Source organism: Nuphar pumila, chromosome 14, assembly GCF_984573655.1.
Source record: "Nuphar pumila chromosome 14, dmNupPumi1.hap1.1, whole genome shotgun sequence".
Lineage (NCBI taxonomy): Eukaryota > Viridiplantae > Streptophyta > Magnoliopsida > Nymphaeales > Nymphaeaceae > Nuphar > Nuphar pumila.
In genome coordinates, this window is record NC_143262.1 from 8,772,815 (window position 1) to 8,916,993 (window position 144,179).

The 144,179-nt window shown below is 39.2% G+C and overlaps 4 protein-coding genes across 5 annotated transcripts; all 4 read right to left on the reverse strand.

The window, feature by feature from the left end:
- Positions 1–6,971: 6,971 nt before the first annotated feature.
- LOC149816275 (protein GAMETE EXPRESSED 1-like) lies at positions 6,972–9,146 on the reverse strand. Its single transcript, XM_089986863.1, has 7 exons — positions 8,809–9,146; positions 8,132–8,716; positions 7,998–8,040; positions 7,669–7,855; positions 7,422–7,578; positions 7,245–7,318; positions 6,972–7,165 (listed from the first exon to the last, which is right to left on the reverse strand). The coding sequence occupies exons 1-7, from the start codon at positions 9,144–9,146 to the stop codon at positions 6,972–6,974; spliced, it is 1,578 nt and encodes a 525-aa protein (XP_089842989.1).
- A 13,209-nt stretch (positions 9,147–22,355) lies between these two features.
- LOC149816276 (DNA topoisomerase 1 alpha-like) lies at positions 22,356–68,760 on the reverse strand. The gene is made up of 16 exons (XM_089987938.1): positions 68,589–68,760; positions 55,708–56,893; positions 55,346–55,540; positions 42,007–42,087; positions 38,181–38,240; positions 37,936–38,030; positions 37,691–37,847; positions 37,438–37,566; positions 24,054–24,134; positions 23,856–23,946; positions 23,639–23,772; positions 23,430–23,513; positions 23,249–23,338; positions 23,049–23,152; positions 22,799–22,967; positions 22,356–22,719 (listed from the first exon to the last, which is right to left on the reverse strand). The coding sequence occupies exons 2-16, from the start codon at positions 56,842–56,844 to the stop codon at positions 22,651–22,653; spliced, it is 2,676 nt and encodes an 891-aa protein (XP_089844064.1). The 5' UTR covers positions 56,845–56,893; positions 68,589–68,760; the 3' UTR covers positions 22,356–22,650.
- A 4,075-nt stretch (positions 68,761–72,835) lies between these two features.
- Positions 72,836–97,172, reverse strand: LOC149816277 (protein OBERON 3-like). Its single transcript, XM_089987613.1, has 2 exons — positions 94,925–97,172; positions 72,836–73,529 (listed from the first exon to the last, which is right to left on the reverse strand). Exons 1-2 carry the CDS (start codon positions 96,969–96,971, stop codon positions 72,973–72,975), a joined length of 2,604 nt encoding a protein of 867 aa, XP_089843739.1. The 5' UTR covers positions 96,972–97,172; the 3' UTR covers positions 72,836–72,972.
- A 30,916-nt stretch (positions 97,173–128,088) lies between these two features.
- LOC149816278 (zinc finger protein 7-like) lies at positions 128,089–136,742 on the reverse strand. Of its 2 annotated transcripts, none has more exons than XM_089987672.1 (2): positions 136,558–136,742; positions 128,089–129,169 (listed from the first exon to the last, which is right to left on the reverse strand). In XM_089987672.1, exon 2 carries the CDS (start codon positions 129,111–129,113, stop codon positions 128,298–128,300), a length of 816 nt encoding a protein of 271 aa, XP_089843798.1. In that variant the 5' UTR covers positions 129,114–129,169; positions 136,558–136,742; the 3' UTR covers positions 128,089–128,297. The 2 variants fall into 2 exon arrangements, with proteins under 2 accessions (XP_089843798.1, XP_089843797.1); XM_089987671.1 differs by lacking the exon at positions 136,558–136,742 and adding an exon at positions 136,071–136,334.
- Positions 136,743–144,179: the final 7,437 nt, after the last annotated feature.

A 144,179-nucleotide genomic window follows, 5' to 3' on the forward strand; every position in this document is an offset into this window, starting at 1 on the left:
TAATAAATACCTATAAAACATAAAAAAATGACAAAAGCATGCTCTTATGGGTAAAACCCAGGGTCGTCATGCTAAAAAGTCATGCTTCCATGATAATAAACACCTATAAGTTTAAATAGTACATGGACCTTATTTCGAACCTGATCCAATTCAATCTAAATCCAAATTCAGTTCCAATGAATCTTGGGTCGGATCTCTCCTCCTGTCCAGATACAGTTCCAATGAATCTTGGGTCGGATCTCCCCTTCTGTCCAGATCCAGTCTGAATCCAGACCTATTTATTACTGGATCCTAGGTTGGATCCCATGATCCAGACCCCCCATATTCATATTCAGTCCAAATAGGATCCAGTTCGGATCAAGATCCGAGAACCCGATCCGGTCAAGACCTAAACCCAATCCAAAAAAGATCTGGGTCAGAATCCTAGATCAGTTATGGATAAGGTTAGACCCAGACCTGATATCCCAAGTGGGTTCCGGTCTGATCCCGTACCATGGATCGGGTCTTGACCCGATCCACCCGGTTCCCTAACAGATCTGATTCATGGATCGGGCTTGACTTGAGATGAGACGGAGACCTGATCCACCCAAAATGGGTTTGGATCAGGCCTGAAACCGGGTCAGGATACTCGATCCGACTCGGATCAGGGCACTTGATAAGGCCCGATGACGTTTCAGTTTCTCAGAAACTGAAAGCCACTTCGACTCAACTTTAAAACTCCCCTCTCTCATTTCTGTTGACGGTCACCAGCACCGGCGAGTCCGCCGATGACCCCCTCCCCCCGCCCGGCGACAAACACCCTCCGTCGTCGCAGGGGGATTTTTTTTCAAGCAACCTCAGCCGGCTGCCATCGCCATCGACGGTCGGCCATTGTAGCCGATGGCGACGACCGGTCCATGGTGACCAGTCGTCGTCCGCCAGCAGCTGCAACAACGGAGGGCAGCCAGCCTGATAGGGAACTTCGTTCCCTGTGGCCTGCGCCGACCAAAACAAACACCATCGCCGACAGCCGCCGACGAACGACCAACCGTTGGTGCCCTGGGCTGACCGCCGGCAGTTGCGGCGATGGATGTGAATATAAAAAAAATAGGGTTCTCGCCCTCCCTACTTTTATGCTCCTCCATCGGGCGACATCCTGCCTCCGTCATTGGCCGTCTCCAGTGGCGATCAGTCGAGGGTAGCCACCGGCATCGGCCGGCCCTTGATGTCATAGTCGTCCGCAGCGCCAGCAGACCCCTTCGATGGTGTTCCTTAAAAGGGCATAAAAAAACAAAAAAATTAAAATTGTTGAAGCAGGGATTCAGTCGACCCTGATCATCATTGTTCGACAATAAATAGGCAGTGTGGGGCTGAATGCTTTCGATGAGAGTCTGAAATGCTGAAATTGGGATCTGGCATCATTTTTAAACTTTATTTTATCGTTGAAAGTATTTTGGGAAAATATCAAGTAATAAAATCAATTTTTCACCTAAGTGGGGAGTATGGGTGGACTCCTCAAGGAGCAGGGTACACTCAAATCAAATCTAAACCTTGCATTTTATTGATACAGAACTTGTTCATTTACATAAAATATAATACAATGCAAATTATACTTGACAAGTTACGAAAAAAACAAAAACGATAAATGAATCCAAAGCTTTACGGAGTATGCTGAGAAATATAGCTTTGTATCACCTCACATTGGGGTAGTCCAACAATTGGAGTGGTAGAAAAGAGTTGGAATCTACCCAGGAGATGCCTCATTACCCTCAATGGTGCTGTCAAACTCTCTTTTGCTGCAGGTTGCTGGAAACGGTGGTGCTCCGAAATGACGTGAAACCGTGGTAATGGGGACGTAAAGAGCCTAATGGGGAAGGGTCGGCTGGCTGTGGAGGGGTAGACGACACCCCTACCTCAGCTGGCGCACTCATTTGTTGTTGTTACATGCAAACAAACACTATGGGTCATTAGCTCGAGCAAGAGGATAAGAAGGGAAGATATGGAAGACGAAATGGAAGAACACGATGTGACGACTCCATGGATTTGCTTGAAGCTCCTTGCAAAATTGAGGAAGGAAGAGGGATGGGCGTAAGGGCGGCTGAGGAAGAAGGTGTTGGAGCAAGAATTGGTCTGAGGGGTGCAATTTCCCAGGCAAGAGACACTTAGGGTTTCTTCAAAACTTGATTTTATACTCAAATCCCTATTTTTCACTATTTCCTGAAAGAGGATTAAAAATAAAAGTATTGTTGGGCACCCTTTTTGAGGGGGGTTTTAGCAATTATTTTGCAAAATCGTGAATGGGGCTAATATGGGTTGGATTTGGTACATTTTGGCCTAAATCTGAGGCCCAAATGGCCCTTTTGGATTCGAAATGTTTCGGTTTGCCCCGAGGTCCGACCCGCTTCACTAAAAATGCAATATCTCTCTCGTTTTAAGTCTGATTCGAACGAAATTTGAACTGTAGCTCAATGACATCTAAATGCACCTAAGCGTGAGTTCTAAACCTATAAATGATGCATTTATGCAATAAAAATATATTATGATTATGAGTAATTTACGCATCATCAAATGTCAATCTCAAATAGAACAAGTTGTTGATGAGGATATACAATAACAATAGGATGCAGAGGTTCATTTTGAACCACCTTTTGCACCTGTATGGAGGTCTACAAGGACCGAAAAATCTGTATTCATTTAGACTATATGGTGTATTTGCAAGAGCCCAATGATTTCATAGACATTGATAATGATCTCTTCATCTTTGCAGAAGCTATTAAAAGTGAAAGATCGACACATTGGATCAATGTCATAAAAGAAGTAAAGTTACACATAATCATAATATTGAATCTTAACATGATCCAAATAATCATTAATCAACACAACTTAGATCACTTTGGTGATTGCAGGAGTCACTTAATCGAGATCTTTTATCACAAACATATTCATACTATAAAGCATGATCATGCACACATGATAATGCATGTATATTCATGATAAAATATGTATTATATCATCAAAAAATACAAATTCATGTTTCAACTTATATGCATAAATAAAGTGTTTGATAAAAATACTTCACAATTGTCATACAAGGATACATCCGCAAGCAAAAATGGCATCCAAAAAATAGAATGCTTTAATACCAATGAAGGATATGAAACATATCTTTTCGTTGAAGCGGAAGCGGAAGCGGAAAATGAATCTTTGATGCTCGTTTTGCTCAACGGACGCGTGCTCCCACTTGGAGAGAACAACGATTCCACAAGTCCAAATGCCCACGATGTTCAATCGTCACTGTCTTCTTCTTCTTTCTTTTCATTGTGCACAATATGATTGATGCTTAAATATCATGCATAACTTAAATAACATCGAATGTATGTAAAAAGTCAGGCTTTCATGATAATAAATACATATAAAACATAAAAAAATGACAAAAACATGCTCTTATGGGTAAAACCCAGGGTCGTCATGCTTCCGTGATAATAAACACCTATAAGTTTAAATAGTACATGGACCTTATTTTGAACCTGATCCAATTCACTCTAAATCTAGATTCAGTTCCGATGAATCTCGAGTCGGACCTCTCCTCCTGTCTAGATCCAGTTCCAATGAATCTTGGGTCGGATCTCCTCTCCTGTCCAAATCCAGTCTGAATCCAGACCTATTTATTACTGGATCCTAGGTTGGATCCCATGATCTAGACCCCAGATCCATATTCGGTCCAAATAGGATCCAGTTCGGATCAAGATTCGAGAACCCAAACCAGAAAAGATCTGGGTCAGATCTGAATCCTAGATCAGTTATGGATCAGGTTAGACCCAAACCTGATATCCCAAGTGGGTTCAGGGCTGATCCCGTACCATGGATCAGGTCTTGACCTGATCCACCCGGTTCCCTAACGGATCTGATTCATGGATCGGGCCTGACTTGAGATGAGACGGAGACCTGATCCACCCCAAATGGGTTTGGATCAGGCCTGAAACCGGTTTGGGATACTCGATCCGACTCGGATCAGGGCACTTGATAAGGCCCGATGACGTTTCAGTTTCTCAGAAACTGAAAGCCACTCCGGCTCAACTTTTAAACCCCCCTCTCTCATTTCTGTTGACGGTCACCAACACCGGCGAGTCCGCCGGTGGCCCCCTCCCCCCGCCCGGCGACAAACACCCTCCGTCGTCGCAGCGGGATTTTTTTTTCAAGCAACCTCAGCCGGCTGCCATCGCCATCGACGGTCGGCCATTGTAGCCGATGGCGACGACCGGTCCACGGTGACCAGTCGTCGTCCGCCAGCAGCTGCAACAACGTAGGGCAGCCAGCCTGATAGGGAACTTCGTTCCCTGTGGCCTGCGCCGACCAAAACAAACACCATCGCCGAAGGCCGCCGACGAACGACCAACCGTTGGTGCCCTGGGCTGACCGCCGGCAGTTGCGGCGATGGATGTGAATATAAAAAAAATAGGGTTCTCGCCCTCCCTACTTTTATGCTCCTCCATCGGGCGACATCCTGCCTCCGTCATTGGCCGTCGCCAGTGGCGATCAGTCGAGGGTAGCCACCGGCATCGGCCGGCCCTTGATGTCATAGTCGTCCGCAGCGCCAGCAGACCCCTTCGATGGTGTTCCTTAAAAGGGCATAAAAAAACAAAAATTTAAAATTGTTGAAGCAGGGATTCAGTCGACCCTGATCATCATTGTTCGACAATAAATAGGCAGTGTGGGGCTGAATGCTTTCGATGAGACTCTGAAATGCAGAAATTGGGATCTGGCATCCTTGCTCGTCGGTGGGTCAACCCGCAGGCGGTGTGTCGCCAGTCAACGCCTCTCCTATCGTCATTGATTTTAAAAAAAAAAAATGAAACAAAAATTCGACGAGCATTGCAAGAACACCGACGCACCTACACGCGCGCAACGAGCGAAGTGTAGGCCCATAACCCAATGAATGTAAAAACAAGAACACGTACCGGTTTCTCCTCAGCCTATCGACGTTCACAATGAGCCCAAACCATCAAGTTGATGATGAGCAGGCGGAATAAGAAAAAGAAGACATCTTGATTGCTCTCATCAAGCAACCTTGCCTCAATTTACAGTGAGAGGACAGTGAAGGGTTACATACGCCATAACCACAGTGAATGTGAACTCCACATTCAAGTAAACCCCTCCCCACTAATGCCTCCGTTAGTGCCTTGTGTCAAACCGGGTCACTCAAGGTTAGACCCGATCCTAAATATAACACATTCAACATTTTACTGCAGGCCTCTTAAGATTTATTAGCAACATTCCATTTCATTGCATTCTCTCTCTCTCTCTCTCTCTCTCTCTGGTATTTCCATGGCTATCAAAGGCAGGTCGAACTTTCTGTATTAGTGCTAAGCCAGTTGTCTTGGTAGTGCACTTGTTGGGTTTAACAGCCACTGTACTCATGCTTGTGTGGAGCCTGCACTAGAGGGGAGGCCTTTCTTTTAGAACTCAGGAGAAACAGAGGATCTTCAACGTAACATGATCTGGGTTTTCTTTCTTTTGCTTGTTTTAGTTAACTGTTTTGTTTCTACCATCGTCTTAAAGGGTGAAGAATTCCGTTTTTTTTGTTTCTTCATGTACAGATTCATCCTGTTTTGATGTTTATTGGGTTTGTTTTTGTTGCTGGGGAGGACAATGTTGTTTTTAAGATGCCTGCTCCAAAGAAGATGAGGAAGTTGGTTCACTTGTTGCTGCATCTTGCTGCTCTGTTGTTGGGTACCCTTGGGATCTACTCTGTTTTCAAGTTTCACAACGAGATTGGTATTTCTCATGTGTACACTGTCCACTCATTGTTGGGTATGGCCACCATCTGCCTGTTTGGTTTGCAGGTACTTCCATATGATAACTCGTTATCATCATCATTACCTCAGGAAAAAATGGCTAGACCAAAAGAAAACCCCTGTGACGAACCGCACGTTTGGCAGGCCTCCGGTTGGTAAAACATAAGAGGTCCTCCTGTCCCGCAGGAAGTACACCCAGCTTCGGCCTTGCAGGAAGGGAAGTGATGCCCCGGGTCGGTTTCGCACCGTGGTCGTCCATGTCACATGACCAACCATGGTTGCTCCTAGCCAGGAAGGCGGAACCCTTATAAAAAACAAGTTTTTTTATTTAATTATACGCTGGGTAACAGGTAGAACGTAAATCGACCCCCTGAGGGAAAAACTCCGTGGCTAGGATCTTGCTTCCAGCGCCTATGCCCAACCCTTTTTGGGCAAAAAAAGGTATTTGGTAGTGTGGAATCAGAGATTAGATCCTGGGGATAAAAGTACATCACATGGATAATCAATTTTTAATCCTGAAACCTGTCCCCATTAACTTTTTTTTTTGGTGGGCCAGTGGTTGTTCGGATTCTTATCATTCTGGTACCCTGGATTATCAAATGCCCGAAGGGAAAGTGCTGTTCCTTGGCATGGGGTTGGGGGTATGGCAATCTTCCTCATGGCAATCGGCACAGCGGAGACTGGTTTGGCTGAGAAGTTTATATTTCAACATCTGACTCATGAAAGTGAAGCATACTTCTGTGTTGATATAAAGCCTACTGTAAGGACTTTGCTCTGTGTTGATATAAAGCCTACTGTTTGGTTGTTGTTGATATCATTAACCCATTTACTTCACCCAACCAACTTTTCAACTTGTCATCTGCTCTACTTCAGTGTATTCAATGGGCTCAGTGCAGTTAATCATATACATATGATTGACTTTTATGTAGGACTATCTACTGAGACATGAAACTAATATGAAAAGTGGTCCTCCTTGTAGCTTGGACATTTCTTTATGGCACTCCCATCCCATCCACACCCCAGCCACACACGCACGCAGACACAATTGTATGTCCGATAAGCTAACCATGTTGCTAAAGGATTACTCCATGGCGACTAGCAGAATAAAGGATCACACCTGTTTGTACTCTAGTTACATGTTTCAAGTATAATCTTTTCCATAATTTGTTGATTTGATTGTTTTATATATAATGTAGCCTAAATATAAGATTTTATATGCCTATTCCCAGGCCGGAAATTGTATGTCTGATAAGTGGAGGTACTAACTGAGTTTTCCCCTACTTCCTCTGGAAGATGATAATCAGGATCTTTACAGATATCCTCATCTTCTGGTAGTTCTGAGTTAATCAATGAAAGGTATCCAGTATCATCCACTGATATCATGTCATTATCTGCAAAAAGAGAAGCTAAATATTAGTTCTAAGCTGGAAAACAGGGGATTCAAAAAACTGTTTGATGATTGTGTCCTACCATCATTTCCCTCTATGGCGTTCAGTTTCTCGATTACTGTCAATAGCATCCTATGATTAAGAATTTCATAATCCCTGCACAGTCATGGTATATATGTTCTAAATATCCATAACTTTATAATTCAGAAAAAAAGACATCCACATGAATCTTTTGATGGAAATGTCACCTAATCCTCACCTGAAACTGAAAACAGAGTACAGAAGCTGGATCAAGGCAGCCAATAAAAAGGATAACCTGACCAACAACACCTTGGATGAAACCCAAGATTGCAGATCAAGATCATTAGCTCCAACTCGGACTAACAAAATTTCCATTGCAAACACAATGCAGAGGCCTGTAATTGTATCATGTTAGACATGCAAATTTGGATAAGTTTATTTTAGTTGTGTGGAAACATGATTTGCATTTCTCAAAAGAAACTCACCAAAATAGAGTCGTGCTCTAGCACCAAATGTTTGTTTTGCGCTAGTCATCATGTAGATGACGAAAACCATGCCCAAGTAGAAGAAGAAAGATTTTATGGCACGAGATTCCAATGGAATGTCATTTTGTAGTTGAAACAACTTCTCTAGAGCAGTGAACATGGTCGCCTGCTTCTTTTCAAATGCCTCCTGAATATAGAAACACAAGTTTCTCCTGGTAACATGAATGAACTTTGAATTTAATAACCTGTGCTGCCAATGTGGATATTGAATTCTGAACAAGGTGATCATGAGCCTCATGAAGCTGCGCCTGCCGTCAGAGAAGCTCCACCTGTTGTTTCTCACCAAAGTCCGCTAATTTCTGCAAATTAGCCCTGCAATGGAAAGTAATAGAGAAGAGAACCAAGTCTTTCAATTTGATGATGGTGGTTGTGATTAATGTAGTTTTGGAAGATGAGAAAGTACCTGCTCTCCTCTAGTGCTTGTGACAGAAACTGGGTAATAGAATTAAGCCCCTGAAGAGCTTGAGACTGACCATCCAGGAGCTGCCGCTGTTTATCCAATGATACAGCTGCAACATTCTCAATATCATCAGCTTTATCTTGCAGGCTCTTCATCTGCAAGGACATGCTATCACCAACTTGATATATCTCCCTTTCAATCTCCAAGGTTTCCTTCTGCAATTTCGCAATCCCCTGACCCAAACTCTCAGAAGACTCACTAAGGATTGCCATGCTAGAACTGAGCCTTTCTTTCATCTCTTCCTGACCTTGTTGTAGAGCAGACTGTGAAACAGCTATTTCTTTGGATTGCTCAAAGACAGCTTTTGATTTGTCCAACACCATTCCTATATGGTCTTCGACAACTCTAGAAGTACGAACCAGTTCTTCAGTTTGCAGATCGATCGAAGCCAATGAATCATGAATGTGATCGGAATTTCGTAAAAAGTCAGACTTTTCCTCTATAGTCTCGAGTTTCTCCTCTGCATAACTGGCCGACCTTTGCAAATCGTTCACTAACCTCTCCGTTTTGCCCTTAAATGCTTCTGACCTAAAGAAATCACAAACATAATTTCTTCACTTGCACAGGAAAAGGAGAAGAAAAATCGTCAACAATCAAAGAGAAAGTGAGTGCCACTTAACTGTAATTGATGGCAGATAGCATTTGTTTCAAGGAAGAACTGAAGATAGATATTATGCTGAAACTCATCCAAACTCTTGAGGCACTTCATCATGGGAGTACCACAATCACAAGCAGAGAAATCAGGCCTACCAGAATCCTTTTGAAAACAATCACTCAAGTGCCAAGCTAGCCTAGATTGCTTTTCTTGGTTTCCAATTATCTCACCACAACTTGAGAACAGCTTCTGGTAGGCTTCCTGCCAACATGAGTTTGATGTCACTAATCTTGATTTAGCTCTCTCCACCAACTCAACTCCCTTGGCATCATTCAGATTATCCATAGAAAACTCAACAGTCATGATGTTCGACAGCTTTGGAAGCCCTTTAGGTTCTGAGGGTGTTGAAGAAGCAAACCAACTCCATGAATAGCAGTTGAAGCAGCAAGATATCAGAACTAATAAAAATATGATTGGATGAAGACTACCCATTATCAGTTATAGCTCACCCTTCACCAGTTAATATGGAAGTTGGCTCGTTCTTTGCCGAGTTTATATATCAGAGGCAAAGCCTGAGAGAGAAATGAGATGGTAGGAATTAGGAAACTTGATAGAATAAGAAAGAAACTAAGGTAGTTAAACGGGCTTGCTGTGCCATGTTGGGGTATCTAAAAAAACCAGAAAACATTGTGGCTCCCTGTAAAAAATTTGCACCCCTGCTATGTCGGTAGAGGGATATGGATCTCGTTGAACCCAGACCTAGTTGCACCTTTTTCGCTTTTCAATTTGACTTCACATTATATGCAGCGTTGCATGCAGCCACCCATCTTGGCATTCCTCTATATGGGTGTGGTGTCCATCTCGTGAAAAGTTTAGATGGATGGTCATCAGCAGCACATACAGCCCCGCTGCATAAAAAATTGACCGAAGCTCTGTTTGTAAAACTCTACCGGTACCCTTTACTTCTCGCCAAGAAAGTCTTCTCATCACTTCAGCTTTATGGCAAGGGACGTGCACCCCAAGTATATGAAACTGGCAACATCCTTCAACTTCGAACACTTTAAGTCTATCCATCTAGCAGGTACGCAGAGCCCTTGTGGGCTAGTAGCAGTTAAAGCTTCGTCATTACCCAAAAACTAGAGGGCAGAAGCTATGCATACCAAAGGAAGTTGAATAATGTGCAAGCAATCATGCAGAATGGGATACTCACGCATCAAAGAACTCAAACTAGCAGAAAGCAATATTTTATACCTTGTTTTGTTGATCACTTCGTGCAAATATTATCTTGCATAAGCGAGGAAGGGAAAAAAGGGTTGTGTTATAGTATAGAAACGTTCTATTGACATAAGTAGAAACTTCTATTTAAAGGAAGAGATATTTAATATGGTTGGTGAAATTCAGCCTGTCAACAAGTCGGTAGACAAAGAGGGGACCCCATCTACTAAGAGGGTATGATGTTTTAAGATGTTAAAAAAAGGCGCTTTAGCTTAAATGATTCACATAAAACTCTTCTAACAAAGAAAAAAAAACAATGGTAATTACATTAACAGAAAAGATACATGAAAAAAAGTATGAAAGTAATGAACCGTCAGGAAGATGACACCTGTACCTCAACCGTTTTCTCTTCTTCCTCCCCTTTATCGACATGTTTCTGCAGTGTATTCTCCATTTTATGTGTCGATCGATAACGGAAGTCTAAAGGATGCATCGAAGAGGCATTATTATTCTGTGTTGTGTCTCGGTAAATCGCGTGACAGCCAAGATCAAGGTCTCTCTCTCTCTCTCTCTCTCTCTCTCTCTCTCTCTCTCTCTCTCTCTGAGGTGTTCGACTTTCTGTCTGGCCTCCGGCTTGATGCTCCCTGGTGACATCTGACGTTTCTTGCGGGCCGTCAAGGTTGAGTCCCTTCATGCTTGCTTTGTCGGCGCCCTGCTCCGTGTTCCTTTTTTCTACCGTAGGTCTCCCTGATCGGATGTCGTCCGTGGCTGGCAGGAGGTTAAGTCATCCTGGCAGCGGTTTTTTTCCCAGTCTTTCTCGTTCTCTTCTTCCCTGGGTTAAGCCGAGGGACTGGTGGTGCACCGGTTGTCTATCTCTCAATTTTTGAAAGCGTCGTGCATGCCTACATTGTGCCTCGTCTTTCCAGTTCAGGTGACACCCAGTCTGCAGGCGCTTTAGTGTTGTTACCTCTTCTCCTTCCGGTGGACGGGCTTCTTCGCGAGTTAAACACCCCCGACGCAAAACCTCGTTCTCACCTTGGGTAAAGATCGGCCAACTGCAGGATCCTTCATCTTCGTTCATGGCTTTCAAGATCGACTTTATTTGGGTGCTAACTATCCCATTGTCGTCTGTCCCTATGTCGTTCACAGGAAAGCGTTTCTGGCTCAAGTATCTCGACCGTGTTCGTCTCGGTGGACCGCTCACCCTCAATGCCCGACTTGGGTCCTACACCTCATTACTGGCTCCCCATCAATCTAGTGTTGTCGTCGTCTCAGAGGGTTCCTCTTCTGGTGATGATTGCAGCTATGGAATGTCGATCACATGCTCGGTGGTTGCTGCGGTTAGTAGGGTTTCTTCTAACTGGCTCAAGTACTATATCTCAGTTTTTCCCTTTTTTGCTTCTCGAGGTTTTTTTTAAGGTAAAAGCTAAGGAAGGTGGTCCCTTCGCGTTAGCTATGCCTAGACTTTGGCATTCTATCCTTTGGTGGCCACGTTGGCTCCTCCATATTCAAGACCAACGACAACCATTGGCTAGGTTGGTTTCCTTGACTGACATCGTTGGGTCCTCATGCCCATGCAAGGTTTTCCAAGGTTCTCAGTCGGCCCTTTGCTCGCCTATTGCGGCCTTGGCGTTGGGGGCTACTTTGGTCCAAGGCGGTTGCTCATCTCGAGCGTTTTCACAAAAGCCGACGTTTATCGTTTCATCTGCCTATGGGTCTGCATGCGGCAATCATACGCCGCGGTTTGGGAGCTCGCAACCCTTCTTAAATGTCGTCTCCTCTTCTCTTGGCTCTTTTTTCAGAGTTCTCTTTCTTCCTAGGGGACCGCCCCTTTGCGCTTTGGAGTCCAGGATTGGTATGTGTGGCGGTTCATATAGCACGCATCACGGTCTGTTCTCCCTCCGTACCTATCCTCCTCGAGGCGACAGGCCGGCTCTAGGGTGGGCTGGTGGGAGTTCTGAGCAATCTTTGCCTCATTTTCGCACATGCAGTCTTTCGTGGGATTCATGGAGGCTCGAGAAGCGGGCTTCGCTACAGTCGATCCCTATGGTGGACCCCTTGCCCGAGGTTGATTGGCCTAGGGGTCTTTCAGTGGTCATCCAGGCGCCACAGTTTTCTCTCTGCCCCTCTGTAAAGGCTGCATCATCATTTCTGTCTACGCTGATCAATGGTGGTTCAGATCTTGGGCCTTTACCGCAGCCGACGGTTCAGGTATCAGATGCTTCGGTTTCTGCCTGGGTCTATCAGCATCATCTTATTGGAGTCTCAGTTTGGCCTCAATTCATCTGCATGCTCGTGGAGGGCCTCTCGGCTTTGGTATCGTCTCTTAAAGATAGATGTAACGTCTTTCTGCTATGCCTGATTTCCAACAGTCTTGTTCGTCCCCCTCCATTCATCGTGGCTTGTTGTAATCTGTCTTCCTCTGTCATTACCTCATTCACTAGGGAATACGACTTTGATTGCCAGGGGGGCTCTCCCATCTCACCCTCACTTTTGATCGCCACTTTGCCTTCTCCGCGCAGTCCTCTCTCATTCACAATGGGTATGTCTGTGGCCGAAGCAGCTCGATGTCTCGATCTATCACTACCCCAATCGCAGATCCAAGGCATCTATAATCTTATGCGTGAGACCTTCGCTGCTATCACAGATAATTTGTCGACTGTGGTCGTTGTTGATGCACATATCCCAAATGTCACCACGCCTCCTCCTTCGGTCAGGGGATATTCACCTCCTGGGCGGGGTGGTCTCTTCATCAGGGGATGTCGTCGGCCCTCGCATTCTCCCTCCTGCCAGTTTGGTATCTCCTAGGCGTTCGATACGAAATCGTACTCCTCGGGGTTTTTCGAATTTTCAGTTATGAAGATTCTTTGCTGGAATATTCGAGACCTGAATTTCCCCTCTAAGCGTCTATTCCTTGTGAGTTGGATCCATCAAGAACAACCTGATCTAATCGTTCTATGTGAGACAAAGATAGCGGACGTCTCACGCTCAGTCATTTTTGAAATCTGGCGTGGTGCAAATTTTTTTTTCAAGCCTGCGCTTCATTATGCGGGAGGTATCCTCATCCAAGGGAAGCCTTCTCTAGGCTTACACCAATTGGACGACGACACGTTTTCCATCTCCATCGCCCTTTCCCTTCCAGCCAAGCCTGTGCCGGCCGTGGTCACCATGGTGTACGGTCCTCACCGCCAGATCTGTCGGGAGGAGTTTTGGTTAGACCTGAATAGGGTCATTGAATCCTTTAGGGAGCAGTATCTTATCATGGGAGATTTCAATTGCCTGCTTTCGTCAAATGACTCAAGCATTCTGGTTTCCTACTCGGCTTCCATGATTGGCTTTCAAAACTTGATTCAGATGCACCGGTTGTACCCCGTCCCTCATATCAGTAAAGCTTTCTCTTGAACCAATCGACGAACTCGCCCATGCTACCGTTTGCTCGACAGGGTGCTCGTATCCCCGGATCTGTTGGGCTCTCTCAATGACATCTAGTGTTGTCTCCTTCTCCCATCCGTCTCGGATCATAGTCAGGTTGTTATCTGATGGGGGCATGGCTTCTCCGGCTGCAGAACCTTCAGATTTGAGCAATGGTGGCTTAAGGAGGAGGGTTTCGAGTCGATCATCCTAAAGTCTAGGAGTAGACCTTGCTTTGCAACCTGGACGACATCCTGGTGCCTAGTTAAACTATTATGCTTATCTTGTGACATCAAATCTTGGCTTATTTCTAATAATATAAGCAAATTCCAAAATCTGGGGGAATGGGAGCGTGAGCTATCTTCTATCCATCAGTCTCTCTTGGCTATGACCTCCTTGTTTGCATCCGATATTGAAAGCTTCAATGATAGATCGGCCGAGTTGACTCGGCTATTGCAATCTTGGCGACTGAAGGATGAGATTTGTTGGAAGCAGCGGTCTCGGGTGATATGGCTTAAAGTGGGTGATGAAAACACCAGGTTCTTCCATTCCTTCGCCTCTCATAGGCATAGGAGACAAGCCATTCAATCTATGTCCATCAAAGGTGTTTCCTACTCGGGCAACCAGGTCCTCCCAGTTGTTATCAATTATTTCACTAACCTGCATTCTTGCAGCCACTCAGCAGGTGGTTCTATAGGTCCTGCATTAGTCTTGTTTATGGACCAGACTCTCTCCAAGTCGATGCAAGTGTCTTTCACTGAAGATGAAATCTTCTCGGTCGTGCGGGAGTCGTCTGATTGGAAAGCTTCAGAATTTGATGGGTATCCTGTAGATTTCTTTCGCATATTCTGGTACTGCGTTAAGAGTGACAATCTTAGTGTCTTTGCTGAGTTTCATCGCAATGGTCGATTACCGATTCACTCTCACCTGGCTATTGTTTCTCTTATTCCTAAGGACGTAGCCGCATCAGACATCTCGCGGTTCCGCCCCATATCTGTGTTAGGGGGTTTATACCGGATTATTGCCAAGGTCATGTCAAATAGGATGCATTCAGTCACTCTTCAGCTTTTGGGGATGCATAGTTTGCCTTCATCCCTTATAAATGGCTGCAATATTCTTTCGTTCTGGCCACAAAAGTGTTGCACTCTCTCAAGATCAGCGGGCAACCTTTCTTCACTCTTAAGCTTGACTTCCATAAAGCCTACGACTCGGTTCATTGGCCTTTCATTTTCCATATTCTGACAAATTTTGGCTTTGGTAGGCGCTTCTCTAGCTGGGAGCGTGAGCTGGTTACCAATGCCCAGTCCCAAATTCAGATTAATGGGGTCCGTGGCCAGCAGTTCAAACTTGGTCATGGTCTTCGGCAAGGATGCCCCCTATCTCCTTTACTCTTTAACGTCGTTTCTGAAGGCCTTGTGGTTTTGTTTAAGAGGATAGTGGAGTGTGGTCTAATTGATTCTCTCAGTATCCAGGAGTTCCTGAGTCATATCCTTACCTACGTCGATGGCATGATTATTTTCGGCAGGGCCTCTATCCAACAAATGTTAAGATTCAAGCTTATCCTTCTTTCTTTCCTATCGATGTCAGGTTTATCTATGAACAATGATGAGTGTTGTTTGTCCATGGTCAATGCCCCTACGTCTATGCTAGCCATGGAAAAGCGGATCTTCAGATGCGTTGTCTCAGAAAACTCCTTTTCTTATCTGGGTTTGCCACTCCAGATCACGCGTATCCCAACGATAACCTGAAACGCAACTCTCCAAAGGGTTCAAAACAAAATATCGGCCTGACAAGCTTCCTACATTTCTATAGCTGGTAGACTTACTCTCATCAAGCATGTTTTAAATGTTATGTCAGAATTCTTTATGTTTATGTTTCTGATGCCTATGGGGGTCAGTAAGAAGCTCTCTCGGGTGTTGACGAACTTTCTGTGGTCTGGGCAAGGTACCAGCACCAACCGCCACCTGGTGGGGTGGGAGGGCTTTCTCTGTATGAGGCGGGTTTGGGGGTCCCGAATCCCAGGTTGAGGAGTATGATACTCGTCGTGAAGCAAAGCTGGCTTGCGCACCAACCAGGATCCCCCTGTACAAGCGTTCTTCTCGCTAAATACGGGGCTATTGAATCGTTGTTTGGTGGCTACCACATGATTCGACAAACCGTGTCGTAGTTGCGTCGTTCGTGGATCCAAGCTTGGTTTGTTGTTCTTTTAAATGATGGCAATGATGACCCACAGTCCTAGTTCTTTGGCCGCGCCTTTGCGCCTAACGACTCTTTTCGCACAAAAGCCTGCTACCTCTCTCTTCTTCCTTCAGGGGTGAACCGTTTCCTGTGTGCCTTATCTGGGGCAAGGGATCGACTCCTCGCTCATGCTTCCTGGCATGGCTTATCTTACACGAACAGGTGCAGATGGACAACTTCTTCAAATCCATCGGCTTCCATCTTCTGAGTAAATGTGTGTTGTGCGAGGCGGCCGAAGAATCTGTGTTTCACCTTTTTTGGGAGTGCCCTGTTTTTCAAAAACATTTTTAAGGTTACCTGGAATAAGCAGGTTGTTAGCGTGCGACAAGAGTCGTTCGCTATCGACCTGTTATGGGGCCCTCAGCCAGTTCGCAGTTGTAAGAAATGATGGATTATTTGACGAACGTGGTTACTCTCATCCTGGTGGGGCGTTTGGATGACCCACAACAATGTAATTTTTTGGCAAGTTTCGACAGTTTTCAATAAATTAGTAAATTGTATTTTGGCAGACGTGTACGCCATTCTGCGCATTAGCCTCCCAGATCTTCAACGCAATCTGTCACCCTAGCCTCCCCTTGATCCAGGCTGAATCTCGTCGGTTTACTGTGTCTTTTGTTTTTTATTTTTGTTTTCTGGGCCTTTTTTGTGTTTTCGACGGGTTCAAGGTTGGTTGAACCTTTTTCGTAATGTTGATGGTTATAGTTCGTCTCTCTCTCTCTCTCTCTCTCTCTCTCTCTCTCTCTCTCTCTCTCTCTCTCTCTCTCTCTCTCTCTCGATAGGATCCTATGTTGATACTAGCCGTCCAGATGCATCAGTCCACATCCTGGCGAGAACGTGGACCGATCCTAGCTGTTGGATGGACGGCTCGGATTGGATGTAGAACCCATCCTATGTCAAATGCTGGGGATCCATACTTGTTTTTTGATACATTGAAAGTCCGTAATCATAGATATCGGCCATCTTTTCACGAGATTTTCAAAAACCGATGTAATCCAAAAAAACCGTGATATTTTTTTAAAATATCACCTATTTGGAAAAATATCACATCTTTATTACGATATTATCGTACCGTTAATGCGGTTTTTATATTTCTTATACTTGGTGATTTTTCTTATTTTTATGTACTTTTGTATTTTTTTAATTTGAACGATTTTGTGATTTAAAAAAAAAGGCAAAATTTTTAATTTATTAAGTGGGATTTGTGATTGAAGCCGAGTCATCACCTTCATCACCCGTATCACCTGTCATAACTTATAAGGGCTGCAAATGGATTGGATATGGGCCGGATACTGCCTGTCTGAATCAAAACCTGAACGTGGTGCAGTTGATCCAAATCCGAGGAACGAATTTGAATATGCTTCAATATTGTACGATTTAATACAGATCTGAAATATATATAGTGATGTTGGATCCAGTAAGACCGAAACCAAGGTTTTGAACTTTTGATGCATAAAATGTGCAAACCCCTATTAAACAATTTTGTAAAACTTGATTATAACCCAATTTTGTAGAAACCAGGTTAAACAAGCCATCAAACCCGGTTTAACAGGGTAAAGCTAGCTTATGCCTAAAACTTAGTCTTTAACGAGGTTTTCAGCATCTTAAGGTTTTGGGTGTCGTTGATCCCATGGGTTTACCTTGCAAAGGGGGTGGGCCCATTAAGTTACCCAGTTCTCGGAGAGGGTTCCTCATCACACAAAAAAAAATAGCATAATGCAAACACCCCTTAAAAGAGTTACGAGAACCACGGTTATCTTGGACATCTTAGAGTTAGGTCCAAAACTCAATCGGGAATTGTTATCTTGACAGGGAGTACATGAACCAGAATCTAGATTTTGAGATGTTACAGACCGGATTCAAACTCTAACTAGCAAAACCACTTACTCAAATAAGAGAGAAATAATTCTTTTATCGAAACCAATTTTTCATTTTCAAAATAGACCTATCTGATTTGATTGTAATGAAAAACCATCAGCCCATGAATGAATTTACAGAATGAGATAAATTTTATAATTTTTTTTTGTAGTTAGTTGAATTTATATGGCACAATCTGCCATATATAAATCAGGTCTAAACTTCATTCCATCTGTAAATTAAAATGCATGCACCTCTGTTTGTTTTTGCTTTGAGACAGTTGTACTATATTTACAAAAGTCATTCTGTATTTGTAAATGTTTGCAAAATCTCTTTTTTTATTAACGCGTTGAGAACTTTCTAAAGTGTGCCTATATATTGCTTGAACCTCATCCGATTTGCATGTGCGAAGGGCAAAAATATCTTAAAAAAATCAGAAATCAGCAATTTTGGATATGCCGGAGATTTTGTGAATTTGGTAGGCATTTCAAAAGCTTACTATTTTGCAAGGACCGTATGACCATTTTTTGTATTTAAAACTTTTGAATTCAAACCCATTGTGATATTGGTGGGGTAAACATATGTTGATCCAGACTGACTCGAAGTTTGACAAGATTAAACTTGAGTATTGACGTGGTATAGGCTCTCATCATCCAAGTCCAAATCCAAATCTAGATCCAATTAACTTGCATCTCATTATATCCAGCCTGGGTCTGAGTTTCCTTACCCAAATCCAACCTGTTTACATGGGATCGATTTTAGGTGAAGTCTTAAAGATTCGTTGGGAGCTCACTTTGGGTCTAGACTTGTTGGGTCTGTTAAAAGCTCACATTGGTACTGGGCTACTAGTCACTAAAGTCAAATGCAACTCATGTTTTTGCAAATTTGGACCTAGTCACTATAAAAACTTATGAATCTCCTTTAAGTAAATACTCTTTAAGAAGGTTCTCAAATGTCTATTGACATTTACAAATACTTGTTACGAATGTTTCTGACATTCAACCTAAATATAGTACAACCTTCACGAAAAAAAAAACTTATGATACTCCTTTAACTAAATACTCCTCGTGTTCGTCTGCAAATATCTATTGATATTCGCAAATACCTATTGATATTTGCAAATACTTGTTGTGAATGTCTGTATCTTTGTATGCAATGAATGTCTCATATATAGTCATTGTGGTCTCTCTTTTTTTTTATGTTTGTTTTTCGTTAGAACCCTAACATTTTTCCCTTTATTACCCTAATTGTTTTCCTTTTCATGAGATAAATCGTGACTTCATGCGCAAGATTCAAAAGAAAGAAATTGCAGAGGCTTTGAAGAAAATGAAATCAAGAAGGGCAGTTGGCCCAGATGGTATACCTATCGAGGCTTGGAAATGCTTGGGAGAGAAAGGTTTAGAATGGTTGAAAAATCTTTTTAACTTGATTTGGCGAACAAATAAGATGCCTAATGAGTGGAGGAAGAGTACTTTGGTGCCTTTATATAAGAATAAGGGTGATATACAAGATTGCACAAACTATCGTGGTATAAAACTCATGAGTCATACTATGAAACTTTGGGAGAGGGTGATTGAGTCTAGGTTGAGGAAGGTTGTCATGATATCGGAGAATCAATTTGGTTTTATGCCTGGAAGATCAACTATGGAAGCTATACATCTTCTTAGACAACTTATTGAAAGACATAGAGAGAGGAACAAAGATTTGCATATGGTTTTTATTGATTTAGAGAAGGCATACGATAGAGTACCTAGGGACGTTCTCTGGTGGACAATGATGAAGAAAGGTGTTTCTCTCAAGTACATTAGTATAATTAAAGATATGTATGAAGGAGTAGTGACCAATGTCCGCACTTGTGGAGGGGTGACAACCAATTTTCCGATAACGGTTGGGTTACATCAAGGATCTGCTTTAAGCCCTTTCCTATTTGCGATAGTGATGGATGAGCTTACGAGATCAATTCAAGAAAATGTACCGTGGTGTATGTTGTTTGCTGATGATATTGTTTTGATTGATGAGTCTAGAGCTGGGGTTAATGCTAAGTTAGAATTATGGAGACAGACATTGGAAGCTAGAGGTTTTAAGTTGAGTAAGAGTAAGACTGAATATATGGAATGTCGGTTTAGTAAGCAACGAAGTAGTGATGGGAGTGTAGTGAAACTTGGTGAGCAAGATATACCGGTGAATGATTATTTCAAATATTTGGGATCCATCATTCAAAAGTATGGAGAAATTGATGGAGATGTAAATCATAGGATAAAGGTTGGGTGGATGAAATGGAAAAGTGCTACTGGAGTGCTGTGCGATCGTAGAATGCCATTGCGGTTGAAGGGAAAGTTTTATAGGACGACTATTAGACCCGCTTTACTATATGGTACGGAATGTTGGGCTGCCAAGAGACATCATATTCAAAAAATGAGTGTAGCTGAGATGCGGATGCTTAGATGGATGTGTGGAAATACAATAAAAGATAAGATTCGGAACGAAGAGATACGTAAGAAGGTAGGTGTTGCACCCATTGAAAATAAGATGCGAGAGAATCGTTTACGGTGGTTTGGACATATTCGGCGAAGGCCTAATGATGCTCCAGTTAGAAGGTTGGAGAAATGGGAAAATATATTAGTTAAAAGAGGTCGGGGTAGGCCTAGGAAGACTTGGATGGAGATGATAGGAAAGGATATGAATGCTTTGAACCTCACCGAGGACATGGCGTTGGATAGAAATGATTGGAGGAAAAGGATTCATGTGGAAGACCCAAAATGAATTTCTTTTTTGGTTCATATCGCTGACCCCAATTGTTTTGGGATGAAGGCGTAGTTGTTGTTGTTGTTGTGGTACCCTAATTGTTTTCCTTTTTCTCTTTGCAGCAATTCTTGTGAAATCATCTTGCAGTATTTCAGTTTGATCAACTTTTTTGTCTTTTGGTTAAATCGAAAATTGAGTTATATATATATATATATATATATATATATATATATATATATTCATTTTTTAATTTTTTTTAGATATATATTTAATATAGCCTTGTAGTATTTGTGTTTGGTTGTTATGATAAAAGATTTATATATGTTTGTTTGCATTTTATTTAATATTTGACAATACCTATTTAAGGTTTACTATTTTAAGATTTTTCCATACATACATATATATATATGTATATATATGTGTGTGTGTGTGTGTGTGAAAATATCCCAAAACCACAAAACATTCAATACCATTACTATTCAAACATTTAGCAGCGTGACGAAGACTAATGCCAAAGTGGTAAGAAAATGAGTCAATGTGTTCCAAATAGATGGAAACTAACCCACTAATGGCTTTCCCTAGGCAGCTTCGGCCAAACTTGATTTTGAGACTCCTAAAGAATTTTACATCCAAAGCATATCCTATGTTTTTTTCAGAACAATCAAGTAGAAAAATCCAAGTTTTATGACAATGAAATCGAGAAAAAACTTCGCTCCCAAGAGATCAACCCACCTTCTTCCCACTTAACAGGATTTCAACGAGAAACCCAGATCTTATATATATATATATATATATATATATATATATATAGAGAGAGAGAGAGAGAGAGAGAGAGATTCGTGCAGCCGAGGAAAATTGGTTGCCGAGTTAACTCGGCCCGTCTCGTATCTCAAAATTTTTTATGAAATCAACAGCTGTGGAAGCTCAACTTCAATGCACTCAAGTGTACACAATATTTCCTTATATATATACCAATAGCTCCTCAAGGGCTTGGGTATCGGTGGCCCCACCCAGGTTACCTTGTAGGGGAGTGGTGAGCCCATTTAAGTGACCCAGTTCTCAGCAAAGGTTCCTCGTTATCAGGGAAAAAATCCTCTCTCAAGTCATGTCTGAAACGAGCTCTGTGGACCTTGTTTACTGCAAATATTGAGGCTTTCCAACCATTTTGTGGGGAGGGGCGGGGAAGAAAACAGAGTTCAGCAATACTTGTTCACAAACCAGTTGGGGGAAGAAAAGAAAAGTGATTCACAAACTAGCGGGCACAAAAGGAACAAGCACCTGGACTGTGTCCATTACGAATTCACCAACTTGCCAAAAACTTTTGAGCAAATCGAATCCATCCAAATATCACCATTTTTGTGGCCTTAGGTTACTTGGATGACAGAAAATTAATCGTCTTTTAGACGAAATCTAATTTATAGAGTGCAACCTATTCTCAATACCTGTCAAATACTAACGCCCCAAATTTGTATCAAACTGTTATCAAGTAATCTGTACATGTAACATGTAAAACGTCTCGACCAGTTACCAGTCCATTAGCTCTTTTTCAACGGGCAGTTGTTTTATCCTATCCCACTCCAATGGGTCATCATTGTTGTTTAAGGCCACAAATCAGGGTAAGATTTCTCCTTGGTGCATGTCAAAATGCATGCCATTACCAACAGTGAGCATTGATACCACTTATGCACACTTTTTTTTTCGACAGAGAAAGCTGGGGTTAGGCAGACCCCTACCAGTTATACAACTATACCATAGGGATTCGAACTTGCAACGTCCCAACACAAGGTGATGTGCACTAACTGCTCCTACACACAAGCGGAGTCCCCGTTGGTCACATATGCACACTTTTGAGGACACCCACCATTCACCAAATTCTAAATGGGGACGTCAAAAGAATGATAGACATCGACCACATGGGGCAAACCACCATAAAATCACCATTCATCCCATCAAAAACAATAATTCCAAGCAAAAAAACACTAAATGACCCCCTGGTAGTCACTAAAATCACCTCAGATTAGTGTCTGGCTTCCCCTAACAAACCAGCATTACTTGCCCTTGAAACAAAACATATTTTAAAAAGGAAAGCAGAAAGAAACCAAAGAGGAATAAAAGCAATAGAACCCTTGCTTTGAATGTTGCTAATGTCAATACATATTTTGAGACGTAGGAAAAGGAATCTCGCATGATACAACTGTTCAATTGAAGGCTTCTTTGGTCTCCAGCCAGAAAGCACGGGTTGGGCTCAGACTAACCAAGCGAGCACATGCAATGCAGAATTTTCTCCAAGGAAAGAATTGCATCTTTGATGAGTATGAATGAGACCAATTTAAGAGATCGTACCATGGGAGAATCCACCTCTTGTGCCTTGAAAATTTTGATGGTACCTTCTAGGTTTCGTCACTCAGAAGCTATATTCAGGCTCCACATCCATCGACCATGCAAACTTTGCCAGAAGTGACTTGTTGAATATCTGCAAAAAGCCAGCTCAGAATGGTAGAACAGGGGTCTTCTAAGATGGTTCCATTTGAAAAAGGATGGAAATAGTTAACCTTCTCAATAGGAACCTCATTACGCTTGCACCATGCAACCGATATCCGTGGATCCATATAATTGATCTTTGACGTGCCCAAGGCAACATTTTTCATCTCCTCTTTTGTATTTATATCCCTGTCTACCTTTTCAAGTTTTTCTTTAGCTGCTGCAATCTTCTTCATTAGCCTGCATGTCAACAAAGGGTAAGCTTCTATTTTCTTAGTGAAGCATAAAAGAGCTAAAACTTATGAAGAAATGTTGGAATACGATTCAGGCGCCAATGCTTTTCTAGGTGTTCCATCAGGATCACGTGCTGGGGGTTTCCCTTTCTTTGCCCTGCGCAGATCCTCTTCCAGTGCCCCCAGTTCCTCCTACAATTAGCATTGCAAAGAATTTGGTATGCAATGGGTAATTTGTACAAAATCAATTGGCAAAATAACCATATTCTAATCATTTATGAATGCAACCTCTGCTTTAGCCTTCTTCTCAGACAACTTTTCCATCTGGGCACCATGTGATTTAGATTCAGCACGCTGATGATTGCAAATAATTGCAACCTGTAAAAATACGCCATAGCAGTGATGGTAAATAGATGTCCACCAAAAATAGGTCAAATAAGTGCATCTTTGTAGAAAGAAGCATTCTTACCTTCTTATTTGCCAACTGATAAGCGGCAATTTTTTCTACCACAGATTTACTTTCCCAGCCACCACTACCTTCCTCTTGCCGCAACTGCCCATCAGTGCAGAAATCATATAAAAGAAAGGGGAGAGAAGGGAACATGGCATGTCAACAGAGGAAACAGGCAAATCAGGAAAAAAGGTAACAGATAGTTAAAGAATATAGGAAAAAAATACCTCTGTATCCAATGTGATAGAGGCATTGTATGTACGAAACACCTTTGCCGTGAGGCCTGGCATAAGACTTTTCAGATGTGCATTAAGCTTAGTTGTATCCAGCTTGTCAAAAAGATCATCTCCCTCTTTTTTACCTGATCAACAAAAAGCAAAAGATAACAGTGACCAAACACATTACATCAGAAAAGACTACTGAAAAGGTGGAGGATCAACTGACCAGATTTGAATTTCCCAATTGCCTCATATACAGGAAGCTCGACTTCCACCGTGTTCCTATATCTGATTGAATCTTTTCCGAGGAAATCAAACTGAAAATACATAAATTATAAAAGAATAGGTGGGGAATAACAGATGGGAAAACAAGAGACCCTTCAATAGATTTTTGTTATTGTATTGTACTGATGCGATGCATTACCTCAAGTGACCTAGGCGGTCGTAACGTAACATTTTCAACCTTCAGAGTGCAGCAGCCGACAGTATCTGCCTCATCATCATCCTGTAAGAAATTTATCAAATTCAGAAGCAGCATATTCGTGAGAGTTATATAGAGTTGTACACACGAAAATCACACACACACCAGCAAAGCCACAGATACAAACACATAAGCCAGCCATTTAATTACTTGCCCTAGCTACCTGGAAGACTACTGAGCTACTAAAAGGCTTTTATGGCACGAGTAAGAGAGGTTAATCTAAGATGGACTAAACTATCTGATGTGAAAGTAACAAATGAGATCACCAATATAATTACCAAAATTTCTAGACTACAGCAGATTAAAACATGTAAAAGTGGCATCAAGAGTAAAAGTATTTCGATTCCAATCCATAAGAGTCTAAGCATGTGTTTGAATGCTCGAATTTGAGATCAGATTTGGCATGGGAACCACACAAAAGCTAAGGTGTTTCAAATGCTGAATCTCAAACTCTGAGAGAAAACACACGTCAAAGATTTATTTTTAGGTAAAAAAAGGCACATCTCTGGTCCGACCCAAGGGTGTCCACCAGAGTTAAATGCATCTGACATCAAATGCTACCCAAACCATGTATAGGAAATTAAAGTCTGATTTCCATGTATGTGAAGAGTCTGTAATGAAGTGGATCGAATCCGATGAATATGCAAGAACACACACCTCAATCAAGTGGAACACTTGATTGGATAATCACACCACCCACACAAGGGTCAAATGAGAAAGTATATTGCATAGAAAACTCTCTTGAAAAAGAGATAAAATAATACAAAGGCCATGAGGCCTATTTATAATACAAGAGGCTAAAGGGGGCAGCCAATATGGCTGTTGGGCTGCTCCCAACGGTCATATTTATGACTGTTGGGAGCAGCTCCAACAGCTATATTGGAGATGGCCCAACAGTAAAAAAACAAAAAATTATAAAAAACAAAAAGTAAAAAGGTGAAAAAGGGTTGTTAGCCCCTAATGGGCTGACGCCTATTACTGTGAAAAGATTGAAATACCCTTGCTGGGTATTTCAGTTACAATATATATATATATATATATATATATATATATATATATATATATATATATATATATATATATTTTAACACCCCCCCCTCAAACTCATGGTAGAACAATCAAGAGTTTGCCAAGTAAGAAGTGAAATCTTGGAGACGGAAACACTTTGGTAAAGAAGTTTGCTAATTGATATTCAGACGGAACATAGGGCAATGTGATGGGGTCTTTCTCAGGAATTCTTCACGAACGTAGTGGCAATCCATCTCAATATGTTTCGTCCTCTCATGAAATATATGATTGCTTGCAATGTATACAACGTTTTTGTTGTCACAACATAATCTTGAAGGTTCTGCAATCTGAACCCCCAAGTCTTCAAGAAGTTGTCTTAGCCACACTAACTCAGACGTAGTTGTCGTCATGACACAATACTCAGCTTCAGTGGAGGAGAGTGACACCTTCTGCTGCTTTTTGCATTGCCATGAAATTAGGGAATCACCTACAAATACACATAAACCAGTGATTGAGCGTCTATCATTGACATCCCCTATCCTATCAGAATCAGAATATGCAATGACTTCTAATGAGAAGGAGGATGATAAAAACAAGCAAAGATTAATAGATTTTTTAATATATCTAACAATTCTCATTACAGCGCTCATATGCACTGTAGTGGGAGCATGCTGAAATTGACTAGCAGAATGAATAGCATGAGATATATCAGGACGGGTAATAGAAATACAAGACAAAGCCCCAATCATTTGTCTGTAGGGCGTTGGATCTTGCAAGGGCTCTCCATCATCTTTCTTCATTTTGGCATTTATGACTTCCAAGTATCGACCAATTTTTCATCTGAGAGTCCTGATCTTTCAATGATCTCCGTTGCGTATTTAGTCTGTGACAAAAAATAACCACGATGTGAGTAAGCAACTTCTATTCCAAGAAAGTATCGTAAAAAACCAAGATCTGTCATATCAAAGTTGACTTTAAGCACATCTTTAATATGGTTAACTCACTGCTTATCATCTCCTATGATTATCATATCATCTACGTAAAGAAGTAAGATCATTATTCCTGTATTAGAAGACTTAACAAAAAATGCGGTGTCAGTAAAGCAAGATTTAAAATGAAGTGTCATCACATTACTAAATCTATCATACCAAGCTTTGGAGGCTTGTTTCAAACCATATAAGGCCATATGTAACCGAAAGGTTTTCCCATGTGCTAAAACCAAGCCTGTTGGAGGATCCATGTACACCTCTTCATCCAGATTACCATTTAAAAATGCATTTTTAATATCCATTTGAAATATAGGTCATTTCCTAATTGATGCTATAGCAATGAGAGTTCTAACAGTGGTCATTCGAGCGACTGAGCCAAACGTCTCTTCATAGTCTATCATATATTATTGATTGTATCATTTGTCCACTAACCTAGCTTTATATTTTTCTAATATTCCATCGTACTTGGTTTTTACCTTGTATACCCATCTGCATCCTATAATTTTTCTTCCTTTAGGTAATGTTTGGATTTTTCAAGTTTTTGCTCTTTCTAATGCTTCTAACTCATCGTTCATGGCCTTAACCCATTCTTGATGATGTTTAGCCTCATGGTATGATTGAGGTTCAAAATACGAGTGAATGACCATTAGACACGATCTATACCTTGGTTCAAAGGAATCATAAGATACAAATCTACTAGGAGCTTTTGAAATTCTTATAAATTTTCTAACGCTAGAAGAATCTTCTTCTTGGTTTTGAGAGTATCTTTCTAGGGCACATGGTGGGTGACCTTCGATACGTCGAGCATAGGTTTGTAAATTATTGTGAGATAGGTCTATATCATCAAGATTCTTTCTCACATTCTCATTTGCTCCGTGCATATCTTCACTTTCATGAATATTTTCACACTTATCATTGACTAGGTCAAAGAGGAACGAATAATCACAACTCTTTTGGATTTTTTCTTTGCTAAAACTGTTTTCATTTTCAAGGAATATAACATTTTGAGAAACATACAATTTGTTTCTTTTAATGTCATAACACCTATATCTCTTTTGGTTTTCGGCATAGCCTAAAAACACACAAGAAATTGCTTTAGGAAAGAGTTTATCATTCTTATTGGTAAGAACAAAACACTTGCACCCGAAGACCCTCAACCTTTTGTAATCAGGATACATTTTACAAAGTTTTTCAATAGGGGAGACATTTTCAATATTTTTTGAAGGCATTCTATTTATCAAATAGACCGTCGTAAGGGCGGCTTCGGCCCAAAAAACTTTTGAAACATTTCTAGATACTAGAAGTGTTCTAGTGGTCTCAATAATGTGTCTGTGCTTCCTTTCGGTAAGTCCATTTTGTTGAGGAGTGTATGAACATGATTTTTGATGAACAATCCCATTTACGTCAAGATAATTTTCAAACTCTTTTGACACAAATTCTCCCTCGGAATCAGTTCTAAAGATTTGAATATTAGTTTTAAATTGATTCTTTATATAACTATGAATTTTTTTAAAACAATCAAATACTTTTGATTTGTTTTTTAGAAAGAATATCCAAGAGTGTCTACGATAATCGTCTACAAACACAACATAATAGGAAACACCTCATTTGGACACAACTGGAGTCGGTCCCCATATATCCGAATGCACTAATTCAAATGGATTCTTAGTTATAAGGTGTCTTAGTCCAAAAGGTAAAGACTTCATTTTGCCAAGAATGCAATCTTCACATACAAAATTTTTCCTTTACAATTTAAAATAAATGGAAACAATTGTAATTTGGTCACACTAGAGTGACCTAGTCTTTTGTGCAAAATTTTTATATCTTTCTTTTCCACAAAATTACAAAAAAATTGTTTTGGTAATTCAAGATTGTCCATGACATAGAGATCTTATCTTCTATGGTCTCGCCCAATCGGCTTTCCGGACTGGAGATCCTGTATTAGACAATCATTAGATGAAAAAACTATTTTATAACCATAATCCGCAATTTGAGAAACCGGTAAAAGATTTAAATTTAATTTTGGTACTACTCTAATGTTTGGTATGTGAAAGATAGGTGTTTTTTAATAAATACCAAAACTTTTAATTTTCAAAGATGTGCCATCAGCAGTTGAAACCGTGGTTGTCAGTCGAGGAAGCGGGAAGCGAGGCACTTTCAAAAATTTAGGAAGCGGGGGACTACTTAGAAGCGAGTCACGATCCGTCTCGGAAGTGACCTAAGAAGCGAACCGGAAGCGACCTAGGAAGCGAGGGAGAAGCGAAAAAAGAAGAAAAATAAATAAAAAATAAAATAGAAAAAAGAGGGAAGCGTGGGGGAAGCGTGGGGGAAGTGTGCTTCCCATAAATGGAAAGCACGCTTCCCAAAAAAAGGGGATGCTTCCTCACGCGTTTCAGAAGCGCGACGTTTCGCGCTTCCGAAGCCCGTATCAGGGAAGAGCGCTTCCCCTACTATAGGGGTGCTTCCGGTAACTCTGGTTGAAACCATGGTTTTAAAACTCGCCGAGTCAACTCGGTTGACTCGGCTCGACCCTCCAGCGAGTCAACCCGGCAGGGTAAACTCGGCTTGCCTTGACTCGGCCTGACTCGATCTGACTCGGCCGAGTTCTGGGATATTTGAAATTTGATTTTTTGGGTATTTCAAAATAACAGTTTAATAATAAATAATAAATTACAAGACAAACCAGTTCAAAGATACAATAATCTATCAATCTTTATGTGTTGATTAAACATATTGGCAAAAAAAATGATTCAAAGATCTAACAAAAAAGTGAAGCATACACGTATCGGTGCTTATACTTCATGTTCTGGTGTTGGGCGCCTTTGAGTGTTGTTTTATGAACACATATCATATCCTTCATTGTATATAAAAATACATTTTTGTACAAAGTATGTATCACACCTGTGCATAACAATCTGTACCTTGTCATCCTTATTTTTTGACAGAAACACCCATATCATACCAGTTGTGCTGATCTTGTACAGTATGCTTATACATGTATCCATGTGACAGCATTTCCCTTGGTCATAATTGGAATTTCTTCTGGTGATTCATTCTCTTATTGTTGTTTTACCTTGTTGCAACTAATTCAATCTGGCTTTTTATGCAAGATGATGTGTTGCTGTTCTCAATGAGGTGAGATCACTAGAAAGGATCAAAGGAAAGCTAACAAAAGCTAGGGTGTCTTCTGGAGAAGTTTAGCTGAAATTCCTAAACCATTCTATTTAGAAATTTGAGTTTAAGTATGTTTCTAGACTCAGTTACATAGGGCCTTCATTGAATACCAAAGACATGCTTGTTATGAAGAAGTTTCTTCATGTAACTTTATCTTTCCATGTGACCTTGTTATGAAGAAGTTTGTACTTTTTCTACTCTGAACTTGCAATTTTTTATTGTCAACTCTTTAGACTATATGTTTAATGAAAAACATGGTTTGATACAAATTATATATTGTTTTTCTTTTAAAATCAAAAGTTAACAAAACCCGGTCCGAGTCACCGAGTTGACCCGCCGAGTCAGGAGTCAATAAAGAACGAGTTGAGTTCCGAGTCACAGGTTTTAAAACCTTTGTTGAAACACAAGAATCATTTGGATTAAACTTGCATTCGGTCAATATAAACTCATTAGGGGTCATATGAAATGAAGCACCAGAGTCAAGGATCCAAGAGGTCTTACCATGGTTGTCACTTGTAGATATGGCCGCTCCCGAATAAAAAGTAGCTTGAGCTTTAAGCATAAGTTGTAGTGCCTCCATTAGTTGAGCTAAAGAGAGCGAGTTGATGCATTTGGAGTCGTCTATTTCACTCCTTTCAACCGAAGTCACTCTTTTGTCTTCTTTATGATCCTTCTTTCTTTTCAGACAAAAAGGTTTGATGTGTCCCGATTCATAACAATGATAACAAATAATATTTCCACCCTTTTTAAAATCATGATCACCCCTCTTTTCATAGTTGTTGGAATTTCTACCATTCTCATTTCTTAAAAAATGAGGTGGTTTATAGCTCTTGGTATGATTTCTGAGCTTTGACATAGCAAGCACGAATTCTTCATCCTTAGAAGTGGATGGCTTTTTCAATCTATTTTCTTCCATCATTAATTCTTCAAGAGTTTCAAGTATGGAAGGGACCCCTCTATGAAGAAGAGCGGATTTAGTTTCTTCAAATTCAGGCCTAAGCCCATTTATGAATTGATAGAAATGCTTCGCTTTAATTTGATTTTTGCGAAGTTCAACATCTTGTGGGCAATGCTACTTTGGTTCAAAAAGAGTCAATTCATCCCAAATGAGAGAGAGAGCATTGTAGTATTCTCTTATGCTCATCTCTTCTTAAGTCATGGTCCTTACTTTGTTTTGGACATTACATATATGTGCGATATCCTTAAGATTATACATGTCTTTAAGGTATTTTCATGAATCACTAGCGAAGTCAAACTTCGCCAAACTAGAACACTTGTGGATGTCCATACTATTGATGAGCCATCCAATAATTTTGGAAAGACCCATCCTCCATTCCTTCCATCTTTTCTCATAGTCGGAAACGACTTTAGCCATTTCCTCTCCTTGAAGCGCAACTTCTTTTCCATTCTCGATTTTTGTAAGAATGAGTTTAGGCGCTTTTTCAGTGCCATCAACCAATCCCCAAAGTCCCTTTTTCCATATTTTATGTTTTACTATGGATGCCCACATCACATAGTTTGTGTCATTTAGGCGTATGGGAACGGGGACTATTACATCCCTCTCATTCTCCATTTACAACAAATGAATAGAGAGAGAGAAAGAAAAGGAAAGAGAGAACGAGGAAGAAAATACAAGACTTTTTCTGAAGTGGTTCGCTTCCCAATGCAACAATTCGTGATTTGTTGTATTTTGCCAAGCTCACGATCCTCCTCTTGATATTGTCACGATCTTCTCTAAAAACGGCTTTTGGAACACCCAAGCTCTGATACCATGTAATGAAGTGGATCGAATCCGATGAATATGCAAGAACACACACCTCAATCAAGTGGAACACTTCATTGGATAATCACACCACCCACACAAGGGTCAAATGAGAAAGTATATTGCATAGAAAACTCTCTTGAAAAAGAGATAAAATAATACAAAGGCCATGAGGCCTATTTATAATACAAGAGGCTAAAGGGGGCAGCCAATATGGCTGTTGGGCTGCTCCCAACGGTCATATTTATGACTGTTGGGAGCAGCTCCAACAGCTATATTGGAGCTGGCCCAACAGTAAAAAACAAAAAATTATAAAAAACAAAAAGTAAAAAGGTGAAAAAGTGTTGTCAGCCCCTAATGGGCTGACGCCTATTACAGTGAAATAGATTGAAATACCCTTGCTGTGTATTTCAGTTACAATATATATATATATATATATATAAATAAATAAATATATATATATATATATTTTAACAGAGTCATGCTAAAAAGGTTTAGCCATGTCCATACCATAAATAGGAATTATACTTAAAAGTGGATAATACAGTTACATAGAAATGTATTAGAGGCCAGATGCATTCTTAGGTACGAAGATTCTTTACAACCAACAATTTGACTCGCCCATCTCAAACCAATACAAAGTAGCTCTGTCTAATTGTATAAGTCAACATGAGGGTTTCTCATATGTGTTTGTGTGCGTTGTATGCATATTTGAAAGTCACTTCATAATATAACATAAATTCTGATTTAGTGAGAATTCTATTTTTTGTCATTACAAGAAAGAAAAGAAAGGGAAGAAGAAAAACTACTCTGGTGGAGAAAGGAAAGAAACAAGAAAAAGAACAAGAGTCTATGTTAAAATGAAAACTGTAATAATATATATATATATATTATTTAATATTATTATATTTTCTTTTATTATTTTCTTTTTCTATTTTTCTTTATTTTCTTTTTTAGCATCTAGTTCAATAGAAACTAGATATTTGATCCAGTCAAGTTCCTGTTGGAACTTGACTGTGCAAATAGCTGTTGGACTAGTCCAACAGCTATAATAATAAATGTTGTTGGACTGTAGTCCAACAGCTATATTAAGAGACGTTGGAATCCAACGTCTCTTTTGGAGAGCTCAAAATGAGCTCTCCTCTCTCTCCCACTTTTTTGTATATATAGGGGTGAACCCCTTCAATGTAAATCACCATGCTTCTTAAGCATTTTGTTCATGAATAAAGTATTATTTATTTTTCAAGTGTTCTTCTTTTTATACCCTTTCAAGGGTCATGCTTGTAGTGTCTCCAATAGACACTTGTTTGTGAGTTATTTGTGCATTTGTTGAAGACCACCATTTCATTACATGGTATCAGAGCTACGAAATCCTTAGATCTTGAAGTGCTTTCGCCTCGATTTTCGTGCCACATTTACAAAAGGTGTTTCATCACCTTGTTCTTGGCTCAAGAAGATTTGTTTGAAGAAAGGCGAACTTGTGCTACAAAAAATTTTGGTTTTGTATCCTCTCTTATTCCTTTGTCTACTCTTTTTCTTTTCTTTTTATTTCTCTCTCTCTCTCCTCCTATTTATTCCTCTCTTACCCTTGTAAAAGATGGATGACAATGATAAGATCACCATCATTCCTATGAAGCTAAATGATACTAACTATGTAGTGTGGGCTTCGATTATGAAGCACCACATTTCGGGAAAAGGTTTATGGGGTATAGTGGATGGTTCTGATTTGGAACCTAAACTATCTCTTACCAAGAAAGAGGGTGATAAAGAGGTTCCTCTAACGGAAGAAGAGAAGAGTAAGGTGTTAGCCACTTATGAAAAGAAATGAAAAGAATGAAGGATAGGGCATGCAAAAATTATGTCATGGCTCATCAATAGCATAGACATTAAAAAATGCTCTAGTCTAGCTAAGTTTGAGCATGCCGATAAAGGCTTGGGAATACCTCAAAAACATGTATTCCCTTAAAGATATTGCACATGTATGCAATTTACAAGATAAAGTTCGGACAATGACTCAAAAAGATAAAACTATTCGAGAATATTATAATGAGTTGTCCGAACTTTGGGAAGAGTTGGCTCTTCTTGAGCCCAAATGACATTGTGCCGAAGACATCGAGCTTCACCAAAAGCAACTCGATATGGAACATTTCTATCAATTTGTGAATGGTCTAAGGCCGGAGTTTGAATCCACCAAATCGGCCCTTTTACATCGTGGAAAAATTACTTCTATTGTTGATACTATAGAAGAGCTCACTATGCAGGAAAATAAACTTAGAAAAAGTACTTCAAAAGTTGATGATGACTCCGTTTTAGCTGTATCTAGACCAGGGAATCATACTCGTACTTACAAGCCGCCTCATTTTGGAAGGCAAAACGACGACTTTGATAAAAGAAAAGTTATTTGTCATCATTGTCATGAACCGGGGCACTATAGGCCTCAATGTCCAAAGTTAAAAAGAAGAGAAGAAAAAAGAGTTGCATCTGTTGAATCTGAGTCAAAAGATCAAGATGCACCTGTGTCTATGGCTCAACTGATGGAAATCCTTCAACCTCTTCTCAAAGGGGTATCCTCCTCAACCGAAGCCTCAACTGGAGCGGCAATTGCATCTTTCTTCGGTCCAGGTAACTTTCCTTGGCTTTTAGATTCTGGTGCTTCTTTTCATATGACCCCAAATGTTAATAGTCTATCCGAATGTCTTAAAAATAACTCAAGTGTGTCAAAGGTTTTTACAGCCGATGGCACATCTCTCGAAGTAAAAGGAATAGGATGTTTTGAAAATCTTCAAAAATCCAAAAGATTTTTTATCCCAGAAGTTAGATATATCCCTAAACTTAATTTGAATCTCGTATCTGTCTCGCAAATATCTGATTATGGATGTAATATCTCCTTCTCTTCTCATGGTTGTTGGGTACAGGATCGTCAGTCAGGGAAGCTGATTGGGGAAGGCCATAGAGAAAGAGGACTTTATTACATGGACTTTTTGGAATTACCCAAGAATGCATTTTGTTATAATATTCAGAAATTAGAATTGGATTTATGGCACAAAAGGCTTGGCCATCCTCATATGTCTAAAATTCAATATTTTTCAAGTTTGGAAAAATTTTGTAATTCTGAAAATTTTTCTTGTAAAGACTGCATTCTTGGCAAAATGAAAAGGTTACCATTTCTTAGTAGAACTTTTGTTTCCTCACGACCACTTGAGTTAATACATTCGGATGTTTGGGGCCCGCACCAGTTATTTCCAAAGGTGGTTATACATATTATGTCATTTTTGTTGATGACTTTTCTAGACATACTTGGATTTATTTTCTTAAACATAAATCTGATGTCTTTGCTAACTTCCAAATATTTCATAAAATGGTTAAAAATAAGTTTCAAAATGATATTTTTGTTTTTCGCACTGATTCAGGGGGAGAATTTATGTCCAACGAATTCAAAGACTCTCAATTTACATGGTATTACACATCAAAGATCATGTCCACACACTCCACAACAGAATGGCCTAGCCGAACGCAAACATCGACACATTATGGAAACTACTAGGACATTGCTAATTGCAAATCAAGTTCCAAAAAGTTTTTGGGCTGAAGCGGTCCTAACTACCACCTACCTCATTAATAGGATGCCATCTTCCTCATTAAAGAATACAACTCCAATAGAAAAGCTTGTTAATTTAACTCCAGATTATTCTAGATTAAGAGTCTTTGGATGCAAATGTTTTGTTTTCACCAACAGAAATGACAAACTCTCTCCTCGTGCAATCCCATGTGCCTTTTTAGGATATGCTGATAATAAAAAAGGCTACAGGTGTTTCGATTTTCAAAATGACAAATTATATGTGTCAAGAAATGTATCTTTTTTGGAAAAAGAAAGCTTCTTTGAATTTGAAAAATCCAAGGATGTCACTGAATACTCGTTTTTAATTTATCCAACTTCAAAATCCAATGAATATGATGTTGGATGTGACCTTGACAATGATGATAATGAAGAGCAAATCCATAGGGATGTTAGTCTACAATATTCAAGACGTAGAGAGCAAAATCTTCCATGTGCATTACAAAAATACTCTGAAGTCTCACCTAGAAGAACGTCTAGAATCTCTAAACCTCCAGAAAAATTTGTGTCTTATGAATCTTTTTCACCCACGTATAGGGCCGCCATTACATTAATACAATCATATGTTGAACCATCATCCTATTCTCAAGCAAAAAATCATATAGAATGGATAGAAGCCATGAAAATAGAATTGGATGCACTAGAAAAGGCCAATACTTGGACGATACAAGATATTCCTCCGGGTAAGAAACCTATAGGTTGTAGGTGGGTATACAAAGTCAAAACCAAAAGTGATGGGACCCTGGAAAGATATAAGGCTCGTTTAGTAGCAAAAGGATATGCCCAAGAGTATGGCATCGATTATGAAGAAACATTTGCTCATGTGGCCCGTATGACCACTGTTAGAACTTTAATAGCCTTGGCCTCCATTAGAACATGGCCTATCTTTCAATTAGATGTCAAAAATGCTTTCCTGAATGGGAATCTCGTTGAAGAAGTATACATGGAAGCCCCACCTGGTATTAGTATCCCTAAGGGTAAAGCTCTTCGTCTAGAAAAAGCTCTTTATGGTCTTAAACAGGCTTCAAAAGCCTGGTATGACCGATTTAGTCATGTTATGCTTGATATTGGTTTTCAACCTTGTTTAACTGACACTGCTTTGTTTGTTAAGAAATCTGATGCAGGCATCATTATTCTTCTTCTCTATGTGGACGATATGATTATCACCGGAGGCGACAAACATGGAGTTGCAAATATCAAATCTCTTCTTAAAACTCACTTTGAAATGACTGACTTAGGTTTATTAAGATATTTTTTAGGCATTGAAGTTGCTTATTCCCCTCGGGGGTATTTGATATCTCAATCTAAATTTGCTCTTGATATTGTTTCCAGGTCTGGAATTACAGATGATAAGAAAGTAGACACTCCAGAAGTTGTCAATGTTAAAATGAAAATTGATGATGGAGAACTTTTTGATGATCCTACTCCTTATAGACAGCTTGTTGGAGCGCTTTCTTATGTTTCCATTACTAGGCCAGATATAACTCATGCGGTTCATACAGTCAGTCAGTTTCAGCATGCTCCCACCTCCGTGCACATGGGAGCGATTTTGCGTATTATTAGATACTTAAAATCCTCTCTTTCACGAGGACTCTTCTTGTCTGCTTCATCTTCATTAAATTTAATTGCATATACTGATGCTGACTGGGGAGGTGATCCCAATAATAGACACTCAACTACTGGTTTTTGTGTGTTCCTAGGTGAAACCTTAATTTCGTGGAGGTGCAAGAAGCAGCAGAAAGTTTCTCTTTCCTCCACCGAAGCTGAATACAGAGCCATGGCAACCACCACTATGGAGGTTGTTTGGCTCAGACGATTGCTAGCGGATATGGGAGCTAAAGCAACGCAAGCTTCAAAAATGTACTGTGACAACAAAAGTGCGATCTACATTGCAAGCAACCGGACATTCCATGAGCGCACTAAACACATTGAGATGGACTGTCACTATGTCAGAGAGGAATACTTACATGGAACCATTGATCTGCCATATGTTGCATCAGAATATCAATTAGCAGACTTCTTCACCAAGCCTCTCGCTGCTCCCAGATTTCACTTCCTCTTAGACAAACTTTCGCTCATTGTACCGTAAGTTTGAGGGGGAGTGTTAAAATGTAAACTGTAATATATATATATATATATATATTATTTAATATTATTATATTTTCTTTTTCTATTTTTCTTTATTTTCTTTTTTAGCATCTAGTTCAATAGAAACTAGATATTTGATCCAGTCAAGTTCCTGTTGGAACTTGACTGTGCAAATAGCTGTTGGACTGTAGTCCAACAGCTATAATAAATGTTGTTGGACTATAGTCCAACAGCTATAATAATAAATGTTGTTGGACTGTAGTCCAACAGCTATATTAAGAAACGTTGGAATCCAACGTCTCTTTTGGAGAGCTCAAAATGAGCTCTCCTCTCTCTCCCACTTTTTTGTATATATAGGGGTGAACCCCTTCAATGTAAATCACCATGCTTCTTAAGCATTTTGTTCATGAATAAAGTATTATTTATTTTTGAAGTGTTCTTCCTTTTATACCCTTTCAAGGGTCATGCTTGTAGTGTCTCCAATAAACACTTGTTTGTGAGTTATTTGTGCATTTGTTGAAGACCGCCATTTCATTACAGTCTACAGATACACTAAACATGATCTTAGCACATAAGCAGTACGCATGTAAACTATTTTCATCAAACTATATCAAATAAGACAGATCATGAAGTAATCATACGCCAGTATACACTTAGAATTTGAGTATGGTTTATGAAAATAAAGATTACCTTTTCATTGCCTGCCCTGAGTGCTAGCTTGTCAATAAGATACGTGGCGACAGCTATTTGTCTTTGTGTGACGTCGGTTTTTGGACTAAAGTGCTTTGTGTATGTTTTCCTAATGTCATCAATGTAGTCCTGCCATCAGAAATGCACTAACACATGTTACTGGGAAAGCGACATGCTAGTGCACCTTTAGATACACCCTGATGTCATTAAGGACACCACAAGCAAGCCCAAATAAACCATGTTGGAAATTTACCTTCAGCATTCTTGCTTTCTCATACTTCTCCCTGTCACTTTGCCCCTTCAAAGAACTGCTGGCCGCAAGGAAGACATACTTGAATTCTTTCGGATTAATTGGATCATTCCAATAAGCTAGCCATGTGACAGTGTTGTCATGTTTTACCTCCTTCCACCTGTACTTCACCAAAGACAAACAAAATAAAACTACATAACAGAAAGAGAAAAATAAGTGCTAAAGATGTGATTAGGGAAGACCAGAACCTTTGGCCCGGAATTGGACATGCTGGGATTGGTGCACCCTTTCCAATATTGATGGTAATATCTTTGGGCATGATGCGTCTTTTCAGCTTTCCCATCTGAAAGCCAAATTAGTTAAAAGAAATGGTAACAGGAAATTCAATAAACAAGAAAGAGCATGCCAGTGGATGAGCTAGCTTTATTATGTAAATAACTACTCATGGAAAATACTAGTTCCAGAAAATTAGCTCCTAGACGGACAAAAGGACCTTGGGATGCTCTCCACGGCCACGAAAAAGACCAGGTGGTTCGGCTCTGAAGTTGCCAACCTGCAATAAGGAACAAAGCCAGTTTGGAAAATATGTTTTACATGTCTCGGAGAACATTAAGAAAGAAGAAACAAAAACTTTTACTAATTCACCAACCAATAGGGTTGCAAACTTGGAATAGAAAAGATTTAATTACAATTCTCCTCAGAATGAGATAAAAAAAATTTGTCACATGATTAAATCATTTCATCATAGCGATACCAGAAACATGACCAGAAAGAACCTGTAAGAGCAGACACATCATATGTATCTAGCCAAGGATCCATTAGAAGCATAGTCACCTCTATAGTTAAAGGTAATTTCTCGGTGAGGGTATTTCTCGGAGAGATTTTCAAAAGTTGATAAATCTCAGGAATATCTCGAGAGTTTAAAAAATTGAAAAAATATATAAATAACAACAAAAAAGCTAGGAAAATAATAAGTTTTGCATTATTTTTCTTCCAAAAATATAAAGAAACATGTTTTAAAGGTTTTTAAAATATAAAAGAAACAAAAAATAATAAATGCAAACTTAAAATAAATAAATAAATAAAGAGTTTTTTCCCAATAATCTCGCAATATTTTGTCTTCTTGCGATATTTATATTACCTTTAATATCGGCTACCTTAAAATATCAGTATTTCTTGCGATATTTTCAAAATATCACCAATATCGGTGACAGTGATTAGAAGTGTGCAGCTTTGCATCTATAATAAGGCATATAACTAGATGATTTGTTGGCAACTATGGAAATAATGTGGTAGGCAACTTGTAGGAGGCATGGTAGAAACGTCTGATCTTCCCAGGGGTGAATAGCTTGGACCATCACTTAACATTGAGATGGTCATAGAGGTTGTAAAGGTACTGAACTTCGACAAACCTATCTAAATCTTCAGAACTTACACACATAGAAGCATTTTGAGATAATCCAGATTTTGGAGAATGAGATCTGATTGAAGGATCTAGTTATCACAAAACCACACTACCCAAGCTAGCAGTTTTAGTCATTGTTCCCATTTAACAAGATAAAAAAAATGGTCAGTTGAAAAGAGCATCACTTATCAAATTTCTAATGCTGGTTTTAACAGTTAAGAAAAGCTACTTGAGATTGCAAATGTCAAGATTCTTTGTGTACTCATTTTCTAGTTCATTCCAGTGATAGGACACCCACCAAAGTGGTGTAAAGGCCTTAAGTTCTAGTCAAAATCCAAATTCACCTTTGCTAATCGATTGAAACACTTCAATCAGAAAGATCAAGAATTAAACAGCACTTACAAACTAGGTATAAGAGAATAGCATCTTCAAACATTCAGTCGACCAGAACCTTCCCAGTAATCCCCTATTGTAACGGATCTAACCATAACATCCATGGCCGTCCTCTCAAACTATAGAATTCATCACCCAACAAGACAAAACTACAAGATGTTTATGTTGATGACCGAAGGAGAGGTTCTAAGTTGGACCAGATATCAAGGCCGTTGAATTTTGTAATCATTTCTACCTGCTAGATGTAGTCATTGTTTACCTTTATCAAGAGAAAATAATGAAGAAAAGAAAACAAAAAGACAGGAAAACCAGCAAGAAGGATTCAAACAACAAGGTTATGAAAATTTATCCTGCAGGTAGAGGTAGATGCCCTACTCTTCAAATAACATGTTTCTATATTAGCAGCTATGTCACATGGGTGGGGGTGTGGGGGTGCGGCACTTTAAAAAAACTTGGGTGCGGGGGTGCGGCAAAAATATAAAAATTATATATATATATATATATATATATATATATATATATATATATATATATATATATATATATATATATATATATATATATATATATAAAGTCCAAAAGTTGGACATAAATGACCCTGGGTGCGTTGACTGCACCCAGGGTCAGGTTGACCGCATTGGGTGCGGGTGCGGCACCTAGTTGGAGAGTCCCTGTGACATAGATTAGCAGTTTCACTCCACGCATGCTGAAAATGAAAATTCTTTCTTGTTCATGATCACCACTGTCACTTGTTAGGTGAATCTTGATGCAAAACTTCAAGATCACAGTTGAAACAAGTCATACTTTCAGAACCAGAAGCATACCCGAGAGAAGCAACCAAAAAAGTAGATTTGCCCATCCAAATTAATTGAGATAAGTAATCCACCCTTTCCCATTAAGAACGAAGCACCATAAAGGGGACAAAACAAAGAACGAAAGAAAATATATGATTATGGATTTCCCGGACTTCATGAGTGCAAAAATGGTAACAAAAACATAAACAGCAAAGTGAGCCCAAGGAAGATTTTTCTTATTTATCCATGAAAAGCTGTTTGCTAGAATTAATTCCAAGATTCCAACACCCAGTAAATCATAGTGAAACATATAATCTGAAATTCTCAATTGTTTCAAGTTTTCTCGTGAACCAAAATCTCTAAAGCATTTTAATGCAAAGAAGTTACAAATAAGATTCCATTGTGAGGGCAAAAACCACCATGAACAATCCATTTCCAAAGATAAAAGATAACTATGATGTGTGGAACACGAGGTTACTTTGTATGAATTTAAAGTTACTTCAAATGTTATTCAGTCTGTTGCACCATGAGTCGAGCTAGCAAACAATTAGAGAGCAAAAACAAACAAAAAATAAGAGCAGAACACAACCACTTGTCCAAACTTCCAAATTGGAAATGAACAATGATGGATATGGCTCAATGGTTTTAAGTGTTCAAGTTCACACCTAGAACATGATTATTTGATCCCAGCTTACGTGACCAAGGCTTGTAGCTAAGAAATATGAAGTCAAACGGATCACAGATGCAAGACCTTTTCTATCTTTTTTCTTCGTTGCTATATGAACATTGAATAAGCTCAATTTGTTGCATTTTTAGAGACTTCTACAGGGATTAAAAATCTGAAATTAAAATTTGAATAAGCTCATTTTATCAGGATTTAGCTGCTGGAACTAGCTTTGAGCCTTTGAGGAGATATTTCATCATTTAACCAAACTCTGGATTAAGATTTTGTTGATTTAAGTCACCTAATGAACTGCCCTTTAAGGCATAGTCGGCAAAGTCGTGACTTGGGATTGGAGAGTTAGGACTCTATATTTTATAGTGTAAGCACATGAATACAACATGGAAATAACTGAACTTCAAGCTGTAATATGTCAACAGTTAAGCTTCAGAAACATATAACTATACATGATCATTAACATTTTTCATTGAACAGTATTAGATTCTTTATAACAAGTGCCTTTGTATAAGAATTGTACATTAAAATAAAAAAATGCATGATAAAAAGTTTGTAATAGGCATTAGGATCAGTAACCTGAATCGGTGACCCATTTGGGGTCCGATCCGAGTCAACTCGGGCATTTCCCAAGTCGACTCACCAGGTTTGCCAACTATGCTTTAAGGAGATGCTCAATCTCCTGACCTTGAAAACAATAAAGTATTATTGTTTCATCATGAAACATATTACAAAGTTGGTAATTGCTGCAGAAAGCAATAAAAATTACACAACCTTAAAAAAACAGGAGATCATTAGTCTAATTCTAACTAGATAAGCAGAGTGTTTGGCGGTTTATAATCTTGCATCTTTTCCTGGAATCCAGACAAAACTGATGAACCAGATCTCTGAGACACTAATGCATCAAAAATAGATCTTACAAGGTCTTGCTAAGTTATCCTTCTCTTACCTTGAAAAGGAAACTGCATGAACTATTACCGACAGATCAGACATCTAAAGCATTGGAAACAGTAAATCTATGAAAAAAAGGAAAAATTAATCAGGAACTGACCTTCTCTTTTACACCATCAACAATAGCCCACATGTATCTCTCCTCTTGCTTCAGTTTTTCTTCTTTGAGAGCTTTTTTCTCCTGCACGAGATGTGAAAGAAGAACAAAAAATAAAATAGAAAATAGAAAAGATTGTCTTAGCTTTTATGCGACACAACTTTCCAAACACAATTTGTCTGGTGAAGCTCACTTCCATGAAAATGAACAAAATATCAATCTGAGGGTTTATCTGGAAATCACCAATTATCATTTTAAAACAACATAAACCGTTCTGCCAAACATTCATAAGAAAAAACCCTGTTCCATGAAATTTATAGACTACGAGTGAAAATCTATATGCAGGTCCCAGAGAAGAGTATCACAAATATTTCGTAAGTAAAACAGAGGAAAAATATGAAAATAGGGAAAAAAGATAATAGTACAAAATATGTATGTGTTCGTGAATCAATTCCTAAGCGGATTGAACATCAAACCGCTGAGTTTTCATTCAAAACCTCCCTTCAGGACCCACTTCTCAAGATAAGGCAAAACAATGGTGTATAGTTTGTGTTAAGAAAAAGATGATATATTATTATACTATATATCCCACTGGATTTTGGTTTAATGAACACAGGCTCAACATCTTGATAACCAATGTGAAATCACAAAGCTCAAAAAAGAAATGCTACATCAGAACTTAAGAAGCTACTCCATCACTATTATCCTCTCATACAAGCATGCTGACATAATCTTATAAGTGATTCATGCATTCCCTCACTTCTTCATACAAAACAAGTTTGATTTGCAATCTCGATTCCAAGTACTAAAGCAGCAAACATTCCAACTATTACACCCTGAACAGCTTACCTATATAACGTTGGAATGCATAAGAAGGCCTCACAGTAATTAGTAGCATCCAACTGACAACTACTAGCAGTATATATATCGTCAACAAGATGACCATAGAGCATGTCATCAAAGGCAGAGTAAACAGGATAAAACCAGAAATGTCCTTACTAAATGAAATGATGTGTCGCATGAAAATACTAATTAGTACTATGACAATGAATAACATATTCAGTTATCTCGAGAAAGCTATGAACATGGCAAACACAAACCAACTGGATGTTTAAATTCATCAAATCCAATTTTTTCATACAACTTAAACAAAATGGAACATCTAACTTCTCAAGATGTGAAAAGTCATTAAAAGATTCAAACTCTGTTAGAAGAGATGAAATGTCAATTGTATCATATTCCCAAGATAAAACATGAGAAAATAAAGAAACACAGGAAAAGGAATGACATGCACAGGAAATACACACAATGTCATGAAAATACTGACCTAGCAGGACATTGTATCGGTATGCTTTTGATTATACTTCATGTAGATGCTGTTAAAATATATGTAATATATATATTTATATATATATATATATAAATATATTTATCATTCACTACCCGATAAGGGGTAGTTCTGTAAACTCGCCCAATAGGGGCATTTTAGACTTTTTCCTTTTCTTCCTTTTCCCTTTTTCTTTTTCTATTTTTTTCTTATTTCTTTTTTGTCTTTTTTGTTCCTTTTTGTGCATTTAATGCACAGCCATTGGGGGCCTCAACAAAGAGTCGTTGGGCCCCCAACGGTCACAATTGTGACCGTTGGGAGCCCAACGACTCCTTGTTGGGACTCCCAATGGTCCCTCTCTCTTGCTTTTCTCTAACTCTCCCTCACTCCTCTCTTGCCTATAAATAAGTGGGGTCTCCCCCTTTGTAATGTGTGGCTTCTTCAAGCCCTTTAGTGCCTTTATAAGATTTTATGCTTTCTAGCCATTATTGGCTTTTGTGTATGTCCTCTTTTGGACTTGTTCTTTGATTTCTATGTGTGAATGTCCATTGTAGGACATACATTTCTTTTCCGCATATTTCATTACATGGTATCAGAGCCTTGGTTGTGCTCTTGATTCATATAGCTAGTTGTTTAGTTTTATCTCTCTCTTTGTTTGTCCTCCATTCTTGATTATATAATGGAAGGAGAACAAAAGATTGATCTCTCCTTCAAGCTTAATGGTACTAACTACATGATGTGGGCCGCCGCCACGGAGAACAACCTCAAAGGTAAAAAGCTTTGGGGATATGTTATGGGCACCATTAGGGAACCTCAACTTCAACTTACGAAAATAGATGGTGATCAAGAAAAAGCTCTAGAAGAAAATGCTCGCATGAAGGTTATTGAAGATCACCAATCCAAGGTAGAAGATTGGAAAAGTAAGCATGCAAAAATTCTTGCATAGTTCATGAACAACGTGGAGCTAAAGATTTGCGCCAACATTGCTAAATTCCGCCTAGCAAATGAAGCATGGTTCTTTATGAAAGGTATGTATACCCAAAAAGACCTTGCTCGTCAATTCTTTATCCAAGAAAAAATCCGTACCATTAAGCAAGGTGAAATGAGTGTAAGAGATTACTATAGCACTCTTGGACCTTTATGGGATGAGCTATCCCTTCTTGAACCCAAATGGGTATCAAGTGAAGATGTGGAAATGCGAAGAGAACAAATGGAGAAAGGACACTTTTTCTAATTTTTACATGGGCTTAGGCCCGAATATGAACAAGTTAGGTCCTCCCTCCTTCATAGATCAAAACCGCTTCCATTAGAAGATGCCATAGTCGAAATATGCCAAGAAGAAACGCGTCTTGGCATGATTAAAGGAGGAGATGAAGTTCTTGCCGTGTCTAAACCCGGCAATCATATGAAAGCATATAAGCCTCCACACTTTGGGAGGCAAAATAACTATAATGGCAATTATAGGAAAGTCATTTGCCATCATTGTCAAGAACCGGGTCATATAAGACCTAATTGTCCAAAGATAAATGAACCTCCAAAAGGAAAAGTTGCTATTATTGAAGAAATCCCACAAAAGAAGGAGGAGCCAATGAAAGGGAAAGAGTCCTTCTCCCTTGCTCAACTATCCGAAGCACTTCAAATTCTACTCAAATCGCCGTCAACTTCGGGAGCCGCCATTGCCTCTTCTTCTCCTCCAGGTACGCCTTCTTGGATTCTTGATTCTAGAGCATCTTTTCATATGACCCCTATTGAAAATGGACTATCCAATATATGTAGCAACTCCAAAAATTCTTTTGTTTCCACCGCCGATGGTACCTCTTTACAAGTTAAAAGTTTTGGAACCTTAGATTTTTCAAAAGATTTTTTTGTACCAAATGTAAGAGTAGTACCTCAACTTAATTTAAATCTTTTATCTGTCTCTCAAATATGTGATCATGGATGTGAAATCTCCTTCTCAACCAAGGATTGCTTTATACAGGATCTCCAGTCCGGAAAGCGGATTGGGCAAGGCCATAGGAGGGGAGATCTTTACTACATGACCAATTTGAAACTTTCCACTAACTCATTTTGTAATCATGTCCAAGATAAAAATATAGAAACTTGGCATCAAAGACTTGGACATCCAAGCTTCTCAAAAATGTACTCCTTTCCTTTTGGAAAGAAATTTTGTAATGAGAAACATTTTGTTTGCAAGAGTTGTATTTTTGGAAAAATAAAATCCACCCCCTTTCCAAAGAGAACATTTGTGTCAAAAAGACCCTTTGAATTACTTCATTCGGATGTTTGGGGTCCTTCTCCGGTCATATCAAAAGGAGGATACTCATATTATGTTACTTTCATTGATGATTTCACTCGATATGTGTGGATTTATTTTCTCAATCTAAAATCCGAAGTTTTTAACTTCTTTAAAAAATTTCATATGATTGTCAAAAATCAATTTCCAACTAATATCTCCATTCTTCGATCCGATTCCGGTGGAGAATATCTATCAAATGAATTTCAAGAATATTTGGAAACCAATGGAATTTGTCATCAAAAGTCATGTCCTAGGACTCCCCAACAAAACGGTCTAGCCGAAAGAAAGCATAGACACATTTTGGAAACCACTAGGACTCTTCTCATTTCCAAAGAAATTCCAAAATGCTATTGGGCCGAAGCCGCCTTAACCTCCACTTATTTGATAAATAGAATGATATCCTCATCCCTACAAAATATATCTCCATATGAAAAACTTTTTGAAAGAACACCCGATTTTAATAGATTAAGAATTTTTGGGTGTAAGTGTTTTGTCCTTACACATAAAAGAGACAAGTTATCTCTCAAAGCTATTGAATGTGTGTTCTTAGGATACGGAGAAAATAAAAAAGGTTTTAGGTGCTTCGATCCCAAAAGCAACAAACTATATGTATCCAAAGATGTTACCTTTTTAGAAAATGAGAACGGCTTTGAGAAAAATAAAGATATTGATGAAAGCGAATATGCTTTCTTATTTGATCTTCTCTCTCAAGAAGATGTGACTCCTCACGTAGAGGATGTTCCTAATGATTTAGAGGATACTCCTCTTAGTAATGTTGAAAATGGAAGTAGTGATGTTGAAAATAGGTCAATTCAAACCTATGCTAGGCGTGGTCAAGAAACTCCCATAAGCGCTTTAGAAAAATATTCTCAAAGTTCCAACATAGAAGAAACCTCTTTAAGGAGATCTAGCCGAATCTTCAATCCTCCTAATAGGTTTGTTTCCTATGAATCCCTAACACCTAAATATAGGGCATGCCTAATTGCATTACACTCTTATCATGAACCATCACACTATAATGAAGCCAAAAACATTCCTCAATGGGTTGAAGCCATGAAACTAGAACTTAGTGCCCTTGAAAAGGCTAAAACTTGGGAAATAACTTCATTACCCACTGGAAAGAAGTCTATTGGATGTAGATGGGTCTTCAAAATTAAAACTAAAAGTGATGGGTCATTAGAACGTTATAAAGCTAGGTTGGTAGCCAAAGGATATGCTCAAGAGTACGGAATAGACTATGAAGAAACCTTCGCTCCCGTAGCTAGAATGACTAGTGTTAGGACTCTTATTGCGGTTGCATCCGTTAAAAAATGGCCTATCTATCAATTGGATGTTAAGAACGCATTTCTTAATGGCGAACTAAGTGAAGAGGTCTATATGGATCCTCCACCAGGAGTATCTATTGGTGAAAACAAAATTCTTAAACTAAAAAAGGCACTATATGGGTTAAAACAAGCTCCGAAAGCTTGGCATGACAGATTTAGCAATGTAATGACTAGCTTAAATTTTCGTTCATGTTATACTGACACTGCGTTATTTGTGAAAAGTGCAGGTCCTCTGTGTAATGAAGTGCCAAATGAAAAGAGCAACGTCTCCAAGCGAAAGCACGCACATACACAAGAGGCCACTAAAGGGCAAAATAAACCACAAAAGTGGTCAAGCACAAAAAGAGATAAAAAAATATATTTCACTTCATTGAATGCTTCACTAGAAGCTTGACAAATACATGGGGTTGTGCCCCTTATTTATACACAGCAAGGGACCCAAGGAGGGGCTCCCATAGAGTCGTTGGAGGGGTCCAACGACTCTATGTGGACCCCTCTCCAATGAATAAAAAAAGAAATTAAAAAACAAAAAAGAAAAAGACTAAAAGGAAAAAGAAAGAAAAAAAGAAAGCATATCAAAGATATGCGTGTACAGGTGAAATGACAGAAATACCCCTATCGGGTTTTACAAAAATAGATATATATATATATTTATATATAGATAGACACATAGACATATATATATAATATATATGTGTATGTGTCGTAATCTATATATATATATATAAATATACATCATATTTTAACACCCCCCCTCAAACGCATGGTGAAATCATCGAGAGTTTGCTAAGGAGGAAGTAGAAGCAAGGCGAAGGCAAAGCTTTGGTGAAGAAGTCCGCCAACTGATATTCGGTAGAAACATATGGGAGTTGAATGGTGCCTCGTAAGAACTCATCTCGAACATAATGACAGTGGATCTCAATATGCTTTGTCCGTTCATGAAAAGTGTGATTGCTAGCAATATAAATGGAGCTCTTGTTGTCACAACACAGCTTTGAAGGAGTTGAGAGTGAGACACCCATATCTTTAAGCAGACTTCTTAACCATATAATCTCAGTTGTGGTAGTGGCCATCGCACGATATTCTGCTTCGGTAGACGAGAGAGAAACTTTACGCTGCTTCTTACACCTCCAGGAGATAAGCGATTCCCCAAGGAACACACAATAACCTGTGGTAGAAATACGATCATCGGGGTTACCCCCCCAATCAGAGTCACTATACGCAAGTAAAGTAAGAGGTGAAGAAGAGGATAAGAACACTCCCTTAGTTATGGAATTTTTTAGATATCTGATAATTCTCATAACTGCTGCCATGTGAGTAGTGGTAGGGGCAGTTTGAAATTGGCTTGCACTATGAACTGCATGAGAAATGTCAGGCCTGGTGATAGATAAATATGTTAAGGATCCAATCAATTGACGATAAGGCATGGGATCTGCTAAAGGAGTGTCATCATTGGCTCTCATCTTGGCATTAATCACTTCTAGAGTCTCCACCCTTTTGTCATCAGTCAACCCAGACCTAGCAATAATGTCAGAGGCAAGCTTCATTTGAGATAGGACATACCCCTTGGGGGAGTATGCAACTTCAATTCCTAAGAAATACCTTAGAAAACCCAGGTCAGACATATCAAAATTTTTCTTAAGAATATTCTTAATAAGATCAATACCTTTCTTATCATTACCTGTGATAATCATATCATCAACATATAATAACAGAATTGTTATATACTCATTAGAAGATTTAACAAACAAAGCAGTATCAGTGTAACATGAGGAGAAGCCATTATCAAGAACTACTTTGCTAAAAAGATCATACCAAGCTTTTGGTGCTTGTTTTAACCCATAAAGAGCTTTGTTTAATTTTAGAATATTACCTTTCCCAATTTCAAGACCCGGCGGAGGATCCATAAGAACTTCTTCACATAAAGTTTCATTTAAGAATGCATTTTTAACATCAAGTTGGTATATAGGCCATTGTTTGATGGATGCTAAAGCAATTAAGGTTCGTACACTAGTCATTCTGTCCACAGGAGCAAAGGTTTTTTCATAATCAATCCCATATTCTTGGGCATAGCCTTTTGCAACCAGACGGGCTTTGTATCTCTCAAGAGACCCATCACATTTGGTTTTGACTTTATATACCCATCTACACCCAATTGCTTTTTTTCCTAAAGGTTGAGGAATAATGCTCCAGGTTTGGGCCTTGTTAAGAGCCTCTAATTCGATTTTCATAGCTTCAACCCAATGTGGGTGATCTTTAGCTTCCTTGAATGAGGTAGGTTCGTGATACGAATGTATTAACATGAGACAGGCCCTATAATTCGGAGAAAAGGATTCATAGGACACAAATTTTTTATGGTGGCCTACTAGTACGAGAAGATCTCCTAGGTAGATTGTTGTCAGTAGATTCTTCTAAAGAGAAGTCTTGAGAGTATCTGTCAATAGCAGGTTGATGTTCATTTCCTATCCGCCGGGTATAAACATTTGTATCATTAAGATTTTCATTTTGGGAAATATTATCATGTTGTGGTATATCATTATAATGTGAAATTCCATCACAACTAGTATCACAAGTAATATCCTTAGGAGACTCGATTCTAGGAGCTAAGTCAAATAGAAAAGAATAATCGATGTCTTCATTAGATGTGTGGATATCAAAACCATTTTGTTCTTCAATAAAGTTTACATTTCTTGACACATATAATTTATTGTTTCGAATATCATAGCATCTATAGCCTTTTTGATTCTCACCATAGCCAATGAACACACATTCAATAGCTTTAGGGGACAACTTATCTTGTCCTTGACTAAGCACAAAACATTTGCATCCAAAGATTCTTAGTCTATTAAAGTCGGGAGTAATTTTAAATAATTTTTCAAAGGGCGAAACATTTTTCAAAGAAGAAGAGGGCATACGATTCACAAGATATGTTGCGGTAAGAAGAGCTTCGGCCCAAAAAATTTTAGGAACATTTTTAGACACAAGAAGAGTTCTTGTGGTTTCGATTAAATGCCTATGTTTCCTTTCCGCAAGACCATTTTGTTGCGGAGTTTTAGGACAAGATCGTTGGTGTAAAATTCCATTTGTTTTAAAATAATTTTGAAAATCTTTAGACATGTATTCTCCTCCTGAGTCGGATCTAAAAATGGCTATATTGTGATGGAATTGATTTTGAACAAGAGCGTGAAACTCTTTAAAATTAGTGAAGACATCGGATTTATTTTTGATAATATAAATCCATGTGTATCTAGAAAAATCATCAATAAAAGAAACATAGTAAGAGAAGCCTCCTTTGGACATAACGGGTGTCGGTCCCCATACATCGGAATGCACAAGTTCAAAAGGCCTTTTTGACACAAAATTGCTATGAGAATATGGAAGAGAGTGAATTTTCCCAAGAATACAATCATTGCATGTAAATGTATTTGTATTACAAAATTTTTCCAAAAATGGAAAAAGGTACAATTTGGAAATACTAGGGTGTCCGAGTCTCTTATGCCAAGTCTCAATATCTTTGGATTGAACATGAGTACAAAATGATTTGGATGGCAAAGACAAAAAATCCATATAGTAAAGGTCCCCTCTTCTATGGCCTTGCCCAATCCGCTTCCCGGACCGGAGATCCTACACATAGCAATGGGTTGGTGAAAACGAGACATTACATTCAAAATCGGTAATTTGAGAGACGGAAAAAAGATTTAAATTAAGTTTTGGGATGATCCGGATTTTGAGAACAAAAAATTCTTTGTTTTGGTCATAAATTTTCTCTAGGTTTCCAATACCCTCAACATTTAAAGATGTTCCATCGGCGGTGGATACATATGATTTAAATTTATTGAGACTTGGTTTTGATAAAAGCGATGCATTTGGAGTCATATGGAAAGAGGCACCCGAATCAAGAATCCAAGAAGTCATACCTGGGAAAGAAGAGATGGCGGCACCGGAAGTGGAAGGTGAGGATGATGATGTAGAGGCGTTCATCTTCATAAATTGTTGAAGAGTTTCGGTTAGATGAGCGATGGAATCCTTTATGTCACCATCCTTCTTAGAATCTTCATTGATGATTGGAGGAGTTTCTCCCACGGAAGCCACCTTCTTCTTGAATTTAGGGCAATCGGGACGAATATGACCCGGTTCATTACAATTATGACAAATGATTTTTCTTCCTCCACCACCATTATTCTTCCAAAAATGTGGTGGTTTATATGGTCTTACATTGTTGCCGGGTCTAGACACGGCATGCACTTCATCAACATCTCTTTTCAAGGCTAAGCGGGTTTCTTCTTGACATAAATCGGCCAAAATATCGCTTAGAGGAGTAGAGGCCCTATGAAGTAGAGATCCTCTAAGTTGTTCAAATTCGGGACGAAGCCCATGAATAAATTGAAAGAACCTCTCTTTTTCCATTTGCTCTTGTCTCATAGCAATAGCACTCCCTTCCCATTGCGGTTCGAGAAGAACAAGTTCATCCCATAAAGAGGATAGGGCACTATAGTAGTCCCTAATGCTCATATCACCTTGCTTGGTAGCTCTTACCTTTTCTTGTAAAAAGAAATGTCTAGCAAGGTCCCTTTGAGTGTACATACCTTTCATGAAAAACCATGCTTCATTAGCCTTTTTGAATTTTGCAAGATTTGCACAAATCTTCAATTCGACATTATTCATGAACCATGCTAAGATTTTAGCATGTTCACTTTCCCAATCTTCCATTTTAGAAGAGTAATCAAGAATAGCCTTTTCCTTTTCTTCTTCATTCAAAGCTTTTTCTTCACCTCCTTCAAATTTAGTTAACTTTAGTTGTGGTTCCGGAATGGTTCCACATACATAACCCCAAAGCTTTTTACCTTTGAGATTATTCTCCATAGCGGCCGCCCACATGCGATAATTGGTCCCATCCAACTTGAATGAGAGATCGATCTTTGCATCTTTGTTGGCCATTAGAAGAGAAAAATTATAAGACAAGAGAGAGGAGAGGTATTACTTGTCAAGGGAGAATCCGATGAAGCCTTCTTAACCAAGGCTCTGATACCATGTAATGAAGTGCCAAATGAAAAGAGCAACGTCTCCAAGCGAAAGCACGGAAGCACGCACATACACAAGAGGCCACTAAAGGGCAAAATAAACCACAAAAGTGGTCAAGCACAAAAAGAGATAAAAAAATATATTTCACTTCATTGAATGCTTCACTAGAAGCTTGACAAATACATGGGGCTGTGCCCCTTATTTATACACAGCAAGGGACCCAAGGAGGGGCTCCCATAGAGTCGTTGGAGCCCCTCCAACGGTCATATTTATGACCGTTGGAGGGGTCCAACGACTCTATGTGGACCCCTCTCCAATGAATAAAAAAAGAAATTAAAAAACAAAAAAGAAAAAGACTAAAAGGAAAAAGAAAGCATATCAAAGATATGCGTGTATAGGTGAAATGACAGAAATACCCCTATCGGGTTTTACAAATATATATATATATATATATATATATATATATATATATATATATATATATATATATATATATATTTATATATAGATAGACACATAGACATATATATAATATATATGTGTATGTGTCGTAATCTATATATATATATATATATAAATATACATCATATTTTAACACTCTGTAGTTATTCTACTACTATATGTTGATGATATGATCATCACTGGAAGTGATGAGCAAGGAATCCATGATAATTAAGAAAATTTTAAAAGAAAATTTTGACATGTCTGGCCTTGGTTTCTTAAGATATTTTCTAGGTATTGAAGTTGCATATTCACCCCGAGGGTATATTCTCTCTCAGATGAAACTTGCTGCTGACATTTGTGCCAAGTCTGTAATTTCGGATGATAAAAAGACAGAAACCCCTGAAGTTATCAATGCAAAGCTAAGGTTGGAAGATGGGACACTTCTTGAGAATCCTACTCCCTACCGTCAACTCGTTGGGTCTCTGACATACTTATCCATCACTCGGCCAGACATAGATCATGCAGTTCACTCTGTCAGTCAGTTTCAACATGCACCTACAACTGTGCACATGAGTGCAGTCTTAAGGATTGTCAGATATATTAAAAACACCATAACTAAGGGAGTTTTTCTTTCCTCTTCATCATCCCTTGATTTAATTGCTTATACAGATGCTGATTGGGGAGGAAATCCCAATGATAGAGTCTCAACCACTGGTTTTTGTGTTTTCTTAGGTAACTCTATGATTTCTTGGAGATGCAAGAAGCAGCATAAAGTATCATTGTCCTCAACTGAAGCGGAATATCGTGCAATGGCCACTACAACCATGGAGCTTGTGTGGCTTAGAAGTCTCCTCTGTGATATGGGCATCGTCATCTCAATTCCTTCGAACATGTGTTGCGATAACAAGAGTGCTATCTATATTGCAAGCAACCACACCTTCCATGAGCGCACTAAACACATTGAGATGGATTGCCACTATGTTCGAGATGAATACCTAAAAGGAACCATAGCACTGCCCTACGTCACATCCGAGTACCAGTTGGCGGACTTCTTCACCAAAGCTCTTGTTGCTCCTTGTTTCATGTTTCTTCTCAACAAGCTTTTCGTTGTATCCCCGTAAAGCTTGAGGGAGGGTGTTAAAATATATGTAATATATATATTTATATATATATATAAATATATTTATCATTCACTACCCGATAAGGGGTAGTTCTGTAAACTCGCCCAATAGGGGCATTTTAGACTTTTTCCTTTTCTTCCTTTTTCCTTTTTCTTTTTCTATTTTTTTCTTATTTCTTTTTTGTCTTTTTTGTTCCTTTTTGTGCATTTAATGCACAGCCATTGGGGGGCCCAACAAAGAGTCGTTGGGCCCCCAACGGTCACAATTGTGACTGTTGAGAGCCCAACGACTCCTTGTTGGGACTCCCAATGGTCCATCTCTCTTGCTTTTCTCTAACTCTCCCTCACTCATCTTTTGCCTATAAATAAGTGGGGTCTCCCCCTTTGTAATGTGTGGCTTCTTCAAGCCCTTTAGTGCCTTTATAAGATTTTATGCTTTCTAGCCATTATTGGCTTTTGTGTATGTCCTCTTTTGGACTTGTTCTTTGATTTCTATGTGTGAATGTCCATTGTAGGACATACATTTCTTTTCCGCATATTTCATTACAGATGCATCTTAATTTGTAATAATGGAGGCAAATATTGACCATGTTGATGCCAGCAACACATGCATTGTAAATGCTTTTACCTAAGGGCACGTTTGGAAGCAGGAAAATAATAGGAAAAGTTAAAGTAGGAAAGAAAAAATTGAAACTTTCCCATCTATTCCAAACGAGAGAATTTCTGAAAGGAAAGTTTTTTTTAAAACTCAGATTTTTGATAGGAGGTGGAAGAATTTTTCCTATCAATTTTTTTCCTTTTTGCATTATGGCAACCCCTCACCCTCAAAGTATCTCACTCTGTCAGCTACCACTCCGCTGCCTTCCTCCATCTTCAACTCCTTCATTTTCAGCTCTCTCTCTTTCTCTCAGTAACAGTCCACCATTTTACTGCTGCTCAACTTAGGTTCTGCAGTTACACGTTCCATGTATGAAAACTGCCATTGTATCTTCTTCGGTGGGCTCCTCTTTTCCTTCAACTGCTCCAACTTGATCAATGATGAATTATAGGTTGAGCTTATGGAGACCATCATTGAATCTTCGCTGCCATTCACAATGGATGGACGGAACTTCTGACCATGCAGCTTCCCACCAATTAGGACGATGGAGAAGGAAGGGGTTGCTGCCCACCAATCATTTGTGGATGTCTCAAGAAACATTTTGAGTTTTAACAAGTGGGTACACAATATCACATTTATCATATTTTTCCAACTCGATTTTCTAATGTGACACAAACGAGGGAAATTTTTTCATATAGAGAAGTTTTCATATGAGAACTTCTCATATGTAAAATTTTATTTTCCTATGAGATTGTTTCTCAGTTCCAAATGTGCCCTAAAAATTGCAGGAAGATGGAAAACTTTTCAAAGATACCAAACTTCTACTAAATGTATTTATCATTTAGGTACCAAATGTATCAAACTTTTACACGCTTTTCCTTGAAAATTCTATAAAAATGTACTAATAAATTGATATTCAACAATCCTAAAACCAGGGAGGGGAATCCTGTAAAGAGATTTTAGATAATTCAAGTAACAGAAATATCAAATTAAAAGAGTATGGCAGTGCTTTTCTTTTAAATGGAACCGATGAAGTAGATGAACGCGGCTACCAAGTACCAAACAAGAAGCAAGCACACAGGTATGAACCACTGCAACAACGTACATATATTATTTCCCAACCTAGGCATATTTGAACCAACCCAGCATATACCACGACAATCTTTTGCATGTTTCTCTTCACAAACAAAGTGACTGGGACAGGATCTACCTCTGAACTCATTTGTTTCTTCTTTTCTTTCTCCTTCTGATACCAATCATAGATTGGGGTGAAATCACATAGCTCGAATTTCTTTATCTTATGATTCTTCCCAAGTATAGCTCTCCAATCATTCATGAAATTTTCGATGAATGTCTGTTTGGTTGCATATTCTGTATCTTTCATCACCGCAAACATTGTCGCCACCTGAAATTTTTTCAAGAAAAAAAAAGTTTAGGAGTTCTCTACCTTAAGCACAACATCAAAGAGAGCATATAGAATATTTAAAAAACCTCAATGACAAGTAGAAAGTACTGGGAAGAGACTTATGAGAAGATGCAGATGATATAGTAACTGTTAAAATTTAAGCATACCTCCTCCTGTTCAGGAGTCAAATCAACTGGTTCTCCATTATAGAGCATCTTTACACCATGAGGCTTATATGGAGGAGGAAATATTACCCCATTGTGCTCCAAGGTAATCCACTTCTTCCCCCCTCCTGACCCTGGTGGAACTTTTGCTGACTTACCATACTGCAATTTGGAGTTTTTGAATGTCTTCTTAAGCTTCTTTGTTGATTTCTTGATTGAAGCAACAACCTTTGTTGAAACTTTTTTAGCAGGGGAATGGTTACTAACTGCAATTGATTTCTTTATCCCTTTAGCAATAGGATCATAGTCTTCATCATCTGGTGATTCTTTTGGCTCTCTCTTCAGTCCAGCTTCTACTTTAACCTTGGTAGATAGAGAAACGGCAGAAGTTTTTGACTTTTTAACTGAAAGAGAGCTAGTTGAGCTATTGACTTCACCCAACGGCCTCCTCTTCAGATCCAGGTTTGCCTTTGAAGGAAATTGACCGTTTAAACCTTTGCCAGAACCATTTTGCTGAAACTTAAAAGCTAAAGGCTTCTTGTCCTCATCAGAGTCTGACTCCATTTTAATAGAAATACCAACAGGATTTAAAGACTTCATTGTTGCCCTCAAAGCCAACGGTTTATCATCTTCAGAATCTTCAGATGATGCCTTTGAACTTATCTTTTCCTTTTCCAGATCCTTCAAATCATCAGGCTTAGGTTTAGCAACCACCTTTGGAACTACTGGTCTTCTGAAATTCAATGGTTTGTCATCATCTGAATCATCAGAATCCATGCTTGGTATATTAGGAGGCCTGTTCAAAACCGTCGACTTGCTGTTGCTTATTAAGGTTTGATTTGACGAATGGTTTGAATCTGACCGAGCAGATACTTGAGTTGAAGCCTGTGAGCCTGCAGTAAGTGTCTTCTTTATCACTATCTTCGTAGATGATGCACCTTTATCCATTTGCAAACTTGAGTTTTGGGGTTTAGGAGCCCTTATATCAGGGGCAGGCTTTTTCTGAGGTGGCTTACTCATCGATGGATCTGATTGTTTTGTTTTGGATAGTGTGTTGGTTCTCTTGAATACCAGAGGAACATCATCATCGTCATCACTGCTTACAATTAACCTACGCTTAACAGGTCCATGAACAGCCATTGTTTCACGTCTCTATTTCACGCTGATAGTGGCATGTTTAGAATACCATCTGCATTTATAACATATAGCCATATAGGAAACATAAAAAAAAAAGAGGAACTACCTTCTCACAAGCCTTCTCAAAGCTGAAAGAAAAATAGGAATCATAGGTAACTGAAATCACATGAAAAAGCAACATAAAAAGAAATGTTCACATTCTCCAGGAACTCTATGATGCAATTTCGGAAACCTCTCTCTCTCTCTCTCTCTCTCTCTCTCTCTCTCTCTCTCTCTCTCTCTCTCTCTCTCTCTCTCTCTCTCTCGGTGTGTGTGTGTGCAACTGATGTTTTGCTCTGCAGTCTGAAATGCAAGAGATCAGTGGCCCTTCTTAGGATATTGGCAAATTAAGAAAAAAGTTAAGGAATCAATGAAAGAGGGAAAAAAAGGAAAAAAAAAACAACAATTGCAAGGAAATAGCTAACCCCCCCCCCCCCACACACACACACACACTATATATATATATATATATACATATCATTGCCAGCTTCTTGATTTACTCTTCCTGTGTGACTTTTCTACCAGTATTTTGTAATGTAAAATTTCCATTGTCAAGGGCATATTTTAGAGAATTTCTTTTCATTTCACACATTGCTAACTATGGAGTATGGACCAAGGTGATCATAGATATTGAAGACCTATACATCCATCTAGACAGGATTTTCTTAAGACAGTTTCAATCAAAATCACATTTCATACTCTCAAGATTCAGTTACCAATTTACTACTAAACTAATCCGAATTCCCACGCTTGTGAGAAAACCAACAAACTCATCCCCTAAACCAAACAACCTAACACTTGCATCTCACTTTCTAGACATAAACCAAATCATACTTCTAAGCAGAGTTACAAGAAGCTTCTTAGATAGGTGGGAAGCTCGCTTCCCGGAAACTTGCTTCGGAAGCACGATACTCCTCGCTTCTGAAACTTGACGAGAACCTTAATTCCCTCACGCTTCTCCTATGCTTTCTACATGCTTCATATAGTGTTCTTATATATTCTTTTACTCAACTTTTCTTATTTTTTATGTGTTTTCTCTCACTCTTCTCACTCATTTCCATGTGCTTTTTTCCTAAATTGGTAGTCATCATTTTTAGATTTTGTTAAAATTTTAATTTTTACACTAAAAAACATGAAATTTAATATTTGTCACTTTTATTTTTGTTTTTATTTGTTTTTCATTTTGATTCTCATTCAACTCTTATATTTTTTTTATTCCTCGCTTCCCGCTTTTTATACATTTTAAAATGCATCGCTTCTCGCTTCCGCTACCCATATCATTTCCCGCTTCCGCTTCCTAGTTTGGCAACCTTGCTTCTAAGTTCTAACTTCATGAAAGGCCCAAACAAAATGAAGAGAATAATTGCAACTATTATCCCAAAAGAATCACAATTGCCACTTAGTCAAACCTACCAAAATGCCACAAGCAACAAAAGAAGCAAGAATCGAACAAAGGACATCCCAATCTCAAAGAGACAAAAACATATTAACTTTAAGAAGACTAAAGAATATCCAAACACCATTAAAAGCCCTAATTGCACCAGGTAAAAGAAATCGAGCTGCATAAAAAACTATGGAAAAAAGTAAGTCATCCATGCTTGTTCAGATAAATTTATATAGACCAATGTTGTTGAAAATGCGCCTCAAGGCGCAAAAAGCATGCCTTGTGGTGAGGGGCTTCTTGCCTTGAGGCAGAAGAGCACACCTCGTGGCGAGGCACGTCCCATGGTGAGGCGTACGCTGTTAAAATGTACCTCATATATATATATATATATATATATATATATATATATATATATATATATATATATACCTGATAGGGGTATTTTTGTAATTTTACATAGTTGTTTTAGAAAACAACTATTTTGTTTAAATGTAAATTTCTTTATTTATTTTTTAGCTTTTATTTTTGTATTTTTTAGAACCAAAGAGGGGCTCCAACCATAGAGTCGTTGGAGCCCCCAACGGTCACAAATGTGACCGTTGGGGGCTCCCAACGACTCCATGGGAGGCCCCTTTTGGCTCTTCTTTTGAGGCCTTTTGGCCCTCCTTTTTCCTCCTCTCCCTCTTGTATAAATAGGGGTGAACCCCTTGTGTATTTTTATTCTTGAGAGCTTTCTCTCTTCTCAATAAGAGGTTTTTTATATTGTTGCCTTCTTAAAGGCTTTTGCTTGTATTGTCCCTTTGTGGACTTGTGATATTGTCTCTTTTATTCATTGTTGTAAGTGCTTGTATGCACTCTTTATATTTCCGCAATATCTCATTACATGGTATCAGAGCCACTCGATTCTTGAAGGAAAGGTGTGGTTCGTGTATCTCATATTTAGTGGATATCTTCTCACTTCTTGGCAACATCATGGAGGCAAAGATTGACCTATCTTTAAAACTCAATGGAAAGAATTATATGATGTGGGCATCGGCAATGGAAAATAATCTCAAAGGAAAGAAGCTTTGGGGTTTTGTCATGGGTACCGTTCCGGAACCTAAGCTTATGCTCACAAAGGACGAAGAAGGTCAAGAAAAAGCTCTTGAAGGAGATGTTCGCCTCAAAGCCATTGAAAATCATCAAAAAGAAGTGAAAGATTGGGAAAGCAATCACGCAAAAATCCTTGTGTGGTTTATGAACAATGTTGAGCTTAAGGTATGTGCTAATATAGCTAAATTTCGTAGAGCCAATGAGGCTTGGTCCTTTATGAAGGGTATGTATACCCAAAAGGATCTTGCGAGAGCATACTTCTTGCAAGAAAAGATTAGAACCACCAAGCAAGGTTATTCTAGCATTCAAGACTATTATAGTGCCCTAAACCCACTATGGGATGAATTGGCTCTTTTGGAGCCAAAATGGGTTTCTATGGAAGATATTGATTTAAGGCAAAAACAAATGGAACACGAGTGATTGTTTCAATTCCTTTTTGGGCTACGTCCTGAATTTGAGCAAGTGAGATCCTCACTTCTCCATAGATTTATTTTTCCTCCTATTGAGGATGCTATTGCCGAAATCACTCAAGAGGAGACAAGGCTTGGCATGAGTAAGCATGTTGATGAAGTCCTTGCCGTATCAAAACTGGGTAACAATGTTAGAACCTATAAGCCTCCTCATTTTGGGAAACAAGGAAACTATAATGGAGGAAGAAAAATGATTGTTTGTCATTATTGCAATGAGTTGGGTCACATTAAACCCGCTTGTCCAAAGCTTATTGGAACCTTCAAGCCTAAGGTGGCCTCTCTTGAAGAAACCACCACCAAAGAAGATGAAGGCAAGAACAATGACATCAAAGAAACTCTTGGACAAATATCTATGGCTCTCCAACAAAAACTAAAAGTTTCTTCCTCCACATCGGGTGCGGCTATTGCCTCGACATCATCACCCGGTACGTATTCTTGGATCTTTGACTCCGGAGCTTCTTTTCATATGACCCCTCATGAAAATGCACTTATTGATGTTTGCACCAATTCAAAGGACTCTTGTGTCTCTATGGCCGATAGAACCTTTTTAAAAATTTCAAGTATTGGCTCTTTTAAAGATTCTCAAAATTTTTGTGTTCCAAAAGTAAGAGTTGTTCCCAAACTAAATTTAAACCTATTTTCGGTTTCTCAAATTGCCGACCATGGATGTGAAATATCTTTCTCATCTAATGGTTGCTTTGTACAGGATCTCCGGTCTGAGCAGCGGATTGGGCAAGGCCATAGAAAGGGAGACCTCTATTATATGGACCATCTCGATCTCCCTACAAATTATTTTTGTTCTTATGTCCAAGAAAAAACAATGGAAACTTGGCATAAAAGACTTGGTCATCCAAGTTATTCCAAAATGTATCTCTTTCCTTTTGGAAACAAATTTTGTAAGGAAAAAGAAATTAATTGCAAAGATTGAATTTTTAGAAAAATGAAGTCTATTCCATTTCCAACTAGAACTTTTCTTTCATCAAGACCTTTTGAATTGGTGCATTCGGATGTTTGGGGGCCTTCTCCGGTTATGTCTAAAGGGGGCTATTCATATTATGTTACGTTTATTGATGACTTTACTCGGTATGTTTGGATTTATTTTCTTAGTCATAAATCGAAAGTATTTACTTTCTTTAAAGATTTTCATAAAAAGGTTCAAAATCAATTTCAAAATAACATATCTATTTTAAGATCTGATTCCGGTGGCGAATACTTATCTCACGAATTCCAAAACTATTTAACCCAAAATGGCATTTGCCATCAAAAGTCATGTCCTAGGACTCCCCAACAAAATGGCCTAGCGGAAAGGAAACATAGGCACATTATAGAAACCGCTAGAACATTACTTGTTTCTAGGAATATTCCAAAGAAGTTTTGGGCCGAAGCCGTTCTAACCTCAACCTATCTAATCAATAGAATGCCCTCTTCTAAGCTAAAAAATGCTTCTCCCTATGAAAAACTCTTTAAATTTTCACCCGATTTCAATCGTCTTCGTATTTTTGGTTGCAAATGTTTTGTCCTATTACATAAAAGAGATAAGTTATCTCCAAAAGCAATTGAATGTGTTTTTCTAGGATATGGTGAAAATCAAAAAGGGTATAGATGTTATGATTTTAAGAATGATAAACTATATGTTTCAAAAGATGTAACATTTCTAGAAGAAGAGAACGGTTTTGATAAAATAGAAGAAACAAATGAAATTGATTATATATTCTTATATGATCTTATTGATAACATACAAGAAGATTTTCTTGAAAACATAGATGATACACGTGAGGTATCCCCTCTTGACATAGCACCCTCAAATGATAGTGATTCAAATATAAATGTTCATGATAGTGATACCAATATAAATGTTTACTCAAGAAGAAATCAAGAAAATCTTATTAGTGCCCTCGAAAAATACTCTCAAATTTCCGAATCCACTGAGGAACCACAAGTTAGACATTCTTCTAGAATATCAATACCCCCAAATAGGTTTGTATCCTATGATTCCTTAACCCCCAACTATCGGGCGTGTTTAATAACCCTACATTCTTATTTTGAATCGGCTCACTATAATCAAGCTAAATCTATACCACATTGGGTTGAAGCAATGCAAGTTGAACTAAATGCTTTAAAAAAGGTCAATACTTGGGAAATAGTTAATCTACCCTCACACAAAAAAACTATTGGTTGTCGTTGGGTCTTCAAAGTTAAAACTAAAAGTGATGGCTCTTTAGAACGATATAAAGCTAGATTAGTCGCTAAGGGATACTCCCAAGAATATGACATTGATTATGAAGAAACATTCGCTCTCGTAGCTAGAATGACTAGTGTCAGGACCTTAATAGTTGTCGCATCAACCAAAAAATAGCCTATTTATCAACTTGACGTAAAAAATGCTTTTTTAAATGGAAGTTTAAGTGAAGAAGTTTACATGGATCCGCCACCCGGAATTAATATTAAGCAAGGTCAAACACTTCGGCTTTTAAAGGCATTGTATGGTCTTAAACAAGCTCCTAAGGCTTGGTATGATCGTTTCAGTGATATCATGGTAAAGTTAGGATTTCATTCTTGTTATACTGACATTGCTCTTTTTGTTAAAAATGCAGGTGCTAGTATCGTAATATTGTTACTTTATGTTGATGACATGATTATCACTGGGAATGATCAAAATAGTATTATTGATGTTAAAAAATAATTTTGATATGTCTGATTTAGGTTTTCTTAGATATTTTCTTGGAATTGAAGTTGCATATTCTTCTCGAGGATATATTTTGTCACAAATGAAGCTTGTTGTAGGTATCTGTTCTAAGTCTGGAATTTCTGATGACAAGAAAGTAGAGACTCCCGAGGTTATTAATGCCAAATTACGGTTGAAGGATGGGGTTCTTCTGGAAGACCCCACGCCTTACAGACAACTCATTGGGTCTCTTACCTATTTAACCATCACCAAAATAGATATCAACCATGTGGTTCACTCTGTTAGCCAATTTCAGCATGCTCCTACAACTGTGCATATGAGTGTTGTTCTCCGAATCATCCGCTACATTCGGAATACCATCAATAAAGGGCTTTTTCTATCCTCCTCTTCTTCCTTAAATCTTCTTGCTTATACTGATGCCGATTGGGGAGGTAATCCCAATGATCGAGTCTCAACTACTGGTTTTTGTGTCTTTTTAGGGGACTCTTTGATTGCCTGGCGATACAAGAAGCAGCAGAAAGTTTCACTATCATCCACTGAAGCTGAGTATCGGGCTATGGCAATCACGACAATGAAACTTGTATGGCTTCGCAGTCTGCTTAAAGACATGGGGGTTGATATTACTGAAGCCTCAAAATTATGTTGCGACAACAAGAGTGTCATCTACATTGCGAGCAATCATACCTTCCATGAGCGTACAAAGCATATCGAAATGAACTGCCACTATGTTCGTGACGAATTCTTACGAGGAACTATTGCTCTACCATATGTCACTTCAGAATATCAGTTGGCGGACTAAAGCTCTTCCGGCTCCCCGCTTCATGTTTCTTCTTGGCAAACTTTCCGTCTTTTTTCCCCGTAAAGTTTGAGGGGGGGTGTTAAAATGTACCTCATATATATATATATATATATATATATATATATATATATATATATTACATCAATACCCGATAGGGGTATTTTTGTAATTTTACTTCCGCAATATCTCATTACATACGCCTCATAAAAAAAGTCAAAAAAAAGGAGAGGCCCAATGTTAGGGCATCCCCCCCCCCTCTTTTCTTCTCTTCCCTTTTGCTCCCCAACCCCCGCTCTCTTCACCACCAATGACAGCTACAGCTACTATCAGCGGCTGCTACCACCGGCGGCAGGTACGTACTCTCTCTTTCTTCTTTTTCTTTCTTCATTTTTCTTCTTCCCTTCCTCAGTTGTCGCTTCTTCTTTCCTCCTTTTTTTTCTTCTTCCCTTCCTCTATTGTCGCTTCTTTCCTCCTTTTTTTCTTCTTCTTCTTTCTTCCTTTTCATCTCTCTTCCTTTTCTTCTTCTTCCCTCCTTTTTCTTTTTCTCTTCCTTTGTTGCTGCTGCTTGTTCTTCTTCTTCCCTCTTCCTTTGTCCTTCTTCTTCCCTTCTCTCTAATGTCGTTTCTTCTTCTTCTTCCCTCCTTTTTCTTCTTCCTTTCCTCTGCTGCCGCTTTTTCTTCCCTCCTTTTTTTTCCTTCTTCCCTCTTACTTCTTCCTTTGTGCTTCTTCCTCTGTTCTTCTTTTTCTTCCCTCATCCTTTTCTTCTTCTTCTTCCCTTCCTCTGTTGTTGCTTCTTCTTCTTTCCTCTTCTTTTTCTTCTTCTTCTTCCTTTGTGCAATTAATTGACTGTGATTGTGATTATGTATGTACATGTAATTGACTGTTTATGTGTTGGTTTTGTAAAGATTGTATATATCAAATTATGAATGTTAGTTTGTATCATTATTTTAAAATAATTTCTTGATAGGTGGATATGCATGTAATTGGTTGTGTATGTGTAGGTTTGTACTACATATAAAGATTGTGTATGTACATGTAATCTATTGTGTATGTGTAGGTTTGAAATTTTGTATATAAAGATTGTTAATGTGAATTTGTGACTTTTAGTTTGTGTTAATATGCATTATAGGATGATGACATGATGTTGAGGAATTTAATTGTTAGTGATTTTGTTACTTTTTAATTGAATGCTCATATTTTATTTGTTAGATACTTAGATAGATCATGTTGTTGCATTCATGTTACTTTTACATGTTATTCTCATAATTTTTGGTATTTATTTGATATTTCCTATTTCTTATTGGTTGTTACATCATGAATAAAGCATTTCTTTTATTTATTTATATTTTTAGATATTTTTTAAGTTTAAAAAAAGTTTTGAGGCTTACACTTTACGCCTCACTTCAGTTTTTGGTGGAGCATTTTGGTACGCCTCATCGCTTTTCACAACATTGATATAGACTAAAAACCAACCTACTAACTACAACAAAGCATAGTTGGTGTCAAAATTTTGAAGAAAAGCAGGACAGCAAAACCTTGCCAAAAAGGGGACTTGCATGACCTTGAGTTTGGGATACAAACTTTCTGAAAAAGAAAAAATTTTGTATCCCAACTATTAGTTGGAATATTATATTTATAACTTTTAGATTACCAAAATCTTATTTATCTCATCCTAATGATCAAGCACGCCAAAAAAAAGTTCTAAAAATTTAGTACTTTAATATCTTGTTTATCTGGATAATCAGGTCTTTCTGAATAGGGTCCTGGAGAGAAAAAAATCACAAGAAAAAGGGATATTCTAAATTGATCATTTGATAGAGTGAAACCCTTGAGGAAAAGATGACTACTATCATGAAATGAAACAACAACAAGAAAGATGGATATCAAAGAGTGTCGGTAGACTTTGTACCGAAGAGTCAAGTGGAACATCAAACCTTCCCCCATTCTCTCCACATAAAAATATTGACCCCCTCCCTCTTTCATCAATAGATCTTTCCATGTTCTTTGTGATCCTTGGATTCATGAGAGAAACCCAAACTAATAAGGAATCTCTCCTCTAGGAGTTCCCTTCTCCTATCAAGGGCAAGATCTAAGGGAGCTAAAACCCCTCATTCCCCTCTTTTTATAGGTTTATCTGCCCTTGGCTATGTAAACCTTTGAGGGAATATCTTATGCATACTTAGGGTTTATCAGAACAATGGTAGTGCCCACCCATTCTGTCTTTCCCACCCTTCTATAAGTTCTTTTTCTTTTTTGGATTGAGTGGGAGGTGGTGGAAACTATTTCTACAAAGTTTGGACTGACACTCATCCACAATCTGATATGTGTTGCCAACTAGTTTTGACTAATTAGTAATTACTCAACTCTATGTCATATGCTTTGACCCGCCAACACGTGAATCAAGTACTCGCATTGGAATAAATTTCCATTTGGGAAACTGAGAAGATGGTTATGACATTGGCTTTTGACTCATTCACCCTCTGGCATCCACCCATATCCCCTCCAATTTTGGTTCACACTTCTAGAAGGAGGAGCATTGGACCCTTATCCTTTAGGGAAGACCATTGTTCTACCATTGGAACTATTCTCCCAACAAAGAAGAAATTGGAACTATTGGCGAGCCACTGAGAGTAGCGAAGTCAAGAGGGTGAAATGATTGACGAAAAGAGCTCGGAGGTTCGATCATCCTATAAAAAAAAGCCTCACAAAACTGAAGACAAAGATGGGTAGCGAAACGAGCAAAGCAAACTAAACAACTTAACGAAAACACTCGCAATGCCTATATTTATTTATTTTTTTGCGTACGAGCAAAGCCTGTAGCTACAAAGCGAGTGCTTTGGGAATACCTTGCATGATACCTGCCTTTCACTATAATAGAAAAGGTAGAAAAGACCGGTTGACCCTGATAACAGCTCATGCATCTCCCCCATCTCCAAGGGGGGGGAGGGAAGTTGACTGACCAAGCTCTTAAATTAATGATCTATTGCTCCTTCTTAGTTGCAGATCCCATGCTTTTTCGGATATTTGGATGGAAAACTCTCATATCCATGAAGAGGGAGGGAACATTGTCCGACCAATCCTCTCTATGTATGGTAGAGAGGTTCTCATCTCAGCTAGAAGAATTAACAGAGTTGAGTAGCATACCCTACCTCCTTTCTAAGATTGATGCATGATCAGCAAGCGCCATCCAACAGTCATTGCCATGAGATAACAAATAGCTTCATTCATTTCCCTCCACTGAGAGAAATGGACCCTGCCCACGGAAAGCACAGCTGGCATGCCCTAAAGATGGAGCAGCTTCATGTTTGCTCCTGAGTTGGTTGAAAGGAGAACCCACTTCCCCTCTAACACTGGATGGCGCTAGTCGCTGCTACCGGGCTTTCATCCATCAAAGAGTTGGAAGGTGGGTTATCTCCAAAAGGCATTCACCTCTCCTTGAAGAGGAAGCTTATTCACTATCCATCAGCCGGTTGTTGCTTGAATCCATCACTTTTTGTGGGAATCACAAAGCTTATCGAATCAGCTAAAAGTTTTCAAGGGGAAGAGGCCATTAAGGGTATCCAAAGGGGAGATGGCTGACTGCAAGATGAAGTCAACTTGGGAGGTGGATAGAAGGATAAGAATCAGACGACCTAGTCTAAGAAAGATGGTCTTGTGATGGACTTTACTGAGTCATCGTTGTTTTCACCTTCTTTGTCTTTGGCCCTAGATTGACATGGCTAGTAGGGATGCTGCAGATTTTGAATTGTTGGATGCATGCTTTCTTTGCTATTGAACTGTTTTCATGAGGTATTGTTAGACATTGGTTGTTTGAACTTGAAATATATCAGACTGTGATGAAGATAGATTTCCAGTGAATCTGCACAAACTTAGAGCCTGTTTCGATGACAAGCTGGAAAACCTGGTTTTGCTATTTGGATGACAGCATGTTAACCTGCAGATAACCTGGTTATCTGAAAATTTCTGTTTGAATGACAATTAACCCGATAATGCAATTTTTTCGCCAGAATAGCCGCTAACAATTAATCTTTCAGTAACTATGATCATTTTTTTACACAGTTTAACATATTCTCTCTTTTTGTCAATCACTTTTATAAGCACATATACATATTTATATCTATAAAATGTTTAAATCAGGAAATATCTTTTCATAAGCAGAAAAGAATTTTCTTCACAAAAGAAAGTCCAGTTCATTGGCACACAATCCTACATAGATTTGCATCTAGCATGCATGTCATGTACTCCACCCCACCCTTGCTCGAATCAGAAGCAATAGTGAAAGTGAATTCATCACGAGCACCACCAACAACAACAATAGCAACACCAGAAACACCAAAAGACATGCTAGCAATATCAACAACAGATGATAGTGCTTATTAAAAAAAAAAATAATAATAACATTATTGCTGTTTCTGCTGTCCTCCTCCCAAAGAATCAATCGGCATCTTTGAAGCATGTGAAATTTTCGAAAGGTTTCAAAAGCTGGGAAGACGTGCAAATTTTAAAAACACCACTGTCATGAACACGATTATGCTCCATAACAAAATTCAGTATCACACTTTCAAAAACAATTAGAAATAAAATATTTCGGATCACTTGGCCAAGAAACTACAACGTTTAGGTTGGAGCTAATGTCAATCCACAGGAAACAATACGAACTAGTATTTGGCCAAAAAATGATCAAAGGAACTCGCAACGGAACCAGCATCAGACTCGAACCAAATCAGGATTTACAAACAATACGACAGTTAGAAAATCAAGCAACGAAAAGGCCATAATTCTGCCATAATTCCATTTGATTAGCATCTCACATCAAAGGAATTCCACAATCGAGAAGAAAAATGAAATCAACAATTAATTCTCACGAAAGTAGTACAGAGCACCAAATTAAAGGGAAATCTAGAGAGAGAAGGGGGGGGAGGCCGAGAAAAGGGCTGCCGCCTAGCCCTTTTCCGGCCAGCAATACATAGACAGATAAAGAGAGAGAGAGAGACTGCAAAGTTTGGCCAGCAATAGAAATATAATGAGAGAGAGGGGCGGCCGGTAAATGGCGTGTCAGCTGACGTATTTTCCGGCAAGATATGGAGAAGGAGAGGGGGCGGCTGGCCCTTTTCCGGCCAGAAAGAGAGAGATGGAGAGGTAGAAATGGAGAGCAGCGGTCGGTAAAGGGGCTTCCGGCTGGCCCCTTTCCGACCAGACGGAAAGAGAGGGGCGGTCGGTAAATGGGGCCGCCGGCGGGCCCTTTTCCGGGCAGCAAAATAGGCAAAGGGAGGGTACCTGCGCCGGAGACGACGGTGCGGGTCGGAAGATACCGGAAGCGAAGGACGCCGGTCACCGGTCGGAGGAGAAACTAGGGCACGCAGGAGCGAGGGTATCGGGAGAGGAGGGAGAAGGCATGGGGAAGGGGTTCAGATTGAGCAAAATAATCCTCCACACCCATCACCCATGCTTCTTTTGCCAGATAGTATCGTACTATCGAGAGTAACCAACATTTTCTCAATATATTAATTTCTTTGTCATATTATATGATTAATAAAATAATTATGAAAAGAAAGGTGATTAAATCTCACTATCATGTTTTTCTCGGCAAAGTAAAATCTCGTAATAAAATAAAGTTTTGTTATTCTTGAAATAATCTCGACAAAATGTTGATAAACTTAAATGATAAAAATATGTAATAAATATATATAATATAAAAAACAATGAAAATATGAAAATGTAAATATTGCATTAATAACATGATAATTCAAAGTAGATGATATCTTCAAAATATAGTGTTTTTCCGAGATTATACTGGTGTTTGAAAATCTCATGATAAAATCATGAGGTTTTCAAAAGATGGCCGATGATTCTGAATATGATCCCTATTCCATAGTTAATGGACTTCAAGTAACAAAGTTTTTGGTATTTGCTTAATATAAACTTATAGTTGTACTCTTTATATTTTTCTTACTAATAAAATTATTTATCAGATTAAGCATCTTATATATATATATATATATAGCAATAAAAAAACAATGTTGCATCAAAACTTGATGAAATAAGAAACTAGCATTTTCATTTAATTGATTCCATCTAAAAGATGGCTTTTAGTGAACAACATTGATCAACACACATTCTAGTTAGGACTAAGCAAAAAAACACTGCAACTGCATTATTTGAAGTGTTTAGAACGGTAGGTAGGGATGGCAGTGGCCTCACCCAGTTTGGACCAGGGATGGAGGCAAGGATAGAGGTTAAAATCAAAACCCATGTGAGGATGAAGGTAGGGATGGACTTATGCTTTCCTCCGCCTCGATCCCCGCATTTCCCACCCCGCCCCATCCCCAATCCTTCTTTAGGGATGACAATGGACCGAGGGGAAACAGAGTCCTGCCCCACCTTGCCCCGTTTGGACTGGGGATGGAGGACATGATGGAGGTTAAAATCAAAACCTGTGCGGGGACAAAGGACAAGATTTTGAGACAAGGCAGGGGTAGAGACCTTGTCCCCGGCCCCTGCCCCTGCCCCGATCCACTTCCATCCCTAACCGTAGGAGTGCCAATAGCTCAAAAATTAACCAAATTGAGTGGGGTTGAAACCAGATCCAAGATGTAGTGGTACATTAGCTCAGAATATGCCATGTGTTCTTGGCTTCTACGTGAAACACTTGGTAATTACTCTCTCTCTCTCTCTCTCTAATAAATGTTATTATATATCCACATTTAGATAGTCAAATCTACAACCAATTATGATCGGATGATTCTTCTTATTTAACTATTTGTTGTGTCAGACCCAAGGGATTTAGCCTAGTGGGATGGGGCCTAGACAGTTTGACGGGCAGTTTAGGTTCAAATCCCATGGGCGTCACCTCCTGCATAAAGCCTAAGCTTGAAGTCTTTCTGGGGTCGAGGGGTAAGCCCTTGGAGTTTTATGCTGGATATAGACTGAGCCAGCATGGCTTGGTTTCTGCTACTGGAGTGGTTTCTCCGATTAAAAAACAACTATTGGTTGTTTACTCTATCGGACATTATATATATATATATATATATATATATATATATATATATATATATATATATATATATATATATATATATATATATATATATATATATATATATATATATATATATATATATATATATATATATATATATATATATATATATATATATATATATATATATATATATATATCAGACTCCTACCAGTACAACAGCCACCCCCCCCGCCTCCTCATGTGGCCAGAGGGATTCTATCCCCGGCCTTCAGCTTGACACAAGACCCTGCTTACCACTTGGGATACCACCTCCGTCAAACCTTATATATTTGATCTCTATAATTTGTTTATTAAGAGTTATATAGTAGATGTTGGACGCGATTTCAAACAACTCACTACCTGTCTAAAGCATTGTGGTTTGTTAATTTTTAGCATTATCGAAAAATACATCTAAATATAAAAAATCATAATTGAAACATGTTTTCATTAAAAAATAGCACAAATCCAATTTATAGTCTAATTCATTAAATCTCTCTCTCTCTCTCTCTCTCTCTCTCTCTCTCTCTCTATATATATATATATATATATATATATATATATATATATATATATATATATATTATAATGACTTATAAAAATATTGTAATGAAATCATAATATTTTCAAAATATCGCAGATCAGGTCATATTGTATATAAAAACCGATGGCTATATTTAACTCCCACTGCTCATCTCACTTTGGGTTAGGGATGTCAATGGGTTGGATATTATCTGACATCCGCCCCAAAACCGAATCCAATAGCTAAAGTAAGATCCAATTAATAATCGGATCCAGACTAGGTATTGAATTTTGCACCCAAATCCGAGTCGAGTCCCACTAAGATCCAAAACTAACTAGAATCACAGTCTGAATATATGTAATGCCCGATGTTAAGTTACTCGGATCCGGGTTTGGTTATAGCTGATACTCCGACCAATTAGGTCAGATCTGATTAGGTTGGACTTGTGATTGCCTAGATCCGACCCGTTCACATTCCTACTTGGGGGGGCTGTGCATCTCACTTGGGAACTGTCAACGCATCTCCAACAAGTCAAATGTGCGGTGGGGATTGAATATAACCGATGAATCAGTTATATATAATATGACCTGATTTGCCATCAATTGTTGCCACAAAACATTTAATGGTGTGACAATAACGGTTTATGGTTTTTGTGATTCAAGGTCATCGTTACCACTTCCACATCTCGTGTTGGTCATCCGTCGTCCACAAGAAACTTTATTGAGAAAGCTTATAAAATTGACAAAGCATGGGATATAGAGAATTTTAAGATAGAACGATGACAAATTTCAACACACATAAAGATCGAACGATTTATAAGGTTCTAATGTTTTTTTTTTGGATTTTTATACATATTTTATGCAAGAAAATACCCTGATATATCACATAATCTGTGGATCCAAACATGGTTGAAGGAAATTCCTAAGGGATCTAACCATTTTTTCTCAAGCTTGAAATATGAGACAAGGCCATTCATTCACTACCCACATCAGATGTTGCTGCCACAGTTTTTTCTTGTTAGAACCTTTATATATATATATATATATATCTGTGTGTGTGTGTGAGCAATGCGATCTTTAGGCCCTCTTTTTAGTCAGGTCTCATTAGGCCCCTTCAAAAATGATAATTTTAAGTATTTTTTTCTCAGGTCTAACACCGAAGATATGATCCATAGGTTTTATTTAGTGGGAACCAGCTTTTGGATCACCGGAATCTAACCTGTACACAGTTTTTTTCGGTGATCCAAAATCAATGGCTATGAAGGTACCAGTTTTTCCCTGCTCATAAAATCATGTTTTTTCATTAAACAACATGATCCAAGAGTCGTTTCCCACTAAATCAATCATGCTCAACACATCTAATGTTTCAGTCTATCATAAAACACTTAAAACTTACAGGGAAGAACGAGAAATGGGGCCTAATATCTTCAGTTGACACTATTGGGGATCACAAATTTGACACCATAACCCAACAAAGAAAATAGAAACCTACAAATGGGCACTATGCTAAATGAAATATGCTAATGGATGTCCGAGTTTTTTTTAATTATGACCCCATTGATGTGTTCATTATGATTGATGTACAAGAAATCAATACTTAGATCATGCATCTTGAATGAAAAAAATCCATTGTCTAGAAAAACATGAAATAACAAGATCTAACAATATCCAGAAATCATCCTATAACATATGTTTGTAGTCTCCTACACCTCTCATCTATATATGGATGAAAGTTCCTATTTTTGTCATCAAGTTTCTTAATTCAGACAAACTTCCTAATTTTTGAGAAAATTCTTAATCACAATCATGGATCATGCTAGGATCCAGTATCTAAATAAAAAATACAAACGAAAAATGGATCCCTACTATCTTAATCTACACGAGAGAGAGAGAGAGAGAGAGAGAGAGAGAAGAAGCTGGTAAAAGAACATGACATCAAGCTCAACCGGTTTCTAATATAGTTTCCTAGTGGGCTTCATCCATCTCACTTGCTATATATTTTATATTTAACAAATTAAGCATGGAGTACAAGGCAGTTGTTACATAACATCATTGCACCACTCACAGAAAGCTGCACTATTATGCAGGAATGGAAAAAGAAAAAGACGGTGACTACAGAATTCACATCCACTGTTGCTTTGTCGCTTCCATCCTCTCGAGTAAACCTGCAATTTCAGCTTCCATTCTCATTTTCATATTAATGTAATCACAGTGACAATTCTCCAAGGGTTTCAACTCCTCCAGCTTCTTTCTCCGCCTCTCCTCTGATTCCTGCAAGCATAGCTTAGCAAGCTTGGATGTATATTCTTCCTCCAATTCTGCACTTTTGACTCGTGATATTTTACAAAGGCTCTCTGCCTCCCTCCGAGCATCATCTGCTCGGGTCTGAAACATCCTTGCCTCTGCTTCTTTGATCCTAATAATGCTTTCCAAGCTATCAAACTCGTCTTTCTTTGACACAATGAGCTTCCAATCTGTTTCATTTCTTGTTTCGTTATGCAGAACTCTGCCTATGTTATAGGTGCTTCGTGGTGCATCAATCTTAAAATCAGAGCTCTTGTTACGAGTAGGGGCTTGAGTAGTGGAGGGCGCCGATGGAAGAGAAGCATTTCCTCTTTGGCACGGTTGAGCCAAGTCTCTTGTTGAGTTGTTGGATAAACCAAACTCAGCGACATCATCTGTATTTATGAGTGAACATCATGTTAGATTGCAAGAAAAATGAGTTTCACATATGCAGATTTCTATGTATAGGCAATCCAAAGTGGTAGTTCTCTCCATAAATATCTGCTACCATGGAGATATAAACTTGGAAGAAGGAACCACATGGTTTAGTTTAAGCCTGACATGCCTAACTGAGCTTCATTAGAAGTCGCAGAAAAACAGGAACAAATGCACCTCAAGAGTGTCACCCATCAGAACAGCCAGTCTCAAGGCTTCAAAGTTCAAACCAAATAGTGTAGCACTGGCATACTCATTCCTTTTAAATCTTATCAACACAAAATTTCAACGTTCGCTATGCCACATATTGAAAACTCCAGATAAGAAGCTTATGCCCACTTCACAAAGGAATACCAATGGTTATGCATTAAATGTGTTTCACATAAAATATCTATAGAACAAACTTTATCAGGACATAAGATTTTGAAATCAACCTATCCACATTACATAGTACAAAGGCTGCAATGTTTGTTTACTTATTGCTGCTAATTCAGTAAGGAGAGAAGTGCATACTTTCAGGGTGTGACACAAAATTTCAATATCGTCCACCAATCTATTGCTCATTGTCTAAGAAACTTCAGCATGCAGATAGGACCAATGATATGGCACAACATAACTAAACCCATGGTTAAACCAATGACCTGATCCAGCTATTGGAGGTAAAGATTAGACAGTGTATTCAGCTTTACAATGTTTAACATTCTATGCAATGACATCATCAGGCAGCATAACTTTGACTTTCAGACTTCAATAGCAGGTAAGCAACACAATCTTGAAGAGAATAATATTGTCTTATCTATGATAGGCCCAATCTAGCTATACAAATATCCCAAAAAGCGAATAACGATTAAAAATGAAAGCAATTCATATACATAAAATGGAAAAATATCTGAAACTAAGAAAATGTTTCCATCACTGCAGAAAGTTCTTGCTCAAGAACATAGGTCCCAAATTGTTAGATCAAAGAATCATTCCTTGGAGGCAACATCATGCTGTATTTTTTGTGGCAAGTCTGGTTGCTCACCTATTCTGCCAATTCTATGTTTCATGAGCCCATCCATTTAAAACCTATTTTTTTCAAGGAAAGTGCAACTGGAGTGTTGTGCGATCGTAGAATGTCATTGTGGTTGAAGGGAAAGTTTTATAGGACGACTATTAGGCCTGCTTTTCTATATGGTACGGAATGTTGGGCTGTCAAGAGACATCATATTCAAAAAATGAGTGTAGCCGAGATGCGTATGCTGAGATGGATGTGTGGAAATACAATAAAAGATAAGATTCGGAACGAGGAGATACGTAAGAAGGTAGGCGTTGCACCCATTGAAAATAAGATGAGAGAGAATCATTTACGGTGGTTTGGACATATTCGGCGAAGGCCTAATGATGCTCCAGTTAGAAGGATGGATAAATGGGAAAATATACTAGTTAAAAGAGGTCGGGGTAGGCCTAGGAAGACATGGATGGAGGTGATAGGAAAGGAAATGAATGCTTTGAACCTCACCGAGGACATGGCATTGGATAGAAATGATTGGAGGAGAAGGATTCATGTGGAAGACCCATAATGATTTTCTTTTTTGGTTCATATCGCCGACCCCAATTATTTTGGGATGAAGGCGTAGTTGTTGTTGTTGTTTGTTGTTAGGCACACATAGTTGATTGAGCCATTTTTATGTTCGTATTTGGATGTAAACTTATCCATCAAAGGTTTACATCCGATATATTTTGGTGATGGAAAAGCAAAAACAACACAATTACATAATAACCATCCCTGTCCACAGTGTCCTGATGATCCTATTTCCTCCCAAATTAGGGTTAATCAGAAGCCTAATGAATCAAAATACCTCACATAACTGTGAGCATGTTCCTCAACCACCAACACGCAAAGATTCACTTTTTACCCAAGTCAGCAAGAGGCTATCCCTTTTCAAGTTTATGATTAATGACATGTAGCCACCTTCTATGACTAATGCATAATGCACAAACTCTTGCAAACAAACAAACTCTCATACAACAAACAAATACTTAACCTATTAGTTGCAAGGAGCAAGAATGGAGTGTGACCTAAAGGGGGAGAGGGGAAGCAAACATTCTAAAAATAGAAAGCAGTAGTATCTAAGAAACAATACTTAAACACCTTAACATATTTAAATAAATTCAATAATTATACAAAATATTTGTTGATAAAATGACAATGACATTGACAAATATGTGTATCAAAATTACAATGATCATGTTGAAAAAATGACCTACATAAACAACCAAAGGATTATCTCATAAGCATATGTTTTATTCATACATTACTGCATGCTTTCCTGCTAGTTCAATACGCGTATAACATGCATATATGTAAGGAGAGGTTCTGATTCAGTTAGGGTGTAGGTACTATCTAATTCTAACCTGGTTTAATCATATACTGATAATCATACAGACAAGAGCAACATTGAATCTCTTTGGTTGTTTAGTCCTAACTTCTCATTTAATGGAAAGCACACTTTCAAGTACATGCGAATTTTGGATGCAGGAATCATACTTTCATTAAACAGAATTTTTTTCACTTGAATTGTGATTCTTGCAGGAAGGAACTACAGCTGATCTACTTTAATTGAATTGAGAGATAGCTTATAAATGACAGCTCATTTTTAAATTGTAACATAAAAAGATGCTATTTTTTACTAAAATCAAACACATTTTGGGTAAGTAAATATATTCAGGATTTGCTTCTCATTATAAAAGGAACATTACATTGTTATGCATGCTTTGGCATACAACCCCAATATTTGTGATGCTAAAGTTCATTTAGTGGCCATTGGGCAGACAGGGACTATAAAGTTCATTTAAGGTATACTTATAGGTATTTTGCTTTATATTTCTTTTGTATTTTCTTTCTCATTGTAATTCCAAGTATATACAAAAGTATACTTATTGTGATTTAGATTTTAGTAAAAAGGATAGTTTAGGATAAGTATACCTATTGTGTACTTTAAGGGTAGAGTAGGGATTTTTTTATTATTATTATTAGTCATTATGTAATATGACTAAATTTTGTAATTTTATTTATATATTTACTTTTCTTTTTTATCAAATGAGATTGACCAACTAGCCGTTGGGGTTTGGGGTTTGTAACAGCTAGTCCGTTAGGATTTGCTTTAATAGCTAGTCAGACTAGCTGTTGGGATTTTCTCTAACAACTAGCCGTTATGTCTTCCTCTATATATTGCTCATCCTTTTGTTGTATAGGTGAGAGAGGATGGATGTACATATGGAGTGAGTTTGAGTGTTTTTGTATTGAGGTTCATTTGTAATTTTTTGTTTATTTGTTATTAATAAAAATTATTTATTTGATTTCATGATGTTATTGTGGGTGTATAAATATGTTGCTTCTTATCTTTGGTTAAATGAATTATGTTATGCTTTAGATCCTTTTTTGTATGTCTTTCAGTTGTGTCTCGGGATCCATGCCACTTTGTGACATGGTATCATAGCAAGGGTAGATCACCTTGATGTTCGTGGCCATGGACTTGGGACCTTCTTGTTTGGGTACGTACTTCGTGAGGTGTCATTGATCGAGGTATGCATCTCATAGTTATTTTTAGTATGTTTTTCAAATCTTTTTTTTTGTTTTTTATACTCTCATACATTGTGTGTGAGAGAGTGTTCTTTTGTTTTTTTTTATAAAATTTCTTGTGTTCTTATTTTTGCGTATGAGCTCATTGCTATTGATTTTTCATGAATGTCCATTTGGTGACTATTGTGATTTCGTAAATTAAAGTTTGTTCTTTGTTTTGGGTTTCAAAGCTGTTATTCTCTTGTTTTGGCCTATTTAGGTGCATATGTGCTTTTGTGTAATTATTATCTTAGATCTTTGAGTCATTTATTTTCTTTAAGTGCTTAGATATATAAATATATATATTTGTGGTTTCTTGATAATGATCTTATTTATGGTTTAAATTAGATGTGTGGTCTCTTTTCTTGATTGCTTCATGAATGTTTATGAAGAAAAGCATGTGTTTTAGTATGAATGCATGGTTTATGTTATAATGGTTCTATGAACAGTTATGTATCTAATTTATAATATATTTCTTGTGATTTTGAAATATAAGATTCATGCATCCTCCTTATGCCATATGTCCATATTTAAGCACTTTGAGTATTCATGAATCTTGAATTTAAAGTATATATGCATGAATCCTTTTCTTTTGTGTAATTAGTTCTTTCATGAGCATGTGTACTCTTGTGGTTGGTTTGTGGCATTTGATCCCTTTTGTGATCTATATTTTTTGGCATCGTATTCGTGTCCATATGTGATCTTTTGAATGCATATTGTTATTAATAAAATTGTTATATGAGTGCCCTTAGTGGATTTGTGAGTAAGCTATTGCCCTTTAGGGGCTGTTGTGTATTTGCCTTGGTGGCCTTGTACTATTGCTCCATTGAAGGCTATTTCATTACATGTGCAAAATTATCTTGTAAGGTTTGATTATGATCTTTCTTTGTGAGAATTCTTGATTAATAAAAAAGGGTTGTGTTTGTGTATGTTCTTGAGCTATTTACCTCTAGCGGCTTATTTGTATTGCCTGCACATTCTTCCTTGTCCTTTATGTGTTTTTGGCCTAATAAGATTGTGATCATTTCACTCTTGTCTATGTCCCTCTTAAATTGCCTTTGATTGCATAAGGTTTGTAAGACTTATGAATGTCTTGTTTATAGCCTCTCATGAGGATTTAAGTGATATGCTTGTATCTTGTCTTGTTGAGCATATGATTGCACCTTAATTCAGTAGAGGTTTCAAACTCCCTTTGCTAAATCTGATTTGAAAATTTTGTTTTTCAAATCAGCTTTTATTCATAACCTCTTTTTGGAAAGTGTTTTCCAAGGTTTTCTTGTGGCCTTTTTGCTTTTGGTTAAGCTCACCACACTATCTCTTTTAAGGCTCCATCACTTTTTTCTTTTAGCTTGATTGAGGTGAGTTTGTAATAGGCAATACCCATTAGGGGTAATTTGTCTTTTCACTGTGTAATAGGCTGTGCCCAGTGAGTCACACAGTCTACTAGGGACTGCACATGCCTTTTACCCTTTTTTTTTACTGTTTTGTCTTTATTCTTTTTTGTTTTTTAGTCAATGACAGTGGGGCAGTCCAACTAGCTGTTGGACTGCTCCCTATGCTATGCAACACGGACTCTTCTAACAGGGCACCGCACCGGCACCCATGCGGGTGAGACACTTGGACACTGCTTCCTCAGTCCATATCTGTCTAAAAGTAGATTCAGTTAACCCAAACCAAGTCCAGTTTTATCTCTCTCTCTCTCTCTCTCTCTCTCTCTCTCTCTCTCTCTCTATATATATATATATATATATATATATATATATATATATATGGGTATGTGCTTGACGCCTTTTGTGCCTACTGCGTGCCTACTGAGCTTGGATAAGGGTTTTCAGGTTGTTTTTCAAAAATCTGACCCTACAGATGTGTTCTGCATGATCGATTTGCTAGGAAATCACACTTGGATCATGTTTTCTTGAGAAAAAAATGTTTTTTTTAAGCATTGATTATTTTTTTAAATTGTAGACCGTTGATTTTTTAATCTTCACCCTTTCTTTTTCTTGAGAATTAGACAATAATTTTTCATATGACCAAAATTCTTACAGTAGTGGCATTGAATAGAGCTCGGTTCACTTCTTCCTCCAATACTCAAATCACCGCTTCCCCCAACTCTTTCACCACCTCTGCCACCCTGTTGTCAAGAAACTGCCATGACATTGACACCAGATGAATAGGTTCCAAGAGACCTAATCTTGGTCCATTCTGCGATCAATTTTGCTATGACTTTGGTGAGTGAGGGTAAGTGATTACGATGCAAAATAGCATGCTGGTCTGAGTGTCATAAGAAACCCAATAACCCTATTAGTTTTCTTATGCTAGTCAAGATTATGGGTCAGACCGCACTATTCTTGGACATGAATCTCAAGGTACTAACATCATTATGCCGAGGTAAAAATTGTGGTTTGCCTGATTTTAGTTAGGGCTTTGGTAGTGGATGATTTTAGGAGTTCAAGATTCAGATTTATATCTGATTTTCTACAATTTTTTCAATATTTTCTAAGTTTCATGGTGAACAGTGTCCAGATTCGTGTTTTTGGGTTATTTTGATCTTATGGGTGAATTGGGTTGCCCAAAAAGGGCCCATTTAGGTCATTTTTATTGTAGAAGGTTGTTGGGTATACTACTATACTTTGTGTGCCTTGTTTCATGATTTGAAGGCGGTTTTAATCATAGTTTAAAAACTCACCACGTCAACCAAGTCACTCAGTTGACTCAGCCTAGATCGCCCAGTTACTGGGTCAAAAGCGAGTGCAAACTTGTTTTGTACAAAACTCGGCTGAGTCATGGACGAGTCATCCGAGTCATGGGCGAGTCCTACATATATATACATATATAATATATTTCATATATAATTTCATATATTATATATACAAATATGGTTATACATATATTAATAATATTATATATTAAATATATTATAAAAATTTATCATATAATGCATATTATATATAATATATTGATAAAATATTATAAAATATACATAGTATGTAAATATTTATATATTTTATATAAAATATAAAGTTAACATGACCTGGCCAAGTCACGGGTCACTCAAGGATGAACCAAGTGACAAGTCAACTAGTTTTAAAACCATGGTTTTAATGATTTTTGAGGTGGTGGCTGGAGGTAACTGTGAAAGAGGTTATTAAAGGCCATCGACCTTGGGAATGACTTGCTGGGATGCAAGTTTGGTATGTTAAGCGTGTTAAATGTATATTATGGATATTGTATGCATGAAAGCTGAAGCAAATCGATGACCCACTACATTTTGAACATTGGTAGTGTGGTTGGTTGGTTGGATGTGTATCATTGTGTGTCGATTGTCAGCAGAGCACGTTTGATGCATGATTGTGTGTTGGCTGCATGAAATCCAAAGTGTAGTCATTAGTTTTGGACTGATTACTTCATTGGCTCTTGAGTTTTGACGGTGCAACTTTGAGAGTTGTGAGAGGTATGGAGAAAGAAGGAATTCATATTGTCCCAGTGAAGCTGGATGAAACAAATTATGCGTATTGGGATAACTTTATGACAATTGTAATAGTAGGGAAAGGACTTAGAGGGTACTTGGATGGCACGAAGGTGAAACCCAAGCCTACTAGTGCTGATTTTGATAAAACAATAGAGGAACGAGTTATAAACAATGCAAAGGTCAAGGCGTGGATTTTGGGTTCAGTAGAGCAGAGAGTATCTATGAAACTCTTCAAGTTTCAGGAGGCTAAAGAAGCTTGGGCGTACATTAGACAAGTATACAAGCAAGAAAATTGGGCAAAGCATTATCAGCTGACTCAAGAATTGAGGAGTATGCATCAAGGAAATAAGTCAATTGAAGAATTTTATTAGAATATGCAAATAATTTGAGATGCTCTTGCACTTATGGAAGGTCAAATAAATGTGAAAATGTATGCGAAAATCGCATATAGGAGGAAAATCGCATATGTAAGAGAAAAAATTGCATATACTGGAGGAAAACCACATATATAGGAGGAAAATCACATATATTTAAGAGTAAATTGTAACGAGATATTGCGGAAATATAAAGAGTGCATACAAGCACTTACAACAATGAATAAAAGAGACAATATCACAAATCCACAAAGGGATAATACAAGCACCAGCCTTTAAGAAGGCAACAATATAAAGAGCCTCTTATTGAGAAGAGAGGAAAGCTCTCAAGAATAATAATACACAAGGGGTTCACCCCTATTTATACAAGAGGAAGAGGAGGAAAAAGGAGGGCCAAAGGGCCTCAAAAGGAGAGCCAAAAGGGGGCTCCCATGGAGTCGTTGGGAGCCCCCAACGGTCACATTTGTGACCGTTGGAGGCTCCAACGACTCTATGTTGGAGCCCCTTTAGGTCCTCAAAAACCGAAAAAAAAAAAAATTAAAAAAACAAAAATAAATAATTACATTTGGAAAAAAAAGAAAAATAGTTGTTTTCTAAAACAACTATGTGAAATTACAGAAATACCCCTATCGGGTATTAATGTAATATACAGTATGTATATATCTAATATATATATATGTATATATATATATATATATATATATATATTAGATACATTTTAACACCCCCCCTCAAACTTTACGGGGGAATGACGGAAAGTTTGCCAAGAAGAAACATGAAGCGAGGAGCCGGAAGGGCTTTAGTGAAGAAGTCCGCCAACTGATATTCTGAAGTGACATATGGCAGAGCAATAGTTCCTCGTAAGAATTCATCACGAACATAGTGGCAATCCATTTCGATATGTTTTGTACGTTCATGAAAAGTATGATTGCTCACAATATAGATGGCACTCTTGTTGTCGCAACATAGCTTTGAAGCTTCAGTAATATCAACTCCCATGTCTTTAAGTAAACTGCGAAGCCATACAAGTTCCATTGTCGTAGTAGCCATCGCCCGGTACTCAGCTTCAGTGGATGATAGTGAAACTTTCTGCTGCTTCTTGCATCGCCAGGCAATCAACGAGTCCCCTAAAAAGACACAAAAACCAGTAGTTGAGACTCGATCATTGGGATTACCTCCCCAATCTGCATCAGTATAAGCAAGAAGATTCAAGGAAGAAGAGGAGGATAGAAATAGCCCTTTATTGATGGTATTCCGAATGTAGCGGATGATCCGGAGAACAGCACTCATATGCACAGTTGTAGGAGCATGCTGAAATTGACTGACGGAGTGAACCGCATGAGTGATGTCTGGTCTGGTGATGGTCAAATAGGTAAGAGACCCAACGAGTTGTCTGTAAGGTGTGGGATCTTCCAGAAGAACCCCATCCTCTAATCGCAATTTGGCATTAATAACCTCGGGAGTCTCTACCTTCTTATCATCAGAAATCCCAGACTTAGAGCATATATCTGCAGCAAGCTTCATCTGTGACAAAATATATCCTCTAGGAGAATATGCAACCTCAATTCCAAGAAAATATCTGAGAAAACCTAAATCAGACATATCAAAATTATCTTTTAACATATTTTTAACATTAACAATACTACTTTGATCATTCCCAGTGATAATCATATCATCAACATAAAGCAACAAAATTACGATACTAGAACCTGCATTTTTAACAAAAAGAGCAATGTCAGTATAACAAGAATGAAATCCTAACTTTACCATGATATCACTGAAACGATCATACCAAGCCTTAGGAGCTTGTTTAAGACCATACAATGCCTTTAAAAGCCGAAGTGTTTGACCTTGCTTAATATTAATTCCGGGTGGCGGATCCATGTAAACTTCTTCACTTAAACTTCCATTTAAAAAAGCATTTTTTACGTCAAGTTGATAAATAGGCTATTTTTTGGTTGATGCGACAGCTATTAAAGTCCTAACACTGGTCATTCGAGCTACGGGAGCAAATGTTTCTTCGTAATCAATGCCATATTCTTGGGAGTATCCCTTAGCAACTAATCTAGCTTTATATCGTTCTAAAGAGCCATCGCTTTTAGTTTTAACTTTGAAGACCCAGCGACAACCAATAGGTTTTTTGTGTGAGGGTAGATTAACTATTTCCCAAGTATTGGCCTTTTTTAGCGCATTAAGTTCAACTTGCATTGCTTCAACCCAATGATGTATAGATTTAGCTTGATTATAGTGTGCCGGTTCAAAATAAGAGTGTAAGGTTATTAAACATGCCCGATAGTTGGGAGTTAAGGAATCATAGGATACAAACCTATTTGGGGGTATTGATATTCTAGAAGAATGCCTAACTTGTGGTTCCTCAAAAATTTGAGAATATTTTTCAAGGGCACTAATAGGATTTTCTTGATTTCTTCTTGAGTAAACATTTATACTGGTATCGCTATCATGAACATTTATATTAGAATCACTATCATTTGAGGGTGTTATGTCAAGAGGGGATACCTCACAAGAATCATCAATGTTTTTAAGAAAATCTTCTTGTATGTCATCAATAAGATCATATAAGAATATATAGTCAATTTCATTTGTTTCTTCTAGTTTATCAAAACCGTTTTCTTCTTCTAGAAATGTTACATCTTTTGAAATATACAATTTATCATTCTTAAAATCATAACATCTATACCCTTTTTGATTTTCTCCATATCCTAGAAACACACATTCAATTGCTTTTGGAGATAAACGATTGAAATCGGGTGAAAATTTAAAGAGTTTTTCATAGGGAGAAGCATTTTTTAATTTAGAAGAGGGCATTCTATTGATTAGATAGGTTGAGGTTAAGACGGCTTCGGCCCAAAACTTCTATGGAATATTCTTAGAAATAAGTAATGTTCTAACGGTTTCAACAATGTGCCTATGTTTCCTTTCCGCTAGGCCATTTTGTTGTGGAGTCCTAGGACATGACTTTTGATGGCAAATGCCATTTTGGGTTAAATAGTTTTGGAATTCGTGAGATAAGTATTCGCCACCGGAATCGGATCTTAAAATAGATATGTTACTTTGAAATTGATTTTGAACCTTTTTATGAAAATCTTTAAAGAAAGTAAATACTTCCGATTTATGACTAAGGAAATAAATCCAAACATACCGAGTAAAATCATCAATAAACGTAACATAATATGAATAACCTCCTTAAGACATAACCGGAGAAGGCCCCCAAACATCCGAATGCACCAATTCAAAAGGCCTTGATGAAAGAAAAGTTCTAGTTGGAAATGGAATAGACTTCATTTTTCCAAAAATGCAATCTTTGCAATTAATTTCTTTTTCCTTACAAAATTTGTTTCCAAAAGGAAAGAGATACATTTTGGAATAACTTGGATGACCAAGTCTTTTATGCCAAGTTTCCATGTTTTTTTCTTGGACATAAGAACAAAAAAAGTTTGTAGGGAGATCAAGATGGTCCATATAATAGAGGTCTCCCTTTCTATGGCCTTGCCCAATCCGCTTCCCGGACCGGAGATCCTGCACAAAGCAACCATTAGATGAGAAAGATATTTCACATCCATGATCGGCAATTTGAGAAACCGAAAATAGGTTTAAATTTAGTTTAGGAACAACTCTTACTTTTGGAACACAAAATTTTTTTGAATCTTTAAAAGAGCCAATACTTGAAATTTTTAAAAAGGTTCCATCGGCCGTAGAGACACAAGAGTCCTTTGAATTGGTGCAAACATCAATAAGTGCATTTTCATGAGGGGTCATATGAAAAGAAGCTCTGGAGTCAAGGATCCAAGAATACGTACCGGGTGAAGATGATGAAGCAATAGCCGCACCCGATGTGGAAGAAGAAACTTTTAGCATTTGTTGGAGAGCCATAGATATTTGTCCAAGAGTTTCTTTGATGTCATTGTTCTTGCCTTCATCTTCTTTGGCGGTGGTTTACTCAAGAGAAGCCACTTTAGGCTTGAAGGTTCCAATAAGCTTAGGACAAGCGGGTCTAATGTGACCCGGCTCATTGCAATAATGACAACCAATCATTTTTCTTCCTCCATTGTAGTTTCCTTGTTTCCCAAAATGAGGAGGCTTATAGATTCTAACATTATTACCCGGTTTAGATACCGCAAGGACTTCATCAACATGCTTACTCATGCCAAGCCTTGTCTCCTCTTAAGTGATTTCGGCAATAGCATCCTCAATAGGAGGAAAAATAGATCTATGGAGAAGTGAAGATCTCACTTGCTCAAATTCAGGACGTAGCCCAAAAAGAAATTGAAACAATCGCTCTTGTTCCATTTGTTTTTGCCTTAAATCAATATCTTCCATAGAAACCCATTTTGGCTCTAAGAGAGCCAATTCATCCCATAGTGGGTTTAAAGCACTATAATAGTCTTGAATGCTAGAATCACCTTGCTTGGTGGTTCTAATCTTTTCTTGCAAGAAATATGCTCTTGCAAGATCCTTTTGGGTATACATACCCTTCATAAAGGACCAAGCCTCATTGGCCCTACGAAATTTAGCTATATTAGCACATACCTTAAGCTCCACATTATTCATAAACCATGCAAGGATTTTTGCGTGATTGCTTTCCCAATCTTTCACTTCCTTTTGATGACTTTCAATGGCCTTGAGGCGAGCATCTCCTTCAAGAGCCTTTTCTTGACCTTCTTCGATCTTCGTGAGCATAAGCTTGGGTTCCGGAATGGAACCCATGACAAAACCCCAAAGCTTCTTCCCTTTGAGATTATTTTCCATTGCCGATGCCCACATCATATAATTCTTTCCATTGAGCTTGAAAGAAAGGTCAATCTTTGTCTCCATGATGTTGTCAAGAAGTGAGAAGATATCTATTAGATATGAAAAACACGAACCACACCTTTCCTTCAAGAATCGAGTGGCTCTGATACCATGTAACGAGATATTGCGGAAATATAAAGAGTGCATACAAGCACTTACAACAATGAATAAAAGAGACAATATCACAAATCCACAAAGGGATAATACAAGCACAAGCCTTTAAGAAGGCAACAATATAAAGAGCCTCTTATTGAGAAGAGAGGAAAGCTCTCAAGAATAATAATACACAAGGGGTTCACCCCTATTTATACAAGAAGAAGAGGAGGAAAAAGGAGGGCCAAAGGGCCTCAAAAGGAGAGCCAAAAGGGGGCTCCCATGGAGTCGTTGGGAGCCCCCAACGGTCACATTTGTGACCGTTGGGGGCTCCAACGACTCTATGTTGGAGCCCCTTTAGGTCCTCAAAAACCGAAAAAAAAGAAATTATAAAAACAAAAATAAATAATTACATTTGGAAAAAAAGAAAAATAGTTGTTTTCTAAAACAACTATGTGAAATTACAGAAATACCCCTATCGGGTATTAATGTAATATACAGTATGTATATATCTAATATATATGTATATATATATATATATATTAGATACATTTTAACATAAATTACAAAAAATATATGCGAAAATTGCATATATATTTTTTGCAAAGTAATTTTTGTCTCAGGTCTGTATCTCTCTGCTCTGACATTAAAAACCTGCATTTTTATAATTGTTGGAAAGCTGAGACATAGGCCTATAACTTTCTTGTTTTGAGTCAGAGTCGAAAACCCTTCTACGGTTCCCATTTTTTAGATCCAAAACCGAAATAGAAACATGCTCTGCAAACTGGAACAACCGAACAATTTATCTTCCAGAGGATATTTCTTCCCAATCACTCATCAGATCAAGGTGATCTTGGTGAAATTGAAAAGCTAACATCGTGATCTATCGCTTTTCTTTTTTCTATTTTTCTTGATTTTTAGCACATGTGGCTGAAAAATAGCATAGAACCGACAAAAGGTGTAACCGTATCTGTTCTAGTCTGCAAATCATGCTTCTATTCCAATTTTTGAACGTAGAAATGGGAACCCTAGAGGGGTTTACTTTCCAATGACTGTAAAAATATAAGTTTTTGACATCAGATCAGAGAGATACAGAAACTGTTCTGTAAAAACTAATCACATATTTGAGACAAAATTCACATATATTTAAGAAATCACGTGTGAAGGATAAAAAAAGTCTTTTTAAAACCAGATATTTATGATTTTGGACATGGAGAGAATAGCGAAAATTGTAGGGCATTTCGGTAAATGCATCATATTTGTCATACTGTATGGTCATTTTTTTTAATTTTAAAAACCGACATGAAGTAAAAAGGTAAGGTTCCAAGAACGTACCTTAATTTTGTGATTCGGCCCGCAAGAGAGATACTTTTGTAGCAGCTCATGAGGTTACTGAGTGCCCTTCGGCACCTCAGTATCCTGAATTTGTAGCAAAGCAAGTTCAAGCCGCGCAGGGCTTCACTCACCCTTAAAATGATCCTTTTTCTACTACTTACAATCCAGGGTGGCAAAATCATCCTAATTTCTCTTAGAAGCAGCCAGTAGAACCGTCCACACATCAGGTCCGACCTCAGCAGCAGTCTTTCCAGTGTCAGTTGTTTTCCCAGTCTCCGTCTCTATTTGCACCTGATGTACCTCCTTCATTGGAGAAGCGTTTGTTGAGGATTTGTGAGGATATGAAGACATCCAATGACAAGAATCAGCAGAGATACGATCAGACGTTCCAGAAATATGACCAGATCATGAGTTCGCAGACCCAGTCTTTATTCAAGCTAGAGACGCAGGTGGGGCAATTAGTAGAGTCATTCAGCAGGAGGATGGAGGGGACCTTACCAAGTCAGCCATTGAGAAATCCGAGGGGTAAGAAATAAGTAATGAGTAGGTTTGTTTCTAAGGATGAGCATAGCCAAGCCAAATTTGTCATGGCGTTGCGTAGTGGACGTGATTTTCATGCCTCAGAACCCAGTAGGACGGCAGAGCAGCCTGTACATTCTGCGCCTTCTACTTCAGCTTAGTCGTCCATCCCAGTCAGTCGCCATCATCAGGATATGGGTGCATCTTCTCGTCAGGAGGAGGAGCCATCAGCACACATCCCCAAGCCACCTTATCCTGGAGCTTTAGAGATGCCAACAGGTAGCAATCCTGCAAAGATGCAGGACATGCTTGAGATCTTCAAGAATGTCCAGATTAACCTTCCTCTCCTTGATGCCATTAAACAAGTGCTCGCATATGCAAAATTCCTGAAAGAACTTTGCACTCAGAAGAAGAAAGCTAGAGAAAGAACCCCCACCAAGGTCGTGCTTAATCAACAGGTGAGTCAGGTGCTCCAGCACCTGACACCACCCAAGTTGCAGGACCCTGGTGCACCCATCATTTCATGTGTGATAGGAGAAATCAAGGTGGAGCGAGCATTGCTAGATCTAGAAGCGAAAGCCAACATTTTTCCTGGTTTCTTCTATGATTACTTTGGATTAGGGGAGATGAAGTCGACACCCATGACCCTTCAGCTAGCTGACCGTTCTTTAAAGGTGCCTCGTGGCATTCTGGAGGACGTGTTAGTGAAGGTCGAAGATTTCTACTTCCTAGTCGATTTCATCATTCTAGACATGGAGGGCATAGATGAGAAGAGACAAACTCGATTATCTTGGGCAGACCGTTCTTGGCAACGGCCAATGCTTGCATCAATTGTAAAACAAAAGCTTTGGATCTGTCATTTGGTAACAAGAAAGTGAGGTTAAATGTATTCAATGCGGCTATGAGACTTGCTAGAGACTCATAGTGTTTCTCTATTGATGTTATTGATGAGATCTTAGAAGAGACACCTGAGTTGTATATAACATCATGTGTAGATTTGTATAGAGTAGGAGATGAGGATTTGAAAATAGGTAATGGTAGTTTGAATGTCAGGTCTTCCCTTCCTTCTTCGACCACATTTCCACGGAGAGATGGTTTTGAGCCTCTCCCATCTTTGGTCGAGAGTCCAACACCATCATCTATCATGTCTCCTCCAGATTTAGAACTTAAGCCTCTGTCGATCATGCTTAAGTATGCATTTTTGGGAAAGGGGAAGACCCTTCCCGTGATTCTCTCACGTACCTCTCTGATGAGCAAGAGAAGAAATTGTTAGAGGTGTTGTATGAAAATAAAGAATCTATTGGGTGGCCAGTGGTTGATCTCTGAGGGATTGATCCCTCATTCTGCATGTATCGAATTCATACCGATACGAAGCATAAGCCAGTCAGGGATAAGAAACGACGACTAAACCTGAACATAAAGGAGGTCGTGAAGAAGGAAGATATCAAGTGGCTTGATGCGGGTATTATCTACCTCATATCTGATAGCCAGTGGGTCAGTACAGTTCAAGTTGTTCTTAAAAAGTCTGGACTCATTGTGGTAAAAAATGAGAAGGGAGAAGAGTTTCCACAGCGGACCACTACAGGGTGGCGTATTTGTATCGATTATAGGAAGCTGAATGAGGTAACTCGTAAAGATCATTTTCCTCTTCCTTTTATTTATCTAATCTTGGAGAAGTTGGTCGGCCAGAGCTATTATTGTTTTCTTGATGGTTATTCCGGCTATAACCAAGTCGTAGTTTATCCAGAGGATCAGGAGAAGACTACCTTTACCTGTCTGTTTAGCACCCTTCGCATTTCGTCGTATGTCGTTTGGGCTATGTAACGCCCTGACAACTTTTCAAATGTGCATGACGTCTATATTCTCCGACATGATCGAAGATGTCATAGAGATTTTTATGGATGATTTTTCTGTGTATGACTCTTCCTTTGAATATGGTCTTCATAAACTTTCACGTGTGCTTCAACGTTGTAGGGAGACTAATCTCGTGTTGTCTTGGGAGAAGAGTCATTTTATGGTGCAGGAGGAAATTGTATTAGGACACAATGTATCCAATCGCGGCATTGAAGTGGACCAAGAGAAAGTTGAGTCAATCGCAAGGTTGACTCCTTCGACTATGAGGCAAGTGCGATCATTTCTTGGGCATGCCGGATTTTATTGGCGATTTATTCAAGATTTCAGCAAAATCTCCAGACCGTTGTGCGCTTTGTTGCAAAAGGACGTGCCATTCACTTTTGATAAAGAATGTTTGCAGCCGTTCAAGACACTAAAGAACGCCTTGATCACTGCTCCTATTTTGAGGTCGCCTGACTGGACATTGATGTTTGAGATCATGTGTGACGCATCAGACTTCGCTATCGGGGCTATTTTGGGGCAAAGAATCGATAAGAAGCCTTATGCTATTTACTACGCGAGTAAGACCTTGAATTATGCTCAAATGAATTATACAACCACCGAAAAAGAGTTACTTGCAGTAGTTTTTGCCCTCGACAAGTTTAGATCCTACTTGCTGGGGTCCAAAGTAGTTATCTACTCGGACCATGCTGTATTGAAATATTTTCTCAGCAAGAAAGATATTAAACCAAGGTTGATCCGGTGGATCTTGCTGCTATAGGAATTTGATCTCGAGATTTGAGATAAGAAGGGTAGTGAAAATGTAGTAGTGAATCATCTGCCACGTCTGGTTATGGAGTCTTATACAGATAAAGCACCGATTAGTGATTCTTTCTCGGATGAAAAACTTATGGCAGTGAAGTCTGTGCGTTGGCCCTGGTTCGCAAATATTGTTAATTATCTGTCGACCCGACAGATACCTGCACACTGGTCAAAGAATGAGAGAGATCGATTTTTTGCGCAAGTTAAGTATTATTACTGGGACCAACCAGATTTGTTCAAGTATTGTACAGATCAGGTGGTTCGAAGGTGTGTTCCAGAGGATGAGGTTCAGTCCATTCTTACCTTTTGTCATTCCCTGACTTGTGGAGGTCATTAAAGCAGTCGAAAGACTCCAGCCAAGGTTCTTCAATCCGAATTTTATTGGCCAACCCTCCACAAAGATGCTTATGAATTTTGCAAGTGTTGCATTTGTTGCCAGTAGACAGGGAGCGTGTCACGACGAGATATGATGCATTTGCTCTCGATCATTGTTGTTGAGATTTTTGATGTCTGGAGCATTGATTTTATGGGCCCATTTCCTCCGTCATTCGGTAACATGTATATTCTTATAGCGGTGGATTACGTGTTGAAGTGGGTGGAGGCTGCGGTGACCAAAACCAACGATCATAAAGTGGTGCTTAAGTTTATTAAGCAAAATATTTTTAGTCGGTTTGGGATGCCACGGGCGATCATCAGCGATGGCGGAAAGCATTTCCGGAACGTGCATGTCGCTTCTTTGCTGAGGAAGTACTTTGTGCATCACAAGTTTGCTACGCCGTACCACCAAAAAACCAACTGTCAGGTTGAAGTTTCTAATAGGGAGATCAAGAGGATTTTAGAGAAGACAGTTTGTCCTGACAGGAAGGATTGGTCGCAGCATCTAGATGATGCACTGTGGGCCTACCGGACTGCATTTAAGACCCCCATTGGAATGTCCCCTTACCGCCTGGTTTTCGGAAAGGCATGCCACCTCCCCGTGGAGCTTGAGCATCGGGCATTTTGGGCGATCAACACTTCGTTGTTGTATCAATTTAGATTATTGGTTTATGATTGTGGTGTTGGCACTCGGTTTGGCTCTAACTGACGTTGATTTGATCTCTGGCTTTGTGAGTTTCCTTTGGCCTGTGTAATTTATTGTGATTGGATGCTTGTATTGATCTTTATCTGTGATGGTTATACTATTGTTGTTATGACCATGGAATTAAATCTCTTATTGCTCTTGCCTTTATTTGAATACTTGTTTTTATGATCTTTTTGTTGATATTAGTTTGTTTTCATTATAGGATTTTTCACCTCACTTGTTTTCCTCTCTCCTCTTATTTGAGTGACCTTTTCTGTGGCCAGAATCTTGTTTTATCAGTTTTACAACCATGTGTGTGGTGAGTTGTGTACACGTAGCCGATGATGTTGTTTATAGTTTTACAACCATGTGTGAGGTGAAGTGTGTGCACCTCTTGTGGTTGTAGCTAGTTTTTACTCTCAGTTTACATAGCTGATATTGCTGGTGCATGGTCACTCTTATGGTTATTGCTGACATTGTTTTTTTTATCTCTTGTCCTATGTGCTGATACACTCGGATTTTGAAAATGTTGAGTTGGAGGTCAATGAGGTTATTGCTTGTGGAGAACAAAGTTATTGTTTTTAAGAAACCTTGTTGGGATTTGTGAAAATTCTTGTTGTTTCTTATGATGTTAAAATTTATTATATGTGAGTTTTTTAAAATTTGTTCATGTATTTTTTAATCTTTTCCGCTGTCCTTTTGCCCTTCTATGGGAAATGGTTATTTTTGGAGTCTCCATTAGCATACATTATGCATTATAATATGCCTTGTCTGCATAGATTGATATATATTGAATGTATTTATTTTATACTACTATTCTTATTGTTATTAAAGTGTATATTGTTATGATCCTTTAAGCTTTTGCATTTCTTTGAGATATTAAAGTCTTGCTCTTATATGATTCTTTCTTATTGACAATTTGATATAGTTGTTTAAAATTGTTGATGGTTTAAATTTTCATATGAAATGTCTATTGAAATATTGTTTGAGCATGCTTGCCTCTTGATAGTCTACATTGATAGGTGATTATTTTTTGTCGCTAGTGTTTTAATATCTTGTAACTATCTTTGGAAATGTGTTGTTTTTATGACTATGGATGTCTTAGAATTACTGAGATATGAAATTATGTTTAGCAACTCTTGTTTGAAAGGTCAATTGTATTTCTTACATGTATTCAGTTGTTGGTTCTTGTACTTGTTTTTAATTTTTTTTTAATAAATTTTCTCTTGATTGTTTAAATGATTGTAATTTATATTGTATTTTCTCATGTCTTTGGTGTGTATGGCCATTCTCTCTCCATATATATTTAACTAATACTATTTTTTTCTTGTTTTTTTACTATATTTTGTGATATAATCCTTTTGTTGTAGTTGTTGTCTCGTTTCGTTATCTCAATGCAGAATCTAATCAAAGTCATGGATTGGGGTAATGCTCCTTGGAGATTTGAAAGATTGGATTCCTAATAATGATCAGGAGTTTCCTTTAGAAGATTTATTGTTGTTGGAAGGACTCACCATAAAAATTATTGTTTGAAGCCATTGAAGATCTATTATTGTCCCTTGTATTTTGTTTGAAAACTTTTGGTTGTCCACCATAAGTTTGAAGGAGGGGTGTTAAGATATATGTATTGTATTATATACCTAAGTATAGTAGGATATACTTATAGATATTTTGCTTTGTATTTCTTTTGTATTTTCTTTATCATTGTAATTCCAAGTATAATAAATATACTTATTTTGATTTAGATTTTAGTAAAAGGATAGTTTAGGATAAGTATACATATTATACACTTTTAGGGTAGAATAGGGATTGTGATTTAGATTTTAGTAAAAGGATAGTTTAGGATAAGTATACATATTGTACACTTTTAGGGTAGAAGAGGGATTTTATTTTTATCATTATTAGTCATTATCCAAGATGACTAAATTTTGTAATTTTATTTATATATTTACTTTTCTTTTTGGTCAAATGAGATTGACCAACTAGCTGTTGGGGTTTGTAACAGCTAGTTTGACAAACTAGCCGTTAGGATTTGCTCTAATAGCTGTTATATCTTCCTCTATATATTGCTCATCCTTTTGTTGTATAGGTGAGAAATGATGGATGTATATATGGGGTGTGTTTGAGTGTTTTTGTATTGAGGTTCATTTGTAATTTTTTATTTGTTTGTTATTAATAAAAATTATTTATTTTATTTCTTGGTGTTCTTGTGGGTAAATATGTTGCTTCTTATCTTCGGTTAAATGAATTATGTTATGTCCTAGATGTTAAAATGTATTGATTCATATATATATATATATATATATATATATATATATATATATATATATATATATATATATATATGAGTGGATATGTATATATTATATATATTTTTAATTGTTTTATTATTGTAATAGTTTTTTCCATATAGGGGCATTTTGATCATTTTACACGTAATAAGTACTGCCCATTAGGGGCAGACCTGTCTTTATTTAATTTTCCTTTTTTGTGTCCTTGTTATTTGTCACAAGGACTTTTTGGTCATTAGCCATACAGTCGTTGGGGAGATCCCAACGGCTATATTTATAGCAGTTGGGATGATCCCAATGGCTATATGGTGATCCATGTAGCCTATATAAAGCAGGAAATTCCCCCATTTGTTCCTAATGCTTTCATAAGCATTCTATCTCAATAAAGATGATTATTTTTTATGTTTTTTGTGTTCTTTTGTGTATGCTCTTTGGTGCCTCTTATGATCTCATGTATTTGGGAACTCCTCAAATCAGTGGAGGAAGCGTGGGGAAAGGGAAAGGTGCTTATTAGGTATTAGGCCTCATTGAGGTCCATGAAAAACCATGTTTAACTTTTCATTTGAGTAGGTAGGAAGCTTAAGCAAGAAAGAATTTGTCTCTAGTATTAATATACACCATGAAACCTTCACTTCTATTTCCACTTTCTTTGCAGCTTCTCTTTGCTTTTTATTCTTGAAATCCTCATGTTCTCAGTTTGCGAATATCACCATGTCAATCAAAGTTTGCGTTTCAGATTACTAAGTAGGAAACACAGCAATAGAACACTTCTTGAACATCTTGTTCAAGAAAACAAAGAAAGCATCTTGAACATTTATTGGGCCTGTAATGCACATAATAATTCTAGAACATATTTTTTTGATGGTTAACTGCTTCATAATAATGGTCAAAAAGACAATGACCACTTGCAATGAAAATGTGTTCCAACAAAACTTTTACAGCAGTAACATAACAAAAAATGATACAATCAAGCACTTTAGAAGCTAGAGAAAATGTTGTTCACATCTGAATATCAATTAACAAGACTAAATCACAATATTGCAAAAACTAGAGACTGATCAAATTCATTGATTTGCAGAACATTAATGGCAACAAAATGGAAAGCACATAAAAAAGCATGAGTAATCTTAGAGAGAAGTGCTTTACCCTTTAGAAACGACAGCATGTTGTTACACACATCTGAAGGAGAAGTGAGTTTCTTATCAAGCTTCACAATCATCTCCTCCACTTTACCATGCAATGCTTTACCTTTTAGGTCAGTACTACCCTGGAAGATCCTTCTAACACAGTCTAGCTCTTTTGCTAAAGCTTCTGGACCCCAGTTCGTTGCACAACACATAAATACTTCTTTTACAAAGCCGAACAACTCCGAGGCATGCCCACATCCAAGACAATGGAATTGCATTTCAGTTGTTCCTGATGTCCCTTTCAGGCTCTGTCCAAGCTTTATACACTGCATTCTAATACCACAATCAGCATGGCACCAGTGCGAACAGACATCACACCCAACCCACCTGCAAGTATTCAAAGCACAGTCGAAATTCCAGCAAATCTGGCACATGCAAGCACTACAAAATCCCTTCTTCTTGGAACATATCTTACAATCACAATCATCCACAGGAAGCAAGCTCTTGCAATTGACATTCTTACACCGTGTAAGCATTAACACTTCGATCAATTCTTCGGTGGGAAGATGAATCTTTCCAGATAAGTAGGCTGCAATACCAGTCTTTACGGCAACCAAGATATCCAATTGGACCTTGTGAGAATTTGATAGCATCTCAGTAGTTAGATCAGATCTGCGATCGAGCCTCCTCTGAAGGCTGGCAAACTCTTCCCTTTTATCAGGTAGTGTCACTAGATTCTTCAGATAGATCCTTGCTGCTTCCAGTGATTCCTCTGAAAGCTCCTGCATTATTTGAGCCATGACCGGAATCGACTCCGAGACAATCTCATTCAGAAGCCTCTCCGGCATAGTGAGGCTCCTGGATGGAGTCTGACCACTCCCAGAATGATGCTGGTTCCTCTGAAATAGACCGTCACCAGCAATCTTATGCCTCTGTGAGAGCCTCTCTCTGGAATCCGCAGACTGGGTATCCTTCAACGCTCGCGTGGACAATTCTGATGGAAAGAAGGAACGTCTGTCGGCATTGCTGTTCCTATACAGACTGGTTAAGCCATCCTTGATGGGCTGGCCTTGCATCAACGGGTAACAATGGTTCGAGAAGTCGATGCTCTCGACCTTATTGAGTAGAACCGAATCATTCTCCAATTTAATTCCCCCAACAGAGGCTTGATTGGGATTATCCCCATGAACACTACCGTCCTGCAAGCCACTCTGATGGACCGTGACTTCACCAACAGGCTTGAATCTGCTATGGACAGACCCATTAGTCCCCTCGCCGCAGTTCCAAATCTGATCTTTCCCGGGGCCAAACAGTCGACCATTGGACACCGAGAGCTCAAAATTCTCGGTCGAATTCATGGTGAGCGAGCAACTAGGATTGTGGGAGAAGGGGATCGAATACGAAACCGACCCCGTGAAATTGTCCGAGCTCGCCCGAGAAGGCTCAAACGACTGAACGCTGCGCGTCCGGCGGGGAACCGGAGCTGGGGGGTCGCAATTCTGCGAGGTGGTGTTGAAGGATGAGAGAGACAAGGAGACGTCGGGCAGGCCGAGCGAGAGATCGAGAGGTGTGCCGTCCAATTTCGCCTTCTTCTCGCCTTTCTCCCCCTCGATTCCGCCCTCCCCACTACCACCATCTCTCTTAAACCCCCGGCCCTCGCGTTCCCCTCCCAATTCCAGGAAAACCCTCTCCACCCACCTGCCGGAACCCTCGTCCACCGCCGATTTCTCGTTGGCGGCGGCCTCCTTGCCCTTGTACCGCGCTTTCCCCAACCCAATCCGCAACTCCTCCGCGGAATTCACCCCCAAACCATTCTCCACCTTCGCGCTATCGCACATATAACTCAGAGTCAACTCCTGGAAACCCATCCCCCCCACCTTCTTCAACGTCCCCTCGCCGCTAAACTTGATCTCGAACGGTTTTGGCTCCGACCCACCATCGCCGCGCTCCTTATTCTCCTCTCTCGAGATCAACCCATCTTCGAAATCCCGGAAACCATCCATTTCCACACCGGATTTTCCCTTATCGACCACCAAACTCTTCGGAAAACCATTCTCTGCAATCATGGTCTCTCAGAGAGACAGAGAGAGACCGTTCGGAAGAGTAGAGTTTTTAGGCAATTTCGGATTTGTACTGCAACTACTCCTCCTGGTTGTCCGTCGTCGTCTTCTTCCTTCACTCCATCTCGGCCATGGCTTCCTCGACGGAGCGCCTTCCTCTTCTTTTTGAATGACGAATATACCCCAGCATGATTTGGTTTTTTTCTCGACGAAACGCCATTGTAGTTAAAGTTATGCACCCGTTGCCGCGTCAAAATAACCAATATACCCCCCCCCCCCCCCCCTCTATCAGCAGATTAGACACAAAAACCTGATAACATTAAGGCGAGGCTTATTTTTTTATATAGATGCCGTTATTTTTTTCACTATATTTACCATTTTGTATTAAAGTTTTATCTGGGCTGGATTATTAAGCAATTGTTATTTACTAACCATTTTCATTTGGAATTATAGAAAAGATTGGGATTCAAGAGTTTTCCTTTTGTTTTCTCTTATATTGATTATTCATTCTATAATTTTTGTTCTCTTTAGTTATTTTTACTTAAATTCTTTACTTAGAATTGTTTATATTTGCTTTTTACCTTCATTTTTACTTGAAGGCTTAGTGATTTCAAATTTTCTTTTTTCAATCATCGAGGAAAAAGGTCAATTTTCTAACCGCTAAAAGCCCAATTGGTTGATCAGTTCTTCTTTGTTGGCAATCATCACAAATCTCCAGTCTCTTTACCCACCAAGTCGTACACCTGGTTTTGATCTTTGGTCAAATTTCTAATCGCTACTGCACGTTTTGAACTCATGACGTCCTTCCAACTTGGCGACACTCTCAACTGCTCCGTGGCCAAATGAGGAGAGAGCCTTAGTAATTTCAAACTTAGGATTTAATATTATCTTAATAACTGAATTTGATTTTAGCGTAATGGGTCTTTCCATTTGAATCTAAATAGATATACGTTTACATATTAATGGTTGTTTATCTCTTAGTTTATCTTATAAATTAATTTAACTCTGACGCCTGTTCCACTCCACCCTAATTATTAGGGGCATTTTAGTCATTTCAATCCCCTTATCGCTATGCAGCCAGAAAAGCAGTCAACGAGCCGTTGGCAGATTCCACACGCGCACCATCGTCACCTTTTGTTTCCGCGTTAGCGCCAACTTAACGTTGGACTATATTCTTCCGAAAATACCCTTGAGTTTCGGGGTGATTAACAGCCTGCTTGTTTTGGCTGGGTTTTTATTTTTATTTTTGGATTTATGACCCGAAGAAACAGCATTCCATCTGAAGCCCTGGTCGCACTGGCTCAGCCTGCCATACCTTCAGTCATCGTGCCGGCAGTGTAAAACTCCCAAGCTGAGACCCCTGTCCTCTGGGTTTATGTTAAGTGGTGGGTTTTTACTGAAATGCCTTTTTTTAAAGATGAAAAAACTCGCTAAGAACCAAGTCACTTAATAGGCACCTGCACACCTGACGAGAATTGAATTTGGGACAAAGGGATCAACACCTTCTCTCCTTAAGCCTGCTACCACTGGAGCCACTCTGTGGGTGTTACCTATAAATATCATAACCGTATCAGTTCACACCTTTTCTTCACCACTACGAAAATCCGTGAGCTGTCCTCGTTTCAACCTTGCTGAACTGAGACAACTACTCCACCTGACCGAGAGCCATGAAGGTGGTGTTTGGTGCAAAGAATAAATATGGGTTGGTCTATTGAATGCTTTGACTAAAGATCTTGCAAACAATGTGAGAAGTATAGCTGGACCTTGAAGAACGATTTTCTATGAACAAATTGATCAATGAGTATCAGCAAGAAACATCCTCATTGGCAGTATATTTTAGTGGCCTTAAGGCATTTTGGGATGAACTTGACTCGTGCTCATTCATACCTGAATGTACCTGCGGTGCACTGAAAGAGCTTGTTGAGGATAATGCCTATTTCGAGCCCTGCGTTCTGCTCAGGATCATATCTCTCATCTCCTACAAAATCCGGGATGGTTTCCTTTTTTTCCATTACACCAGCCTACGCTGTGCCTATCCGATTCACAGTTATTGTGTCTATTCTTGGCAATATGGTGGCATATATATTTTTCACTCTGGTGCTTGTAATTCTAAACGTATTGAATTGAATGAGAATAGAGCAGGTGCGCTCCTCTGGATGTAGGCCGAGATTGGCCGTACATGGTGGTGTCCGTGTTCATTAGTATTTCTCCATGCATACGTGATTTCATGGTATCAAAGTAGCACATCGTTCCTGTTAAGCGCAACAACATCTAACCCTCCTTCCTCATGGCAAAGAATCAAGGCAGTGCAGGAGGTCCGATGAATACAGAGACGCACACTCAGCGGGTGATCGTCCATGAACAAGTGACTCCCAACTTAAAGATTACCAACACCTTGCTAAATGGTCTTAATTATCTATCTTGGTCTAAAGCTGCGAGGCTCTACCTGAACGGTAAATCCAAGCTAGGGTTCGTGAATGAAAAAAACAAACAAACTAGAAATTACCGATATCCCAAGTACGAAGAATGAGAATCGGGTAACCATCTGGTCATGTCATGGCTTCGAAACTCTATGGAGCCTAGGATAGCCGATGGGTTTCTATTCCTCGAATCTGCACAGGAGATTTGGAAAGCAGCCAAGGAGCTCTATGGAGAGCAGTACAACATTGCCAGAATGTACCAACTCACCAAAGAGATCCCTGATGCAAAGAAACTCGACACCACCCCATTCAGCAAATTTTTCGGACATATACGAAGCTTGTGGGACGAGCTTGACTCCTATCAGATTGTTTTTAGCAATCCTAGAGACACAGTTAAGTTCAAGGAACATGAACGGATCTTCTAGATCCATGCTGCTCTAGGGCCTAGAATCTAAGGAGTCAAATACTCATGACCCGCGACCTTCCCTCCTTGAATTCGGTATGCGCCATCATTATGAGGGAGGAAGTCTGTCGCAAAGTAATGAACCCCTCCAGCGAACTTGGCGACACCAAGGAGGGACCTGAGAGATCAGCCTTCTACACTGATCATAGGAGCTCCAAACCTCAACCCAAATTTGGAGAGCAAAGCAATAACAACAGCACCACCAACAAGGACAAAGGAAAAAGGCTTCGGTGTTCACATTTCAAGAAACCAGGGCACTCTCATGAAACCTGATGGTTTATCCACGACAAGCCTGAGCGCACGCGAGGGAGAACTGAACACGAACAGAGCGGATCCAAACCGATCCAGGCACTCCCCTGACTGTCGAGGCCATGCCTAAACTTTTCAAGGGATTTGAGCTGCACAAACAATCCACTTCAGAAAGAACTGCCGGGATGGTCATCGCTTCACCTGAACCTGACGCCATGCGTGAGACAGGTATGCATACTTTCCTCACCTCCTTGAATAATCAATCGTGGATTATGGATTTCGGGGCCACTCACCATATGACCAAAGATCTAAGGAACGTTCAACTAAAGCACCGAGGTGATGATGAACTCATCTCCATGGCCAGCGAGTCTCATATGACTCTCAAGGGAATCGGTAGCACCAGGTTCTTTGATTATTAAAAATCTAGCAAGGTTGTGTTTGTCCCATCTTTGATGTCTAACCTTCTATTTGTGGCCACCATCACTGATGAGCTTGATTGCAGAGTTATTTTTTCCAAAACTAATGTGGAGTTTCAGGATTTGACTACGGGGAAGATGATTGGAAGAGGACATCGGGTCAACGGGCTCTATCAGATACACCAAGGACTAAGCGCTATGGCAACAAAAGTAGACGAAGGAAGGCATTGGCACCTCAAACTTGGGCACCCTTCTAGCCGTGTGTTAAGATCTTTATTTCCTGAATTGTCGTTTGATGTCAGCACTTGTGATGTGTGCCGATATGCAAAACTCACTCGCACACACTATCCTCCCACTGTAAGCACTTCCATGGACTCATTTGATCTTGTTCATTCCGACGTTTAGGGTCCGGCACCAGTAGAATCCATATGGGACTATACGTATTATGTTTCATTTATAGATGATTTTTCAAAAGCCACATGGGTGTATTTCTTGAGATCCAAGGATGAGGTCTTCTCAAACTTCAAAGAATTTTTTAAAATGGTGGAGACCTAATTTTGCCGAAAAATCAAAATCTTTCGAACGAATAATAGAAATGAGTATAAAAATTGTGCCTTCGGTGAGTTTTGTAAACAGCAAGGCATAGATCATCAAACCATCTGTATGGACACACCACAGCAAAATGGGGTGGCTGAAAGAAAAAATCGTCACCTACTTGAGGTGACGAGGGCCATTATGTTCCAAACCAGTGTGCCAAAAAAATTCTGGAGCGACGCCATAGCCACAACTTATTACCTAATAAATAGAATGCCCAGTAAAAGACTCCAGAATCAATCACCCTTGGAAAAACTAAAAGGAAAAAAGATCTAACTTAAATACCTTCGAACATTCGGATGTACGGTGTATGTATGGGTCTCTCCTAACAAAAGAGACAAACTCAGTAGGAGAGCAACCAAGTGCCTATTTTTGGGATACCCTACATCCAAAAAGGGGTACAAGTGTTATGACTATAACACACAAAAACTATAGGACGTCAGTTTCAATGAAGAAAATCCTTACTTCTTCTCTAAAGAGTCAGATGTTAGTAATAAGGGGGAGTCTTCTACATTGACACTGAATGATTATGATGATATTGTCCACTGCACCACAATACAAGAAACCAGTCAACCTGACCTTGTTGTGCATCAGCAAATCAGTAGTGAAAATGGGTATCCTACTGTACATATACTTTAAGAAGTCGAACCCCTCAGAAGGTCCGACAGAGTCACCCGACCACCCATAAGGCTTCAAGATTACGTGTCATATACTGCCTATCCGATCAACAAGCAAATTAGCTATAAACATCTTGCACCGAGTTATGTTTCATATCTCTGCAAGATTGGTCAAGAACGTGAACCCGACTCATATGAGGAAGCTAAGAAAAATGACCTTTGGGTTAAAGCCATGGAAGAGGAACTGTCAACCCTCAAAAGAAATCAAACCTGGGAGATCACAAAGCTTCCCAAAGGCCACAAAGTTGTTGGATGCAGGTGGACTTATAAAATCAAATATAAAAGTGATGGGACGATAGAGAGATACAAAGCCAGGTTAGTGGCCAAAGGATATACCCAAACATACGTCATACACTACAGGGAAATATTTACTCCAGTGGCAAAAATGAACATTGTTCGGATCCTTCTCTCCATTGCATGCAACTTAGAATGGGGACATCCACAACTGGAGAACTCTTATGGACCAAATCACTTCTTCAAGAGATGAACTTCAAGGTAGAGGCTCTCATGAATATGTATTATGACAACAAGGCAACCATATATATAGCCGCCAACCCAGTCTTCCACTAAAGGACCAAGCACATTGAAATAGATTGCCACTTTATCAAAGAGAAGGTAATCAATGGTGAAATTCAAACACCCTACACTAAAAGCTCTGAACAGCTGGCTGATGCTCTCACAAAAGGAACTAACTCAGCACAATTCGACCACAGAATCAACAAGTGGGGATGTTTTGATATGCATGCCCCACTTGAGGGGGAGTGTTGAGGATAATGCCTATCTCGAGCCCTGTGTTCTGCTCAAGATATCTCTCATCTCCTACAAAATCGGGGATGGTTTCCTTTTTTCCGAAGCAGGTTATATGTTCCCCCCCGAACAGGGCAGTTAGCTACATCTCATGATCCGGGGTCCCAAAGAGCACCACGTATGTAAGCATGTGCGTCTCGTATCCCCATGTTTGTCAGCATTAATTAGCGTTGGAGTTTGATGCGATTGCAAAGACTTAAGTACCCTCTCCTCCATTGGTGCAAAAAAAATGACGGTTCTTGAAAAGGAGTGGTTGTAAAGACTTAAGTGCTTCGAAGATGATTATTTAAGACTCAGTCTTTGCACTGCAGGATTATCCGAGAAAGAAATCTCCCCTGGAGGAGGCCATGAACATCAACCCTCTTACTCTCTCTCTCCCTTCTATTTCTGCTTCTGTGCACATCCATTAGAAGATCATGCATTGCTCCATCAAGCACCGACTGACCTGCACATTGACTGTTGTGGAGCCTGATTCAAAGTTTTTACCCTTACAGGAGGAGGGTTTGGGGGCTCATCCCAGCGTGGGTAGCATCATTCAACTCTCACTCTCTCTCTCTCTCCCTTCTATTTCTGCTTCTGTGCACATCCATTAGAAGATCATACATTGCTCCATCAAGCACCGACTGACCTGCACATTTACTGTTGTGGAGCCTGATTCAGAGTTTTTACCCTTACAGAAGGAGGGTCTGGGGGCTCCTCTCAGCATGGGTAGCATCATTCAACTTGAAGAGTTGTGGAGTCTGATTTAGAGTTTTTACCCTTACAGAAAGGGGGGTCTGAGAGCTCCTCCCAGTGTGCGTAGCATCATTCAACTTGAAGAGTTATGAAGTCTGATTCAGAGCTTTTACCCTTACAGAAGGGGGGTCTGAGGGCTCCTCCCAGCGTGTTCATGGCCTTTTGCCCTTACAGGAGGGGGGTCCGGGGGCTCATCAACCCTCTCTCGCTCTCTCTTCCTTCTATTTCTGCTTCTGTGCACATCCATCAGAAGATCCTATATTGCTCCATCAAGCATCGACTGACCTGCACATTGACTGTTGTGGGTCCTTACTGATGAGCTGCCTCTAAATTTATTTGACTCTGGGTCCTTACTGCACTTGAAGTTGAGTCGTTGTATTTTTTGTTATTCGGTGGGTGGTGATGCCCTCCTCTACTCTCTCAAGACTCTTAGCTTGGGCAATTTTTCTTTTGATGATTGTGGTTGTAATGTATCGTTGAAGTTAAAATGGGAAATGAAATGACAATAGAAATCTCTGAAAATTTACAGAAATAAACTAGACTTAATAACAAAGACACCACTTTTTACGGATTTGGAATATGACCTCCGGTTAGGGAGATATGGCCCTGACAAGTTGGTCCTAATTTGGGTAGCGATTTACAGCGATTTGCTTACTGAATAACACTACAAATCGCTATAGCGATTTGCGGAAGACACTACAAATCGCTATAGCGATTTGCGGAAGAATTTATAGAGCCGGTACTGAGATCTCATGTTCGGGGGTTCCAAACCGCGCCACGTATAAGATGCAGACCGGCATGTATCTTCATGTGGGTCGCCATCATATTGCATCGTAATTTGGTGCCGCAGCAAAGACTTAAGTAACCTTTACCGCCATTCGCTTCCTCTTCCTCAGACGGACATAAATGCCCTCCTTCTAGAAAACTGAATCGTCGGTTCGTGAAAATGACAAAACTGCCCTCTATCGATATCGCGGGAAAACGTTCCGCAGAGTTTGCGTATGTAGCAAGCGTTATGTTGTATGATACAAATAGTTCAAAAAAATCCTTTCTCGCTCTAAGCACTCTACCGAAGATTCTTTACTTTCATCTCGAGTTGCCGGAGCATCCTTTCCTTTTTACCAGAGCATCTGTTTCCGTCTTACGCGCAGTCGCAGCATCGTTGCCACCTTCTATTGCGTATTAGTTGTTACTGTTGCTTACTCTACAGTTGGAATATCCAAATTCTCATCATTTCGGTGAGTTTCATGTAAGTTTTCTTTCTTCAATCTGAAGATTGCTTCTTATACAACGATTTGTATTATGAACCCAAATATTCCGACGATTTTTAATGATGATGATCGTGTATTGTGTTGTGCAGGTTAGCAATGTCTGCGCCTCATCAGATTAGATATACCCCGTCGTTCTATGGGTTGTCTATTAGAGAAGTGATCCGCCAGTCCCATCTATCTAAAGTTTTTGAAAGATACCAAAATATACTTAAGATTGAGAACGATGAAGACAGGGAAAAAGCCTTGGAATCGTATTATGCGAAAGATTATCCATCAGATATCGAGGCTGCGGACCAAAGGAAGAACTCTGAAGAACGAAAGATGCAGAACAAGGATGACAAAGAGAAGGCAAAGGCCAGAAATATTGATGAGAATATAAATAGAAGGCGGAGGATTAACGCACAGCAGATGGAAAAGAGGAAGAAGAAGGCAGAGGAGTGGGAAAGGGATGTTAGCAATATGCTGGCGGAGGCGCATAGGAGAAACTTGGAGAGTAGAGCAATGCGATACAAGGCAAGGCTACTGAAGGAGGCGAAGGCAAATGAATAAGGAGGAGGAAGAGAAGGAACAGAATATTCCTCAGTTTGAGGAAGAAAAGGAAAGGCGAAGGAGGGAGTTGGAGTTTGAGGAAGCTAAGGAAATGCAAAGGCAGGAGAAGGAGAATGAGGAAAAGAAGGAAAGGCAACGGAAGGAGAAGGAGGAGGAGGTAGAGAAGGAAAGAGAAAGGAAGAAGCAGGAGGAAGAATTGCAGGAAAGAAGGAAACAACAACTGCAAGAGAAAGAAAGGCGGCGGAAGGAGGAGGAAGAAAAGGAAAAGGAAAGGAAGAAGCCGGTGGAAGAACTGCGGCAAAGAAGGAAACAAGAACTCGAAGAGAAAGAAAGCGGTTGAAGGAGAAGGAGGAGGAAGAAAAGGAAAGGGAAAGGAAGAAGCAGGAGGAAGAGGCGAAAAGAGAGAGACAAAGGAAGCAGAAGAAGGAGGAGAGAAAGGAGAGAGAAAGGAAGGAGAAGGAGGAGGATGCGAAAAAGGAGAGAGAAAGGATGCAGGAGGAGAAAAGGGAGAGAGAAAGGAAGGAAAAGGAGGAGGAGAAAAGGCAGAGAGAAAGGAAGCAGAAGGAGGAGGAGGAGAAAAGGGAGAGAGAAAGGAAGGAGGAGGAGGAGAAAAGGGAGAGAGAAAGGAAGGAGAAGGAGGAGAAGAAACGCGAGAGAGAAAGGAATCAGAAGGAGCAGGCGGAAAAGGAGAGAGAAAGGAAGCAGAAGGAGGATAAAGAGAATAGGGAGAGAGAAAGGAAGCAGAAGGAGGATGAGAAAAGGAAGGCGAGAGAAAGGAATGCGACGGTGGAGCCGGTAGAGATGGAGATTGAAAGGCAGTTGGAGGCAGTGGACCCACCAGAAAGTCCCAGGTTGGAGGGAGAATAGCAGAAAATAGCGACCAAGGTAAATATATCCGTCATGTCTGCGAAGATTTAATAATATGTTTAGCGATTTTGGTATAGCGATTACTGTGTTAGGTATTGATATTTATAGCGATTACTGCGATAGTATGTCTGCAACCGATATTATTTATAGCGGTTAGTAGAATAGTATTTATAAGTACAAATGGAAGTAATTTATAATTTGTAGGAATAATATGTTATTTTGTGTTACAGGGAGGTCACAGGAGAAGTAGAGCACCAGGTGAAAAGCTCGGAGGTCGTTGTCAATGGCCTGTAGTTCTGTCTTGGTATGGTCAACTGAGTGCATATCAGAAGGACCGACTACGAAATATGCACTTCGGTGGCCTTTTGGACCAGCAATATTTTGAAACTTGCTGGAATACCATGACTCACCTGGTAAATAAGTGGAATGATAAGACTAACACATTCCAGTTTGATTCTTTTGAGATCACCATAACTCTAGAAGATGTGGCGAGGATCACTGGCCTTAAGTGTGATGGCAGTGTTGTCCTATTACGGCATTCAAACTATAACGCAAGGGAAAACTGCACTGCCCTTCTAAGAATGTCGATGGACGAATGGAGTCAATGTATTTCTGGTGGAAGCAATTCCACATCAATGAAGGTCTCATTTTTTCGTAATAAATGGGAAGGCCACTCCGCTACTTGTGCATCTGAAACAGCTGACCAAGAGTTGCGCGACTTCCTTCTATATTTTTTTGTTCTTACATTATTTGCCGATTGTTCTGGTTCGAGAATAAGTTCCATGTGGCTGCAGTACCTGGCAGACTTAGACGAAGTCGACAACTATGCCTGGGGTGCCGCTATGCTCGCACACCTGTACAGTCAACTCCACCGTGCGAGTAATGGTACGAAAACAGTTGGTGGATTTTGGCCATTTGTTCAGGTATTTGTTGATTACATACTTAGTATTTGTAGACAAATCTCATTGCAGTCTGTGGCGTTGCTAATAATATTTTTTTTGTTAGGCCTGGGCGTTGGAACATATTATCCCATTGCGTCCACGGTGTGGCCCTCCGATTTGTGGTTTTCCAAAGATCGGTCGCTGGGCCAGAATAAACGTCGCAGTTTATAATGCTAAGTCCATTTTAGATGGGCTGCAATTAAACGAGGTAAACGTTCTAAAATTGTTTACAATCGCGTCAGCATTTACCATTGAGTATTATAAATCGTTGTAATGTTCAGCATTCTTAAGTATACATCGCTGCAGGATTGTCTTCTGTAGTGCATATCGTTGTTGCCATATCATGCGTAAATAAATTTTAATATATTTGTCATTCGTTATTAAAAAGAATTACCAATGTACAGGTTTTGTGGAGACCTTATGGAGATGGGGGCGATGATGAAGACGTTGTTGCGGAGGCTGCCAGATTGTCTGACAGCGATTTGTGGCTATTCTGCAATTTTGAAGCCGAGTTGCAGCAAGGTAGTCGAGTTCTCCTACAATCTGGCTTGGGGCAGTCTATCCCAAATAAGCCTTTGAAGGTGAGAAGGAAGATGAATATTGGTGGGGGCAGGCACGTGAATTGGAGCGATCACTACAGGGACAAATTATTAAATTGGAACTCAGGTGGTTTCCCTGCCGTATCGTATGATCATGAAGGATGACAATTTGATCCCTTCTATTTCGAAAGCTATTGGGAACCAATGCGGCAAAATCAGAAGATTGAGAAAATTGTCAACCCATGCCTCTCAACTGTCCCTTCTCATGTTGTAGCCCAGCCTCTACAACCAAAACGTCGTCTCGCTCTGGTTAATACGACTAGTCCCTCAGTAACAAAGCACGAGGAAGACCGAACACTTGCTCCAAAAGAGAAGACTGTCTCTACCGCAAGGTTCGAACTTATTGAGAGGGAGAATAAGAAATTAAGGACAGAAGTAAGCACTATGGGCATTCAATTGAATGCAGTGGTGGACATGATGACCAGTCTTCTTAGGCAAGGTTTCGCAACGAAGAGGCTACCTAGGATAGACAGTCCACCAATAAAAAGTGAGAGACAAGTCTATGAAATTTCATCAGATTCGTCCAGTGACTCGGAATAAATCCTAGATTTTCATTTTTATCACGCTATACATTTATTGTAATTGTATAATGAGTTGCGGTAACGTGAAATTCTTTTACTGTTTAATTCTTTATTATTACATCTCTCCGACTTTGTGTCTCGGTAATAAATAAACTTTAAACGAAAATAGATGTTTCTTCAGAAATCGTGGCATTGCCTAACCTCTTTGGCATCGCTAAGATATAGCATTTCTATTTAGCAATCGCTGTATTTGTCTTCGCCTCGAAAGAATATCGCACAAAGTATTGGCGATCTAAGCCATGAACAATAATTTAACGAGTTCTGACGGCACAAAGGTTTGTATCCATATACGATAATCGTGAAAAGGTATTTGTGTTAAATAATCAATAGATAAGGAAAGGATTTGTTGCCATCGCTGGATACTTCGTGCTTTGAGTCGGAGAGCGATTTATTTGTAGCGGCTGTTAGCGATTTTTTGCTACTGCAGGAAGTCGATTGATGACATCACGATATGGCGATTTGTGGTTATCGTTGAATAGCGATCTGTGTCATCGCAGCATAGTGATTTGTGGGTATTGTTCGAATGTCAAATCACACGTGGAAAACGTATTTTTGAATATTTAAAACTTAATGAGCGGCATGGAAAGACGTATTTTTGAATACTTCGAACACAAACATTTAATTTGGCGGCGGTTATCAAAAAAAGGCGGCATGCGAAAAGCAGTATTTATATTTTTTTTAAACGCAATCAATTAATTAGCGGGCTGTTTTCAAAAAATTGTTGCACGTTAAAGGACTTTACCTTTGTAGGTGAGGACGGCGTTTCAGTATCTGCGTTGCAAAGGTGCCATCGATATCTCCGTCCAGGCATGGCGCCGAAGAAGGGGACAATCGGAGCAGTACGACCAGCCATGGCGGCCAAGAAGAGGACGAGTGGAGCAATACGACCCGGCACGACGCCAAAGACGATGGGAGCACTACGACCGGCCACGGCGGCAATGGAGAGGACGATGGGAGCAAAACGACCAGGCACGGCGTCAGAGGAGTGGACGAAGGGAGAAAAACGACCAGGCACGGAGCAAACGGATAGGAGGATGGGAGCTAAACGACCAGGCACGACGCCAATGGAGTAGACGATGGGAGCAAAATGGCCACACACGGCCCTGAACAAGAAGACAACCACATCCACAGTACCAGGACTAGTGCTTAAGAGGTATATTTTTTGAAACGCCTGAGCGGTTTAGTGAACATTTGCCTTTTCATGTCGTATTTGGACTAGTGTTGTTTATTGTAGACAATAATTTCAATGTTCAATCCTGAATATCACGCTCATAGTGCACTCAGTGCAACATCCACAGTCTCGGGTGGGAGGCAACGCCCTGACGAGTTCGTAGATGACATCGAGCAGATGCAAGATGAATTTGCAGATGGGAACACTATCAGTAATTTTGTAAGTATTTGTCCACTATCAATTTCTAGGTCATCGGTTTGCATGTTCTGAAGTTCGTAAATTTGTGCAACCAGATAATGTATGATTTTGTCAATTACATTCAGAGCAACCCAACGAGCAATACAGTACGCATCATCAGCCCGTATTTCATGGTATGTCTGGGCCGCTGTTGTTCTGTTTGCTTTCATGACGTACTCACGTTTCTTGGTGGTTAAACCTTGCTATTTCGTGCAACAGATGTACGTCCGGCGAAAGCCATACAGCATAGGATTCGCAGATGCACTACCTTGTTGGAACAACGATGATGAGTGCGTAGACATTTCGAAATTTGGAAAGGTAAGTGAACAAACCTCTTATCCAAGGTTTATTCGTAACATCCCCATCACGATAAGTCTCTCGAACGAAAAATGATTTTATCGATTCGCAGATTTTACTTCCTACACTCTGGCAACATCAAGACCATTGGGTCCTATACGAGATGAATTTTCAGGTAAAACAACTATGGTGCTACAACTCATTGGACTGCCACAGTGGCGTAGAACGCGATGCTATGCATTTGGTAAGCTTGTGCCCAAAGGTGAAGTAGCTATTCGAGGTGGACCGGACTGTAATATATTATCCCTTTTTCACAGGCGGGATTCCTTAACGGGCTTATGGGTGTCGACATTGCCGAGTGGATGTTGCTCTGTGCTGACGATGCTCCGTTACAAAGTAATGGGGTCGATTGTGGTATATTCGTAATGAAGCATATTGAAGCAATATACAATGGAGAAGAACCTTGTTTCAACGCTGTATGAGCTTCGTATCCGATGTTATTGGGTATTCCTGTTATATATTGGTTTCACATTACCTGTTTTGTTGCAGGAACATATGCCGGAAATACGCGACGAAATATGCGGAAAATTGATTGAGTTTAAAATGAACGGCAGACAGAATAGTATAAAGTGAAACCTATCGATTGCTCTGTCTGTACAACCTAACGAGCCCCTCCATCACCGTTCTCGCCGTCCTCCTCGACAGCAACCCAGTCGGTGCAGTCGCGCTGAGGGTGGCCAGCAGGAGCTCCGCCAAGTCCTCTCCCTAGCGAGGTCTCAGCGGATTTGTCGTTCCGGTGATGGGTGTTCATCTCGTTCCGGTGACGGGTGTTCTATGAAAAGTAAATTGTATTCAGAAATAGTTTTGTGTTGTATACGCATAACCAATGCTGGTAAAGTTGTTCTTAAGCAATGAAGAATACTGTACGACGAAAGATATTTCTAGATATCGCATTACGTGAACTTATCAATAAGAAAGGTTTGTTCTCAGAAATCGCTGTATTGATGAACCGACGGTAATGTACACCTAAGGCGATTTCTTGAGACGTACTTGTGGATTTATTTGAGACCCAAAGATTCTGTCCAATCGCATTGACTATGATTCAGAATAGCCCTCTGGCATGACATTGTTTTCATTAATGCGGAGTGCTTTTTTATTTAAGATTTGCTTTTGGTTTAATAAAACTGACGTATATACTCGAAAACTGACGGAGGGTGATAGGACGTTTCATTAATATTTGAATAACACAACACACAGTTCCACTTTGCTTCGCGAATAAGGAACCGACAAAATCGACAATTCCTGCATAAACGACTTATTCTTGAATCGAGTGCATAGGCGGCTTCGACGCAGTTGTCGTATCCGTCTATACCTTTTTCATACGTTTGTAAGATCATAATTCAAGAAACCATCGTTTAAAATTCAAACAATTTTCAAATGCTGGCACAGGTTTTCATGGTCGTAGCAGTGTAGTTTGACATTAGACCACCAAGCGTATTGCTTTGTACTATTCGTAAAATACGAACGCGACATTAATGGCTCTTATTCATCACCTTTTTCATATGCCAGCAATAAAGCGATGTTTAAGCATACAACATTTCATAGCGATGTTGAATATTATCATTTCGAATATTAGAAGTCTTTGTTCATTGCACACATCGGAGTCTCACCCTGCGACTGTCAATCACGCGGGTTGAGCGCACATCTTTTATCAATTACAAGCCTTTTAGATCCTCGCGACGCCTCCGTCAGTTTCTCCTCCGAAATTAGAAAGGACGTCAACTTTTTGCAGAGTTCTTCGCGGAATCCGGGTATATCAACCTGCAAAAACAGATTGTAAACTAGAAGCAATAGACATGCCCTTAATTCCCAATAACAGAGGCCAAGGAATGGCATACAGCGTCGAAACAGGGTTCTGCACTATTGTATATCGCTTCAATGTACTTCATTACAAATACGCCGCAATCAACGCCATTATCTTGTAAAGGAGCATGGTATGTCGTGCGATAGATCCACTCGCTGACATCGACTCCCAAAATGGCTATGAGGAAACCGATCTGAGAATAATGCGACCGAAAGTAAATTCATGACCCCAGTACACTACACGATACTCATATAGATGGAATCTTACGAGATGGGAAATGTCTAGCCGTAAACCACTGTCAACTTCCAACGAATTGTAACACCATAGTTGTTTTTCGCGTAAATCCATCACGTATAAGACCCAATGTTTTTCAGACTGCCAGAGTGTAGAAATCAATATCTGCAAATAGATCGAAAAAATGTTGTTACCACTGTCACGCTGTAATATTGCACTGTAGGTTTGTTTGCTTACCTTTTCACTTGTCATAAGGTCTCTGCAGTGATTACCGTTAACCCAATAAGGTTTGCCGTCTTGAAATCCACTGGAGTATGGCAAACGGCGTAATATAGTCTGCAAACCGAAAGAAACATTGCTAACACCAACATTAACATACGAATCAATTGGACTAAATCAATAATGAAAAGCAACATAAAATACAACCGATATACCATGAAATATGGGCTGACGACGCTCACAGTCTGGCTTGGTGCGTTGCTTTTAATATAATTTACGAAATCGGATATAGTCTGTTTGCAGCAAATATGGTGTTGTATTGATCATACGTACACATGGCTTACGTTTATAGACAACTACTACTAGTTTCATACTAACAAAATTATTGATCATGTTGCATTGTGCGAATTCACTGCACATTCGGTTGATGTCCTCCAGGAGTGATTGACTAAGTTTTCGCCCAACTTTGTCGGTGGATGTTCGACTGAAATGAATGCGGACATTGCAACGACCGATATTTAAATTACATTATATAGTACACAAAAACAAATCGCAAAAAACGCATGAAAGAGACGGATTTTGCTGAACATGTAGACTATGTGTAGACAATATACCCATGATTCGCCATTGTTGGTCGTGTAGCTGTCTTCGTCTGCCTCACCGACTACAATTTTCTATGTTCGAGGGCGGATCTTCAGGTTTATGAAGGAACCGTCGGTTTGGTTGTTGCTGGTTCACGAAGTAGAAGACAAACACACCTTCTAGTGCTTGTGCGACTATTTATGACCTAAAAGATGTACTGCTCAACCAACATGATCAATGAATACTATACGACAACTCAAACATTTATGGGTATCCGTTGGAAAATACACATTGAGTAGCCATTTATTTATAATATATGGATACAACTTTTCACAAGATAACAATAATGATTTCAAAAGGCAAGTGGAGGTGTCGGGAACGCGAAAGATTTGCTGGAGAAGAAGTTGACTGGAGGTGTATGGCGATTTATGGTTATCGTTGAATAGCGATCTGTGGCATCGCAGCACAGTGATTGACAGTCCTACGCTGCGATGCCACACATCGCAGCACACTTGAACAATCCTTCGCATCACGCTAAGATTGACAGTCCAACAATAATCAACAACGTTCTACGCTGCGATGCCACATATCGCTATTCAACGATAACCACAAATCGCCATACAGTGATGTCATCATTCGCCTTCCTGCAGAAGCAAAAACCCGCTATCTATCGATTTAAACAAATTCAACCACGAACCGCAAGTCGTCAATGACAAACGACTATAAACTCTCAAAAAATCCGGCATTGTGGAGATCGGGTCATTCAAAGAGGCATGACAACTAAGTTAATAGCCCACACGAGATTCCTGTGTCCCAAACCTATCTGTCGACTGCATCATAGCCTGTCATGAAAGAGAAAATATTAGACACTGAATTAAGTTTCACAAGAAATGCATACATCCTTTCAACATCGATTACATACCAAAAGCCTTGTAAAACTGTAGCGATCGTTGCCGAAAATCTGGTCGGGAGGAATGTAGGTTTGAACGTTTGCTGGTACTTCTGCAGGGTATTGCTGCATGATGGACATTACACGAGTTAGCTATTTGACAAGCTTCACGCAATGGGAAGCAATATAATGTTTTACATACCTGTTCATTCGAAGGGCTTTGTTGTTTTTTATTACAGGTTGGTTGTTTCTTAGTCCTTTTCTTGCCAACCAATTCTAGTGCACCCTTTGCCCTCCGACGACTGCGATCAGAGGCAGGTTTTCTTTTGATACCCTGCGCTTCATGAATATGTCCATCATAATCAACAACGTTCACTACTGACTTGTTGAAGATAATGTTTACGCTTCGGTGCAACTTCTCGGGAGTGTCAAGCGAGGCATGATTTTGACCTACGTTGTTCGATCCCATTATCTTCGGCTGGTATTCATTCGCTGCAACAGACTTAATGTGAATTAACTCCACGTTTTCAAGTAACTTCGTTGCAGCTTTTCTCACACATGCATAGCCTTCTTTGCTTCTCGATGCCAAATCAGCAACATGCATGAATGACCTACACAGTTGTTGGTAACGGAAGGCTATGTGGCACTTCTCGTCAACACCAGATTTACTCGCATTGTCCATAACGAGCATTTCAATCTTCGCGCGTCTTGTCCATCTTCGCATTACGTAAGACTCAGGTATTTCTTGTATCTTCTCTTGATTGAGTGCCTTTAATGCATGACAGCATAGGATACCTTTGAATTCATACATTTTGCATGAACATTCTACCCTTCCGTTGTCGACATTGTACGTGACATGTGCTTCTTGCCTTTCCTGATGCTTTTCGCCCTGACAAAAAATATGGTATTTGTGCATATTCTCGGTTTGCACCAGTTCTTCTATTTTGCAATTCATGACATGCAACATCTCTTTCTTGATCCATTCAAATACAGTTAGTGTATACAGAGCTGCAGGTCGCATCAATATTTTCATGCCAAAAGTTAGAGGTAGTGTATTGAAGCATTTCACGTCTTGTTCAAGCTCATTCTGTCTTAGACCGTCTACAAATAATTCATATTGTTCCATGAAACGAAACATTGTTAAACATGAATACAGGGTTTTCTTCAGCGTGGCATGCATAGATTCGGCTCTTTGTGTGCTTATCATACCTGCACAAAAGTATTGTCTTCCATATGCCAATGCCCACTTCTCTTTTTCTGCATATAAATTTTGTAACCACAGACAGTCAGCAAGGTTGTATGTCTTAATCATTTTGTCTCAATCTGACTTAAAGGTGACCTCGTCTACGCTATGAAGTACACACCTTGTAAAATGTTTGTCAAACCCTGTATTCTGATTAAATATGTGTCCTATGTTCTTTGCTGCATTTTGAAAGATATGCCACAAACACAGGCGATAATGTGCATCTGGCCACACATGAAGCACTGCAGCCGCAATTGCGTGATCACCATCTATAAGTACAGTTTCAGGATGCTTCCCGTTCATTGCCTGTGTAAATACTCTGAACAACCACTCAAAGGTTTCCTTGGTCTGGTCATACACAAAAGCACCGCCTAATATACAACTCTGTGCGTGATGGTTCACTCCCACAAACTGCGCAAATGGCCACTGTTCAGTGTTAATCTTTACTGTAGTATCAAACACAAGCACATCATTGAAGCATTCATAATCTAATCTAGACCTTGAATCTGACCAAAACATATTCACAGCATATCCATCTGCGTCCACTTGCATTGCACTAAAGAAACCATGTTCATTGCTTGATTTATTCTGTAAGTAACGAACCAAACAACATATTTCTTCGTTCTTCATGTTATCTGTCCTCTTCCTGCTCAAGTGGTTTCTAAGATCCAAAGGTGTTAATGGCACATTTTCGCGACCACCATCTATGCGGGTAAACAAATTGTATGTCTTCCTTGGTGCAATGCCGGCGCTATCGGCTATTTCAGCCATTGCAGCATGCGCTACAGTTACTTTACGATGTGACCTTAGCATAGGAGTCATAAATGATACAGATAAATCATAATTATGATCACTGATTAAAGTACGCACGACAAATTTCACATTCGGATGTCTTCTCAAAACCAATCTCGCCTGACATCCACATCTTGATTCTGGCGTGCTCCTAGTTGGATTTCCCATTGATTTCTTCCAACCTTGCTTGGAACAGACATATGTCTTTCTAACCAAGACACCCTGTGCATTTTTTGACCAAGAAAACCTTCTCACACTGAAGCCAACTTTTAAGGCATAATCATTGTAAAATCTATATGCATCTTCTTCGTTATTAAAATGCATTCCTTCTACAGGAACATAGTCAAGTGCAATTCCATGTACATTCCCAGTTCCTACGGTTTTATTAAGTGTACTGACATCAAAATCAGGATCATTATTGAATTGCATTTCTTCTCCTGGAACATTGAAGTCAAGTGTACTTCCGTGTACATTCTCGGTGCATACACTTTTATTATGTGCGCTGTCATGGTAGTCTACCTCATCATTGAATTGCATTTCTTCCACTGGAACATTCAAGTCAATAGTGGGTCTAATGCCTGCACCCTTCTTTTCATGTGCATCGTTAGTGCAGATGTTCAATTTTTCAGTTGGGTCATAAGTATAGATATTCAATTCTCCAGATCTTTCTATTGATTGAGCTACATCGTCTTTATTACAACCTGATGATAAGCTCAATAATATTTTAAGCAATATATCAATTTGTGTTTGCAGCAACATAGCAAACAAGTCGATATTATCTCACAAAAATGAGAGTATGTTACTAATACAGCGGTTTGAGATACAATGCATATGATGAGTGAATGTAGGATACCTGATGGGGTAGAGGCCCTTCCTAGCATCTGCAAACAAGCATTCCTGTCAACAGGTCCCAGCGTCTTACAAATATCGATAAGTTTTCAACCTTCGTAAGAACAAGATCTACCTGCAATAACCAAACAAAACCTTAATGACACACAAGACGACATGCCTTCTTCATCGATAGCATGATGCTGGGAAGCTACTCACGCCGCCTTGATGGAACTGGTTGGAATGTTTGTGCATCATTGTTTTCTTCCTTAATGCCTAACAACAACGACAAATAAAAGAAGACAGTGGAATGTTTTGTAAGCAATATATCAATTTCCGTTAGCAAGCGGCATAGGTTTACTACGATTTAATCAGGATGCATATAAGAACGGATACCACTAGGGTTACGCAAGTCAAAGCAACGATTTAATGAATGAAAGTATCAAAGCAAGTGCGGTTTGATGTTTGCTTATGCTGAGCATCGACGTGTCGCTTACCATGCCAATAAAATACACATGTCGTACATGTGTGTTGACGATAACGCTCTCATAATATCCACGAGGCTCTAAAGCGAGTTCAATAGAAGTCGCTGAGAGAGCAACGATATGCATGCGAAAATCGCCCCGCCATGCGTGTCAAGATGTGTTTCTGCACCCAAACGTTTTCAAAGTCTGTGTACAAATATCTTACAAATACATATTACAAAACATATAATATCTTACAAAATGATATGTATAGCGATTTGTCAGATATTGAAAATCGATACGGCAGTTCAGTATTTATAACTTACAACTCGACGATACAAAAACATACTATCTAAAAGGTCGATAAATATATCGCACAATAAATTACAAATCGATAAGGAAGAACTTGAACATAATAGCAAACAAATCGATATTAACTAACAAAAATGTATCTCACAAAAACGAGAGTCTGTTACTAATACAGCGGTTTGAGATACAATGCATATGATGAGTGACTGTAGGATACCTGATGGGGTAGAGGCCCTTCCTAGCATCTGCAAACAAGCGTTCTTGTCAACAGGTCCCAACGTCTTACAAATATCGATAAGTTTCCAACCTTCGTAATAACAAGATCTACCTGCAATAACCAAACAATGCCTTAATGGCACACAAGACGACATGCCTTCTTCATCGATAGCATGATGAGATGAAAAGCTACTCACGCTGCCTTAATGGCACTGGTTGGAATGTTTGTGAATCATTGCTTTCTTCCATGATGCCTAACGACAGCAGAAATGAAGAGAAGACACTGGAATGTTTTGTAACACAAGGCAGGCACGAGAAGGCGATAGTGTGTTGTACAACAGAATAAAAAACAAGGCGAAAGCTCGACTGGAGACGAAGGCAAAGTTTGGGTTGATAATGGGAGCAACTGTTACAGCAGATGGCGCAGGCGAACGTCTCCACTTTAAATGGTTAACATCAAACTTTCTGGATGGAGGACTTTTTTGTCCTTTTTCCCACCCGTCGTTTCACAACTTTTGAATGAAGGATATTTTTGTCATTTCCTTGAACCGTCATTTCAGAGCAAGAAAAGCAAGTAAGGGTGATTAAGTCTTTGCAACAGCACCAGAGTCCGATGCAAAGTTATGTCAACATACACGGGAATACGAGCCCCATGTGCATGAATACGTGGCGCTCATTCGATCCCCCGAACACGGACGTGGGATTCAGTGAATCATCGGGGGCGAACATACACAACCCTCTTCTTTTTTTCGTTACACCATCCTACGTTGTGCCTATCCTATCCGATTCACAATTATCTTGTCTATTCCTGGCATATATATTTTCCGCCCTGGTGCTTGTAATTCTAATCGTATTGAATTGAATGAGAAGATAGCAGGTGCTCCCGTGGATGTAGGCCGAGATTGGCCGAACCACGTACATGGTGGTGTCCGTGTTCATTAGTGTTTCTGCACGCATACGTGATTTCAGAGCTCAATGAACATCTTCAACAGGAAACATGTACCAGTTCCTCATGGGACTGAATGACTGTTTCTTGGCAATGTGAAGCCAGATCTTGGCAACACAACCTCTATCTCATGTTGGAAAGGTATATGCTACTCTTGTACAAGACGAAAAACAATGTACGTTGCAGTCCACCAATAATTCTGATTCATCTGCATTTCTAGTGAGGTTCAAACCCAATTTCAATCGACAAAATATGAACACGCAAAACCCCAAAAATCACCAAAAGGCCAAAGTGTGATCATTATGGCATGATCGGCCACATCAAGGCCCGATGTTATGCCTTACATGGTTATCCAGCAAATCACCTACTTAAGAACTCGAACGAGCCACGAACTGTGGATTCGTGGAAGAGCCAAGTTCGGCATCCAATGCAGCGTCGCTAGAAAGGCAACAATCTGATGGTAGCAGGTCTGGTGGTGTGTCCAACCCGTTTGCTCAATTGACGGACGCACAACGTAAGGAACTCATTTCTTTTCTCAATATGAATGATGCGACAACGTAATGCCCTCCTTTCTCTTCCATCACATTCTCATTCTTGGATCATAGATAGCGGGGGGTGTGATCACATGATGGTCCAGTTAGAAGTCTTGTCAAATGTAAAATATACTCTCGACCTTAAACCCGTCTGTCTCCCTCATGGTCAAAGATTAGAAGTTATGCATACAGACAATGCGTCATGTATATCCTCCAATCTCACATTATCCCAAGTGCTCCATGTTCTCTTTTTTCAATTCAATCTACTTTCAGTGTCAACTAACCAAAAGTTTCAATTGTGCTGCAATTTTTTTCCCTACTTTTTGCATATTTCAGGACCTTTTGTCAAGGAGGTTGCGAGTAAAGCTTGTGGTGAACCTTCTATACCTAAACCCGTTACATGTCAAGCAACCAGCAATCACAATCCCCATATTTGACACCATAGGTTGGGTCATCTATCCACAGAAAAGACCACATTTAGTTAATGAATTCTCTCAAACATTTTCTTTTCCCTATGAATCTTGTGAGAAACCTATCAAGATTGAGCCTTAAGCAAAGGAAGGCATCATGGCACTAATGTCACTACTAGGAAACTGGTTACTGTTTTTTTTTAATAAATGGCGAGGAACCTATTAAGATTGAGCCTTAAGCAAAGGAAGGCATCATGGCACTAATGTTATGTCACTACTAGGAAACTAGTTACATTTTTTTTTAATAAATGGTGAGGAACCTATTAAGATTGAGCCTTAATTGGCCGCACATGAGCAGCTTTATTGGCTGTTTCTTTTCCATATCTATATTTTGATAATAAAAGTATAATTCTGCTTCTAGAACATAAAGAACAGGTGATAAGCCTAAAGCAGATGAACCAAGCAATGGAGTACTGAGGCTAAACAACAGACGTAGGCCAAAGCATGACTGTCAAGCGGTAGTTCCCGGCATCCATACTGGATCTTCGGGTATGGGAAACTTGTCTCGGTGGGAAGGAAAAAAAAGACTCCCTTAGTGAGAGGAAAAAGCAACATAATGTTGGGTTGGGAAGGAAAATCATTCCTAGCAATACCTGTCACAAGTTTGATCCGAAAAAAAAATCAAATTCGCTAGGTCCGGGGCCTCTAGAGTCTGGACATTTTGAAGTTGATTACAATAGACTGGATAGTCACACCCTCAACCCAGAGTTTTACCTTACAGGGGGGGGGGGGGGCATTAAGTGACACAGTTCTCAGTGAGAGTTCCATTGTCATAATAGTGGACCAACCAATGTAAAAAATGGCCTTGTTTCTATATTTAACAGTACTAATGTCAAAGGTTTGGTCTAATTATTCTAACGATCAGACTGAATCTAATTTTAGGAAAAACAACAGTTTCTTTCTTTGGGAAGAGAAATGCATACCTACACAGTGGGAATCTTGTGAATAGCTCAAGACTTTTTACTGTCCCACTAGTCAACTTTGTTGAATAGACAATGATGGTGCAATGGAAATAGTGAAAGGTGCGGTACGTATAATCATAATATCTTCAATTATTAGTGCCCCATTATGCAATAAAACCATCACGCATTCTCTTAGCAGTGAATGATGAGCAGCCTTCCCACAATTAGTTGATGGTACTTGCTTGAAATCAGCACTATCAATGGCCTCAAAATGTTAAACAAAGCAATCAATAGTGAAATACAAGTACGAGAAAGACGTGGATGTGGACTTTGCTCTCGTGTTTTCTTTTTTCTTTTTGATAAGCAAGCTGGGGTTAGGCGGACCCCTACCAGAACAAGATCCGCCCCATGTGTCGGAGGGATTCGATCCTGGGCCTTTGCTCTCATGTGTTGAAGTTACCATTTTACTCCTGTAACTGATGAAATTAAATTACTAATGTGCCTTTATTCTAAAAGTATGTACAAAGTTTGACTGTGTATAGGGATGTCAACTGAATGTATTTAGTAAAAAGCTTATTAACTACCATGATAACCGTTGACCTTTCCAACAAGCAACAAAACACTAACTGATACACGAAGCTTGTTGTTAGACATTTTAAAAAAAAAATTATAGTCTTCAAAACCATGCTAGGATTTTGAATATAGTCCTCAAAACCATGCCAATCAGGATTTTGAAATAACCATCCGGCCTCAGGAATCAGTTGCATTTAAACTCTCTTTCAAACAAGGATTTTAACAGCAATCAGTTGAAACAACCATGTCATGATTTTACATGATTCTATGGTTTGGAAAACTGCAGAACCTTTGTTAATCAAGGTAGTGTTACTCGATGGTATCAGCTAGTTATCTCCGTTCATGTTCATATTTATATCATTTTTTTTCTTCACAGGAATTGACTGAGAAGTTAAGGAGAAAGATCCACGTTGTACAGGATCTGCAACTGCGTCATATGAAACCTTCATGTTGATGATCATTCCATTCATTGCATGCTAGAACCATCATAGGAGCTCTCCCCGGTTGGTTTCTTTGTCTAATTGTTTTTTATTTGTTCACAAGTATTGGGGAGGTTGGTTATGTAACGTAGTCGTTTTTTGTGTTGTCTGGATGGTACCACATATCCATGCCACATACCGGTTGGTTTCTTTGTCTAATACCATACATTGTTTCTAAACAGATGACTGTCCCACCAAGTGAATGCACGGGCTCTGATCGCCCTTTAAACATGACCTTGTATTTTTTTAGTCTGTTAAAAATACAGCACCTTGGAAGCAAACCAGCTTAAGGAAGCACTTCCTCAAGAGTTGGGCAACCAGAATAAAGTGAATAAAGATATTGTATGTCAGGTTAATCTTTTTCCACTTTCTTTCTGATAAAAATAGCCTTAAAAGAGGCACGAGAACCCATGTTTTTTTTTTTTTAAGGTTAGATAAAAGAAAAAAAACTTTCAGTCGTTGGCAGTTACTCTGCAACTAAGAGAGAGAGAGAGATCAACATTACTAAGGGAGGGGATCAAGTTGAGCCCGCGGAAACAAAAAACAACATACCCAAAACAGAGGGCCGAAAGCATGAATGCAAAACATAAAAATAGGTGAACACAAAGATCAGCCAGGGTCTTGAGGAAGAGAAGGCTGCTGAAGAGGGTGGATAACATGGGAGGAAAGGTGCAAAATTGCATACACATCAGCCAAGATGCAATGGACGAGCTTATTGAAAGCAACCAGAATTTGACGGAAGATCACATTGTTGCGAGTCATCCACACAGCCCACCAAGAAGTAAGAAGTCAAGTTCTCCAGATCAGCCGCAACTGCGAACCCGTGGCGGACCCCACAGAAGGTCGAGCGTGAAGGATTTCTGTCTTACGATTACTTCAGGCTGATTCCACGTACTTTTAAAGAGATCCACAAAGATTAGGCAGGCCCAAAACAGATGGTAGGTGGATTCTTTCGCCGCTTGGCAAATGACGCACCTACTCGGATACTGAAAACCCACCTTCTTAAGAAAGTTGTTTGTCTATACCCTATTGTGTAAAATTAACGAGGCTAAGAACCGAGAGCGGGGAGTTGGCCCATTGGCCATAAAAGATGCTCAGGAAGCCGGTCAGCCCCATGAGAAAGAAGAGACTGATACAGAGTTTTGGTGCACAAAACGTCACTAAGCGCAATTGCTCATTGCAAAAATTACGCGTGAGGATCGAGATCACCATCTTGGATGAGGACAAAAGATATGGCCTTAAGCCACATGTGACGTAAGTGCGAGATATGAAGCCTGCGGAGACAACAGATATAATGAATCGATTCAAGGAAACCGTACTTAGCATAGAGCAGAGGAGCACACGAATTGCCTGGACGGTGCGTCATCCAGCATTGCTTCACGATTAGAGTAATACTCCTTAGTCTGGGAGCGAAGATCCCCAGACCAGCCATACGCCTTGGTAACACCAACGAGTTCCATCCAACCAGGTGGCGCTTAGTCCGAATGTGGCAACCAGACCAAAGAAAATCTGCCATCAAACTGAAGAACTTCTTCACCACACCCTTGGGCATCAGAAACATAGACATAAAAAATTTTGAGATAGAGGACAAGACGTGTCTAATAAGGGTAAGTCAACCGGCGATGGAAAGGTAGGAACCCTGTCAGAAAGAAATTTTGGTGTGGACTTTTTGGATAGTGGCAGTGCAAGCGGTTGAGGGGATGCGCTTTATTTATAAAGGGAGACCCATATAGCAAATAGGTAAATCCGAAGTTGCGCAGCTAAAAATTTGTTGTCCGGCGGCCAGCAAAGAAGATGGAACATTGAACATGGATAGGCAGCATTTACTGTCATTAAGGGATAAACCCGAAAGAGAGAAAAAAAAACAAAAGGATGAGCTTGAATCTCATCATCTGTTGCACGAAAGCATGGCAAAAAATGATCATGTCGTCAGTATAGGTGAGAATATGATAGGGGAATTCCTAGATGCCGATGTGATCGATTATCCCTTTATCCGCTGCCCTCTTGAACAACACCATGAGACCCTCGACGATGACGTTAAATAACAAAAAAAAAAAGAGGGCAGCCTTATTGAATGTCGCACCCAAGCTTGAACTGTCTACCTCTTGCTCTGTTAAGCTTAATCAAAGAGTGAACATTTGTAACCAACTCGCGCACCCATCGAGAGAAACAACTACCGATACTGAAGTTGGTAAGCATGTGGAATAAGAAAGGCCAATGGACCGAGTCGAAGGCTTTATGGAAGTCGAGCTTGAGAGAGAAGAAAGGTTGGCCGCTGATATGCAAAGAGTGAAGAACTTTCGATGTCAAGATGAATGAGTGTTGAATCTGCCTGTGGGAGATAAAAGTGAACTAGGAGTTTGAAAAGATTTGAGCAGCGATGACTCTGAGCCTATTGGCCAAAACCTTAGCAATAATGTGGTAGAGCGCACTCATAACCGAAATTAGACAGAACCTCAAGATATCAGAGGCTGCCACGTCCTTTGGGATGAGAGAGACAATGGTTAAGTGCGTGTGAATTTGGAGTCGACAGTTGCGATGAAACTCAACAAAAACATTGATAACGTCATGCTGAATGCAAGACCAAAAGATACGGAAGAAATTCACGAAAAAGCTATCGTAGCAAGAAGCTTTCCATCCTGAAATACCGTTGATAGCCAAAATGATTTCAGCGTCAACGAACTTAGATTGCATAGCTCTGGCTTGAGATTGATGAATTGCCCATATGAGAAGAGGGCCAATAGTGTCGTCGATGGATATTTGGGCAGTATAAAGGGTCTTGAAATAGTGAGAAACTGTTGGAAGGACATTGTCAGCGGAGTAGCTGACTCCCCCAATGGAGATAGAGGGAATAACGTTCCTCCTGTGGCAGTGCGAAGCGTAGGAGTGGAAGAAGCTAGTATTGTTGTCATCAACTGCAAGCCAATGCACCATCGCCCGTTGTTTCCATTGAATTTTATCCTTGATCCGTCATGTTTGCAGAAGTGAAGAAAGCTCAGTGGATCTAGCCTTTAAGCTTTGAATAGTCGAATCGGAAAGAGAGTCCGGAAATGACATAGAATGATAAATGGTCGACAACTCTTACTCCCAGGCATCCATTTGCTGGAATTTACTAATATTATGATTCGGAAGCTAAGCTTTGATGTCGCAGTTGAGGCGGAAAAGCTTCTCATAGCATCGGACGGTGGCCCTGACCACAGTAGAAGGCTTGCTCCATGAACGGTAGACCACAAATTCGAAGTTTGGCTCCTTCAGCCACCACTTTTCAAAGATGAAAGTCCTTGCAGAGGTAAAACCTTCCCCCCAACGAATGACAACCTGGCTATGGTCTAAGACAAAAGGAGGATGCAGGAAGCAGAAAGCGTTAAATAACAAAGGAGAGAGAGAGAGAGAGAGAGAGATGGAGCCTAATGTGCAGAGATAGAGCCCGATCAAGCCGAAATGCAGAGAGAAAGCAAGTTGGAATAGAAAGTGCAGAGGGAGAGCGAGCGAGATGGAGCCTAGAGAGAGAGAGATCATATATCACGACTTGTGACAAGTGAAAAAAAATTCCTGAAAACTAGGCCTTCTCATATGGCAAAACATATGGGTAGCATGGCCATTTAAAAAAAATTATAACTCAATTAATTAGAGGTAATTAAATTGTAACCGAGGTAAAAATTTTGGTAGGTATTTGCAAACTCTAGAACGTTTGGTGTGCACATGAATTAGCGCAAAAAGTTTGAGAGGTATTTGAAAATTTCCCTTCTCTGTAGGTGTGGCTATGACTAGTTTATAGAGAGAGAGAGAGCGGTGAGGAGGCTGTGGATTTAGAATAGTAAAAAATTGCAAAACCTCTATTCTAGATCTAATCCATTTGGAGGGAGAGAGATGGTGGATGGATCTAAGGATGACAGTGGATCAGGAAAAAACAAGAATTTGTCTGAACTCACCCCGTATGAGATGAAGGTAGGGATGAACTTACTCTTGCCCTCATCCTCGATCCCTGATAATGAAATTATTAATATACCCTTATATATTATAAAATCTTTATATATATACATATATTCCTAACCCTAAACTCTTCATCTCTTTATTTTCTTCTTAATCCTCTTAAAATAGGAATAAAGTTAGTTTGAGACAGGGATGGCGACATGGACGGAAATGGAGACAACTATATTAAGATAAGGATGGAGGGCAAAATTTTGAGATGGGGCAGGGGTGGAGACTTTGTCCCCCACCCCATCTCCCCGATCCACTGCCATCCCTAGTTGGATCCAGAACAACTTAATGCATGGGGGAGTCGGAGGAGTTCGGATTCAGAGAGAGAGAGAGAGAGAGAGAGAGAGAGAGAGAGAGAGAGAGTTTTCAAAGCTTTGCAATGGCAATGGGCAATTAAAAGTCTGTTGAAGAATGGTAAAAAAGAAAGGGACATGACAATGGACAAACCATCAGTAATTGTCTCTATAAAAATAGACAACCAAGCGAGCCCTAGGGAGGAAGCTGCCAGATACTATTTGTGAATCCCAGGGCTTCTTTTAAATCCCTAAATTCCGGACAAAATGACCGCAACAAAACTATTCTACTTGCGCTTCAAATGCGGTACAGCCAGACATGGGGACAGACAATGGGGGCATTTGATTTGCGAACAGCCATGGACAGAGACACCATGTTCTGTCCAATTCTGTTCTGACCCTGTTCAGAACAGTAACAAGGTGTCTATGTTGAGGTAGAACACTACTGTACATGTGTCCCACATTTGATTCATCGTCATAAATAACTTGGACACAAAATGCTTAAAATTTGTGTATTTCAATTAAAAAATTGCATTTTAAGCATAAATTTTTTGGATTTAGCATGCAGAAATTGTAAAAATGAGGATTAAAATATACTCAATAAATTATAAAATTAGGGATTAAAATACATCATTCCGAAAATCTAAGAAAAAAAATGAAATTAGCATACATTCACTCAATAAAATTGCAAAGATATAGATTAAAATACAAAATTTCTAAAATCCAAAAATATTTAATTCACTCAATAAATCGTAAAAATAGGAATTAAAATACAAACCCCAAAAATTCAAAGCATATAAAAAAATTGATTTTAGCATCATTCACTCAATAAATTGCAAAATTTAAAATTAAAATACAAAATTCCTAAAATCTAAAGCATATCCTAAACAAAATTTAGATTTAGCATCATTCACTCAATAAATTGTAAAAACAAAGATGAAAATACAAAACCCTTAAAAGCTAAAACATATTTGAAAAAAAAAATGAATTTAACAAACCCTGGCCTTAAAATCTGGTTACGATTCACTCAACAACATACAGAGAGAGAGAGAGAGAGAGAGAGAGAGCACCTTCGATGAAGACACCATGCCGGAGAGGAGGTATTGGTGTCGGGGGAGGTTTCTCCTTTTTTTTTGATGTAGGAGTGCACTGTTGGGACACCCCTACTCTATGGGGAAGGGCGGAATGATGATGGATGCGCAGGTATGCGGTGTCAACCCTCTCATTTGCGTGGGCGCGTGGGCCCCATACTTTGGGGGGATGGAGGACAGTGCCTTCCCCGCAATCAAACACCCCTAAGTTTCCCATGTTTCAAACGTGCCCTGAAAGCAACTTCATCCCTGTCGACCTGATGCCAGAGGACCATTCTCTTGAGACTTATAGGAACATGACATTGGGTAATCATGCTTACACACTTGATTGTGTGCATGCAGCCAGTGTAGATTCAGTTCAGGCGACTCTGCTAAACTCCGAGACTGTTCATAAACTTAGTCTCATTGTTAGTAGAATTTGAATCAGGTATAGTCACATTGCATGTGCTGCTGAACCTGACCATAGTAGCCAAACTCGTTCTCGGCGTCTCCTCAGGAAATCATGATTAATCTGGATAAAAATCGATCAGCATCGGCTTGCAACCTCAAAAGCACACACACACACACACACACGTAAATAAACTATATGCAGCTAAATTTTAAACAATATAAATAAATAAAGGCTTATTAATTTATTAAATAATTTTAAATTGACATTATTGAATGCGCTAAATTAAGATTACCTTATAAACAATCCAATATGAATGAAATATTTTCAATGTTTTACATTTTTTTTCACTTTTAAAAATAATATATTTTTGGTATTATTCATTAATAAATTATTAATAATTTTTATTTTTATAACAATTACCTCCCACAACAAATGGTCGCCCTCTCTCCCTCCACACCCTGTTTACCCTCTCAATCAATGCTGTGTGTGTGTTGGAAATGTATCGCCCTTTGTACTGCTAGTTTAATCGGCGACTTGGCGATCTGGCGATTTTTAATGAAAATCATGGTTGCCAAAATCGTTTTGGAGAACAGTCACGATTTAGTCAATGAATCTCCTAGGACAGCTACACAAAACCTGACCACCACCCATCAATTGTTGGGACCCTTGAGGTGACTTTTCATGAGTTCGAAACCCATGGTGTGTATCTGTTGCTGAGAGGCCTACTCTCTAATCTTTACTAATCAAGACAGCGAATTGCCTACTAAGGCTCCGCTCATCTGGTTGAGGTGACTTTTCATGAGTTCAAAACCCATGGTGTGTCTGTTGCTGTGATGCAGAAGCTGGGTGTACTCCCTGGTTGGCAGGGGGAACCTGAGGTTTTACACCAATGAATTCAGTGAGAGAATCTCACGAGAGAGAGAGAGAGATTTTCATCTTGAAACGAGGAATTGATAATGGCAATATACACATACCTTCTCTTTTTTGACATATAATGGTCGCTCTACAAACAGTCCTACATGGAATGTTAAAATAAGGGAAAAAACTCCACGGCCTAATTGAAAACAAAGAAACATAACTGTCCCATCTTGCCTCTGTACAGTAAACATTCCGCCAATGCACAAGGAGATACTGAGAAGGAAGCTTCAGTCATGACAGATCACAGACGAAGTGTAAGATCTGGCATTGATGATTCATCAGTGGGCAGCTGCATGGTGTTAATATCAGCATTCATCGGAGCTCCTTGCATCTGAAAACCAACCTCCCTGTCTCTGTTGCTCATGTGTACTGTCTGTCGAAAACTTCCTGGCCAGAACAGATCCACTCCTTCATTGTCCATGAAAACCGGCAACCCAATGTACCTGCTCTCAAATCTTGCACCACCTCTATTACCAGCCTTGTCAAAAACAGCTTTGTGCATCAGAGAATGCGCCTTGACCCCGAGAGACCGGTATGCAGATCCATGCAGAGACAGTGATGCCAAGCTTGCATATCTCTCTGAGAATACACTCAACCTATGGGCTCTTTTTGACAATGTCCTTTCCCTCTTGTGAGCATTCTGATGGCCACCCAGAGCCTGAGAACTGAAGAATTTGCGATCACAATAGTTGCAAGAAAAGATCCTAGGTTCAGATAGCTGGGGAGTGCGAGCAAGTCCTGGAGCATTGATGCCACTGCTGCTCTCGCTTGTGCTTGACATTGAAACACCTGCTGGAACCGTCAGATCCAGCTTTTTCTCCATGGAAGTACTTGCAGTTGTGATTCCATTGTTACAGTTGAGTGACAGGTCCAGGCAGATTGGTTCAGATTTTAATCGGAAACTGAAGGTGTGCAGAGTGGGGGAGGAAATAGCAACATTTATAATTTCTGGGGAGGTTTCTTGGTTGGATATGTTGGAGGCGACCTGGCTGCTAACAACGGATTCTTCTTCAGTGGAATTTTCAGCTTCAAGCTCTGCTCCAGAACTGATCATCATTTTTCTTATGAGCCAAGAACTTTCAGGTTTTTCTTTTTCAAGTCAGTGGATCTTCACTGCATTTGGAATGGGAAGAGAGAGATTAGAATTACTTTCATCATGAAGCACAAAAACAATTCAACCATGAATACAGCCATTTCAGAAATAGCCAGCAGAGTAGAAGAAAAACCACATATTGCTTATCTTGTTCCTTACCTAGTATTTTTCCTTGATCTTAAATTGCACAGTATGAAAACTGTCCAATAATGACAAACTAGTATGTGGGACTATTTACCAATTATGATGTCCGCAGACTGGTTTTGACTACTTTGTCATTCAAATCATGATAATACTTATGTGATATGATAGCTGCAACAGTAGAATATATGTTTCAAAGATTCCTTTTAGAGACAAGTACCTGTATTTGATATAGTCAAGCATATGCACATAATTTTGTCGATATTGTTTTATGGTATTGATCCTTTACTTTGTAGATACTTGCTTTTTTTCTCTTTTGAAATGTCATTTAGTATGGAGAAGATATTCATGCGGACACACACACACACACACATGCAAACAAACACCTATATACATACATACATACATATATAATATATGTGTGCATCATGTGTTACCATATCCTACTTTTACAAAATTGCTATCCCGTACCAAGCATGCCCATGACATATGTCCCATACCCATATTTGTATCTATGTGACTGGCTGCTAATTCTACAAAATCAGGGGTATTCTTCAGTTTAACCAAAAAGCAAACGGAACTTTTGGGAGACAAACTCCCAGAACTTTACAGGTGGCAGCACAGAGCTGCTAGACTTCAAACTCAGAGCTGGGATAGGCTATAATTTTTTTATGCATCAATCATCTTTTCTAACAAGCATAATCCGTAGATAAATGTATTATCTTTTATTCGTGATGGATATTAGTTGGTTTCCCTAACAAGCAAGCAGCTTTCTCAAACAGCTATTTCTTTTCTAAATTGCCTACTTTCACTTTTTCACAATATGAGCACCTTTCTACCTCTTTGACAAGAATGATTTTCAGCTGCTAATGGGATCCACATAAACAAATCAAAGTCAGCTCCAGTCCCGGCAGAAGGAGATGAAAGTCAACTACCCTCCAAAAAGGTCTGCAGACATTTCTCTTAAGAGTGTGTTTGATTGCAAATAAGGAAACCTTTCATGTGAACTTTAAAACATTTTTTGGTACTTCTGTGCCAATATAAATTTTTCATTATGGCTGATGCAAAGAAGAGAAACTTCACTGGTTACTAAGAAATCTACAACTTGGAGAAGTTTTTTACCAAGGCATATTTCTGTCTGACAGAAGTTTGGAAAAAGCATGGGCTCCATACTTTTACTTTCCCTGCTTTTTTCACATTAAATGCACCCTGAAAGTTGAAATCCAAGTATTTTTGTGACATCCTAACTCCAGTAAACTTTTCTATCACATTAAAGTATGCAGCAACTACCTAAGAGAGACCATAGATTTTCAATATTCATGGTATCTAGAATTTTATTTCTCAAACATTCATAAAAGAACAATGTTATATTCCAGACTGTTTTCAAGAAAAAATTATTCTAACAAACAATATGCTTTAGGGATTTAGCAGGAAAAACATTAAAATGTTTAACAAATAAAATGGATTCAAAGAGAAACCATAACAAGAGTGAAACATAATTATCTCTACATCATTGAGTTGATGGATCTTGGATCACTCACTGAGCCAAGATCACATGACAGACCTCTGTATGTTCATAACAAATAAGAACAAGACTAGCCAGCCTTGTGAGAGAATGAATTACACAAGTGACAAAGATAACTATGCTGAAATTTTGAGACAGCCATTACAAGATATTCTAGCTCAGTGTCCTAATCACAATTTTTGTTTGAAGCACCAACTATTACTCAGAAGAAATCATCAAGGAAACCACAAACATATGGTTTATGAGAATCCGAGAAGAACAAAGACACAAAAATGATGCACAGCATGACCATGTATGGGAAAACATTCCTGAACCCATTAAGTGGCCTGATACAAATGATATCTCATCAATAATTTTGCATATCCTTTAATAGAGTTATTTGTTATTGACATTCAAGAAAAGAGCAAGACCCAACACAAGACAGTAGGATAAAATATTCAAAGTGAAAAAGCTTAAGTATGCAGATTCCAAGCCACTAATGGTTTTGAGTTACTAAAATGAGCCATTAAGACACTTTAGTTTCGGCAAAGCATTCTTGTTCTTGAATTCACATGCCAATGACAGGATCAAGAAAAAAACCTCTGTCTGAAGTCTGCTGAAGCCACTTGGGCATGAAATCCTCAAACAACTTCAGAAAAAAAGAGTGCAATTATATTAATGATGTTTTACAGTGGTAAACCAGATTAGTGTTCGTTGTTTGCTTGTCGCTATATTATCATTATAATAGGCTAACATACATGTATCATTTATGCTGAACCTGCCAATCTTCCCTGAGAATAGGGGCATTCACATAGTATAGGAAATCTTTTTCCAAAGTGAAGCCATTTACATATATCCAGATACCAAAGTATCAATTCAATAAATTTGTAGGGTTTAGTAAAAGTTTATCCACTCTAATAGGCTCTGTAGCCTATATTATGACAACATGGTGAGTCTTGTCATTTTTTCTTCTTCACGTTTCTCTAGGTGTTTCTACCGCATAGACTAATTTTCCCCTTGCTCAAGCCCTACTGTTCTTTGTTCCTTGCACAGTCTTTAGACATAGGGAACTCATTCCTTTTGTTCTTTTCCCATGCCTAACAAAATAATGAAGTTTGTGGATGTTTAGAATTTCTACAATACTTATCTCTCTGCCACAAGCAGCAAGCACATGCATGTGGCCTTCCAACCAACAAAACCCCAACCTACCCCTCAACGCGCTTGCATCAGATGTTTAGAAAAGCTTTGGGTAGAGGTGAGGTGATTTGGACATTATGGAGCAAAATGTAAGCCTCAAATTTGTTTTTGTTTTTGTTTTTTTGGACATATAAAAAAGGTTTGAAAAGAATGAAAAGCAATTCCATTGGAGGTTAAAAGATATTCAGCATTCAGTAATCAAGTGTACTTGGCTCAAGCTATGATACACTTGCAACACTCAAAACTCTCTCTCTCTCTCTCTCTCTCTCTCTCTCTCTCTCTCTCTCTCTCTCTCTCTCTCACCTGTGTGTGTGCATGTTACAATTTCACACATGCACATACACGCAGAGACAGTACATTTACAACCAAAAAATAGAAGAGAAAAGAAATGCCTCAAACCTGTCCAGGACAAACTGGACTGTGTGTCCTGGACAGTATCACTGTCTTGTCTGTCCTGGGTAAGATGTTCTGTCCTAACGTGGACAGGGAGTGAAACACGCCCTAAGCCTCACACAAACTTTGCTTCTTTTGGAGGAGCACTGTGAATTCACAGCATCTTGGGAAAAGAATTGCACCTCTGACCTTGTGGTAGGTGCCCTCGAAAATGGTGCTAGCATCTTCCCCTTTTGTAGAACCAATACTTTTCTGAAATGCTCTGTTATAGATTGGGCAGACTGCGAGGCCTTTTCAGGTTTTCATGATTTACTTCTGGCCTGATTAGTAAGACCTAAATGATAGTCATTCATTACCAACATGACGAGCCACTGATGTGCTTGAATGATCCCCACAAGTAACACAAAAGGCAACTTGGCTAGAATCCTATAATGCACCTTCTTGATTACGATGTCACCAACCATGTAATGTTGTCCACAGCATTATCATAAGCATTTCGAAGACCTAAAAGTCTGAATTACGAATGGTAATCACAAAGCATCTTTACATTATTCTAGTTCCACTTTCATGCGCTATCTGTGGCATGCCTTCTTTCATCAGAAAATTGTTGGTACATATGATGCTGCAGCTAGAACTATCACATTGCTTGCACACCCATGGGTACCACATTCATTTTTTGTATCCATTTTTGTTCAAACTTGTTTATTTTTACAAAACAGCACCAATTATAACTTTGAAGCTATGCATATAGCTATTTACATCCAAAAATCATGTGAGCTTGCTGATGCATATGAAGAGTTGTGCACGTTAGCAAGTGTTTGAGTGCAAATATGACATAATATATATGTTTATTTATTTACATACATATATTATCTACACAAAATGTGCACACATGTATGTTGGCATCACTAACTCAAATAATACCTGTAAGATCGAATATCCGTGCGGAAGGGCGGACCCAAGGTCGAAGGCGTGCACAGTAATGCAAGGAATAAAAAAAAAACTGATTCTTTACTCACAGCCTTTAGCCTTTCCTGTTCTCCAAAAATTGGTAATTCTATGCACTAGCATGCATTGTAAATATGGCCCCAAGGGCCCTTCTTGTATTCCTAAAATGAGGTTGGATTGGGACATGTCCAATGGAGAAGTGTTACTTCAACCCCAAGGGTCACAACCCTTGAACCAAACAATGTAACCATGTCTTTCATGTATTTTGATTATCTTGATTTATGTTTTGTTTAACAGTTACGTGCTTTGATGGTCTAACCGTTAGAGTAGCCCTCCCAAGGTCTTATGGCCACATAACCTTACATCTCCCACTTGGCCATAAGGGGCATCTTGTGCTACCAAGCTTGTTCACAACTAGGACTTAGCATTCGTACACATTCTTGAGTTGTATATTATTCAAACAATCAATGTGGAGTCGTGGACTTATAAGGCACGTTTGGAAGAGAGAAAAACTCTCGTAGGAAAAAAAAAAATTGCCTATGAGAGTTTTTGATATGAGAAGTTTTCCAAAAGAAAGTTTTTTCGCTTGTTTGTGTAGCATGAAAAAAACAGAGTGGTAAAATGTGAAAAAATGAGATAGAGGAGGAGGGTAGTGGTGGTGATGATGGTGGTGGGTGGTGGTGGTGAGATGCGGAGAGATGTGTAGTGGGGAGTGTAAAAATAAATTTTCGCTTGGTAGGAAACATTCCGCCACCCCTCCCATGGAGGAATTTTTTCTATCAAAAGTGTACTTTTTAGAAAAAAGTGCATCACTTTTTTACATCTTTCTCGCTTCCAAACGTGCCTATGCACTCACCACTTAGACATATCTGAGTCCCATCTGACTCACATGTCTAGTGAAAACTTCTTCAGTGACAGTTTTAATCAATGAATCTGCTACCATATCACCTGAAGGAACATAATCCATTGCTATTTCATTTTTCATAAGCATATCATGCACATATTGATATTTAACCTCAATATGCTCTCTTAGAGCTATATGCTCATGTATGAATCAAATGTATAATAGCTTCGTTATCACAATAAATTTGAAAATTGTTCCACTTTGAATCAAATGTATAGCAGCTTTGTTATCCAAATAAATTTAAATCAAATGTATAGAAGCTTTGTTATCAGAAAATTGTTCTACTTTCATGTGCTATTTGTGGCATGCCTTCTTTCATCAGCAAATTGTTGGTACATATGATGCTGCAGCTAGAACTATCACAGTGCTTGCACACCCATGGGTACCACATTCTGTTTTTGTATCCATTTTTGTTCAAACTTGTTTATTTTTACAAAACCGCACCAATTATAACTTCCAAGCTATGCATATAGCCATTTACATCCAAAAATCGTGTGAGCTTGCTGATGCATATGCAGAGTTGTGCACATTAGCAAGTGTTTGAGTGCAAATATGACAATATATATGTTTATTTATTTACATACATATATTATCTACACATAAGTGTGCACACATGTATGTTGGGATCACTAACTCAAATAATACCCATGCCAATTTACATGTATAAGTAGGACAGACAATCTGTCTGGCGAGTTTTATTGACCGACTCCAGATGAGAGTGAATACTAGCAGGTATAGCTCTAACAAGAAGAAGCTCCCAGAAATACTTACAAGAGGTAAGGAGGGAAAAAGCATCTCTGAATCTCTAACATAAAGAAAATTCTCATTCATCCATTCCCCATGGCTCTTCAACATTCATCTATACAAAGATCAACTCCACAGGAAGTCACATCCTAAATGAGAATTTAAATAACAGGGCAAAGCCCTGAAGCTTATATATGTCTTCCATTTTCATTAAACAAAAAGATAACACTACCCTATACCCTATTAATGATCTAAAAAATTTACCACTTTCTGCATATGCTCTATCAGCTATCGATATCATCGAAGGAAAAAATATCAGAACATGATTTACAGCGCCCAACATTTCAGACAACTAAAGATCCTGTAGCTTTTGAAGAGACAGATGAAAGAGTGCTTCCAGTTCAATAGTGTAACTTTTTTATCCGTGACAATTAAATACAGCATATTCGACAAAAAGGCCACCATCACACACAGACAAAAACCCCACATCAGAATCGGAAAACTAAAGGTTATGCAACAAATATTTCAAATAAAGATCCAACTGTGTTAGGTAAAATGCTTAATTATAGAATCATCTCAAGAATGAGAAAAGATCATTTGACTAGCACACTGACTAAAACATACAAAAATATCAAACGGAAGAGATATCTTTGAAGCCCATCTTCAAGAACAAGAGCTCATATCACTTTTCTATTGAAGAAACTACATTAACAGCATCAAGAAGCACATCAACAGCTAGTGCCAGTGACACCAATCAAATCAGGCTTAGTAGCCTTGCATTGTCATGGTAACAACCAATGAATTAATGCATTGATCCCAAAGCAGTTCTACAGTCAAAAGCTACGACAAATTAGATAACAATCACAATGTCAAATAAGATCCTTTATTACAACTTAAGGCTTGTGGTCGGTTGCACTAAAAGACTTCATCATCAAAGGATAGCTTCAAGGTACAAGCACCAACTTCTCACCCACAAAATGCCTTGTTAATTCTTCAACGATGCACAAACACAACCACCAAAAAAATTTGCACGCAGAACACCAAAAAGAGTCAGAGCATAGGATATTGTAGAAGAACCGAGCCACTCTACCGTATGCAACAGAGTGAACCAACTCCGCGCCAAACAGTTGAAATTTCAGCCAGTGGCCTCACTCCACAAGAAACTTGATATCGCCTAGAAATAAACAGTTGAAATATCACATGAAAGACACGTTACACCCATCAAAAGAACACAACCAAGTCAATAACCCAACATGGTCTATACAAATTAAACAATTCTAAATCTCCAAACTAAATCAGGAAAAACCACCTTTATCAAACCCCACAGAAAAGGACCTCAATGCATCAACATATTTCCAAGACCACAAAAAACCATTAAACAATGAGAAAAGATGACAACTAACAGCTTAAATCATTAAAAAGGAACACAGAAACCACAAAAACACAACACATGATCCAAAACAAACTACACAATCAAATACCTGGAATTAAACAAGGCCAACCCTCAATCATAACAAACTGCATCCATTAAAACAAAAGGAAAAAAATCCCATAAATTAATAAGAAAGAACACATACTAAATCACCATCCAAATCAAATCTAACTTTCTAGGAGAGAAGTGATGACTCTCACATACTCCAGACCAAGCAGCTCCCCACATCCATGACTTGATCAAAACCAGCAAATTCCCAGCTTCCCACTGCTCACATGAATTCTTTGTTTTTAGAGAGAGATGCTTGTGTTACCTTATGTTGTGTGTGAGTGGAAGTGATGGTTAATTATGGGAAGCAAGCCATGAAACTGCATTGGTGGGGAGCGGCTGTATGGTATGGTCAGAGTCAGACAAGACTTCAGGGAGAGGTCAGAGAGAGAGAGAGAGAGCAGCGGCACAATTAAAGCAAACGGAGATTATGGCACTGCTCATTAACTTTGTGTTGTAATTTTTTTTTCAAGTGGTCCCCTCCTGTCTTTCTCTTGACGCCACAGTGGTCCCCTCAACGTACGGCTACCTGTAGATATCCTCCCAATGCCATGTACTCTGACATTCATGTCTTTTCTCTGCTTGCCGAGCCTGCTTCTTCATCCATTCCCTTTTTTAGCATTTTCCAACATCACCCCGAATAGCCAATAAACATGGATCAGTTCAACTGCATACAAGGACGGGGAAAAGGGTCCCGCTCCGCCTCGTTCCGTTTGAACCGGAGATGGAAGACATGAAACGGAGATTGAGGCGGGGATGAAGGTTAAATTCAGTACGAGACGGATCCCCTGCCCCCCCTTGCCCCTGTCTCCGATATTCGTTGGTAAAATGCTAAAATACTCTTTAAGAATGACAGTGGACCTAGGGAAAAGGGGGCCTGCCCCGCCTCACCTCGATTGAACCAGGAATGGAGGACATGAAACAAGGATTGAGGCCGAGATGAAGGTTAAAATCAAAACTCGTGCAGTCTCTCCCTCTCTCTCTCCAGCCCCAATCCACTGTCATCCCTACCAACAAGTAAGCGGCGGGAAATGCATTTTTCTCTCTAATTTGTTGGAGAAGGTCATTTTTTTATGCTGCTATCCTGCATGCTTATCTGTAATGCAGCTTCACTTTTTGCTGGCCATCCATCTCAAAAATGAACACCAAAACTCATCTCGATAAATATCCAGACAGGGTAGCAATAGCAACGTTGCACATTATGGGTACCCCTTAAAAAAAACATGATTCAGAATCACTTTCTAATTTGCTCGAGAGCCAGAATCTCAAGCAAATTAAAAAGCTAGTTTGCAAAGGCAAATGAGATTCACTTTCTCATAACTTTAACTTTTTATGTTTTACTGTTGATACAAATCATATTTACTTTTTCATTCAAATGACAGTAAATCAGAACGATCCAACCGAACGTTTCCTGTGTTCAAGTCTTTATAAGTAGGGTTGTCAATGGTTTGATTAGGATCTGACACACGAAACCCTATCGATATGTTTGAAAGCAAAAAATAATCTCATATAAAAAAAAATTGCCCATGAGAAGTTTGATATGACAATTTTTCTAAATAAATTGTTTTACTAGTATAGCAAATAAAATAAAATAAAAAATATTAAAAAACCGAGAGAGAGAGAAAGAGGAAGAGGAAGGAGGGCGAGGGGCTTCTCCACCACGGCTGCCGTCCACCGATTAAAGCACCAGCATCTCCCGCAGGACGCCACTTCTGCACCTCACCCGAAGCTCGTCTGAGCGAGCAAACGGGAGAAACAAACGTGTTCCTGTTCAACGAATCGCCAACAAACCCTGCAACACCCAAGCCACAACAACCCCAAATGAGCGAAATCCTGAAAATCCACCGTTAATCGGGCGAGAGAACGCTGGGAAGCCGAAGGCGCTGACCGATATTGGTGCCCCAGAACCGGTCAAGGAACCGAACGGAATCGAAGCGGAGAAGGTCACAACCGTGGGGCTGCCATCGCCACTCGACTAGATCACGGATGTTAGATTTATTGTTGGAGTAATCGCAGGAGGGGATGGAATTGTCCTTATGCAGATGTGTTCATTATGGTGAATTTACCACGAATCAATGCTGGATCGTGTTTTTCATTAAAAAAAAATAGGACTTTTGTATATTTGAATATTTATGGAAATTATGAGTCATTGATTTTAAGTCTTAAAAATTTTGTTTATGCATCTTAATCGGATGATTCAAGAGCTATTTCTTATGTAGATCACATCCATACGGTTAGAATTAAGAGAAAAAACACAAAAAACCTTATAAAAATCTCAATTCATACAATAATTTTCATAATATATATATATATATAGAGAGAGAGAGAGAGAAACGACTACTTTGTTCCGCACCTAATGCAACTTATCGGACTTTTGAAGGAAGCAGATCATCAGGTCATGCTGAACATGAGCGTTTTTGCTCCGTCTGTTTGCATTTTGGATGAATGCCATGTGGTTTTGTTGACTTTTGAGCTTTTTAAAATGCAAATAGGATGACCACGATGTTGGCATGAGCAAAAACGCTCATGTTGAGCATGACCTGATCTGCTTTCACTTTTGAAGGGGTTTTTTTTTCATATTTTATTTTAATCTAACCATCCAGATGCTTTCTACATGCTTGATTTTTTCAGAAATCAACACTTGCTTCATTCGATTCCTATACACGATAAGTTTTAAAAATAGATAGTATAAATTTTTATAAATATTATAATTATCCAAGAGTTAAAAATTCATATTTTTTTTTCAAAAAAATGTGATCTAATACATTTGCAGGGTCAGATTTGCTAAAAACTACTAAAAAACCAGCTTGGAGTAGTTTGCAATTAACACCAAACGGAGTAGAGCAGCTCTCTCTCTCTCTCTCTCTCTCGTAATATGGGTACGACTTTATTTTTGTCCTTGGATAGAACGTTCTCCAACTCGATTCAGGGGTTATTCATCGAAGAAGAAATCGTCTCGGCGGTGCAGGATTCGTTTGGGTGGAAAGCTCCAGGTTTTTATGGATATCCAATGGATTTCTTTCGCATATTCTGGCAATGTGTTAAGAGTGACATTCTTAGTGTCTTCGCTGAGTTTCATTGCAATGGCAGATTATCGATTCATGTTCACCTAGCAATTGTGTCACTTATTCCTAAGGAGGAAGTCACATCGGATATCTCGCAGTTTCGACCTATATCAGTGTTAGGGAGCTTATATAGCATTATTGCCAAGGTCTTGGCTAATAGGATGCGATCAGTCGCTCTTAGGATTTTTTCGGAGGCGCAGTTTGCCTTCATTCCTAACAGAAGGCTTCAACATTCCTTCATTTTAGCCACAGAAGTGCTGCACTCTCTGAAGATTAGCGGGGGGGCCTTTTTTACTCTTAAGCTTGACTTTCATAAAGCCTACGACTCGGTTCATTGGCCGTTCTTCTTCATCATGTTGGCGAACCTGGGCTTCGGTAGGCATTTCTCTAGCTGGGTGCATGAGCTGGTTACCAATGCCCAGTCACAGATTCAGATCAATGGGGTCAAGGGAAATCAGTTCAAACTTGGTCGTGGTCTTCGGCAAGGATGTCCTCTGTCTCAGTTACTCTTTAACATCGTCTCTGAAGGCATTGTAGTCTTGGTTAAGAGGGCAGTGGAGGATGGTCTAATTGAGTCTCTCGGTATACAGGAGTGTCGTAGTCAGATCCTGACCTACGCAAATGACATAATTATCTTTGGAATGGCGTCCATCCAACAAATGTTAAGATTCATGTTTGTCCTTCTTTTTTTCCTATCGATGTCAGGGTTATCCATCAACTACGATAAGTGTTGTCTATCCATGGTCAATGCTCCTCCGTTAATGCTGGACATGGGCCAGCGGATATTCGGGTGCTCGGTATCGAAAAACTCCTTTTCTTACCTGGGTCTGCCGCTTCAAATCAGTCGTGTAACAACGGCAGCCTAGAGCGCTACTATTCAAAGAGTTCAGAACAAAATATCGGGCTGGCAAGCTTCTTACATTTCTATCGCAGGTAGACTGACTCTCATCAAGCACGTTCTTTCTGCTATGCCAGAATTTTTTATGTCTATGTTCCTGATGCCTATGGGGGTTAGTAAGAAGCTAACTCAGGTAGTGGTGAACTTTCTGTGGTCGGGGCGAGGTACCAAAAACAAACGCCACCTCATAGGGTGGGACTCACTTCGACTTTCCCTATACAGGGGGGGTTGGGAATCAAGGATCCAAGGCTGAGGAGTATGATTCTCGTCGTGAAGCAGAGCTGGCTTGCACACCAACCTGGGTCCCCGTGTGCAAGCATGCTCCTAGCTAAATACGGAGGTGTGGAATCCTTGGTGGGGGCCACTAGCGTGCGTCAGCGCACAATGTCAAAGCTTCGTCGATCATGGATCCAAGCTTGGTCTGCGGTTCTGTTTCATAATGGAAATGTTGACTCACAGTCTCAGTTCGTTGAACGCATCTTTGCTCCGAACGGATCTTTCCGCTCAAAAGAAGGCTACCTCGCTCTCCTTCCGACGGGGGTGGACCGGTTTCCGACGAGCCTGCTCTGGGGCAAGGGTCCGACTCCGAGATCATGTTTCCTAGATTGGCTAATCTTACACGATCGGGTGCAGACTGACAATTTCCTCAAATCCATCGGATTCCATCAGCCGAGTAAATGTGTGTTGTGCGAGGCGACCGAAGAATCTGCGTTTCACCTTTTTGGGGAGTGCTCTGTCTTTCAAAACATTTTCAAGGTGACTTGGAATAAGCCGGGGGTCAACGTGCACCAGGAATCGTTCGCCAGCGATTTGTTGTGGGGTCCTAAGCAAGTTCGTCATTGCAACTATTGGCAGATCATTTGGCGAACCTGGCTTCTCTCGTCATGGTGGGTTGTATGGATGACTCGCAACAATGCTATCTTTCGGCATATTCCGGCAGTGTTCAACAAAATGGTGAACCTTATTTTGGCGGACGTGTATGCCATTATTCGCATCAACATCCCTGATCTACAACACAATCTGCCCACTAGGACCACTCATGATCCAGGGTGACACTCGCCGACAAACTGGAGTTGTTCCGTGCTTTTCTGTTAACTTTTCTTCTATTTTTTTCATTTTTCATTTCTCTTTCTTCTTCTTTTTTTCCTTCGTTTTGGGGCTCCTTGGCATGTCCTGGCCCTGGCGGGTTATCTGGTAGGTTCAATGCTGGTTGAACATGTTTCGTAATGTTGATGGTTATAGTTCGGCTCTCTCTCTCTCTCTCTCTCTCTCTCTCTCTCTCTCTATATATATATATATATATATATATATATATATATATATATATATATATATATATATATATATAGCATTTGCTGCCCCAGTTGGAACTCATAGGAGTGGTTGTTTTGACCAAACCTCACGGAGGTGGTGATCATGTGCGGCTTCGGATCATAATTTTCAACGTAAAAATATGATTTTTTGGGCTTAAAATTTTGGTATATTATAGGCTGTTGAATTTTCAACCTTTATAAAATCTAATATATGTAACAACAACAACTATACCTTCATCCCAAAACAATTAGGGTCTATGAACCAACAAAGAAAATCAATCTGGGTCTTCCACATGAATCCTTCTCCTCCAATCATTTTTATTCAATGCCATGTCCTGGGTGAGGTTCAAAGCCTTAGTATCCTTTCCTATCATTTTCATCCCAGTCTTCTTAGGCCTACCCCCAACCTCTTTTAACTAACATATACGATAAAAAAATATTATCCTAATTTCAGTTTTTATGTAGGTAATATATGAAGGGTCATATGTGTAAAAAACTGAAAAAATAAAACTAAGAGTTCCTTAACTACGACGGACCTGCCCCCCACCCCATGAATTTAAAATTTATATTGGAGCCTTTATCGGGCTGCTCCCAACATAGGTAAAATAAAAAAAATATTGTCCCCTCTTAAGAAAAAAAATTGGTTTATTTTTGCCCGCTCCCCCCCCCCCGAAATAAAAGTTGGGTGTCCGTCCCTGATCACGAGGTAAGAGACATTACCCCTAGCATATATTTATTGAATGATTTCAATATATCTATATAAGATCCCTTTGTTCGTTAATACTATCTAAAGTAATTGTTAACTTTTATAAGCTTATTGAATTAATGAAAACTATGTACACATCTCTCCTTTTTTTAAGCATCTCTATAAGTGGCCGTAAAAAGTAAAATTCATTTATACTGAATTTTTTGGCATGAAACAGATTAAATGTTTGTTACTCTTTTCTCCATAACTTTGTGAAGGTTAACACCCCTGTAATCAGTGCAACTTTGAATATCACCTTTGCTTTGGTATATAAAAATCAAAGTTCACTTCTTCTACTATTTGGTGTTTTTTCTTATAGACAAAATATATCAATAATTTTGTTTTTATTTTATCATTGAGATTCCAAAACCTAATACCAATAACATTCAAACACAATGACTAGTTTTTATTTCGATTATTATTTCTACTTCACCACTAACTTATCAATTATTCTCTGGTTAGGTTTTTTGTCTTGCTCTACTTCATTTTCTCAATTTCTATTTAACAAATTATAAGTCTCCATCTATATTTTCTTTATCATATTTAACCTCAAGCTTTTCGACTTTATCTTTGATATACATCACCTGATTCAAAATATCGAGAATTTTCTTTTTTTATTATTGATTTGTATATTTTCTACACCTTTTGTATTTAAACTGGCATATATATATATATATATATATAGAGAGAGAGAGAGAGAGAGAGAGAAGGTGGTAGCTGCCTACAACTAAGGATGGCAAAACCTGACACGACCCGATAACCCGACCCGCCAACCCACCTCTTAGGCGGGTTCGGGTTGGGCTTAAATTAACCCGTTTATTAAACGGGTCGACCCGCCTAACCCGACCCGCCAACCCACCTCTTAGGCGGGTTCGGGTTGGGCTTAAATTAACCCGTTTATTAAACGGGTCGACCCGCCTAACCCGTTTATTAAACGGGTCAGGTTCGTGTTAGGGGTATGCCAACCCGCCAACCCGGCTGACCGGTTTAATAAATGGGTTAGGCAGAAGGGTCATCCCGCCAACCCGTTTACCCGACCCAACCAGTTTATTAAACGGGTTGGCGGGTCGTGTCGGGTTACCCATTTAATAAACAGGTTGGGTTCGTGTTTGCCACAGCTGACCCGTTTAATAAACGGGTCGGGTTCGGGTTGAGGTATGCTGACCCGCCAACCCGCCAGATCGACCCGCCAACCCGACCCGATTGCCACCCTTACATCCAACCTTCCTGCTGAGATAGCAATGGATTGTGTGCGTCCCTCAGATCATGCCAGTCGCACGCTTTAAAGTTGTTAAAATAACTTTTAGGCGGTCGCAACCGTCACTAAAAGCCTTTTTGGGTGGAAAAAAAGTAAAAGAGCGCACATCACGCTGGATTATGTGTGTGTATGTGCCTCTTTTTTTAGTTAAGTCACTTTAGGACCCTCTATAAATCTTAGTTTTAGGTTTTTTTTACGCTAGATCTGAACCTTTAGGTGTACTTATCATTGCTTATTTATTAAGAAACAAGCTTTGTTTCAAATTATTTTGATGAAAAAATGTAAATATTTATCATCAAAATTTAGTACAATATCAACCATTGATTTTTTTGTTACCTCTTTAGAATACACACATGAGCATAAAGATGCTTAAATAAAAAACATGTTTTCTATTGAATAATCAATCATAAACACGTCCAATGGCTTAGATCTAGCATAGA

Coding starts and splice junctions, on each gene's coding strand:
- LOC149816277 (XM_089987613.1), bottom strand. CDS start 96,971: ATGATTGCAGAGAATGGTTTTCCGAAGAGTTTGGTGGTCGATAAGGGA. Junction 73,530..94,924: donor CATGCTGTCGTTTCTAAAGG/GTAAAGCACTTC, acceptor TCATAAATACAG/ATGATGTCGCTGAGTTTGGT.
- LOC149816276 (XM_089987938.1), bottom strand. CDS start 56,844: ATGGCTGTTCATGGACCTGTTAAGCGTAGGTTAATTGTAAGCAGTGAT. Junction 55,541..55,707: donor TGACTCCTGAACAGGAGGAG/GTATGCTTAAAT, acceptor AAAAAATTTCAG/GTGGCGACAATGTTTGCGGT. Junction 23,339..23,429: donor ATCAGTTGGCAAATAAGAAG/GTAAGAATGCTT, acceptor GTATTTTTACAG/GTTGCAATTATTTGCAATCA.
- LOC149816278 (XM_089987672.1), bottom strand. CDS start 129,113: ATGATGATCAGTTCTGGAGCAGAGCTTGAAGCTGAAAATTCCACTGAA.
- LOC149816275 (XM_089986863.1), bottom strand. CDS start 9,146: ATGACTGTTGAGTTTTCTATGGATAATCTGAATGATGCCAAGGGAGTT. Junction 8,041..8,131: donor CAAGCACTAGAGGAGAGCAG/GTACTTTCTCAT, acceptor TTTCCATTGCAG/GGCTAATTTGCAGAAATTAG. Junction 7,319..7,421: donor TACTCTGTTTTCAGTTTCAG/GTGAGGATTAGG, acceptor ATGACTGTGCAG/GGATTATGAAATTCTTAATC.